Below are 144,179 nucleotides of genomic sequence, written 5' to 3'. Positions count from 1 at the left end.
TTTCAAATCCAGTTTGGATGGGCAGGATAGGCAGTTGTGCTTTGTGATGGTTGGGTAGTCTGGTTTTGTTCGTTTTTTGGTTGTGTTTTTTGGGTTTTTTTTTGTCCATGTCCTGCCCCCCCCCCCCCCCCCCGCCCCAACTTCAGTTTGTTTCTTGATAGATTTTCTTAAAGATTATGTAGAAGTAACTTTGTGCAATGAGGTATTCTGTCTACTCAAAGACTTTGGGCTGACCAATATTAAAGGTATTTTATTAAATTATCAGGCCTTACTTTTTTTTAAATCTTTATTAAAACAAACTGTATTATACTACTAAGTGCTAATACCTTCTTCAGATAGTTTGATCTGATTTCATCACCGACATGCTATGACGGGAATTTTTGGTGCCCTGTGTCTCAGCAAAATAATTTAGTTTGTTCTGTAGATCAAAGCTTAAAATAGCTTAGACCTACAATAGTGCAGAGTTCTTTGCATCTTGAAATTCTTGGGGTTTTGTTTGGGGTGGGTTTTTTTGTTGTTGGGTTTTTTTGTTTTTTTGTTTTTTTTTTTTTTTTTTATTCTTACTAAATGCTGAAAGGACTATATGTTTTCTTTTTCTAAAAGGTTTCAAAATATTTTAAGCATTTAATATACCCATTTTATCGAGAGCTTTTGCAAGTCCCGGGAATCTGTCTTGAGGCAAGACTGTTCTCTGCACAGCTATAAAAGCTCTGAAATTTGAAAAAATATTTATAAAAGTCTTTTTGAATCTCTGAATGATAAATCTATTTCTAATCATACTTTTGCTGCTAGAAAGACTTTGAATTCTTCTTTTCTTTATTATGCATATTTATAAGGCTTGTTTAAAAAAGAAATCATAAATCATGGATAAAGCTCCCTTTAGAATAACAGGATGAGTGGATTAAATCTCCCACAGATGTTCAGTATATTAATATCTCTTCAACATCAGTTTCTCTGTAAAAGTGTCCACTAGTGATATTCTTTTCAATTAGATCATGTATCTGGGTCCTATATGTTATCCAGCTTGTATGTTCACACGCTGTTAGCAGTGGCATAAGAGTCAAAGGACACAGCATAAGAGCAAAGTACACTACTACTCTGCCTGCCTTTAGGGGAGGAGGGGAAAGCTCAGCATGAGGTGGGGTTTGCATGCTTCTCTCTCTTGTTGGTTTTGGGGGGTTCTGTTCACTTTTTCTTTGTTCTGATGTTTGGTTTCTTTGTTTTGTTTTTCTTGTTTTAACATTCTGGAAGGACAGCCTAGTAAGCCCATGATTTACAAAGCAGCTGAAAACCACTAACAATAGATCTTCCTTTGCTCTTCTACCAAGAGACTGCACGTGCAGGATGCCGATGTAACGAGTGTTATGTTCTCTGTGCCTATTGGCCTATGCTAGCCTCATTTCATGGCGGGCAGCAAAACCTGTACCTGAAAAACTATTGTCCCTGTCTGTCAAGATCTTTGCAGAGGAGAGTATACTAAGATCTAGTAGTGAAGTGAAATACTGATGTGGGGGACTTGCACTCATTTATTTTTTGTTGACAAGAGCTCTATTGGATCATGTGCTAGTTTCATGGTTTTTAATGGATGCAGGCAGCCCACCAGCAAATTTACATTGTATAGTCTATTAAACTGATGATTAAATGAATATTGATCTAGGATGGAGCATCCCAATGACATTGAATTGTTTTTGTATCTTTATTTTAGAAAGCAGGCGTGAATACATGGTAAGTAGTTTCAAAAAGCTGTCTAATGTTCCATTCAAGCAAGAATGACAGAATTGCATCTTGAAAGCGAAGGTGGTTAAATATATATTAATAAATTGATTAAACTCAATTAACATGTGGACCATAGAAGTCTAACTGGGTAGTACTTGGACTTGCATATATGTGTAGCCTTAATTATTTGATAAGGAATGTAAGGAATTCATTGCCCTTTTTTGGATGACCAAAAAAAGATACGCACCCGCACATTAATACTTATAGACAGTGTATAAAAGTATGGTTGATTTAGCTTTGGGTTTTGCTTGTTTGCTTTGGTGTGAGCCACTAAACGAAGATACAAATCTCAGGCAGATGTCAATTAACATGAATATCTCTTTTCCTCTCTGTAGAGATAAAAGAAACACTGGCAAAGCTAAAGAGGAAAATTATCTCTGCTGTGCCAGTGATATTTCTACTGAATGCATTGGCTTAATGCAAAGTTAATATCTACTTAACTGCTTCCAAGACTTAGCAAATGGAAGTACAAATTAAACTGCTTATGCAGAATATTCAATTTAGTTAAATATTTGAAGTTGTGGCATAGCAGAATCATGAAAATATTTGCTGACGTTTACCCTGCTTTTACAGTTGCTTTTTAGTAGCTGTGGTTTAGATTGTGCTTGATATTTTCTGATATTTTTCCCAGTAGCTTTCCACAGGGGTGTAATACATTACACAAAGCCTAGTGTTTTGTATGAATTCTTCTGTAATAATAGTTTTCAGCATATTGGTCTAGATCCTCCTGTTTTGATGCTAGTGGCAAGAATCCCATTAATTTAACTGCGTAAAAGAATATGCCTGTTTAGAAAACAACTATGTGCTGGCTTTTGAAACACTTGATGCACAAGTTCATTTAAAAACAAAAACAAAAACAAAAACAAAAACAAAAAAAACAACGACACAACTACTTCCATACCCAATAATACATTGATAAAATTCACATGCATTTATGGGTATTAAGAATTGAATGACCAGAACAGCTGGGCCAATTCTTTTCATTTTAGCTAATCTCCCACTCCCCCTTTCATCTCAGGGGGTGAGTTGGCAGTGGTGGTGTGGGTGTTTGGATACTGTTTATGAAATCGTTCTCTGTTATATTTATGTTGGTCCTGGGTTATATATTTTCATCTGGGCACATTAATGAGTATGTTTATGTGTATTTTTAAATGATGATTGAAGTTGCTAGCAGCATTGGCTAGCCATGTTTACAAAATCTGAAGAGACTCTATAATAGACAGTTAAAATGTTTATCAGTAAGACTTTCCTCCTATGGAGCGTAACAGTTTTTCCAATTTTTATGATGTTAAGAATACAGCGCCTGTTTACCTAGTGTGGAAGGTACCCACGATAACAGCAATCCACCATTTCTTGCTCAGTAACCTTCCAGGTGGAAAGGTGCAACTTTAATGAGATGTCACCTGGGGAACACTAAGAAATTAACTATATGATGATTATTAATATATTCAGCTACCTATTATCTTCTTAATAGATTCCTTGCTACCAGGGCTGGGTTCGGTCATGCTGCAAACAAAGAGGCAGAGCAGAGCTTCATTTGCTTTTGGTGCAATGCTGTATTGAACAGACATCCTGCTCTGCACGTAGAAACTGAAGTCAATGCAATGAGCTCTGCAAGTCTACCGAAATGTGGCGAGGTTTGTAGCAGTCCTCCATTTCTGGTGGGGAGGTTTATAGTCTTAAGATGGCCGTGAACTTTTCTGCCCACTACAGAGGGAACACCTCTGCCTTTATTTTGGCAAACATGACTGTGTTGGGAGATATTAGGTGGTAGCCACAGTATCCGCTTTGGAGCTCTATCACATGCGTATGAGGTCATGTTCACTACTTGGAACAGTGGTGTAAAACCTGTAAGTAAAGCTAAGCTAGCAAAATAATTTTGATTTAAACTCTTTGAGCTAAAAATTTACTTGTATGTAAGCTATGAGAAAGTCTAAATTGTCAACAACTTCATTTTTTCCATACTTGTTTCCCACAAATGTGACAAACTTTGCTGTTTCATTTGATTCCCTTTAGTTTTGTCAAACTGTGCTGATCGAAGTTGGTAAAGTCTGTTTCCTATCTCTGTCCTTTCCTGTACAATGAATGTTGAAGTGAAGATCAGATTTTTTTTTTTTTTTCATTTTGACGCTTGCTATTAAATACATGGAAAACTGTCTTGCAGTCTGACATGCTTGAAATGACATTCTCATATTTGACATCAGCATTAACATCAGTGGTTTTCATGAAACAATTTCATCCAGGTTCTTCAAAATTAAGCTTTCAGAGTTTTTACTTTCCAAATAAAAGGTGATGTACCCAGATTCTAGATTTAAAAAATTTTAAACTCAAATTGAAGTGGATTTTCCACTTCCATTTTAAATTTTTGGCCAACTTGAGCTGGCTACCATTGAATTTAAGGAATATTTTAAAACATATAATAAATTTCATCCTTAATAACAATAGAAGAGCTGATTAATAGTCGTAATTTGCTAGAAATTATTTATTTAGCAAAAATTGTTACTTGAGGCAAAATGTTCCACTGGAAACATGCCCCAGAGGCTGAATATCGAGCATCAAACAGCAAATATCTCCAAATGGCTACTTGTCAGCTCAGGAGAAGTGGAATACAACATGTTTTTTTCCCTACATGCCAGAGCCAGATGAAAAAGTAGCTAAACCTTTGAAACCCCATAGTGTATACTAATGCTGAGCAAGGTAACCTCTTGGCTGCTGCTCCAAATAGTGTTCAAAACATGTTTGGGGTGTTTTTTTGTTTGTTTGCTTGGGGTTGTTTTTTTTTGTTTTTGGGTGGGTTTTTTTTTTTTTTGGTCAGGAGACTTGCCAAGAAATTCTGTTTTGCCTTAAGCCTGTTGATAACTCCTAGTGAAAAAAAAAATTTACTTTTCCTTTTTCAAATTTAATTGTTATTTGAGAAAATAAAATTTCATCTGCTGATGGTACTTTTTGATGTTGTCAGCTTTTAGGAACAGTCTTCTAGAATGAAAACAGATTTGATAAAACCTTTAAGGGGAATCTAAATTGAAATTGCTCAGAATATGAAACAAAATGGCAAAATCCATCCCGTCTGATTTGGCTGTATTTCTATGTAAAAACAGAGATAATCCTCTGTTGAAGATGTACACGCACATAAACATATATACACCATATATGTAAAATATACACATGCATACATAGTCTGTATGCCTGTGTTTCTATGTAGGTGTACATATAAATACACGCTCGCAATTTTTGCCAGTGTCGTTACCCCATCAATTTGCCAATATAATTTTATTTGTGTTGATGAACTCAGTCATGATGATGACCTTTTATGCAAATCAGTTTTGGCTTTTAAAATTTTATTGAATTTATTAAATTGATTCAAGTAGCACTAGGCAAAAAACATTTGCAGTCTATAATAAAAAAAATCGGTACTTTTATCTCCTGATAACACAGGCATCACTGGACTTTTGATTTGATTGATGAGAAAACTTTTACTGAAGTCCTTATCAGAAGTCATACTGAGCTCAGGGTATAATTGTGTGCAGGATCAATGTGTAGTTTTGTAATGTATAATCATTATGTAGATAAAAATAATTTTAAATTTCTCTGTGTAAACACCCACTTATTAGTTTATGAGTTAAAATCAATGTATATGTCACTGTTACATATGGCAAGTATTTTTTTCAGAGTACTAGTAGGGGAGTAGACATAAAGAGCAAATTACACCACTTCATCTTAACGTTACTCCATAAAATAAGATTTCCTGTTATGCAATGGTTGCTGTGAACATCTCCCAGTGGTCTCATTCTCTTCCCCTCATTTACTTATCCCACATGGCCTCGATTGCATGTTGTAAAACTGTCCATGTACAGGCTGCAGAATTTTCTGGAAGTTGTAGACTTGACATATGCAGTGAGCAGATGACAGCTCCCAGCAGCTCCCTGCCAGGTCTTGCAGAGAACAGCAGGTTCCTGCCTGCGATGCACTCCCACTGCTGCAGGCAGGGATGGGACATCAACCACCCTGACCCTCTAAGAGGGAAACTGCCTCAACTTCAACTGCATTCTGTCCACTACAAAATAACAACAGAAGTTACGGTTCTCTGTATGCTCTGCAATACAAGGGTTCAAAGGGTAGAAACACCCGCCTTTATAGTGGGGGTGATAACTCAGCATCTTCCAAAAAGGAAGCTTGAGCAGGAGGGTGAGTTGTCCCCTGGATGTGCTCTGCAGAAGGCTGAGCTCCACATTGAGGCAGAGCAATGGGGCTCCTTTCAGGCATTTTTCAACTAATCAGATCCTACTCTGCCCCTTGGGGTTTCACCTGCCACCCCCACAGACGTCAGGCACTGCCTGAAGCTGGGACTCCATTCAGGTAAAGCTTGCAGGCAGAAAATGCAAGAGGTGAATCCTAAGGTGAGGATGCTTACAGCAGTGTTTGTTGTGGAGCATCAGTCTTCTGAAATTTGGTCCTTCCTAGAGAAGTTCTCCGCCTCTGCAACTAGTGTCATATTCAAATAAATGTTCATGTTAACAGACAGAGTGGTGACTCCTGCTGTTTAGCAATGATGGGAACACTATCTGTGTCAAGTGTATTCTGCAACACTTTCTTCTTGCTCACTTCTTAAAATGCTTCTCTGTTTTGAAGACTACTCAATAACACTGCCAAGTGCTTTAGCAGAGGGGTTTCAGGGAGCTAGATTATTTATCATGGTGTGCCTGGATGGGTCGAAGCTGTTCTGTCACTGTTCCCAGAAGAATGTGCTGAGTTGCGTGAAGTACAAGTGAGACATCAATCTATTATATGCTATCACTGAACTTACCTCCCACATCATCCGATTTAGTCACACTGTTAGGTATTTGTTTTACAACACTTTAACAAAAGTGCAAAAAGAAGGTATGGATGTGAACTGCTTCTTAGAGAGTCTGAAAAATTCAAAGAACTGTGTATTTTGGTGTAAACATTTTTGTGGCATACTCCGGAGAGCCTTTCGGTTTCCATTTCAGTCGCTCCCTGGAGGAAGGAAACTTTAATATACTCAAAAATATCCATATTTTTTTTTTTTTCTTCTTTGCAATGTCACCTTATTGCTGGTCAACTTATAGCTAGTTGTCTTTGGTTGTACTCTGTTTTGACCCATTTCTATTAGCTTCATTACCTAATATCCATAATATTTTATTTCAATCATCCATTATTTAACTGGAGCAATCAAGAGTCTCCTCAAGAATGTTTTGCTTAACAATTTGACTGCTGGAGCAAAAAAAGCCTCAGTGTAATCAATTGATCCTATTGGGAATGGGTTTTACTAAGTGTGGACTGTAAAGAAATACAGCCAGTTCTTGTGATCTGCACTGTCCTCATCCCAGTGTTTTATCTGAGTAGCGCCCTTATAGTGGCTAGTCACTCCTGTAAGCTACTGGTTTGCAGGTGGGGAAAGGAGATGTTAACATTGACAAAGTTTAGAAACAGAAATTGTAATGTGATTTCTGGATCTAAATAACTGACTGAAGTACCTTTGACAGGTGTAAAACTTAGAGAAACTGCATTTTGGAAGCTTAACTAAGAACTAAGTCACTTGAATTATATAATTAGACTTTCAGAAAAGTGATGTTGGTTCAGGTTTTTGTTTATTCCTGAAGGTGGGGATGCCTTGTTATATTTGGTGCAGCAGTATTTGTTTCACTGACATGGCAAGACATGGAGCATTAGTCACAAAGACCAGAGGTTACTTCATTACATTGAAGTGATTACCTCATAAATTACAAAAAAGAAAAAAGAAAAAAAAAAAAAAAAACCCAAACCACAAACAAAACCAACAAAACAAAAAACAAACACCACCACCAAAAAAAAAAGCAAAAAAAAAAAAAAACAACAACAAAAAAACCAATTTAGATTAAGCCCTTGCATATACTATACCTGTTCAACATTAAGGTCTCCACTGACACTTTCTACTGCATGATTAAAAAAAAAAAATCTTTAGAGATTCTTAAGTTTCTTTAGAAATTTAATAACAATGTCTGAAAATTCTTGTGCAGTCTCAACTGTCATATAAGGTCAGCTTGCTGGATACTGAAGTTAAAAATGTGTGAATTCTTCATATATATTTCTGTGTTTCATTCTTTTTATTTTCTACACTCTCATAGAGTAACCATTTATCATATGCCAGAACTCGAATGTTTCTCTGCTTGGCTTTGTGATTGTATTCAGCATCACTAATAAGCCACTCTAATTCTATCTGTTTCTATTGCTTCTGCTTTCTGTTTAGATTTCCTTCATTGACTCTCAAGTGACGCACTGCAGCTATCACCTGATCCTAACACTCTCTTTAATCCACTTATCTTACATGGAGCAGGCTTAAAACTCTGTTCAGGACAAGGCTAGTCAGAAGCTGATTTTTGCCAAAGTACATGAAGCCATACTTAAGAAGCAAAATTTTCAAGGCATACCGTTGCACATGGATGACTGCAAAAGTTTTGTTCCATGTGTCATACATATTACTGATGTTATTCTGGCACTGTGATTCTCCTTGTGTCTGGATGCAAAATGCCAAGAGATGTGATGTGCTTCTGGAGATGTCTTTGCACTGGTGTCTGCGTCCTTCTTGCAAGTCACAAAGCCTGCCCTGAGTGCTCTTTCTTTTTTTTTTTTTTTTTTTTTTTTTCTTTTCCTTCCACTGACAAGGTTCTCACTAACAGTTATTTCCTGTAGCAGATGTGAGCTGTAGTAATGTGATCTATTGCTCAGTTTTTCCATGTGTGTTTTTCACAGGAGGAAAGAGCTGAGTGATGGTCTGACCTACAAAGTCCTATACCATGCGGATACCATCCCTGATTGTAGAGAGCCATGGGTAGCTAGAGGCTCTGTTGGTATCCCCCTCAAATATATCATGTAGCTCCTGGAAATGCTGGCATGTAAGCGGAGATGCCTTGGAAATCTGGCTTCTTTCCATGTCACAGCATTAAGCAAGCATCAGGCTTTGAAACTTGTACCACCAAGGTGTGTCAGCTCCTGTAGAAACTAGCCTGTGATAGCAACCGTCCTGTGTTGCTTCCTGGATAGTCTTTTCTCATCCATATCTTGCATGTAATTGTGGTTCTGGTCCATGGCAGTCATCAGCTGTCACCTCTTTGTCCCCCTGCCATGAATAGGTGCTGAGCAGTATTAATGGGGGAGCTGTTTTGTAGCTTTCCAAAGAGGAGTTAGAGCAGATGGGCATACCCACAGGGCTGTACTGGGGAGGTGGGAGTAAAAATTGCGTGTAAAGCTATAAAACCTGCTGTGATACACTTGGAAAGCTGGAATGGGCTGAGGAGAACTAGATGTCCAAGTTTTTCTGTGCTCCAGAGTGAAGCTTGCCTTTGAACCGATGCACGGAATGCAAGTAAGAGTTAGCAACCTGCCTCAAAACAGGTAACTTAAACTGACAGTATAGTTTTATCTTCTGAAGTTATTAAGGTGTATTTTTTTACTAAGCCTTTTACATCTCCTTCCAACCCCCAGTATAACTCTTTATAAGTGCTATTAAGTAATTCAGTAAACTTGGCACTGTGGCTATGATTTTCAGTAGGCTAGGAATTAACATCCTCTATTATTGCTTCCAGTTATTGAGAAATATAGATGTGAACCGACTTGTTAGTCAAAGACTTCAATCAAAGAAAGAGGTAAATTTGTAATTTTCTCATGTAGCTTTCAGTAAATCTTCAATTTGTCATGTTCATCATTTGTGTTAATGTTTGTCATCCAAATGACTAAGAATACATGGCAATGAATTAATCAAAAATAATTCCTATAAATGCTTCTAGGAATGTTGAGGGGGTAGATGACGGAATCATGTTGGGGGCAGTCCTACTTTAAAGTGAAATATTTGAGAACAAGATTAGTTTTGTTTTGTTTTAATCTTCTAAGGTAATAGATTGACAAAATAAGGTAACTACCATAATAAAAGAAGAAGAAGAAAAGGAGAAAAAAAGAAAAAAGTCCAGGAGATTAACTGTATGGTGAAACAGGTATTTGAACATCTGAGTGACTCTTATGGTGTGTGCATGTCTTGTGCTGCTCTCTGGGACTTCATTCTGTAGTCTTCACAAGTATGAAAGCATTAGTACGTAAGGTCAAAACTGGTTGTCAGACCAAAGGTCCGCACTGGCTCACATCTTGTTTCCAAGTGCAGCCAGCAGCAGCAGCATGTAGGGTAGAAATGAGGACCAGGACAAGCACGCAGTGATACTTCAGCAATATAGTCATCAAAGGGGTTGGTAGCACCAGGTCTTTTCAAGCCAGAGATAGCAACTTTGTGGCATTATCCATACTTTGGAGTTAGGGACATGTAAAGGTCGATATATTTATTCTTAAATGTTTTATGTGTCTTCAAGGTCACATATGAGATAAGGTGCAGATAAATAGCATCTAAATTAGACCAGTGTCTATTAGTAAAACAATTCTTTTTCTCACTTTTCTTGCCTAATAATTACTTTATCCCTTGCTATGTCTTAATTTGCATCTCAGTAATATACATTAGTATTTCTGTTTCATAAAGCAAGTAAGTCAAAAGACCTGTGTTAAAGAGACACTCTAAATTTGAACTTTTAGAAGCAGTTACAAATAGTTCTGCATCTACCACAAAGAGTGGGGTTTTTTTTCATACTTCAGCGTAAGATGGAATATTTTTCAGTAGAAAAATAAAGGGATGCTTCAACACTGGTAACTCATTTCACTAATGGCAGTAGTCAGTCAGTGGATTACTACCCTAGTTTAAAGATCTACCAGTCTTGCTGAAGAACTGAGGCTGTAGAATATAAGGTCCTTTCTTTTCTCTTCACAAAGCTGTTTCTGCCTTATTTCAAGCTAAATGAAAACAGCTGCATATCTTATAAATTATGCATTCAGAGAGGACTCTGATATTACACTCTTCAAAACACAGTTAATTTTAATCTTTCCCATGCAATTTTTGTGACAAAAAAGATTGATGGTGCTTTGCTTCCTCCTCTTTTTGCTGTAATTTTAACAGTGAAATATCAGAGTATGTTAAGTAGTCTATTAGACATCTGATTTTAAGGTAAGTAATTCTTATACTGACTATGACCAGAGAAGATGTAGCCCAGCTATTCCACATTCAATATTTCATGAAGCAAATCCAAAATATAATGTGACAGATATATGTATAAGAACAAAAAAAGGGAACACGGACATACTGCCATGCTACGTTTCTCTCTTTCAATGGGAGATCTTCAAGCATCTGTCCTTTCTTGCAATGTAGTTAGTAAGGCAGTGACAGCTTAATTTAGACATTTCTTTAGTGATATTTGTAAAGCCCTTCTTATTTGGAACTATGCTGATTAACTCTAGAGCAGAGGTAACGTGCTCAACACCAGAGTGCTTAGAGGCTGAAGTGTATGGTAGAAAGCATGTAACCAAGAGCCATCACAGCAGCAGATCCTCAGCATTCGAGCGACATTCTCAAAAATAATATTAATAAATGAAGTGGAAAAATGCTTGAACAGCAGCTGTTGTTAACAGGTTATTCCCACTTCCCATTTTTCTAAATGCAGTGCTCGTTAATGCAACAAGATCATTTGTTCAAGTTCCTCGGCAGAAGATACATATTCTTTCCACTTTTGCCTTCACCTGAATTTGAGAGTAGCAGCAGCAAAATCTCTCTGTTGTAACTAGTAACCTTAGAGATCTGCAAATCCTTTTTCTCCTAGTACCTGCTCTGCCATTACCACAAAACCAAGAAGTTTTTTGCTATGGAGATGACAGCAAAATCCTTGGCATGGCAAAACATATGTGATGTTTATGTTATTGAGAAGTCTTGACCTGTCTCTGAATCCTGGTATCTGCTAATACAAATTAATAATATGTTTCTGTCATGGTCTGTGAAACTTCTCTGGATTTCAAGAACATTCCTGCTCAAACCTGCAAAACAAATGAGTTGTGAAAGGTATTCTCAAAATTGAAATTTTATGCTAACAAGGGAAAGTGTTTCATCCTCTTTATGTTACCTTTCAAAAAAGAAAGTCTTGTTTGCACTGCTTTCCAGCTTAAGGAATAAGATTCCTTAATTCAGAAACAAACAGCAGTTGATTCACAATAGGGATTGAGAGAGCCCTAAAACCTTTTGCTTTGCTTCATATTGGCTGGCAGTGGAGCCCCAAGAAGTCTCACAACTGGGTGACTCATAGATGACTGCTGTCTGTAACTACCTGCTGGGAAAATCAACTAGAAAGCGTGCTTTAAGCAGCTGTACCACAATTCCAGAGAAATGCAAAAATGAGATAGGAGATGCTTTTCACTCTTTAGAAAGATGTACAAGGGACATTTCCAGCTCTTGAAATCCTGCAAATGTTCCTTAGGCACAAGAATTGCAAAGCATTAGAAAAAGGCACTTTTAATTCAGTACACATCTTTTAAGCCAGATGTATGGTTCTAAACTATAATTTTACTTCCACTGTTATTAAATGCAATAATACTCTAATGATAAAGCAAAAACTCAGCTCAAATCTTAAGGATGTTTTTGCAAAATAAAACCTTGCTGTTCTGTCTTCCTTCTACTGTGAGATTTGGACAATTGTTTCTCTCCATAAATCTTGTAAATTTTGTAAAATTACTTCTAATCATTGGAGTTTTCAGCTCTTTTCTCTAGATTGATAATCTCAAATTTTTCTGTATGATAAGGGAGATGCTTACATTAAAGCCAGATTTAAAATCTTTAATTGGACAAGGTTAAAAGGATCAATGAAATGGTTATAGCCCTACAGTATTTTAGCTGTTTTTCATAATGTTCAGGATTTCTGATCTAGATGTTATTTTTAATTTAAAATGAGGTAGATCTATAAAACATATCTTTCCTACACATTATTGTAATTATGGGAAATGTTCTCATGGAAAAATAAAATGTAAGTTTTCCCATCTTTATAAAAAGGTAGGAAGAAATATCTTTTCAGTGTTACATATTACTGAATTTTCCTCTTCAATATACAAAACCTTTTAAAGAGAAAAGACAAGACATGCTGATACTGGCTGTGAAAGCTGGTTGCCTAAAGTCTATGTAAGATCATCTCTTTATTGTGCAGCTGTACATTGTTAGTTATCTAAATATAAGTACCAAGCTTCTAAACAAGAGACCTGAAATGTCTTGTTGCAGCACGATAGTGCACATACATTTAGCTGGACTCAGTGTATAGCTGGAAAGCTCTTTTGATATTTTGTGTCCAATTTCTACTTCCACACAAGAAAACTATTGCAAATTGACCTTAATGTCCGCTGGTCTTTGGCTTTGTATTTCTAAATGGGGTTTAAAGTGATGAGAGGATTGTAGACTTATTTTACTTCAACTTTTAATTCCCTTATGTTAGAAAAGCTGGGATTTGCTGACAGGTGATGGTCTTCAGCATGTGACTAATATATTTTAGGTTACTTAATACATGTGATAGTGTTGAGTGACCTGAGGGAAATCGGCAAGCTGATTGTAAGAAGCAAATACTGAACTAGAACCACGTTACACTGATGCTAATGCCTGTGGTGTCTGGTTACGTACAGAGAAGTCTTGCAAAAAAGAAATGTAAATTACATGCATATTAAAAGGCTTCGACCTTGCACATCACTAGGAGCATTTTTCCAATTCAGTTCTGTGAATGAGTACATGGAGACAAAATGAACTGGTAGGGATGTTAAGCAGTATACTGTTAAAAGCTGGTGAGAAGATAGGAAACAAAATATAAGTTCTTTGTACAATTCAGAAGGAGGTCCAAAACAGCTCCATTTACCTCTCTGAGCTAAGCAGAGGCCATGGTGAGCTGAGGGAGAGCTCTTCACTCCTCACTTTCTGGGGTTTACATGTGTCCGTTCTGGCTTGCAGGTAGGCAGTGCCAATCATGTACCTACTGTATGCTTTTCACTGCAGGTGACTAAAAAGTTTTTATTTCTGAAAGGGCTGAACAAAGCTAGGTCACTTCCAGGGCTGCTGTTGGTAGCAGTGCTATCGTGGGTTTGGTCTGGAGTTGCTATGCTTTTAAAAACCCATTTTTGCAGTTGCAGTTCAAAGATGCGTCAGCAATTGGTATACCTCTGGAAATATGGTCACAAGTAAAATGCTTTAATTTTGAAGATGTTATCTGGGAGTATCTTGGAGGAAGGTTGACTTCAAAATGTCCTGTGCTGTTAAGGATACTTTTTTCCAAAACAAATTATTTTTGTGTAAAGAAAAATACTTCATTATTATATGACGTGAGCAGATAAAGATGTGGTAAATCATATTTTGATGGCTAAAGTAGAATTATTAGTGGTAGACTGCCTATTTTTAATTCAGAATGAAATTTTTATTCCTTTTTCATGACTGGGATTTATGTATAAAATCATTCTATACTATTGGATCAGGAGAAGCATCTTGGAATAGGTTTGGTTTTTTTTTCAGTTGAGAAACCTTTGTTGGAGATACAAGTTAATGAAATGTCTTTTCATCAGGCCTGAGAACATGTAAGATTTAGCCTAATCACATGTTACTTTCTGTGATGCATCTTAGTAAATAATTCCTTCATGTCTATAAGACTTCCATCTTATTTCTTTCAATATTTATTTGTTGCATCATTTCCTATGAAATGTACTTTAATATGTAATATTTTATTTCAAATGGCACTTCAAAGGTTTTCAATAATTATAAACATTAAAAAGTACTTTTAAATGACTGAACTAGTTTTATTATAGCGTTGTTGTGCTCCACTTTGCAGTTTTCAAGTCCACCTGTCCTGTGTACAATAAACGTTTGACGTCTCGTGTTTGTGTAATATCCACGTACCACTTTTATACCATCTGCGAGCATTACAGAATAATAAGCAGTGAGTTTTTAAAGCCACCCACTGTAGCTCAAGCTTGATGGCTTAATATTTTCCTAAAAGCTGTAGCTCTCACGAACGTTGGCAATATGTTACTGTATGCTGTGGCCTTTGGGCACTGTGTCCTATGCTGAAAATAGCTTCCTAAAATCTTGCAGTGCACTGGCACGTGACTAGGCAGCATGGTGGAAGCAGCTGCTTGGATATGGTAGTGTGTCATAGCAGCTGCTGTGCAGGCACAACCCAAAATGTGCTGTATATCAGCAGATAAAACTTCTGTATTTTTAAACTGTTTCTGACAAGGGTCGTTGTGAATAGAACTAGCTTGTTTGGGTCTAAACCCTATTCTTCTCCAGCAGACCTCTCTACAAGACCTCTCTACAAGACACGTTGTCTTTGCTGAATGCTTGAGTTAAAAGGAATCTCCCCTGATTTCATAATATTTGAAAAGTAGCTCTAGGAAGAGTTTGGAGACATATTTCTCAGTTATCTTCACTTCTACTATTTCTATTAATTTTTGAAAAAGTACTGATACATAACATCTCATCTTTCAGAGCAAAATTTTTATCTACATTATGAGGCTTATGCAAGAGATGGACGATGTCTGCTCGAGTAGAAGGACAGCAGAAATGATGGAATGAACAGTGTTTCTTTGCTGCAACACACTAAAATGAATTTTCAGGCTGAATAACACTCATTTTGAAATGCATGTTTTTTCCCCATGCAGTTTTTCATCAATGAGTTTACTGCGTTTTCGGTGCAAATTTGTCTCCTCACAGGGTATTAACTGTACAGATGAGTGACCCAATGATATCTACGTGAGGGAGAAGACAGACCTCTATTTTATGTAGTAAAACCATAGTCCTATTGTTAAAGGAAAGGCACCTTTTCTTAGATAATTCCTTTACCATACATGAGGCAAAGGTGAATAAACATCTCTTGTTTTGCTTTCTGACATGACACTGCATACGGTCATAAGCAGTATCATGTCTTTTTCTGAGTGATAAGCAAAACTAGAGCAAGAGGAGTTTAACAGCAAGCTGAACTTGCTTGTATGCCCCACCACTCATAGTAATCCCACTTTTCTCACTGTTAGAGGGCGATTGTTTTGTGATGCAAATCCATTCCTTTTGCAGCTAGCTCTTTCACCAAAACATTTTTCTTTGTTCTGTTGTTATGAATTCTAATAAAATTCTATTATTTGAATAATTTGAAGTCTGGTTTTCTAGCTATCTTTACTTTCCATTTCAGCTTCTTCAGTCTGGGAACTAAAATCAGAAAATCTCTGATGATGTGTGTTAGCAAAGCATCTATACTCCCCTGTATAAAACTAGTACTGGTAAATACTAGTAAAACTCCCTGATTCCTCTCTCTACTAATCACATCTCTAACGTTTCCTGTCCACAAGGAGATGATTTACATCCAGCATTGCTGACATTTATTTTAGATGAAAAAGAACCTAAAACATCTGTGGGTCTGAAGGCATAGTGTTTCCTTACCCCTTGTAAGAGCCTGAAGTTTTTAATCTGAGTAAGGAAATGAGGGAAGCTGCACGTAAAGTGGGAATCAGAAAACAGAGCAAATTGCACACCCTTCGCTTCCCTTTCTATTTTTCTCCATTTCTACTGATGTTGCTTTCTCTACTTCTAGTTTCTCCCCAGTGTGCCTCTTTTCCTCTTCATTCTTTCCTCTTAAATATAACTTCATGAAAACTTTTTAAATGCACACAGGATATCATCTAGAAAAAGCAGATATTTCCCTCAGGATATATCTAGAGGAAGTAGAGAAGTGTAGAGACTTGTTCATTCTGATTCCACTTGAAGCCAGGAGATGCCCGAATAAGCTATTTAGAAGTAAGGATCAGCTTGCTAGGAGAGGTGCAACCAACATTTTTCTTAATGTTGTATGTATACAATAGCACAGAAGAAATCCAACAGTGCATGAATTTTTTTTTTAAATGAAATTTAAAAATAGCAATGCTATTTATCAGTCAAGATATTGCTTGAGAGTCCTAATTATTCACAGTTTAAAAAAAATGCAATTTGTTTAATTTTTTTCTGTTTTACATACCTGAGAAGCAACTCTCATGGAGTAGGAAAAGAAGTCTCAAGATGAGCATTATCACTTTCTGGTTTTTAGGAGTTGTTGTCTTGACGCTCCTTATTTTGATATTTTAGTGACATTGACGTAAGGTCTTATTTGAAATAATGGGAGTGGTCATTTTGTAATACTTTCAAGGTTTTTTTTTTAATTGTAATTTTGTAAGCTAGTTCTGTGTCTTGAAAAAGTACCAAGTCATAATTCTTGGTGGGTTTTGTCTGAAATTGCGTATCCAGAGGCACAATTGGTATTTTAGATGTAAGGTGACTGACGTGGTACAGTGGAGCAATGTTGGACAATGTATATTTTGAATAGGATTTATAAAAGCCTGACAAAGAGATTTATAATATATATCTGAAACTCAACAAATGATTCCTCCCCTTGGGCCCAGTGTAATCTGCAGTGCCGCCATTGTGTTAGTCAGAATTACTCACAGTAATACCTCTAGCAAATGAATTTCCTGATGCTGCTGCAGTCTGGGTTCTGTGGATAACTGGCATTTTGTTTTGTTTGCAAAACCTTGGGTCGTTTAAGATGGTCCCTGAAATTTTAATAGGCAGTTGAACAGTGGTCATAGAATAATATTTACAAATTCAGCAAGTAAACATCCTCTCTCTAATTACAGTTGATCTGCTTCTGCATCACAGCTTAATATCCACTGGCACCATGAGTGGAAAGCAAAAAGCCTGTCACCATAACAGATAGGGTGCTGTATGCCCCCTGAGACTTGCTTCAAAGTCACATTTTGTTTTTGCACTTGTTAGCATCTGTTTAACAATAATGATGAATACATTTGTTGTTTAGTACTATCAGACATAGTTCTTTCTTATTCTGTTTAGAATTTTTTTTGCTTTGTCTAGAAAATAGTCTTTTACTTGAAAATTTTCAATAGCTTTCAAAAAATGTTTGCAATATTCACTGTATCCTTATACAAACTATGTTTGATGTGAAAGCGATGGATTTCAAGAGACCATAACTTGATGTTAACCACAAGGTCAGTTTTACTAGATAACATGATATTGGTGATTATGGTGCTCACAGGAAGATTTACCTGAGAACAAAGAGCAGTTATATGAAACGCCCTGTGCCCATTTCATTACTAGTTCGGCCTCATACTTTTATTACAGTTCTGCCTACGCTGTCAGGAACAGTGTATTTTTGTCTTTGCTGGATACGTAATTGGTTTTTTCTTTCAGTTCTTATCTTTGCCCAAATTTCCAGTGCATGCATTTAAAGTAATGCTCAAAAAACTGAGCAATTGGACGTTGTCTTTGTTCAAATTATGGAATATGAAAAAGATACAAGTTCTCACTTTTAAAACATGTAGAGGGGAATCCTTCTAACTTCTTCCTACTGCTTTCTCTTTCTACAGGGTTTTTTTAATCATATAGAATTTAGCGCATTTGCAATTTATCTTGTTTTGTTGGTTGCATCCTGATTTCTAAACTTTTTGGCCCAAACATGGCATGACGCTGAAAGCCTCTCTACAGTCTTTAGCACCAAAACAGAGGTTGTTCTGTGGCATGTGTGACAAGAGTACCCTGTTCTTTTGAGCAGAAAAGTTGGTTCTCTCTCCATGATTTTATTAAATTCCAGGTGATGCCATTGTGCATTGTAAAGATCTATAGTAACGGGTGATCATAGATTTCTTTGAGTAATCTTATTTTCCAGATGGGATTAGAAACCGAGGGTGGTGCATGGAAGACTATTTTTTTGAGAAAGAAAACGTATCTATCGGAAACTATTTCAGGTCTGTTGTGTTGCTGCTCTGTCAGGGTTGCTGTCAATAAAATGCAGAAGAAATTACTACAAACTACTTCCTGAAAGAATTTTTCCTTCCTCACTTTGCACTAAGGGCTTTTTTAAAGTAATAAATTCAGAATAAAATGGCTTTGTGCGTTCTGATGCAAGATTTATCACAAAATGCGTATTACATAGCTTGGTATTCTTAGTAGTAGTACCATGTAGTACAGGAATGCAGAAAGAAACTGTCTAAGGAGAGCTAGTCAAAAACCACTCTGCTATTATTGTTACTGACACATGATAATGTAATATAGTAGAATGGAAAATTATCTTTAATATTTATAGTATTTAAAAATTATTAGCAACCGCTAAATATTTGTGATCGAAACGTTTAGTCTTCCAGATCTAATTGTGCTGCAATGAAATGCTTTGACACTCAATTTCTGCACTACAAGCTGTAAGGTAATATGGAAATACCTAAAGCAAGTTTAATTTCTAGTAATCTAATTGCGGCAGTGTAGCGGTTCAGCACAGGCTGTTTCTCCACCAAAGGAGTTCTTATTTCAATATGAATCCAAGCTGTGATCTATGAGGATTGCCTGTAGAGTAGATTAAATTTCAGCCAGAAATTTTAGAAAATAGTAGAAGTGCTGCATTTTTACTCTAGAAATAAGAAGACTTGGCGTTGTTGGACTCTCAGTAAAGCTAAAGAGCTGGAGGAATTTTCTGAATAGTCCTCTCTTACCTAGGACGTATAATTTTGTTTATGATGTATCATCTCGCTGAAAAGCTCAATTGCTTTTATTTGGCGAGACTTACTGAGCTGGCCAATAAGTTGTATGCCAAGTTTCATGTGTAAGAGCAATAGAGGAGAGCTATCCATCCTGTACGCGTGGTGTGGTTTTCCATACTACTGCCATTAAACTTATTCAATAGTTTTCCAAAGGCAAGTGGAGACAGATTTTATTACAGGTTATTATAGCTCTTTTGGATATAAGGTTAGAAAAAGAAGCTGCTGAAGCTGCAGCAGCGGAATTATAGCTTACTTAAGAAAATCTAGGTTTCAGGGCAAAAAAAATTAACATAATTAGACTCTGCAAAGTGAAGCCTGGCATAAATGTCTAGATTGCCAGCATAGATATAACGTGAAGAACCAGTTTCTATCTGGAGCCAGTTGAAAAAGGAATCTTTGGGGGGATGTTTTGGCCCTAATATCAGGGTTTTCTCAGCTGAAATCATCAAGGACAACTCTAAAAATGATAGTGGTTCTTCCATGTAGCAGAGTGTGTGAATCATACCCTCAGGCTTCTTAGAGTACTCTGTTATCAAATGCTTAAACCAGAGGGAAGGGTCTCTAAGGCACTGCCGCATGCGAATAAGGGTGCTAAAAGCTGGGCATGTTTTAAAGGTATAAGATGCTACGTTTCTTACATCAGAGTTGAATTTCTACACCGAAAATAATAAGAACAAAAAATTCAAAGGGTGACAGTTGGATGTTCCTGGTGGTTTCACTGGTTATAAATACTGTTTTGGAAAATCTTGTTGGGGACAGGAGTTGAGGAATCCTAAAATGAATTATTCCACCTCTATAACCTACATAGTATTTGTTTTGGTCTTTCCTGGAGAAATCAATGTATAAAATGGGGGGAGGGGGGCAGAATTGTGGGGAGGAAATGGAGGATAGAAATTAATTTGAGACATAGATGAAGCTGGTTGACCCAATGGAATAAATAAGTAAGCAGTAAGTAAAATGCTTAGATCAGCTTTTTAGAGCTCATTACTTGCCTAAAGACACTCGAGCACTCTGAAAATCCCCTTAGTTACTTGTCTGCGTCTTTAGGCAGCTAATGAGCCCTGCAAAGTCAATGCTTTTCCTGTGCATCCTTCTAAGAGCAATACCATAATAGTCAGCACATGTAAAGTGCACGTGGAAAGTATGATGGGAGATGTTTCAAAGGAAATTTGTCCAGAATGAGTTGTGATCGGGTATAATTCTGAACGAGCAACCCTGGTATGATGTATTCTACTCAAGACCTTATTTAAGACAATGTTTTAGTGATAGAAATTTGTTTTAGTATGATAATGAGAAGCATTGTACCATTCATAACGTCAGAAGTAAATGCTTGTTAAAACCACGTTTAGTAAATAGTTAAATAATGTTTGACTCTTACGTGATCCTTTTAGAAAAATGGTGAGAATACAAACTGCTACTTGCTGCCCATAAATTCCTGCTGTCACAAATTTATGTAGCTGCTCTGTAGCATTCTCAGTCTTGCACCTCAGCATCCCTAATGCTCAAATTTATTCCTAATAAAGTAATTTTTTCCCACTGAATTTGCGTTCTGCAGTAAGATTATCTGATACTTTTAGCATGCTTTATACCTACATACTTGACAGAATTATCTGCTTTTAATTCATCCCTCTGACACTTTCAGTATTATAATTAATATTTTAAAAACCTACACAGGCCTTGAATACTGCCTAGAATAGCAAAACTTGTCGTGTTCAATAGAAAAAAAAACATAAAAATACCCACAGAAGAACTTCTTCTATTACAACATAAACCAGAAATATTCGTCTACAAATATGCTGTGACTGTTTCCAGAAAGAAAATAAACTATGCTAGTTATAGGTGTTATTGCTCCCAGCTTCTACTTTTCTGGCTTCTAGCCCGTTTAGGGAACAGCAGAAATGTGTGGAGTATTCTGGCACAATGGATATTTTTTTGCTACCTCCATGTTAGGAGATACAAAACATTACTGAATTGAATGTGCTGCTACAGTACAAGTGAGGAGGAGAAATAATGCAAATCAGGAATGCAGCAGCAAGCCTAGGTTACTATGTAGGGTTTGTGTTGCTGGTCAATGACTGCAAGTACCCCAACCAAAACTGGCAACGGTTAAGTGTCATTTAGTCAGTTAGTTTTCTGATGTTTGGTCTTTTCCAGAGCGTTTGGCAAATGGTTGATGTCTATGCATTACTCATTCAGTAAGGTTCATAAGATCCAGACACACCAAAGCTCCTTGAATTCTCATTCAAAGATTTAAGAAGAAAGCAGAACTGTCTAGTAAGGAGCTTTTTCATTTGCATTTTTTTGGCTATATTAGTTTTGAAACTACTTTCTATTCCACTTTCTATTTGTTATTATTTCCAAAGTCTCAGGTTGGGTCCAATCCTCAGCTCAGCAAATACCAGTCATGGCACTTGACATTTCTCAAAATAGCTTCTGTTAAGATGTAGACTCCTAATGTTCTCATTCAGCAAAGCTACCTTTCTGCTGCCCTGATGCCCATCTCCATAGCAGAGCAGCCAAGGTTCAAATGATTCAACCATTTAACCTCAGTTTAATGATGGAGACTTCAGTACAGTTTGCTGCACAACCATAGTTTAATAAAGTGTTTCTGCAGACTTTCACCTTAGCTACAGTACTAAGCTTTTGCCAGGCAGCACTCTCAACTTCTTGGAAAGACACAGACAGAAATGAAGCACAAAAATATCTGAAATGAGCCAAAGAAACAATTTTTAAGGGTTATTGGACAGGATGCTCAGCCAACATAATAGGCTTTCTGATTTGTGTTTACTGGTGTTTTAGAGTCTGCCGAGACTATTTCTGCCCCGATTTTAACTTGCAAAATGAAGTAAATTTGAGCTGGAACAGATTTTTAATTGTGCTGATACAGGCTTTCATTTATCCAGTTGACTAACAAAATATGATACATCTCATAGGTGGCATATTCTTGTGTCATTCAACTTAAGTTTTACTTTTTATCTTATTTCACCTTTTTCCTTGTAACTTTATTTCTTTGGTTTTTCTCTTGGCTTATCATTCTTCTCTCTCCCATGCATGTAGTTACTTTGTTCCACCACCTGTATTTGTTGTTCAACTACCAAAACATAGCTGAAGAATACAAGTAAATAGGATTTTCAGAAATAGTTTATTCCTTTAACTTGGGTCTTGGGTTTTTTGGTTTTGTTTTGTGCCCCCCCCCCCCTTTTTTTTTTTTTTGGAACTGGTTAAGAAATAATAAAAAGAAGTATTTAAAATGTGCTATCGTTAGAGCTATTTACAAAAGATTACGCTGCCTTCGTGCTTCCTGACACTTGTATGAACATCAGTTTCATTTTTGCTTCCGTGTTATGCTTTTAAATCTGGATTTAATAGGACTCATTTTATCATTTCCTCCCTCCTTTCGTGTGGCTGCTGTCCAGATAACGCTCTCTACTTGCCATGTTCCAACTCAGTTTATTTTCTGCTTCTATTTGCAGTCTTTCTAGGTCAAATTACTTTCTTCAGGGATAACCTTATCACCAGATTTTATTAACTTCTTGGATTTTCCTCATACTTACCCAACATTTCCCCATCTGTTAAAGTAAAACCTCACTAGAACTCTTCTCTGGATATTGCGAACATTAAGGTATATTGTTTATATTTTTAGCTCTTAGTTGCCTGTTAGTTTTTATTTTTGATCCAGTAGCATACATTTCTAAAGCAAAGAAACTTTATTTTAAGGGTGAGCTTTCATTATATGCTAGGAAAAATATGTATAGTAGCTGGAAACTGTTGGTAAAAGGTTAGAGAGATGCAAATTAGCACGTTAAACCACATCTGTGCTGCCCGTACGCTTAGCAATACTAGGGAATTGCCCTGTCTCTAACTTGGGGAAAAAAATAATCATAACAGCACTCTCATTCTTTAAGCCAGGGCAACAAACAACATTTTACTAGTTCTCCACCTTTATGCCTGATGGATGCTTTTAGGCCGTTTCTGCTTCCTTTGCAGCTTTTCATATCACCAGAGTAGTATCAAAGGGATGGGACACAGCAGGGAATTGTTCCTGCTATATCAAGGGCTTGACTGCAATTTAGATAGATTTACCTTATTTGTCTCCCCTTCCCTCTACCTCCCCTGGTTCTCTAAAAAATTAGAAATTGGGTTGTTTAATGGATTTTTTTTTAGAAAATTGAGTTGATGGTCCCATCATCTTCAAATTATTTCAGTTTCTCTGAATGTTTCATTTGGTATTTTACTGAAATAAAGCAAGACTTCTTAACTGGTTAGTTTTTAAATTTTTTTTAAGCTGGTATTTTATTCATTTCTTTACCTTCAAGTACCTAATACATTTCTATTTTTCTGTGATTTTTGAAAAAATAAGTGTGTTAATATTAGTCGTGTAAATCAGTTCCTTTGTATGTTAAATGACTTCTCCAGACTTGGCTGCTTGCATAAACTGATGTTTAGCATCATCTTGTTTTTATCATTATTCTCATATTTCCTGTCTTCACCATTTCATTTATGACACTTACAAGATATTATACCAAAAGTTTTAAAAACTCAGTAGTGTTAACACGTTCATTATCATTTTCTCCTCCTTTATTATCAGAGACACACTTTCCCCATCTATTTTTCCCTAACTTTTTTTGGATCTCATTTTAAACCACTTAATCTTCAGGAATTTTTGAATCCTCTTGAAGGATTGCCCACCACTACCACCAAAGGTATATTCTTAGTCACTTTTTCTTTTTCCTACTTCTGGAATTTGCTAGCTATTTAATTCTCAAACCTTTTTTGAAGATGTGTCTTTTTTGAAGACACACATGTTGCTATTTCTTTCTTTCTTTTTTTTTGGAAGAACATTGGTAAGATTTGAACTATTTTATAGTTTCTTAAGTTTTCTTTCATTCAGCTAACATGTATTCCTCCTGTGTCATATTCCATACCTAATTGTGTCCTTTCTAAAATGTTCTCCTTTGAAATGAAATACCTCTTTGATTTAATGCCATAAGCATTAAACAACACTTTTGTTCATATTCTAAAACACAGACGTGCTTTGCACTCATCGCTTCGTGGGAAGTAAAACTTTATTCATAGAACCAGCGAACAGGCATTAGTTTTGATTGAGTCTAACTGCCCAGCTCTGTCAAGGCTGAAGTATTTCTAGACGTACCCAGGAATAAAGTGTTAGTTAAGTGGAAATGAGAATGCTAAAAGTTTAAGCCTCTACTGATTTTGATGGAAATAAAATTGGCATTTTCAGGTTTGCAATGTTGGAGTGGCGTGACTTAAATCCATCTTCTTGACAGTAAAACTTTTTGTGGCTTTATATCCTAGCTTCTGCTTGAAAAGGTGGCAGTTAAGCATTTAATTAGCATACACATTCTTGTGCTTTTCTGTGGTTTTGGGTGACTTTCAATGTAAAATGTAGCTGATACTTCTGGGTAAATGATCTTATTTTCAGAATTCCTCTTCGTTTTGCAAAACCATGGCTGTTTCCCTTTGTATGCACAACAGGATGTTAATTCTTTGACTGCATTTTGCACTGTCCTATGCTGGCTTTTTAATCTCCAGTTGAACTAGTTGGTCCCTTGATTTATTTATTCACTTAAACACTTAAGTGTTATTGAAGGATTTCAAGACTTTTCTATGGGGAGCTGGGAGACAACTGCTTTTTTAAATTGCAATAGTTGCCTCTCTTTGAATTTAAGGGTACAACAACCTGACTTTCAACTTGTAGCCTCCAGGGGTCAAATTGCATGCTTGATGTTACCTTCTTTGACAATTGCCATCTTAGACTGTAGAAATATTTTCTGCTTTATAAATGTGAGTTCTGGCAGATCTGTGACTTCAGATATTTCCATTTTGTTAGATAGGCAAGCAAATTATGTTCTTTTCAGGAATGTTTAAAATAAAATTCATGTATATGATTTCCAGTAGTTATCTTAGTTGGGTGACTAAAAGCTCAGTTCCCAAGTATACTCTATAAGGATTGGTATGATAGGAGCTGTTGAAAAAAAGATTTTAGTTAAGCGAACTTGGTCATTTAGGTCAGATGTCTGCAAGTACTGGATTGTTTCCTGAAGTTTTACATGCCTCACTGATACTAAGCCTATTCTACTGCATAAGATATTTTCTTGTTGATATTCAACTAAAACTTTCCTGATGCAAATTTAATTCCTACCCAAGTGAAGTTTCAGATATTTTTGACTCATTCCCAGTTTATGCAATATACTTCATATATATGCATCAATAAATATAGTCTGTCTTCTATAAACATTTTTTTTAGTGGTGATATACACTATAGTGAGAAAAAGCAGTATTTTCATATTTGAAAGCTAGTTGTGTTCATCATCTCTTCTTTCTTTTCAGTTCACAGGTAAAAGACTACCTAGTAAAATTTAAAAGAAAAAAAAAAAAACAATCCCCCACATTTTTTCTTAGTGTGGTTGCTGATGACATCTCTGACATCATTATTATGTATGTCAATAGCAGGAGAACAGCTGGTTTGTTTCATATCTAAAAATACCACTACTACATTACACAGCACATATGTCAGACTGTTACACTGAGAGGAAGTTTCTTGCTATGATGTTCAATGTTCTCTTTCCTGATTTAATAAAGCCTTTCCAAAGAGCACTTATTCTGCTGCTCTTTTATGGGAATAAGAGTCATCAGAACATCTACGGCTAAACTGTTCCATGCTGAACTCAGTGGAAATAATCCCATTAAAGTTAAGGGTAACAACTATTTCTCAGTTATCCTCAAAACTAATGTATTAACAAAAATTAAAGTTTTCTTAGGCTGTTCCTTAGTTCTTAAATGAATTTTGACCTTACAAGAAGGCTGTGCTGGTCCCTCTGAGACTATTGCATTTTCCAAGAACGCTTCCTACAGAAACAGCAAGGCCCCACTTCAGGCATGTCACTGTTTTATTGGATTTAGCTCCAAGCTCTTTAGAGAAAAGAATCAATTTAACAGTGGATTTTGAACAGGAAAAACTGTGGCCTATGTTATATGGGATATTGAACAAGATCTGTATGATCATTTTTCTAGCTTTAAAGTCTTTAGACCTATAGAATGTATTTAAATGCTTGTTACGACTTAAATAATGCTTAAGACTGCAATTTATCTCTGCTATGGGTGCCATGCAGAAAGTCATCATGTGACCTTATTTGCTAATGTTGCAGTATATAATAACAGTGAGCATAATAATAGTTCATTCACTGACATGGTTCATGCTCTCCAGGCATGACCCAGGCTTGTCAATGTGAATACTTTGTTGTACAGATGCGCAGCAAAAAGGAGCCATTCTCTGCCAAGTAATACCAGGAGAAAACGACACCTCTCTGTTCAGGTTTAAACGGTATTTCAGGATAACGTAGCATGTGGTCAACATCCGTGTTTTGCTGAAACACTTCACAGTAATAAAATATGAGAAATAATTAGTACAATAAAATTTCAAGTGTCTTAGGGCCAGTGATAGTTGGACAGATCTAAATCCAGGTAGTATTCAATTTAGCTAGGTAATTAAGGGGTGGAGTAATATGAAAGCCACAAAGAAAATTAAGCAAAGGTACTACAATATGAGTATGAGTAGGCTCCATGTTGCTAAGATAGAAAGTAATAAATATTTTAGACATTTCCTATAATGCTGAGATAATTAGTTTCTGACTGTCCAGTTTCAGACGCATGACCAAATAGTTAAGTTCTGATTTTGGTTGTCTCGTTTCCAGTTCAGTTGATTTCTCCCAGCTTTGGTTAAGGTATTGGTGTACTTAATTTTTGCTGTGCTAGTCATGCTGCATTAGAAAGAATTATGTTTTCTGCACCCAGAAATGCTCATTCTTCACCTGAGAAGAATGAGCAGTCATACAGCAAGTAGCTAGTACATTCTTGATATTTTCAATATTGGATGCTCTCCTAAGGTGACTTGGAAACATGGATTCTAAAATACTTTAAGCCAGCTCATAAAATGTTGTTAAGACAACAATACGCTCATGTTACTGCTAGGTTTTCAGGGAATTCTGCTCCAGTTGTGAATACTTTAAAATATATTAAGTGCCTCTGAAAAAAAAAGTGTACGACAATTCAATTAAGTGGAATACTGATTTCTAATTAGTATTTCATTAGAAATTGAATGCAGATTGGGAAAAGAGTGGCTTCCTTTACTAATTACAAAACAATGTTTGCTGCTTCCCATTAGCATGGTGGTTTGTAAACCCCTTGCACAGGAAAGCAATGAAATGCAATTGTATGTATCCCATGCAACATGTTTGGTTTATGCTATGAGTTATCTATTGTGATGTATATTTTTGATCATGTAAATGGTGGCCTTGTGTAGTTGCATATGTGTAAGAGCTGAGAGGAAAACAATCAGCAGTTAATGTACATTTATCTGCACTTAACTTAGGTGAACTGGGCTATTTGCTCTCAGACCTGCAGGGTTTTTCCCTGTGCGGATCTAGTGCTTGTGTAATGGCTCTAGTCCCATGCCAGCCTGGCCCTTAGAGCGATAGCTTTGCTCCAGAAGACACTATAGTACCTGAGAGCAGAAACATTTGCTTTGGTACAGACATACGGATCCAGCCTCAGTGAATTTGATGTGCCCAGTATGTTAAACCTGTAGCTGTTTCTGCCCAGCAAGCACAGGAGAAGGAATTTTGGAGGCTGCTCCTCACCATGCAGAGTACTCTGAGGATGTAGAGAAACTGGGTATCTGAGAACTGTGAATGTGTAGAAATTAATCTCTTTATGTCTCAGACTTGATACAACTATTGCACAGAAATGTAGCATGTCTGTTCATTTGGCAATGGGGATTTAACCCGGTGACTTTGGTATGTAAGCAATGCAAACGCTGTTTGGATTTCAGCCTAGTGAGTACCTTGTATCCATGAAGAAACCACAAGAATGATTAGAACAGTTAGTTTTCTAACCTGAACAGGTAATAAAAAACCTCTCAAAATTAGTTGCTGAGAAAGTCTTATATAGATGTCATAATCCATGAAAATTAGAAATTTTAGAGTACTGCTTGATTTTGTTACACTTGTTAAAACTCCCTGTTTTTAGTACGCCTCAAAGATTTATGTGCAAGAAACCTTCTTGCACATAGTCTGCAGAAGGTTTCTCTAGGAAAAGCTATTAAAAAAAATCTTAGTGGTCTTTTCATAGGAAAATATATTAAAAGACATTGTACAAAGCTCTTTTAAAAATATATATACGTAAAAGGTGAGAATGACTTTTGGACATATTTATTTAATTTAATTGTAGATAACATACAGTGAATAATAACTGCAGCAATGCATTCAGTCTTCCCGATGGTCTTTGAGGTTCTGACCCTTCAGTGAGCTTTGGATGTAAGGACTCTTGTAGCCAAGGGCAGCTGTGAAGAAGGTCAGGATCAAGGAGAAGCACAAAGCCTTCATGGGCTTATGGCTAAGATCCCGTGCCTCTTCAAGCCCAAGCATCCTGCTTGTTGTCACTTCTCTCTCAGCTCTAGCTCCCTTTGAGCTTCTGGTGTGGAGACAGCATTGGCAACAGAGGGCAATGAATTTATGAATATCAGTTATTGACTTGTAAAGGAGATCTAGCAAACCTGCTGGCACTTTCTTCTTGCCCTAATCTACCTCAGAAACGTTTCTAAGAGACAGAAGGTGAAGAAGGAAAACTTCATTGGCATACAGTCTTCAGATTTACTGTGGCCAGAAATTACACCAGAGCAACCACAGACATCCCCTTTCTTCCTAAGGATGTGTTTTGCCTTGCAGCTGATGCACTCATAGCACTGCTTTTATCTGTTGGCATAATTAAAAAGAAATCTTTCATCTCGGTTTCCACAAAGTACATGAGTGATTTAGAAGAACACCTTCTTCATAGTGAATAATGCCTTGCAAGCTAAGGGAATGTATCATTTCCTAGGGATGGTGGATTACTTGCTGCTGTTTTAAGGGGATTTGTGAGGATTGGTTATTTTCTGAAGAATAGCTGAGAAAATTCTAAAAGCTTTTGTGAAGGAAATATATTAGTGATAGTATTTAACGCAATTTCTTAGAAGGTATTCACCAAAACCAGGAAATGTCACTGAATAATTCCTTCACCTGCTAAATACAGTAAAAAAGCTTCAAGTATAATTTCTAACTGTGGAGGGGAGAAAAAACTGAGTTTTAAATCCCCCCCCCCTTTTTTTTTTTTTCAGAGAAACCACAATTTTGACTAATGCAGAATCAAAGAAGCACTCCTATTTAATTTGTCCCATGGCTTGTAGTTTGCAGTACCTGTAATCTAAAGGTTATTTTATTGCTCACAGTACAGTTAAAATTCAATTTTCAAACTCCCTGTTCCTTCAGAGATATTAACTTGCCCTTGTCAGTTTTCCATTAAAGAAATGTCTGTGCCTCAAAATGATTTGTGGTCAACTCAACGTCAGGAAATTGTCATGGGGTATATGAAGAGACCGTTAATCCATAGTACATTTTTAAATTTTATACCTGAACACTAAGAACTGGATGTAAGTCACGACTAGCCATGTTTCTTTTCTATTTTACTCTGATGTAGAAAACTGATAAATATAATATTAAATCTGGTGTATTATTGGTATCCTTTTTGGCTATTATGGGACAGAATGTAAATCATGTTTTAATAACTAACAGCATTTTGAAAGGCATCAGAACCTTAAATAAATCATTTGAAACTGTAATCCAAACTAAATTGTTCTTTTAGAGTCTTGTGCTGTTAATGCTGAAGTTGACCTTAAGCTGAAACATCAATGGCTACTGCTAGTTGTGTCCACTGCTGCCACAAACAAAATTATTGCCTACTGACTTATTCAAATCACAAACATCTGTATGAATTAATTTTCTGCTATTGATTGGATAGATTAGGTGTCATTTCACTGTTTAGGAGGTCTATTATGGAACAGTGAAGGTTAGAACATGCAATTAAGCCGTACCAATAAATATGCTTTTTAATCTTGATTTACTTGATTTATGGTTTACTCTCCAACCCCCTAAAAATGCAAAACAAGTAAGAATTATTGTGGATAGACCTGCAGGCATTGCACAGGTTAAACCTGCCAAGTAGTAGTAAACAAACCCTTAAAGGAAACGGGGGAAGTTAATGGTCTTGTTAGGCTGAGTTAGCTGAGACAACCTTGCAGTATGGTTAAAAAAAACAATGCTGGGAATATGTTGATGCTGAATTTGGTCTTAGAGTGAATGGGGTCCTGACTCTTCCCTCAGTTGCTTTGGATCAGATCAGGAATGACTGTAGCTCATCTGAAGATTTGAGGGTGAATTTCCTAATGCAGGGACCGTTGCCCTTCGGTGCTCAGTACGTGCAGGCGTGTTGGCCTAAAAGCAATATGGACTATGACTGAAACACTAACACCACTTCCAGCGGTGCCAGGCGGTCCTAGACCAGCTCATATTTGAGTGTAGATGACTGTGGGAAAGCTGCTGTGCAGTTCAGGTTGTTGATCCTAACAAGGGTTTGTCACTGGCAGTGCAAAACTTGGACCGTGCAGAAGAAAAGACGTTGTTGCTCCTGCTTGTTTTTAAAGTAATAGGTGATGAGAACAGACCGTCCAAGATGAATTCATTCCTACCATGACAAAAACAAGGAAAACACTGGAAGCTTTCTCTAACCCTGATGATGGGGCTACAGTGACAACAGAGTTCATACCCATGAGACCCACATGGTCACTCCAAAGAGCTGGTGTGCGCTTAAGTATTGATACAAAGCAGTTACCAGGTCAGTTGTGCCAGGGGATCATCAAGCAGCCTTACTTGGAGGCTCCTGCTTCCAGTCTAGGAACTGGGAGTCTAAAAGTTAGGTAAACCTCTTGTGTGTTGTCTTCAGCTTACCTGGAATGAGACTTTTCCACAAATGCATTTTGAAAATAAGCTTCTAGGTTGCATAAGTACTACTGAAATTATCCTCTATATTTAGAGTGCTAATATGGATGAAATTTTAATTTTGTTTTTCATTAGTCTTATAATATTTTAAAAATATTGTAACACTAAAAATATCTGAATTATTAAATATAAATGAGAGACTTGGACAGTTAGACTTTTGTTAAATGGTGAGAGGCAGCAGTGGAAATCATGTTATGAATTCAGTTCATGAGCAAAGAAGCCACTTACTCTTTTCCTTGCTTATGAAGAGATAATTGCATTACTAATGTACTGAGCCGTATGATTTAGTAATAATATACTTACCTCTTTCCTACAACAGCTTCATCAGTAGATCGCAAATCACTTTACAAAGGAAGTAAATATAATTACCCTCATTTTATGCCACAAACTCTGTAAAGAAACACAGAAACTCCTTAAAGAAATATTGTGCTGCAATTGTACTTAATTATAATAAAATTAATGTTATTATCAACATTGTATTCATAAATGATCATAATGTCTGACAGAGCTAAGAATCTTATGATATTTTTTGAATAACCACAGAAACTAGAATTCAGGTTTAAATTTTTGAATACTTTGATTCTCTTTATTCAAACCTATTTCTGCATAATTATTTCAGCTGTATTCTTGAAGGTGGTAGTTAAGGTTCTCATAAGATTTTTTTTTTTTTTTGTCTGAACCTGAGGTTTCTGTGCAGGTGTTGTGGTTTAACACCAGTCAGCAACGGACTCCCCTCTGTCCCCCCCACCCCACCCTGGTGGGATGGGGGAAAGAATTGGAAGGGCAAAAGTAAGAAAACTTGTGGGTTGAGACAAGAACAGTTTAATAATTGAAGTAAAATAAAGTAAAACAATAATAATAAAAGAATATACAAAGTAAGTGATGCATGACGCAATTGCTCACCACCTGCTAACTAATGCCCAGCCTGTCCCTGAGCAGCAATCACTCCCCCCCCCCCCCCGCCAACTCCCCCCAGTTTATATACTGGGCATGATGTCATATGCTATGTAACAGCCTTTTGGTCAGTCTGGGTCAGCTGTCCTGGCTGTGCCCCCTTCCAGTTTCTTGTGCACCTGGAAGAGCATGGGAAGCTGAAAAGCCCTTGAGTAGTGTAAGCACTAAGCAACAACTAAAACATCAGCGTGTTATCAATGTTATTCTCCTACTAAATCAAAACCACAGCACTATACCAGCTGCTAGGAAGAAAATCAACTCTATCCCAGCTGAAACCAGGACAAGCAGGTAAGGTAGGTGATATTAAGAACAAGATGATAAAGCAAAGTAGAATGTACATTTCCATCTCACTTTAAATTCCAGTATATCAAAATGGTGACATTTCAATTCCAATTTTTTTTTTTAATTGAGAATTGCAAGTCCTACTATGTACCTAACTATGTTATTCTCTAGCCTCTATAAAGCAACTTGCAGTTTGTTTAGAGAGGAATATGCATTCAATTATGAGATATTAAAGCCCTAGAACCTGAGCCCCCCAAAAAGAATAAGGTCCCAAACTGCAACTGCCATTGAATACTGTGCTAATAAGACACTGGTTCATTTTTCTTTTTTAAAACATTCAAAAACCAACGTTTTGGGGAAGTTCAAAGAATGAAACATTCTGCTTCAATTGAAAGCAAACCCAAAGTAATTATAACTATTTTCTTGACTAAATTCTTTTCCTGTCCCTTACTTTTTCTCTCTTCTTTCTTTCTCATGATCTCAGTGCCCCCCTAAGATTGCTTCTATAGACAATGTGACAAGTTCAGGAATTTGATCTCACTCACCTGTAAAAACAGTACTGCTAGAGAGCATATCATAGCTACTGAAACTGAACTGGAGCAAGGGAAATATTTGCTTATTTGAAAATTTGCATAGTTTTCTAAGTACGTGAATACTGAAACTGTTCAATATCTGCTTCATCTAGGGCAACATTTCAGTAAAGTTTTCTAGTTGGTAGGGAGAGAAATCTTAAATTCATTTTAGACTCTAGACATCTTTTCTTAAAATTTTTTCAACATATGGTTTTTCAACTGACTAATATTTTGGTCGAGTGTTTCTAATAGGAATTGAGAACATGATATAGAGAGGTTGATTGGAAAAGTATGGTGAAAGAGCAGATATACTTGTGTCTGCAACAGTGTGCAAATATAATCTCCAATTCTGTTCCTTGAAAAGATTTGCAGTTTTAGTATCACTGCTAAAGGAATAACCTGAGTGAGCTGTTGGGATTTTTTTTTTTTTAAATCGGTGCATATTTCTGAGCTCGAGTGAATACTTTCACTTTGGAGTTCCATTTAATTGTGCATTTCCTTAATTTATGTTCCTGACTTCCGTAAATACCTGACTGATAACTACACTGCTATTTAGCAACTTATGCGTGTTTATAAAACTTAGCTCGTTTGCGGTTTGTTTGTTTTTCTAAATTACTGTGTGTAGTGTTAAAACTTACCAGTTTGGAGATAGGAGTTGTTTGGTTTCTTAGGAGAGAAGGAAACTGATTAACTGAATTTTTGAGATCAGATTCTTTGTACAATTCCATCACTCTGTTGTACAACCGATTAAAGGATCCAGTCAGAAATTACAATTGTAACGTAACCTGGGAACAATTAAGCATGGGGATAGCTTGCCTAAGAAATATAGCGAATCCTCATCATTGGGGGCTTTTGAGAACAAGATATACAAAAATCTGCTGGGAACAAGGCAAGTAGAATTCATGCAATGATTTCCTAATGCTGCCTGCAGTTCTGTAATTCTGTGATTCAATGGCTAATAGATCATTAGGAGTAGCTAAAAACCTACTCATTCAATAACAGTAAAGCAGTTTTTGCTTTGCATAAAGACAAGCATATCTTCATTCCTTCGATAAATTACAGTGAAATAAATTATACTTTCCTAGCGCTATTAGTAACTAGGGTTTTTTAAAAAAAATTCTTATAGCAGAGTCCTGTAGTTCCTTATTTCTTCAAATGCTAAGCCCTAAATTTTATGGTCTAATCAAAAGTAATACAGGCATTTACAATTTTCTGTGAAGAAAAATCTCTTCTATAATATTTTGCTGACATTTTGGTGGAAATTGTTCTGGATTCATCAGGTTTATAATGCATGAAAGACATTAACTGATACAGGTCATAACAGAGAACACAGCAAATTGCAGGAAAGATCAACATATGATACAATTAATGACAGACTTCATGGGAGTGTGTCCGCAGGTTTTGGTTTTTGGGTTTTTTTTGGTGTTTTTTTGCTTATTTTCAGCATCATGCTACATGCATAGCTGTGCTGGTGTGTAGGTTTTGTACTGTAAACAGACTGGCTTGCTCAGGAGGATCTGTGTATTAGCCATTGCTCCACTGTGTCTAGCTGCCTGGTGCTAGTGGTCAAAAGCAGCAGATTTTCATGAGTGGATGCAGATCTGAGTGTAACGTGCTTGTTAGCAATTAAACTCTGCCCTTCTGTGCCGTTGTGCTACACAGTGTCAAATGGCATGGTTCCTGGTATGCAAAAGCTAGAAAGTGAACTAGAAGCAGCTAGAAATGGTCTCCTTCAGTGTATTTCTTACGGGAGAAAGTCAGTAACTCCGCTTATTAGAACACTGAACCACACGTTCAAAATAGCTTTTACTGAAAATCTATTTGAGCTGTACTATAACATCGTTTAATTAATATATGTAACCAAAGTTACTGTTAGCAACCATAAGAAAACAGTGTAGAAATGGAGAAGAACTGAACCAATGTACAGGGCCTTATTGTAATCCAAAGGGGTGATAGGGAGATATATGTATCTATTAGATATAACATGAATGCTATGGAGGAAGGAAGGAAATGACTACTTCTGCCTTTTAAAATATAATAGGCAGTAAAATTGGATACTAGGAATGATTCAGTGCATGTGTTAGTGTGTGTGGGGAAGTCTAATTATGAGCAGATTGACAGTTGTGTGCACAGTAATTCCCTTCTGATAGATAGCCAGAGTGCTAATACTGGCGGGCATACATGAAGAAATACATGAAGAACAGGCCAATAAAACCTGCTTTTCCTGGATCTGATCCCTGTAACCAGGCAAGCTTTGTCATTTGCTTCCTATAATTAAAGCTTTCAGTGATTCAAATTTTTCTCCAATGGCTGTAGAATGTTTTCATTTCTTTTAAAATTAATGAATTAGTCTTTTCCAACATCAATTTTGTGATTAATTTTTAATATATATCCTATAAAATATAGCCAACGATGAACTTTCAAGGCTCATGAATTGCTGGGCCAGAACTGGCAACACTGAAATACAGTTCTCTCATTTTGCCACAAAATCTTCCTATCCTAGTTGTCACCAATTTAAAGAGATGATTTAAAAGCAGTCAATTGGCCTTTAAATGCCTTCAGAGATCCCACATAATTACACAGATGCCAAGCTCTACCCACAGGCAATCTGCAAAATTTCCTAGTGCTAATAAATTGCTTTCATCTAGACTAAAAAAGAAACTATTACCCTTGTTAATGTATCTGATTTTAAAATGACCTGGATCTCATGATAAATCAATTTTAACTTCCCTTCTTTGTTAATCTTTAAAATAATAAAATTTATGAAATATTTAAGGTCTTAAATTTAAAACATTTATCCATTAAGGTAATTTATTAACTCGAGTAAGAATGGAAGTCAACATTACATTACTGGTGTCTTTTTATCAGTTGAGAAGGACTTCTTGGGCAATGAGGAGGGCAGTACAGACACATTATGCCAAGTGACTTCATTAGCTTTGTACAGAACAGATGGGTTTTTCTATTACAGGAATATCTGAGGAGAATGTTTTGAAATCTTTTGTAAGAATGCTTAGTCTAAATTTCTTATTTCTTGTTTTGTGTTGATCCCATCCTATGTGCTTGCTTTGTAAGATGCATGGGTCAGATGTTGTCACGTTTACTGTTATTTTAGAAGTCTCTTCTCTTTTATCCCCAGCAAGTGAGCAACGGCTGTTCCTAATAGTAAGGAGAGTTTAAAGGATGCAAGTTTATGGCTGATTAGTAAAGACTGGAGCTCAATTTTCATCCCCAAAGCATGCAGGACTGAAAAAAGGAAAAAGAAGGTATTTGACACAGTGCATGGGAAGTGCAGAAAAGAATTCTGCATTGGTATAAATACAGAAGCACATAAACATATGCACAGTTGCAAACACTAAATGTTTAACATAATGGCTGTGGAAGGGAAGGCTCCATCTAAGACCCCTATAGTCATGTTTTCCATACATGAATGTATGTTTTTTTCAAAGCCTGATATCTGCCTTGCTAAGCAACTCTGTGTTGTATACATTTAAAGTAACACTAGCACAAATCATACCACACCTACTTAATTTGTCATTGTTAAATAAAAGCATTAGAGGACTGTAGATTGCTTGCTGTGCTTTGGGTCTTGAGTTTCTTTTCCCAAATGATGTGTTGCTTTTTTCTTCTGTTTTGTTTTTTGTTTTGGTTTGGTTTTTGTTTTGTTTTGTTTTTTGGTTTTTTTTTTAATTATTTAAAAAAAATGGATCTGAAGGAAATCTCAAAGCCAAAAAGCAGGGGTAAATATGCAGATAATCATTAATGAGAAAATGCAGAATATTTGGCAACAGGAGAAAGAACCTGACTCTCTAAGTCATCGGGTAGCATGCACAGTAGGTCTCTAAGTAGTTCAATTGCTAATTTGGAGAACTAAACTAAAGCTGTGGGTATTTACATCACATCCTTTGTTAAGATAATCATGTACAACAGGTGTTCATCTTAATTTAGGAGCCAGAAGAATCTCAGTTTTCTGGGTTTATGATGTTAGTCTTACCCTGAAAAAGGCCAGTGTTGATTTGCCTGTAAAACCAAAGCTGACTCTCAGCCCCCTCCGAGGTTTCACATAGTCATCAGTTTGTGAATAAGTGGAAACTTGCTGCTGCTACTATGTGCCATTACTGGAGAATGCAAATTTCTGGCTATCAGCCTTGACTCTTTCACCAGGACTAGCCATATAATTAAACAGTAAAATGAAGAATACAACCTGCTCCATAATGCTCTAAAAGAATAAAGCTAATTATCAGTTGAGCCGTTTAGAAGAAATTAATCATAAGCATGTTTTTAAAAGCTATAACCATGCTATTATTTTAAGCTGATAAGAACAGGAAGGAAAAATATTAAAGAATAGTAGCAACTTTATTTGGGCATAAAAGAGGTCTCACAAACAGGACTTGAAAAGGCATGACTTGCTTATAATGACATAGTGTATAGATATATTACACTCTATAAATAACAGAGCAGGAAGGAAAAATAGTCACTATACGTTTGTTTAATTGAGAGCTTCAAGTTCTCGAGAGGAATGATTATACTCTTTCATAAATCTAAATCAGGATAAGATTTTTTTCAGCACTTCAGTATTTTTAAAAATCATCTCATAATAACTTTTAAATGTTCTCTTGTATCTTACTCCTCACTGTGGGATTTATATAGTCGATGTATATTTATATGTAAGATTAAAAGACCTGAGAATTATATACCCAAGACAACACTCAGTAACCCCTAGTTTATGCTTTTTTTTGTAATCTTTTTTGTGAGAGCTGGGCTCCCTGTGGATGTAAGGCTCTCAACCAGGCAGGCATTCAGATTGCTCAACCTGTTCTGGCTGATTCTCAAGAGCTGTGTTAAGGCTGTGCCGATTCACAGGGCTGTGAAAGGTTTGCATCCTGCAAAAAGCCAGAGCTGCTCTTTGGGGTTGGGGGGGGGTAGTGGGCTGGACTTGTTTGGGGGTCTTTTTATGTCTATGAATGTGTGCCCGTTCCTTCCCAGCAAGTGGATATAATCTCCAGCTCAACTGTGTGGCATGTCTCAGGACCACAGCAAGACTTTATTCTGCTCATTCATCTGAAGTTGCTCTATACTGATCTTTGTATTAGGCTAAAGGAGTTTTCTCTGGTCCAGTCTTTCACGTGAAAGCAAGATTTTAGCCTGATGATTCACTGTGATTTCAGCCATGAGCCAGGAAGTCTCTACATCCAGTCTGCTACCTGCCTGAAAAAGAAACGTACATATTTTCTTTTTTCTCTTTTCCTTACATGTTGTCTATGTGAGTTTCTCTCAGGATTTGGGATTGACAAAACTTGTAGTTTTGAAAGCAATACAAATACTTGCAGTGCAACATTTCTATAATCCGCAGGAAGCAAAGCTTGGGTTTGTAACTTACTTCCCTTCCCCCCTCCCCCAACAGAGAATAAATGAAGACAATAAAACATTTTGCATTTTCTGATACTGAAGGCCACTAATCTTGCCCCATGCCTCCAAAAGTATAGGCAGTCAAGAGATGCAAACAAACTCCACATAGTTTTCTGAGTTGACATGATCTCATGAGTTACTGCTATAAAACAGTGAACCTGAAATTCAAAACAGGCTATGTTGTCTGCTTGTGGAATAGCTCTCTTCATTTCCTTGACTGACTTCGGCATAAAGGTATTCCTATTTTCTGATCTTATGGATGCCAAACTCTGTAAGCTGCCAACTCAAGGTGCATTAGCGAAGATCACCTATTAACCTGCTTTAGCTGGAGGCTCTCTGGCAGCCAAAGGGAGTGTAGGAAAACTGATAGAACTTCTAAGAGTTCAGGCAAATTTGCAATGCAGACAAAAATCATAGAAAACAGAGGGAATTATGTGATTTAGGGATGTTTTGAAAGACTTGGATGTTGATGATGCGTAATACTGTTACAGATTAACATTTCTGCATTTGTCTCCCACGTGGAATGATTGCTTGAGCCTGTTCCTGTAAATAGTTCTTTAAACTCAGCTTAAAATAATTTTTTTGCCATTTCTTACATAAATTTATGGTTTCCTCTTTTGCTCCTGCCCACAAGAACATCTGATTATCAGTGTTCTCTGCAATCTCTGTGGGAATAAAATCGCAACTAGCATTGTGCTCTGACTGAGCTCATTCGCTTGATTACTGTCTTTGACTCCTGATTGCAAATGAGCTTGTAACAATAAAGCCATACAAAAGAAATGAGAAAAATGTCAAGGCCAGATCCACCAGTCCCTCCTGAGGACTTCAGGATTGACAGAAATACTCAGTACAGCTTATGAAATGAGAAAAATAATACCTCATCTTTGAGCTCTGAGCTATAAAGTTTTCCACTTAGCAGAGCTCACATTAGCAAGGATTGCTTGTTAAAGCATCCTGTATCTCTGTGCTGTCTCTCAAATGCAACTTAATCACATTTATTTACTTAATAATTTAGAAAGAGAAGTTCTGAATGTTAGGGAAAACTGATACGTTGGCCTTTATTTGACAGTTTAGTACACTGAAAAGGACATTGCATTTCATGGAAAGCTGAGTGGGAGATGTCAATTGGTATCTGAGTGCCAATTTAATGCTTCTGAGCTTCTCTGTAAGTGAAACTTTTCTAGCACAGTGTTTTGATTCATCAACAGCAATTCCAGCCATGTCTCATCTAACTCTTCCTCCCTCCCTCCCTCCCTCCCCTTCCCAAATCAAATTGCCTTACAAGTCATTAACATTTTTACTTGATTTTTGAAATGTTTTAAGTGGACACTGTGGTTTTCAGCTACTGCAAATCTCTCTATGCACCATTCTCAGAAAATGCCTTAATGTTCACTGACAGAATTGGGCTTCTCTCAAAATAATATGGCAATAGCTTCTCTCTTTTTGTCTCCTTATTGCAAAATCAATTAATGTGGCGTTTAGAGAACTTCGACGTAGGAAAGAGAAGTTCAATTCTTAAATAAACCCGAGAGAATTAAACTCCCTTCTTCCAGCCTATGAGAAGCTTGCTAATATACCAGGTCACATACCATAGTAAGGGTGGGAGCACCTCCCTTCTCCACTTTCATCTGTTCTCTTGTGCAGAAAATGATTCAATGGACTGAAAGTGCAGTCAAGTCTGATCAGAACATTATAGACCAGCACTTAGAGCATTTAGCTTGGAGAGAAGACTCCCTGCTTCCAGTTCCTACTTTGAGTACTTCTTTAGAAATTATATGAAACATTCCTAGAAGAGAAACAATAAACTAGCACTGTTCTTCTAGAAGAGTGCCCCAACTAGTGAGCTTCAGAGCCATGCTCACGCTTGCCATCATTTTCTGGTTCCACACAGACATGCAACAAAACATATCTACATTTTCATAACTGGAAAACAGTTAAATGGAGTAAGATGAACAGGTTAAAACTCTATTTATATACTGCATGTGGGTTTGTATTAAGGCAATTTAAATTCTTCTCAAGAATAGTTATGATGTTTGTCTTCTATGGAGACAAGCTTAAGCTGGAAATACCCTTATGATAAATTACAATAACAGTAAAGAAAGGTGCTTCTGCTAACTGAACAGTTTGGGGGTTTTTTTTAACTTATGACTTTATTTTGCAGACAAGGAAGTTATTTTATTGCAGATTGCTTATTGATTATTTCTGAAAGCATTTATTTTGACAGTAAGTTATTTTCAATGCCAGCTTCTTAGATTCTACAGATCAAGATTTAGATAAAAAGTGTCTTTAATTGTCTTCCATGGGAATTAGTGTGTTTTGTGGGCTGATACTCATTCATAGACATTGCTCCTATTTTGTTGTACAGGCAAGATGCCTTTAAAGGCATTTTGAGATGCTGCAATTTTAGATTAGAGTTGTAGAATTGCTAGACCTTCTCTGCTAAAGAAATGTAGCTTTTTAATGTTGATCTAAGAAGTGGTCACATGTTTTGAACAGAATATCTGATTTCTTTTCCTTTTTTTATTATTCGCTTAAATGAAGACATTTTTACTCAAAGAAAGTTGTTTTATAAACTTTTTTTCAACCATTCAAAAATAGGATGATTTGGTAGGATGCATTCCATAGTCTGTGTTTGGAGGCAAAAAGATGATGAGCACATCTGCAAAAGTAGGAAGGCAGTTTCTTAAATAGGCTTTTACTTTTTGTCCAGATGCTTCTGAAGCTTCTAACTCTCATTTTGTTCCATTAATATTTTATTTTGGTAATGTGTGTCATTTTGGTTTGTCCTGAGGCTAAAGTTGAAGTACTGTCACCTGGGCCAACCACTCTAGGGAAGATTTAGAAATTTTTACAAAATCATTCTAATTGCAGAATGATAAATTAATGAATCCTCTCAACATTTATTCACTTGGAATAATTCCCAGATAATAAAATACAATAAAACAGGTAATTTTACTAGAATAATTTTCTTTTGCTGAGCATAAAAAAATGCATGTAGCTTCTTACTGCTGGAGTGTCTCTAACATAATACCGTAGGTCACTGTGAATCCCGTAAATGAGCCTTGTTTTGAAAGTTCAGTGATTTACAGACAATGTTTGAAGTCAGTCTTTCTGCAAAGACCGGATGTCTCTAAGATAAGCAGTCTGCTGTGTGTAAAAAGCATGTTCAAACTATATACGGCTCACTGTAGCTGTGTACAATACTCATAGGCCATGTAGTGGATCATATTTTAAACATGAGTGCTAGTCATAATAAAGAAGCACAAAAGGATACAAATTATTCAATTGTAAGCTTTTCATATTAACTTTGATTGCTATTGTTAACAACTTATTAATTCAGTCTAGTGATATGTATGCAAATAGAGGTGGGATTTAGAATTGCACATACTTAGAAGGACTATGCTTGCTTAAGTGATTAGACTACATCTGAATTTCCCAAGTATGAAGGAGATGAAGTCAAGTCCAAATGACTTGGCTCCTCTCAGGTTCAGCATTTCCTGGTTAAACACACCACAATACAAGAACTGATGGTAGCCTCCCTTAAACGGCCTGGTTTCGTACTCCTCTGTGCTATGAAAGGAAAACAGAAACCAGTTGCAGCTCTCTTGCTGTGGATTCCTATGGAGCATGCAGGCGACCTCCAGCAAGTGGAGAGCTGTTTCTGTGTAGTGCTGGTCAAACATACCTTTGACTGTATTTTTCTGGCTATTTTTCTTTCACAACAAGTGCTTCTTATTGTACATGCAAAAGGCTCCTCTGATTCTGTAAGTGAAGTGTGCTGAGGTAACACCTCATAGGAACGGTATTTTACTTTCCTCGTGTCCCAGGGTTTTTTATGGCCCATATAGCTGACAAATGTTTAGATAGGCATTCCTAGGTGTGTCTTGCTTCCCTCACCACGCACATGGAAGCATAACCTGTATAAAGACTTGGCACTCCCAGGATAAGAGCAGAAGGCACCCAGCTGTGTTACTCAGGAGGTACAACAGCAGCATTTCTGAATTGAAACGTTTGAAGAAGCAGAAGTGATCTTAAGGAATCATAGAGAAGAGCAGAAGACAGCTCTTATTCCTTCCTGTCAGGCTTATATATCATGTGCTCTCCTTGCATTTAGATTATGGAAAGGAGTTGGGGGGGGATACATGGAGCAGAGCTTGTTTGTGCTCCTGTGGTTGATAGGTGATGGAGAGGCTGCTGGTTTGCACTAACCTAATCTGGAGCTGTGTTAGACAAAGTGTATGGTTGGCTCTCTGTCCTCTGCTGTGCTGAGCGGAGCTTGGAGCATTGGAATATTTGACCCTGGTTTCAGAATGAGCTGCTGGGAAAGGGGTGTAAAGGGGAAATCTTTGCATTTGTGGACTGTTGTAAAGTGTGTGTTTGGGTTTTTTTGTGTGTTTGTTTTATGTATATTCTCTACTTTTTCCTTCTATGGAATAAGCAGTAAGTGCAAAGTTAATTACTCTTTCTTTTGTAACTTTCTCCCACAAGTCATTCTCTCTATTTTTGCCTTTCTTTTCCAGGAGTATAATTATTTTGCAACTGGGTTTTTTTCCAGTTGTATTTCTTTGCATGTTCCATCCTAGCTTTGCAGTGTAGCTCTAATATATTAAGCAAATGTATGCCCTAAGCATTGTGTCAAAGCTTGATGTGAGTACCTGACAAATAATCAACATTTTGTTACATCTTATATGGATGCAAGACAAAGGGACAGCTGCATAATTCCCTGTCGCTGGCTTTCCCAGCTACTCGCAATTTTTACCTCCCAAAGCAGGGGTTAGTAAGGTTGGCCGAACAGAGCAGGACAGAACTAATGTTTGGTATGTCTCAAATTTCCCAACTGTTTTATCTCTACCATAAAAATTGATCAGTTGGTAACAGAAGTTCTTCTTACTTTCAAAATCAAAGCTGTAGCTTGTTACATACTTGCGGTCTTGATAGTGTACCTTCATCAGATGGAAGTCAGCAACGTGTTCTGCACTGAAATACCATGGTTTACCCACTTCAGTCACATTGCAGCAGGGGCACGTTGTGCCTGAAAGTGTTTTCCAGGCAAAAGAGCCAGGATAATTTTAAATAAAACCTGATATTCTTCTGAAAGCTGTGTCAGCATCAGAATAGCAACAGTTGGACTCTTCCCATCTGTACTTTTTATTGCTGCATTAATTTTAGATATGCTGCATATGGATTATGCATAAAATGTTGTTTTCCTGTTTTTGTTGTTGCTGCAGTTAGCTCCACAGTAAGTAACTCTTCTGGGAATTTCATGGTCCAGCACGCAGGCCTGCTCTGACAGGGCTGTTAGCCCTGGGAACAGGAAAGGAAGACACGTACTGAAACCTAAAAAGTAACTATATGTGCATTGAAAAAAGACATTCATGGTTCTAAAGCAACCTGTGGCTGGGAACAAGGGAGGCAACCACCAGCACAGACTCCATCAGTTGCGGCCGAGTCGGCTGCTGTGCTTTGTCTGGAGCTGGGTGTTGATAGTGATGTGCTCAACATCCCTTCCTTCAGTTGGGGAGCTCATGAAATTATCGTACTCTGGAACTCAATTTAATTAAGATGCAAATAGCAAATCTAGTTTAATTTGTTATGCTCTACCCCTCAAATATTTTCTAGTGACTTTTGCAATGATAATAGAAATTGATGGTTACATGACAAAAATGTATCCTCTGGCAACTGTGGCCTAGTTTTTCTATGCAGACTTCCCCTATAGCTGCTGGTTGTTTAAATATAATGCTGGGTCTACTGCCATTTACATTAGCCAGTAATTACCTTATCACTGAAAATACAGCTAACAAAGAGGAATAAGACTTATGTTTTCTTTTAATTGAAGAACTTGAAATCTTACTTTAGAAAGAAGAGCACCATTTGGTGATAATGTTCACAGAAAGTCACGTAAATGAAGCCAAATAAAGCAATGTAGCCCCTTTAAACTTGGAAGCTTTTCTAGCGCTGCACCATTCTTATAAAACATGTACCTGTGAAGAATAAATACTACTGATTTTTTAAGTCATTTAATTAAACCTATTTATTTTTATTTTTAAAATGAGCCTTTACTGAATGTAACAAGAATAAACTATTTAAAGTGGTTGTTTAATCAGTGGACTAACATTAGTGTTAAAAATCTCTTTGAGTTGAAGCTGCAGGGTGAGATTCTTCTCCTAATGCTGACAGTGTGCTGTGTCCTCTTAGGCACCAGTATGGGTTTTGTACTATTGCCGTGTTTCTGAACACAAAAATAGAGATAAAGCACACAGAATGGAGCTTGTCCTTGAAAAATTACAGTATCCTTTGCTACAACTGGTGGAACTCAAAGGCTTAGGGTCGAGTTTCTTTTCCCCCTTTTTTACTCCAAGGTGGAAAATGTGATTGCTTGTTCCAGTACTACTTTCTAAAAGATTAAACAATGTTTATTGTGTATGCCACAGCAGAACTGCAGCAAAACAACTGGAATGGAGAGCGGACCCACGAATAAGGTTATCGCTGACTTTTCCTGGTGGAAGAGGGACATAGGTTTTTGACTGTCAATGCCAGGACAGGCTATGTGTGATGGAGGTGTGCATCTACAGCACTTTGGGAGGACAATATTTGAGGCGTTTCATCAGCAATAGTTAACACTTTGTAAAGTTGTGAGAGAGCAACTCAGAGTAAAAAATATGAGAATGAATGCCACGTAGAAATGTTTGCTGTAGAGTTGCATGAGGTGTCATGAGCTGATCTAACCACTCGATGTCTTGGCAGAAGGGAGGCTCTAGACCGTGCTGGGTCCTGCATTGAAACAGTTCAATGACTGACCCAGTTGCGAGCCGTCGCCTTTCCCCGGGCAGCCACACATGGAGGCAGGGTCTTCCTTCGGATGAGGCTGGCTCTCGGCCAGCTGTCGCTGTTGCTTGCAGCAAGGGCCAGCGGATGGCCGTAGTGCAGGATGGGCTCCAGCCAAGACAGACAGTAGGGAAACTCCCACTCGGGCAGTAATGAGCTCTTGGATCAGCTCGGCTATATCTTGTAGCTTCTTTCTAAGGTTCATTGAGCCTCTTAAAGTAGAGAAATGATAAAATTGCTTTTAGACAAGTAATTCCTGTGCAGAGTTTGAGGGGTGGTTGATTCAATGGATACTGCTGCTACCCACATATAGAAGGACCAAATGAAGGGGGAGAATTTGTAACTGGCTTCATTTTTCTACTGAGCAATGCAGATTTCCCTAATAAGGGAATCTTGTGAGAAAATGAGGGAAAAAACTACAAAGGCTTGTAAGATAATGTATATGTCTTTCCCTTAATTGATAGCCTGTGACAACAGATCTCTCTTATTTTCTCCGTCTTTGAATTAGCTGTGTATATTTTTGGGTCCTGTTTGTGTCCATTCAGCATCACATCCATTGCAGGCACACTTTATTTTTCTACTTATGCTTGTCAGTATTCTGGTGCTGTCAATTAATATTGGCATTTCAGCATAAATCTTCAGTATAACACAGAAGAATCACAAGCAAGAGTTAAGTTTTATTGCACCTGATAAAAATTTTATTCTGTGCAACTTTTTCTCTGTATCTAAATTCCTTATTTCAAATCTAAATTCAAATCAAACATTGTAAAAAGGAACTTAAAGACTGTTTTGCAAGGTAACTATGCACTGAGCTGAATAACAATGAGAGGAGATAAACATTAAAATAGTCTTTCTTCAGTGTTTCCTACTAATGAATGCTAATGTGTCTCTTCAGACACTGTAGCATCTACAGTTGCATTTATATGCCTTTTTGGGGCAAAGTACACGTCAAAGTGATAGTTATATGTCAAATGGCAGGTGGAATAGTGATATACATGTATCATTTGCTTTCTATATATATTTTTAAAAGAAAATTTGGTTTTCTTCTTTGAAAATTGTAAAGGCCTGTGTCCTTATAATGAATCCTCCATTACTGCTTGTATACAACACAGAATGCAGCTTTTCCTCTTGTGCTCCCTGGCCACTTTATTAAGCACGAGGGCTGTTTGTGTAAGGCTCTTGCAAATCCAGACTCCACGAATTTTGGGATATACAGGATGAGAAAATTTTTTCATGTATGAACAATGTGATACCACTCCTACAAACACAGGGAGTAGCCAAATGTCTGGCTAGAAATCCTCATTAATCATGTTTAAAAGATTAAATGTGTGTTTATAGTATAATACTGAATATACTTGCTATATTACATTGTAAATGCTATAGTTTTATAGGTTGCATTCTCTGTAACAAGAATCCCTTATATTGTATCTTATTTCCCTACAGATGCTGATTACCAATTGGTCATGTAAGGAATGTTAGTGTATTTTAGGGAACACACACAGTTTCCTGGATATGTCAGATTTTATCAATAGGATGCATCTAGAGTGGGTAAAACATTATGCCCAGAAGAACAGTTTGAGAAAGAGTGTTGATGATGTAGGAAAGCATGCCCTCAGTGTCTACTTAGTATGCTGGAGACTCTGACTTATGGAAAATAGAAACTGGTATCTTATATAATTAGACTCATTCAGGTAGAAAATCAGAAGTACAAATTGATGAAAAGTCAGCTAATGAAGATTAACAGCTTTGTTCTTCCTCCACTTATTTTCTTCTGTCACACTAAAATTGCTTTCCCACCTCCTTGCTTGTGCTCTGCTCCTTCCCAGGATGTAACCTGGGATGTTCTGTGATTCTGTGATATTGTTGTTTAGGCCATAAGATAAACTAGCTCCAGTTTAAAGGCTACCACTTCACCCTCTGCATTGGGGCAGCATGACGAGTGTTTTAGCACTAGATTTCTAACTTTTAAAGGAGCATCACAGCTATTTCTCCATAAGTAGACACAGAGTCCCTGGGGGAAGAAAATGAGTTACGGTTTTCACCTAGCATTTTTCATGGTTGTGCTCTAAGCTGCTCCTTGCATTCCCACAGGAGATCAATATAACAACCCCATCTTCTTGTTAAGTAGTAAATGACTGGGTTTCACCTCTACGATGTGTGTAGGTGAACTAAGTATAAGACACTGTCAAGGATGTTTTTGAGGGAGCTCTTCTCAGGCAGAAAAAATGTCAGGAGAAAAATCATAAAGTTTCTCCTATGAGAGAAGCCAAGGGATGAAGCCGATGGGTGGTCAATAAAGATGAAGGACGCTGGAGTGGTGATGTTAGAGATTAATATCACAATGGGATACTCAATTGCTACTTGGATGGATTAAATGATAAAAAGACTTAAGGGGCAACGAGAAGACTTGCAGGGACAACCAGCAAGGGATTAAATGAAGGAGTGTAGGGGATCTACAAAAATTGTTTCAGTGGCATTGTTTTGAATAGAGAGAAAGAGTCAAGGTTTAAAAAAGGTAAGTTTAAGCATAGTATGCTGAGATCTTGCAGATGTGGGTGGAATGACAGAAAAGATGGTGCAGTTTTCTGAGATACGTTAAGTAAAGAAACCCAGCAAAATCTGGAAAAAAAACCTAAAAGTGCAGATCCAGAGGGATGGTTGAAGTTACGAATTAAGTGGAGAGCAATTTAGAACTTCCGGGGCTATTATTATAAAACATTCATGACAATAACAAGATTTTTTTTCCTCATCTGAAATGGTGCAGTTGGGTCATAGAATGCCCAGAGTTGATGATTCATGAAATGTAGTCTCATTATTAGAAGAATTTTGTCTAAATCTGCACTTGTGACATATATAAATTAATTTACTTCAAAGATCTAAAGACTGCTTGACTGAACTAATCAGCTAGCAGTGAAATATCATTAAGAGTGCTTTGAGAAGAGCAGACTGTAGCTGTAGTTTACAAAAACAAACAAAAAGTAGTTTATCTGAAGTTTTTATCTGAGGCTATTTAATATCAGCACATGCAAGCTGACTTCAAATGTATCTAATTGTGAAATGTTTTCAGGAATGTGATGACAGTAGTGCATCACCTTGTCACCTTGGTTAGAAATTATTTCTCTACAGAAAAGCTTTCCTAGGAGAAATGCAAAAATCAGTTTCCCAGTCATGGTTATCTCATCCTGACAGCTAGCACTATCAAAGTAAGTTATGTCACTTGATAGTCACTCCTGCCAAAATGGCTAAATGACATGCAGGGTGCTTTGCTTTTATGATTTTCTTTTCATCTTCCTATTTGTATATCTGTTATTCTCAAATATTCACAAAATATTTCAGATCACTACTTTTATTGTAATCGTGCTGTTAGGATTCATGTATATGATTAAGTTCACATTTTTTTATGTATGGTATTTTATTTAAGTTAATTCTAAAAATAATTTAACCAGTAGTTAAACTACGTACAGGAATGTGACACCGTAGGTTGAATGAAAAACCTGAATAACTTAACAGTTTAAACCACAAAAGGAGGCTTGTCTAGATTTAACTGACATAGGCAAAAAAGATAACAGAGAAAGAATTATTAAAAATTATAAAAATAAACCCCCTAAAATTAGAAAAATAGATAAAAATCTTTTTTCAAAGTTGCTTCCTAAAAATCCATTGGTCTAGGATCAAAGCTTAAAGTGTATCTCTAAACTGAAGGTCATCCTCTCTCTCCATCTGCCATCAATACCTCCATTGCAGACACTCTAGCTACCAGAAGTGTTTCTTGGGATCAGAAATAGCTGCCGAGTCGGTTTTTTCTGTGTTAATGCAGAAAGAACCTCATAGTTATGGTCTCACACAAATGCTTTTATATTTATTTATGCTTTTGAAGTAAGATTCTCAATGAAAATATCAAACAGAAGTTGTCTCAGATACAGCCATGTTCATTCTCCTCTCTTCCCTCGTTTTTGCCTAACTGGGGCTTTCTTTCATCAAACCACTTGAGCTCCACTTAGTCTTATTGATTTCAATGAGACTGACACATGATTAAATATGTGTTTATGTGCTTTGCTCTCTAAGGAGGGAATTAAATGTATGCTTAAATAGTTTACTGAAGAAGAACAATGTTCTTTGCCTGCCTTTTAAATATGAGTGTGTATATATATATTTATATCTATACATAAATAGATATACACACATATATAAATACACACATGCACAATACTGCTCAGACGAGTAGCCAGTAAGTGGAGCAATAAATGCATTCAAGACTTTTGCAGAGCCCAGTTGTCTCAGTATTGGAGTTCTACCTCACCAGACCTTTGCAGCATGGACCTTTGCACTGTGTAAAAGTGCTGCATGCCAGACTCTCTGGAGAGGACAATTTCATAAGACTTCCTCTCTCAGTCAAGCCTAACAGCGATATTGGATAAAAATTCAATATATGGTGAGTTCTGTTGTTGCCTAGATTTCGTGGCAGGTGGAAGGGACTATAATAATGGTGTCAAACTTCAGTATGTTTGATGTGGTAATCAGATCTCATCTCATCTTGAGGTAGGTTTATTTGATGTCCAATACCTAAAGGTATTCAGTAGTCCTGAGAAAATGTAGGAGAGTTCCCTGGCAAGCCTGCTGTCTCCATTTTGGGAAGGGATGCAATTTTATTTTAGTTCTTCTCTCACCTCTAAATCCCCAGGTTCCTGATAATCTGCAGCAATCTTCATACCTTTTACATCATTAGTTTGCCATTCTGTTTCCACCGTATGCTCCTATTTTTCAGCCATGTTCATCTTTTAGTGTGTGTTCACTTTTTAGCTCAGCCTGCATTTGTTTCCTTGCTTCTATCATGAGTTATGTGCACATTCTTTAATTTCAAGCCTCACTTACTTTATCCCATTGATCAATCACATGTGGTACTTAAGGTACAAGCTGTAACGTACATATAGCTATCTGTAGGGCCCTATAGCATTCATATTCAAGGATTTATTACACCTTGTAGTCTATGCTATTAACTGAATGAAGGAGGTGAATTTGATATTCAGCTTATGCCACATTCTCTTGTTCCATTTTACTCCAGGTGTTGCTTGTATGTCAACAGTCATTCAGAGTTAAGAGATCCAATGGATCTTTTTGCTCAGCTAATGTCTATGTGGACACAGCTCCATGTATATGTAATCCCCGAGCAGCTACATGCAATAACTGCACATCTGGTCAGTCAGGAGGCATTGCACTTGGGCTGACGTTGAAGTTTGAAGCTGGGATTGTCAGCACAAAAAGCCCAAGCTGAGTCAAAGTACCAAGAGCCAAAGACACAAGCAGCTCAATACAAAAGAAGGTGAACTAGGATTTTGTTTTGTGATACTGTGCCAGAAAAGCATTTGATATAATCACAGTTTTGATGCAAGAGAGCTCTTTATGGCTGTAAGAAAAAAAACTTAATAATTATGCTTGGAGACCCAAGGGAGTTGATAATTAACCTGTAGATGTTAAATTCTCTATGCTGACTGGAAATTTAAGTACCAGTTATTAATACTACTTCCTGCATCTTCGGTAACAAATCACAAATAATTACCTTTTATTAAAAAATAGTTTCATAATGTGATATAAACCACAGTGGAGTTAAGAAAACAAAAAATGCATGTGTTAACAAACTAACCCTTTCAAAACTTTTTTTTCCATAAGGCCATTCATTCCTAAAGGGAATAATTAAGTAGCTTGTAGAAAATTTAATTTGGTGTCATCCTTCAAAGTAGCTTATGCTATTATTACATACCTACATTGAAGATCCTGCTTTATTGCTGACATAAGTTAGAAAGACTCAGCATAAAGCCACAGGACCCTTCTTTTGTTCCAGTAGCGCAGAAACCTCTGGAACATAGTCTTATCAGTCTGTTATGGCACTTACTTTACTTTCAATAATGTTGGAGAGTACTGAGGCAGGTTTTGATTTATCTCTGAATTTTCTGAGTTCTACTGATTGATGTACAAATTCAATGTTTTCTCTGCTATTATAAATGTGGAGTTTTTTGCCCCTAGGGGATGTTTCGTGCAGACAACTGACTTTAGATTTAGCATAGCACTCATTCACAAACTACTGCTTCCTTTGCAATATATAACATCATTTTGTTAAATAGATAACATCAATGAGGGGTTCATTTATGGTAGTTGTGTGGCAAAAAACTGTAAGGTAATGTATCTGTCAGCCTAAACAGGCTATGAAGAACTTGTTCTAATACTGTTACTGTATCCTAAACAATGCTTGAAACAAAAGAATGATGGTGGAGCAAATCCTTTGCCTAAAACCTATAGTGTTAGGTAAGAACATCCTTTAAAATTCAAGAAATTACAATTTTACCAGTGACAGCCCATGGTATGTGTTTACTGCCACTTTGCATTACAGAGGGTCAAGTTATCAAGTAAATTGAAGTCTCAAACTACAAATCTGACACCACAGTGTTTTTAACTGCCAGGCCAGCTTTTGCTAAATATGGTCTCAGACAAAACGTCCTGTTTTTGGTTTTCTCAGTTTAATTCACTGTAAAACCAAGAAAGTTTATTTTCCTCTTTGAATCCATGGATAAAGTGTGCAATTAATTGTTACCAGTGAGTTCTGAGACACTGAAGGACGGAGGGACCAGGAAACCATTAGTTCAGCTCAGCAAATACAGATCGTATTACCATAAGTTAATAAATCAATTAGTTCTTGAAGCGCAAAACACTTATAATCTTTTCTCCTTTGTGTTGCATAATGAATCAATTCTAAAATGGTGTTTTGCATCAAATTCATTAAATTTCAGTTTCCATTCTAAAAGTTTGACATACAACATCAGTTAAAATAGCTTTAATCTGTAGGTCAGATCTCTTAATCTACATGTCAATAATTTCTAATTCGTGAGACTTAATTACTCCTTTAGAAAGACAGCAGAAAGTACAAATGCCAAGACCAAAACTCATCTTTTAAACACAGATTTTTTGCTTGCTACTTTAAATCTTAAATTATTTAAGAATTTTGTTTTAACATTATTGTATAATCACTAAAAGTTGGTTCAACTGCCAGTTTTTAGAACAATTTTAAAAGAAGGTGAACTTCTGAAAGTATAACTTTTTTGTGCTGAATCATCATTGTGGCAGATCAAAGGAAGTGTAGCAGGAGAAACTTTTTTGTAGTTTGGTCCTGTGTGACCTTTCATAGCCAGCATAACGTAGAATGTACCTAATGGCTGCTAACATGGTATACAGAATATAGGGATGCAGAGAGTTTGCACCCAGACTCAAGTATGCAACCCATTGCATATTTTATGAATCATTGGCCGATCATCTTGAGCTATTTATGTGCTGAAAAAAAAATCCATAATGAAAAAAATGTGTGCTCTGGTTATCTCTTCCTATGAGAGGGAGAAAATGAATCCTGCATCTTCTAGTAAACAATGACTGGAACAAGATTGCTTCGTGGGTCCTCTTGCATTCAAATTAGCTAGCCAGCAGGTGTATTGGTACGGCACCAGCAAAAGACACAGCTGTTTGTTTCCAATACAGTCCACCAAGGCTTGATGTGCTCCAGTTTCTTTCAAAGCCTTGGCTAACCAAGAAGTAAAATTCTGTACTATAAATTAAGAAGATTGAAATATTTGTCAAATGTCAGTTGGAGGAGAGAGCTATCCATATGAGTTTATATCCCAAGTAATCTCAGGACCATTTTGTCAAATAAAGGTTTGGTCTTTCTCTGTGTTTTATCAGAACTAGTTAGTCTTTTCTAATACTTTGTACAGTAAACCAGAGTTTAGGCTTTACAGACTGTAACTTGCAGATAAGAGTTTGAAGTCTAAACGGAAAAAGGTATATCTGTGTGAGCTGCAGTTTATGGAACTATAACAGATAAAGAGAAATATGTTTTGGAGCTTATTCAGGTTCTTTTTCTTCTAGGTATGCATTTTGCAACCTGCTGTGTTGTTTAACCAGCTAATTAGGTAGGGCAATTCATGAAAATGGAGAAAATTCAATCTATTTACAGCCCTCTTCTATGTGATAATTTAACAAACTAAACAATGTTCTTTCATCCTGTCAATTATCTGGGACAGTTCTAAAGGGAGCATTTTAAAGTCTATAGTTGTTCATTTATGGCAACAGAATAATTTTCAATAACATTTAAAAACTTGTTTTGATATAAAAACTTTTATGCTTAACAGTCTGAAGATCTTTAGCCTAGAAAAGTTATATGGGAGCAGAAGAATAAGAGGCCGCACATTGTAAAATTTGCTGTCAATTCTCAAGTTTTCAGTATTGTATTTTGATATTTTTTGAGCTGTTACCTAGGCTTACCCTGCCAAATCCAAGCTTCTACTATGCAAAATATTAATATATGATATGCACCAGTACTTTACTAGCTTCATTTATGTTTTGTGAAGGTATTTATGCTTTTGTGGATAGCTAGGAATCAGGGATAAATTCACTAGGATAAAGCCAAATAAGAGAGCTTGCCCAATTTCTGAGTTCCAAATGCTGAGTGTTAGGATGCAGAACATTCTTCATAAGGCCTCACCGAAGCAAGTAATATCACATCAGTATTAATGTAACAGCTGAATAAGTGCTTCTGATCCGAAGCCCTCCCTTTAAGTTGTATTTTATTCAGGATGTGCTTAATGCATATTCATACCACCTGCTCAGTTTTTCATTAATGGGCAAAATGTCAGTGCTTTCTTATTAAAGTCTTCCAAAGTTTTAGCCGCCACTTAGATGTGAGGGAACTTCACTTTTGCATTTTGAGAGTATATTTGTATATCGGAGCACAGACTTATGCTGTACTAAACAATCGGAGCACACTCATCATGTCTAAACCCTGTCTAACCTGGGCTTCTTCTCTGGGGTCCCTCCGGGTTTTTCTGGCTTGCCTTCCTTCTTGCTGACCTTGCTACAGCAAATTCACTTTGCCCATCCTGCCTTTTTTTATTGGGAAATTAGCTGCCCTGTATTTTCATAAAGCAGCATATAGGATAAAGAGATCCTAGTCTTGCTGAGGTGAAATTGAATTAATAAATAATCTTAAGAAAGATAATCTTTAAAATAAATGTGTGGTTACTTTTGCATGGCAGATGTCAACTGTTGATCAAGGTCAAAGACACAGTGATTGAATTGCAGTGTAAGGGAAGATGTCCCAGCTTATAGGCTTTGGCTTTATAGTGGCAGGGCTGAAATGGGTATTTGGGTTGGTCTGGAAAAGAGGACCTTGGGGGGGTGCAAGGAGAACTTAGAAGTAAAGCGTAGCAATAAATTTAGATAAAGGGTTTCCAGGAAGGTCCTAAAAGATAGGACACTTTGATAAGAAACATCAGTATTTTATAGGGTTAGAAAATAGCCTTGCAAAAACACATTGAGAAACATTGTGAAGAAATGACCTGTTAAGACAATCAATTTTCTTAGTGGAATATATGCATCCACGTAGGATGAAATTATATGAGGAAAGGCATTTGTTATCATCTGTTGGCATGCTCTGAGATGCAGAGTAATGTGTGTAGCAACAAATAGCTGCTGATTATCTCAGCACAATTTTGAATAAATTAATTTTCTCAGTTTTTAAGTGAATAATCAATAATGGATCAAAATATCCATAGTGAATCAAAACTTTTGTTTTCAGTGGTACTTGACATTAAAAGCTAGTGGACGTATAGCATTAAAGCCTTTGAGAAGTAAATACGAGCCAGTAATTCAAGCAGCAAGATTAAAGGCTTTAGATAATGACTTAAATATACTTATTGGTTGACTTTGGTTTTCATCTTACAGAAGTTCACTATCTATATGCAAATTACCAGTAACAATGGGGATTTTTCTTATTTACCATAACTCCAAAATGCATCATAGCAAAGGAATTGCTACTGCTGCTAATAGAAACATGTCTTCAAATATACAAAAATGAAAAGTTGCAAATGAAGGTTTAAGTCGCTCTCTGGTAAGCTATATTAATGAATATAATCATTCACTGTAAAATAACATTTTTATCCCTGTGCTAGCTGCACAGTGGCTCTACAGATTTAATAATTTTTGTTACATCTTAGTCAATCCTCAGAGAGAACAGTATATGTTTTCTTTTAGTTAATTAAAGCTGGTAATATAATATCCATGACTTCATCCACATTTGTGCCAGCAGGCTTTGAAAATAATTGTATCAAATCCAATGTAGGGCTTAACTTCTTAGGTGCCTGACGCCCCAAATGAAATGCTAATCCTTATGCTAGGTATATGGACTTATTCTGCAGTGTCTGAGGAGGGGCTGGGAGCATCAGGGTGGGGATCTGAGAGTAATAAAGCTTCTTTCAACTAGCCAGTATAATATTCTGTGTTATACTTGAAACTACTTTCTGGAACTGGGATATGCCTGCTATTTTTTGGGTTCATTCCTGGAGATGGGCATCTATGTTCTTTTCTTTCAAAGATCACAGTGGAGCTCTCTATTTTCATTGGAAGAGCAATTATATTGTGGGCATTTTATAGAAAAAAGTTAGTGTTTGTAACACTTGCTATGGACAGCGATCCTTACCCTAAGAGAGCTGATCCTCAGCTGTCTTGTAATAAAGCACTGAATTACCAAGGTCTTCTGACTTGGTGGTGGAATACTTTCTATTTCTGCTATTGAAGTAATGCTCTTTTATGGGGAAAAACATTTGAGATCTGTGGGCCAAACAGAATCTTTAGAGACTTGATTCTGTAGGATGGGGTGGTGAAGCTCATCTGGGAAACAATAAACTTGAGTCCCAGTTTCTGCTCCCAGAATTTTATCCACAACTTTGACTGTACCTTTACAATACATCCACTGGATAAAAACTCCTTAAAAGTAAATTAACATCTTAAGTACTAGGCTATGGAGTCATGTACTCCTTCACTTCTGTTTTGGTCTAATTAACATTGAATTGCTTTCTGCAAAGGGCCTTCACCAGAAGGGACGGACAATGCTTCTGTCACTCTGAATAGCCTGCTGACTGGAGCACTCTGGGAGTAAGGAGGTTGTGGATTTAATGTGAGCCTTGATGCCAGATTTTCCATGTGCTGAGTAAGGGCTCTGACCATTTTATAAAAAACATAGATACTACCACTGTCACAACAATCTCTAAAAGGAGGTGACCAGATCCGTGACACGTAGGGCTCTGGTTCTGGTGGGTGCACAGTCCACGTTCTCAGTCTGTGCTTGTTGGACTGGCAACTTGGGCAGAGGATCTCCTGTTCATACGGGCTGGCTCTGGCTCTGCAGTCCTCTGGCTCAGGAGCAGACCTCTGTGCCTTGCAGGAGCTTACAGTCAAACAGCAAAGTGGCTATTTAGAGACATCCGTGCTGCAGTGGCAGCTAGGTGGGGATTTTTTGGATCATAATTCTAGAAATATTTCATTCAATCCCACAAAACTTTTCCTTTAGGGTAAATTTTCATTAGATATACCATATTCCTGTTCAAAAATTACTATTTGTTGGTCATATGTGTGGCAAAACTAGAGCTCGGTTTCACTTTGTTATCACACTCAAATTTGAAAGCAAGATTTTCCAGTGTGGGAGGTCTTAGTGATTTGAAACAGGCAGCAGCTTTTCTACTGTTTTTCCTCTTTGATTTCTTCTTGCCCTTGCTGTCCTTTTCAAGAAAATTATCACTTTCTATATCTTAAGCTTCATAACATTTTAGATGAGAGTTAAGCTTGTAGTTGGGCATTTTTCTCCAATGATTAATCTATAAATCATGATAATTAATAAAATAATTGTATTTAGCTAATTACTATCCGGTTGTAAGTTGTCATAAAAATTTAGTTTCCTAACGGTAACTACTCCTCAGAAATCATATTTTATTCAGTCTGTAAATCTACTGCACCATTCATAGTGCTATTATACCTGTGATATTGTAATAGCAAGAGTGAAAATCAAATCAACATTCTACTGACAGAATAAAAGCAGTAAATGTCAAACTAATGAACATAGAGTGGGTATATGTAAATGGCCTAGGAGAGCAGAGAGGTTCTTGGCATTTCTCATTTTAAGCATAGATCAACCTAAGTTTCACCACGTGAAAGAAGTTCATCTGTCCTGGCTGTAACTGCATCAGAAATCATTTAAGAAGGGTTTCATATTCTTGCTAAAAATTAAGTAATGGTTAGTAGATGTCTAGGTTGGTAAGAATAAATTAAGAACTGGGATAGCACAAAGATTCCTTTCCGTTCAGTGTTTTATTTTAATTCAGCTTTAAATCATCTCTGCTGATTTGAGTAAATACCCAACTTATATACATGGTATTTTTAACAAAAGAATTCAGATAGGTAGTCAACTATAAAAGAAGATGTTGGGCAAAGAAATAAGCATTGATACAACAGAGGAAAAAGGAAGAACACACTTGCATAAACAAAACATATTGTAAAATATCTGAATGTTGTTTTCTGTGCATGTCCCAAGATGGATGCCCTCTGTGCATTGAATAGGTAATTAAAGACATATTATACATGTCAAGTATGTACTCTAAAGGTCTGGTTTGTCTAAAGCATGTTTAGGTTGAGAGGCTGTATGTAGATTAGTGCTTCCTAGCCTGGGGCCTTTGAACTATCACTATCAGTAAAAACTCTGAAAGTAGTCCGCAAATTATGGGAAAAAATGTTTGAAGGAGAAGAACAAAACTGTATAGTATTCATATATGCACCCTTGCAAGTAAACAAATAAAATGAGTGTGAATGAAAGTAAGATACAAACATTTAAATTTATTTGTTTATAAATGAAAATAATTTTGACTACACTAGCAAAGGTCTTTGAATTTTTTTAAAAGAAATATTAGGTTATCCATTTTTAATAAACAATACTAATGTCAGAGGATTTCCTAGACAATATGCTATATGAGTTCTTTAAATAGAACTAGAAGCAAATCCAAATCCGTATTTAGATTATGTTATTCAAGAAATTGGACAAAATATCCTTTCTGGTCTGAGCAATCTCCTCTGGACTGAAATGCAACTAAAATTTTTGAGTGTTTGCCCTTCCCTTAAAATGCTTGATTAGATTAAATCAGCTTTTGCTCAGGAGCGATCAGTCTCGACCTGCTCAGTAGGGCCTGAGCCAGTGTTCTTTGTAGCAGTGTTTGTGCTGAACAAACCAAACCACCCTTTCTTCAGGACAGTCGTTAAAATTTCCCATCTCTCATTCTTTCAGTTCAGTGCTATCCAACAAGTGGAAGTACCTTTCTTTAACATTAATTTTTATACAGTAAGGATTTTAAATGAGCCAAGCTGAAAAAAATCAGACTTTTTTGTAGATGAGAATGTTTTCCATGAATCTAAATTAAAATCACTTAAACAAATGGATTCTCTATTTTCTGTAGCATTAGTTCAAAGAAAGCACATGACACAGGGATTAGCATTCAGTAGACTTCTTATTTTATTGTATAAAAGTAATTGCCTCTTAAATACTATCCAAATTAACATCTTAATATCCCTCTGGGCTTATACATTTTTAAAGCATACTATAACTCAGTACGTAATACAGAAGAACCCTATTTCCTTTTCTACTAAGTTAGTCTGCTGTATAAATTTGAATCATTTGCAATGCAAGTGGCAGCAGTTCTTTTTTTTTTTTTACAAATAAAACTCATACTATACCCAAAGACACTTAACATTTTCAGTGCAGGCCACTTGCAACTCGAAGAGCTTAATTTCCTTGTATTTGTATTTCTTGGTAAGCTATTTGTGGGGGAATAGTCTCTTACGTTAACCATCTTTATGTTTTACTACATCTCATCAATGAAAAGTATGCGACTTGAAATATATAGAGTTCCAGCTCAATCCTCTGGTGATTCTTGCATATTAAAAGTCCCATCTGACTGAAATAATATATAAAATTCACTTTTACTTATTAAAATTATCAAGAACATCTAACTGTTTTCATATTATACAGATATATTTTTTTATGCTTTCATATAACTTTTTTAACAGTGCATCTTGTGATAATAATAAAACTTTCTTCTTTTATATTGTATTTATTTTTTGTTCAGGTCTGAAGCAAATTAATCACTTTGTCATATGAATAAAACTAGCTAATTTAGCAAGAACTTTATGCTAGAATCAAGGGGGCAGCTAGGAGAAGGCTTTAAGTTTGTAAAGAATAGATCAATCTGGACAAAAAACAGATGATGAGGGAAGGACAAGAGAGATACAATAAGGGTGTAGTAGGCTGGTTCACCAAATAGCTGTCTATTGACCCCAAGAATACATATGGAGAACAAGACAGGCTGGGGCTTATAGTGAAAGATAAAGGGTTTTGCATAACTTTTGGGAAATTAATTTTATTTATGAAAATTTAGAAATGCAGTGATAACTACCATAAGGCAGGCCTGTGAAAATGCAAACTGCTCACTGTCACATCCCAGAACAGGTTTGGTGACAGAGCTAGAAAGGCATCTTCTGTAGATCTAGAACTGTGAGTCTGAGCCTTGTTTCTGGCATTATTCACTGTGCTAGACAGCCTGAGGACTTGGATTATCTCAGCGTAAGGCAGGTCCGTGTGCTGCTTTTGTACTACTGACTACAGAAACTATTGAAAGCTCAACTCGTTATCCCAGTAGGCCATCTAATCTCTTGACTGCTTTTGATCAGCCCTACTTTTTCTCTAATCCTCTAAAATATTGTATGCATTACTTACTAGTCTTGAATACGTACTTAGCCTTGAGTGACTCTTCAAGTTACTGCGTGGGTTTGTGTGTTGATTTGAAAGAGGTGGTAGAGCTGACAGTTACAGCAGGAAAAAAATGAGATTCATCTTGTAAGACAAAGTATCAGTATTGTGTAGTTCCCAATGTTCTTTGTGTTGTTTACGTGTCTGAAAAGTCCTGGATGAAAAAATCAGGCAGAACTGCCACTTTATAGGTCCACGATGTTACAACTTATTTTAAAATATTCTCATCATTTCTGCAAGATTCTGGGAATTTAATAAATATTAAAAGAAACAAATGTTTATTAGGTAATACTATATCTGTTGCCGTCTTTTCATGAGGCAGTACCACTCTAAAATATAAGGGATGGATGGATGTGTTATATATATGTATACATATATCAATCTAGAATTGTAGATCCGTAACAGCTAAAAGCTCTTTCTGTCTCATTTGCCCTCCATTATATTTCTCCTAAAACATAAATTCTTCACTTAAGTGTAAAATAACAGCTTTAAAAAAAACAATGAATTTTCACAGAAAGGTGTCACTGGTAGGGTTTGTTTATTTGGATTTCTTTTTAATCATTTAAAATATTCATATGACATAATTTTTCCATTTCACTTGAAGTTAAGGTTTTGACGCGACATCATGAACAATGAAAGTGACAGTCTAAGTCATCTAAGAAAAATTCTTTCATTGCCTTTGTGAAATGAATATGCAAGTGAAACCATAAAGCTTAAAAAGACTTTCAGAGTATTACCACTGCCCTTTATTTTAAGGTTTGAGTTTTTTAAAAAAAGAAACAGACTTTTTTCTTTTTTACTGTAATATTTATGGATCTATCATCTCCCTTTCTCATTAGGTCTAGTTATAATACTATTTGCCAGTGTAATTTTGACTTCAGCTGAGTTTCTCTGAATGTATTCTCATGTAATTTAATCAGAACTGGTCCATTGGCCATTGACAATAACTGTCCCATTTCCTGTTAAATACTTAAGGGTAAGCAAGTAAAAAGCATTGCTGTGTCATTCCCTTTGGGAAATAAAGCAAATTATAAGACTCGTTTTGTTTCAAATGCAGAGTTCACAGTGATGAGTTTTATCAGTGAAGTACTGAAGAGAGTCTTGCTGACCTAGTACAATGAAAATATGCTGCTCCGGTGCTCTCTTGTGTAACTACAGGAGTTAGCTTAGGGTGTCAGGATAGTGAGCAGAAGACGGGTTAGACTCTCTGTTCTAGGTTTTATATAGAATCACAGAATCATTAAGGTTGGAAAAGACCCTTAAGATCATCGAGTCCAACCGTTAACCTATCACTGCCAAGTCCACCACTAAACCATCTCCTCAAGCACCACGTCTACCCTTCTTTTAGATACCTCCAGGGATGGAGGCTCAACCACTTCCCTGGGCAGCCTGTTCCAATGCCTGACTACCTTTTCGGTGAAGTTGTTTTTCCTAATATCCAACCTAAACTTCCCCTGGCGCAGCTTGAGGCCATTTCCTTTCGTCCTATGCCTTGTTACTAGGGAGAAGAGACCAACACTTAGTTAGAGGCTTAACATGGATCAATTTGCATTCCATATTTTTCTCTTGCTGATAAGTAATGAATTGGCCTGTGCTGGTATGTCTGGCTCCTTATTTAGATAACTATTGTGAACCTGTATATTAATTTAAACAAAGGAAATCAAATCTGTAATGGCATGTGTAGTCAGTGGATGATTTACCAGCAGTGTTTTGGTTAAACTGCAAGTAAGAGACTAAGTTATCACAAATTATACAGCTATGGAAATAAGGTAAGTGCTCATCAAGATGTACCTTTAAAGAAGATAGCCTTTAGGAATGGTATATCCCGCTGCATAGTGGGTTGTATAACCACGCATAGTTTAGAAACTCTGAGGGGAAATGAATGTGAGAAACTCAAAAAAAAAAAAAAAAAAAAAAAAAAAAAGTTCAAAAGCATATTTAAGGAATGATCCCTTGAATCAATTTTCTCTGGAACAAATGGTCATTAATACTTGCCTGTTTAACTTTTGTCAAGTCAAAGGGGTTTATTTTAATTATAACCAAACATTGGCAGAAATAACACTTAAACATATTTAAGAAAATAACAAATGTTGTAATTCTCAGGCTAGTCTCACTAGCCAGTAAAACAAAAAGCAAAGTGCTATGAAAATTTTCAAGCCTTTTATAGTTATTTGAGTTAAAATGAGAGAAACTTGTTTTTTATAAATTGGCAGGTCACAAAAATTACATTAAAGCAAAGCAATCGTATTTGTAAATTAACTGTGGTGTAATACCTGTGCATTCTAATTCTGTCCCTTAACTTTTGTCAGAGTGTAACTGAAGGCAGCTTTTTTAACAGGTTAGGGAGAACAAGCCATGTCTATGTTAACAAGTAAACAGACATTTACTTCGTACAACAGAATGCTTTTACAAAAATCAGTCTTTTATTGTTGCCTTTCTCAATCCCATTTCAGGTGCATAGCATCTCTTTAACACAAGCCCTGAAAGCATCCACAGAGCCACCATTTGCTTGAAAACCTCTTTTTGTAGTACAACAAAATACATTCGGTATCATTGACGGTCCCTGAATATTAATACCGATATTATGATCCACAAGCATGGTAAACATAAATGAATGCTCTTCTACATTGTTTAATGTGGTGGAAATCTGTACAGTGTTTTATCTTGGAGTTTTAGTTGCGTTTTTTTCCCCACCCCATGTGCTAAACTCTTATTGCTGAAATGATTTGGCTTTCTCAGGCAGAAAACTATTTTCATTTGTATATAGCAGCACTTTTCTCCCTAACAAACAAGATGTGACTACTTCCAATAGAAATGTATTTAATGTAGCGTATTGAGCTCATTGAGTATTTTTAGCACATTCCATCAAAAGAGGATGAAGTACATTTCGTAAATCTATCCAGTTCTTCAGAAGCCAACTCTTCATTTTTCTTCTTCCAGTTCTGGCTTGGCCTTTTCTGGCTGCTTTGATGCACATTTGGTCATGACTCTTTTTCCCTGGAGAAATCAGAATTTCTCCTGTTTTTAAAAAAGTGAATGAATTAGATGAGAAATGTCCTGGAGCAACTAAAAGTCCTGATCCAGATACCACTGAAATAAATAGAAACCTTTCTTAAGAGCCAATTAGATCATGGCTAACGAGATAATCCTCAGAGGTCCTGTACAAAGGCGGAAGCTAGGGGAAAGAGGAGGATTCTGGTGGTTTTCCAGTCCTTTGTACTCATCTCATTTTGGGTTGCTGTGAGAACTGAGGAAGTTCCCAGTCCATTTTACACAATTCAGCGGCAGAAGCCAAAAATGACTTCAGAAAATGTAGCTGGCTTTACTGAGAGCCCCACATCTGGCCCAGCCTTCCAGCCTCTGGTGGCAGCACACACCTACACGTGTGTCAGTGCTCATGGAGACCTCGCATGTGCAAGAGAGGGAGAAAGGAGCCAGAGCAACAACGGAGACTTCTCCCTCAATTTCATAAAATCATCTATAGACAAATAATTACTGCAAAAGCTTTGCACAGAATATATGTCTTAGCTGCAATGACATTGTATTTTATCCTACCTATAACACCATCACTCTATAAGTAGGGCAAATTGCTGTCTCTCTTCTCAAGTTTGAAGGGAAGAACCAATCCTCTACAGTAACCAAGCTGAAACGTTGCATTCATTGGAGGAACAACTTTAAAGAAAATATATGGACAAAAGAGGATGAGTTATTTCAATATTGTGGCGAAAAATTTACTTTTATAAATCTTTGTAAATCCAAACCATTTTGGTGCTGATGATCTCTGTTGTTTTCTGGGATGACAGGGGATTATTTTGGAAAGAGAAGACTAATTTTAAAAAAACCCAAACATTATTTTAGAGCACTAGCTTTATCTGTGTAATTGAACATTTGATTTTTTTTTTTTTGTAATTGCAAGTTAGAGGTCCTTAGCATGATTTTCACAGTACTTGCTTTATTTACTGCCTTGTTTGAAGAGAAAAATATGATTTATGGATTTCTCAAAAATACTTACTGTATACAAGCTAAAAAAACCCATAAGTATTCTGTAAGGAACAGATAGGATCTCTTCATGTTCGCAATCAAATATCCAAAAGGCTTCAAGTTCTCTATGCTTGTTTCGTTTTTATTACTTTTAAATTATTTCTGTTATTTCTTCTCTATCAGGATAAATATTGGGGCTTCTTTAATGCCTTAGCTTGGAGAGGTGATAGATACCTTGAATAGGTCCTCAATGGTATATCAGTATAAAAGATCTGTACATCCTCCTTACAGCAAACACATGCTAAGGTAAAATTATTTTACTAGACTGCAAAATGACAGCAACGTGCTCCAGCATTCCTTAGTGAAACTCTCTGTTAATTAAATATGCAAGGAAAACAGTCTCTAAAATTTTGGGTAAGTAGCTCTTACTCAGTCTGGAAACACGTACCATTAAGGTATTAATTTCTGTATTTCTATGAAGCAGCTGTAATATTTTGTCATTGTGCTGTTTAAGTGTTGAGATTACAAAAATATCACCATTGGTTTTACTTATTGGGTGGGGTTGTTTTGCTTTTGCAACTATTGTTGGGAAGTAAATGTTCATTTAATTTGCCTAATTTTATCTTTTCCTTGCAATCATCTTCACAACAGTAGATTTGCCTGATGAATCTCTGTTGTTTTATCACAGACCTGCAGAAATCCTGATTATCCAAAGATGCAGTTTTCTGAGACATTAGTGAATTTGTCCAGCTGCGTTCTGCTATATTTTTCCATGCTTTAAAACATAGATTCTCTAGAAGGCCTGAACAAGTATACTACAGTGGCTTTCTTTCTCTTCTCTTCTCTCACAGCAAGTAAAAATAAGTATACTGTAAACACAATTTTCTGGAACTAGCAAGACCACACAACTACTGAAATAATGAAATATTGTTGGTTTTGACTGAGTAGAAAAGCAAAATATTTATTCAGTCTGGTATGTTCGTTTATAAAAGTGCATTGCTCTCTTCTGGAAACTTTGATAGATCTGTATGTATTTTTTTTCTGAAGTAACTTGACTAGTTCTATGTGAAAGATCACAAATGACAGAAATAATAATTTCAATCGGCAAAGTCACAAAGTTACAAATCATCAAGATATCATCCCCTTAGAGTAACCATATATGAATATCTGTAAGAAAACACAGTATCTCAGTGGGGTTTTTTTGCTTGCAGCAGAGAAAACTTAATCTGGGAATTATAAGCATCTTTCAGTTTTCAGTGAGTAGAAGCCATTCTGCACTACTGGATATATTGTTACGTGAGAAGGGGTTTGGCAATGTAGCAGGGCAGCTGAGAGGGGTGCCAGAATAGAGTGTGGGGAAACGACAGGCCTATTTGGCAAGGTGTTTGGAAAGTGGGTATAGAAAACAGTATTAATTAACTTCAAACTCATGCTGAACCCACTCTTCAGTGGCAGTAACTACTTAAGAGATAAAAATCAGTAAAGATGAACATAAGTTTTTATTCCTTGCACATTGCAAAGATTGCTTTTCTAATGCAGTGCTTCTTAGGCTATTTCTTATTATTATTATTATTTTTATTTGCTCGAGCCCTCCTCTTAATATAAAAATCCAGTCCTCACCGTTCCCACCGCCTCCCTTTGAAATACGGGGTGAGTGTCTTCCGTTCCAGGATATTAATAATTTTGCACTTTAAGACTATTGCCCATGTCCCTGAATTTTCTCTCTTCTCTCTCCCTGTGTTTTCCTGAGAAACATCATTTTAAAAGACGAGAACTGATTCTTAAGCAAACTGTGAACAGGATTTGATGATACATTAATCTTGCACATTTTCTGAGAATATTATACTTTGAATAGTTTTTCCTGAAAGATAAGAAAAATTATATGGAAAGCTAAGTCGATAGCTAGGGGAAAGGAACAGAACAAATGGCATTGCTTCAAAACACCTTCCAGTTCTGCACCTACAGCCTCTTGGTCACTGATCCCAAAACTTACCTCAATAATGTTCTTGTAATGATGCTGTGCTGACCCCAGTGTTTGGAGCAGGGGCTGCCTGGAAATCCATTTTCCTGCCATAAAGCAGGGTGGAGGGAGTGAATGGACTCTGTCTGCATTATTTACAGTATTAATTTGATAAATAATTCCCTTCTCTGTGTCTCATTGTAGTAGATTTATTTCCCGCTCTTTGACATATCTTTCTGCAGGTGGTGTTAGCTAGTAAATCATCTGAACAGAGCATGAAAAACATTGCTTTTTTTTTACTTGAATCTGAAGTGTGAAGCAATAGATATAAAATAATGAGATATTATCATAAATTCACAGTTTTTATTGCTCTGCTATTTCTATTATTACTCAGTAAGACTCTTGCTAAACAGAGGATTTTGGTAAGTGCCAATATTTTTTGGTAAGTGCTACAGTATTAAACCTAGACACTACTAGACTGTGGGAGCTGGGAGAAAATGTTAGGAATAAGGCTTCTACCACAGACACTCTCCCTCAAAAAAGCAGTACCAAGTGAGCAAGGGGAGTACAGTTTTCACGATGTATTGATACTGCAACAAACCCTTGAGTTTTATTTGAACGATGAGGAAAAATACCATGGGGAACGCTATATGTTGTTACTGCCTGGTTTTGTTGCAGATTAACTGCTACTGGAAAATGGGAGAGTGGTTTACAGTAGGCTAGCAGTACATTTACAAAGGCAGTTGTCGGCAGGAATGGCAATGAAGAAATGTGGTCATATGTGACACTTGAGAACCTCTGAGCAATGGTTACTGATTTGACACTGGGTAATTAACTCAATAGAAAGAAACAAAGATGGGAGGGTGCCGTTTGGGCAGGGAAGGCTGCAAAACTAGCCAAACCAGACTCTTCACAAAACCATTATCTCAAATTCTGCTCCAAAGGCATTGCTTACACTGAGGAGAATTGTTCACTTTAAGTCTATTCAACTAAAGCCCTTACCGTAAGCTGCTTTTGCCGTGTTCATTGAGGAAAAATGACCTAAGTATGGTGCATCTGAGCAGGATGAGACTAGAAGGATGCAAAGGGCTTCCAGGTAAAGTACAATGCGTACATTGACTTCTACATTACTGGCACGAGGCCTGCTATCAAAAGACTGTTTCAAGTAAAGGAGGCTCATTCAAGACCCTCTCACCTGGGGTCCATTGAGAAGTAGTGTTACCTTTATGGATAAATTATAGATAGGGTATTGCTAATACCATATAATGAACTGTGTAAGGGTAATTTTTTTTATGCTTTACTCTTTGGCTTTTATTTTGGCCACAGCTGATGTTCATCTTGGGTAAAATGTGTTTGTGATAATGAAAGGTGGGCTGGGGGAAGGATCTCTGGCACAGCTTGACTAAAACTCCTTTTAGGGAACTGACTCATTCAATGGCTCCTGTTGAGGATCTTTGCATACACTTCAGAGGTAAACAAAGAGACATATAAAGTAAAGAAGGTCTGACTGGCATCTCCCTGTGTTGATGTCTAGATAATTCTGGCAGCAATTGAAGATTTTGGGCTGTAGCTGAAGACTGAGGGGCTGCTTGTGCTGGATGAAGAGGCAGTATAGATGCTGACAGCAGCTGCACAGCGTCTTCCTGGTTTCCTCAGCTCCTAGCACAGATTATGGTAATCATTCTGAAATCACTGCCTGAGCATCTCCTAGTATCACCTTGTTTGTCCCAGTGTTTAGGCATGGCATAGCTGAGTGATCATCCCCTGAGCCAGTATAGCTGGCTACATTTCCCCAGAAATGCCAACAAGAAAAGCAAAAAAAGCCCTAACCTAAAAATGCATTGTGGTGACTCCTTCCCTCCCTGAATAAGGAGAGGTAAATTCCCACTCGAGAGATATAATGGCAGCAAAAGGGCTAAACAGCCTCCTGAGATCTTGGAAAGCAAAGACAAGTACAACATGTGCACAAATTAAGCACAATTGTTTAAAAAACTTGGCAGTCTAGTAAACAGAAGCAAAATTTGGTCCCATTTTCCTGCCACCATCACCATCCAGAAATCACATAGTGGCTAGAAACCAATTTCAGAACTACTGGCTGGTAGAAAGATGGTCTAGGATGTAGAGCAGTAAGACTAAGCTTTCTAATCAGAAACAGGTACTGTAGCTAATAACAAATGCTGCATTGAGTTTCCACAGACAACAAATCCAGCTGGGGTAAGGTCAGTTCTGCACTATAGTTAATGGGCAAACCTGCTTTCTAGGATAGCTTTTTCCAGGCTTTCTTGCTTTCCAGAGTGTGCTGTCCTCTGCACCTAAGGACCCACTCCAACCTTCCTTGTCAAACACTCGAACGGGACACAAAGTGACAGCTATCTTCATAGAAAACCTGAAGTTGTCTAATATTTCAGGTCTTTCACACTCTATAGTTAACATGGGACTTCTCACATCTCAGGCTGTGACTTAAGGATGAGATAGCTGAAACCTTCCAAACTTCCCAGGAGTGGGGTTAGAGTTAGCTGTCACCGTCATCCGCATTCTTCTGTGACTACAGTTTGTGGATTTAGACAATGTGCACTCTCAAAAAGAAAGATTGGCTTAGATTTCATTGCTTTTACATCTCAAGAGATCTTGCCTAAAGTTAAGATTCACTTCATGCTGCTATTAAGAAAAAATTTTTTTAAAAGAGAGTTTTGCTAAATCCAGAGCAGTGCTGACCTGCAGAGCCCAGCTCCCCTTTAAGCACCGAGGTAGCAACAGTCTTTTCACTGGGATTGTACAAGCATATTTTAGAAAGGTTTGTGTCTTTATTCTCGAAATCTTGGAAATGTACCCTTGTTGTCTCTACATTTTTGCATGTTTTCCCAAAAGTAACTATCCAGTCACAAGTCTGAAACTTAGAACTGCTTCCATGTCTTGCTTCCCATACCTCACCTTTCTATTTCTCTGTTTTCAGTTAGTGTTATGCTGGCCTTCCTATGCTCTGGCTTGTTCTGGGAGTTTTATGTTACCATTTCTATCACAAGCCCATCTATCTGATTCGTCTCTCTCACTTTCTACTAGAAACATTGGAAAGGACGCACAGACCAAGGGTGCAATCTCTTTTAGGGTTTGGTACTAGCACATACAAGGCTGCACACGTGATGATGTAGACTTCTCATTCACCCACTGATGTGTTATCTCTTTGTCAGATGAGTAGTGAATTATTTAATTTTTAAAAAATACTACTGCTGCAGTTAGGTATTTTGATGCAGTTCTATTCATTTATCTTTTAAAAAAGTAAAAAGTCCTGTTCTTGAACCTAAGCAATTATTTCCTTATGCTTCTTATCTAAGCCTCTTTCAGTTAGAATTCTGTCTGAAAGCTTTCTCCTCTCCTCAACACCATTGTTACCTGTGTGCTTGGGTAACGGGACATTCTTCTAATCTTCTCAGCTTCTTTACCTTTTCCCTCAAATATAGCTCCATCCAACAGCAGCTTCCATTTGCCATATAACTGTGTTTTGTTTTGGCTGTTATGACGAAACTTGTTTTTTTCTTTTTTCTTTTCTTTTTTCTTTTCCTTTTCCTTTTCTTTTCAGAGATGAAAGGTGGCTGCTTATCTCTAAAGACTTCAAGGATTGACACACAGCCCATAACAACTCTTGCTCTTTCCTGGGCTTTCATTACCTGAAACAGATGGTAGAGGAGAGGTGGAGTCCTGCAGGATGCTTTCCCTGAGGAAAGCAATTGCCTTTAGTGGCAGTTGGGCAAATGGCAATTTCTGACTCATAAGACACTTCTATATTTAATTTAAAAAAAAAAAAAAAAAAATTCTTATTTGGAGGAAACAACTTCTCAGACTTTCCTGCAGAATAAAAATGGCTGAAACTTCTGCCCAGAATTCTGAAATCAGCTTCAGAGTTTTATAATCCCACTTGGAATCGTTACAGATACATTTATTTGTATAGTCTCCTATATATCCTCACATAGGGAAAAAAAATTTACAGAAGACCTGTGAAAACTCCTCACGCTAAGAAGTCAAAAAATGTTACTCTGATAGGTAACAAACTCAGAAACATCATTAATTTCATTGAATATGAAAAGTATGCTTGAATTAACATGAGCTTCACTCCGTACTACAGAGCTTGTGTTTATTCTGGCCAAAATCTCCTCTTGTCCTTCTGCACATAATACTTTTGGAATATTTAAAAGAAATTGGACTGTTCCAAATCAATTTGAAACTTCTTTAGAAAACATTTTTGAAGCTGGGATATAGCCTATCTCTTACTGTTACAAGACTATGATCCTTTTCTAGAAATGAGGCCAAAATGTACTTCCTACTGTATGTATCCTAGTGTATAAATCCATCTAAAATGGCTTAAGCTTGTTGCAGTACACATAGCTGAGCACATTGATCCAGATCTTGTCTATCTGTTGCTTAGAAGCTCAAGTATTTGCAGTGATCTCTGTATGCTTTGAACAAGGTATCTGGCACAAGCTTCTCACTACTTAGTCCAAATTAACATCACTGAATTCATTTAAGTCATTTTGGCTTCATACTTGAGAAAGTGGAGACACAAATTAGCCTAAAGTGTGATCTGCTACTGAGGCAATTTGATAATAAACACATCTCCTCAGTGATGCCCTGGTGTCTGAAAAGTGGATCAAGCTCTGAAACAGTCTTAGTTCACTAATGTTCCCTGTGCTTCATCTGGAACATGGTGTGCAGTGCAAACTCGGTCCAGAGAAAGCACCTTGTTTGTATGAGTTGTTACAACTTTATTATTATTTTATGTTATTATAGTAATATTTTACATAATTAGTGCATTTTATTTTAATACATTGCTACTAATATATTAATATCATTAATGCATTTATTAAGTGATAAAGAAAAATAGTTCTAATACTTGTCCCTGCTCTACTGAGGGAACAGCTTTGTTACCAAAGCCAGGAAAAGTAGAATCACATACTTGGATGAGCTGCAGTGGTGGAGGGAAACAACTAGAACCAGAAACAGTAAATGATCTTGATTCTTACACGAGGCAAGGCTTTAAATCATTTTAAGCAGAAGTGATGACCAAAATCAGTTTGTAAGGATAAAGTCCAGATGTCTCTGAATTGTCATCAAGTCCTCATTTTTTCCTTACTGACTTTAGAAAGGAAAGAAATCCCAAGAAGCTAGAAAAGCTTTCAAAAAGACAATAAATTAACTACTGAAGTGGAACAAGGACTAGCCATACATCAACAGAACCTAAGACTTGAGCATGGACAGTCTTCATCTAGATTAGAGAAGGGATCAACTGATAAAGCAAAGAGAATTAAAGAAAGAAAAGATGGATAAAGACCAGACAGGTTCTGAAATAAACTGTAATCAGACATATTTGTTATGTTAGCAATATAGGATAATAGCTTTACCTGGGGTAATTGGCATAGCAGCACTGCAGCTAATTGTGCTGTTGGTCCATGTGACTTTACTCAAACACTTGTATTCACATTTGAATTGTAACATTCTTTCAATGCCATAGTTGCTGTGCAAAGGCAACATTAAATTTCACGAAGTAGTTTATTTCCAGGCAATCCAGGAAATTAACATTTAATGTTTTGTTGTTTTTTTTTTTTTTAATAAAGAGTATTTCTAAGCAATATAAGTTCTTTGATCCAGCTTCATCTTAAATGGTTTATTTTTGTAATAAAAAAGTGGAAAGAAATTAATTATACTGAACTTTTCACCATTCTCAGGTCTTTATTACAGCAAAAATCTCTAGGATACAAGATGCATCCAACATTCAGACCTACTAAAAGTTGTTTGGGGCCAAGGCCCAAACAAATGGGTTAGACCAACTTTGCTCTTTCCTCACTAGCAACTCAAACATCCTGTGCCACCTTTTACTCTCCCTCTTTCTGGTATTCCTCTTACACCAAATTCTGTAGATGGTCGTCTTGTTTCTCCAGGCTCACTAGGACTGGTGGGCTGTACAGGAATTAAGCTTGCTACCTTCCAGTTTCTTGATGGCTGCATTAACAGTGCTCAAGAAGCCTGGTTCTTCCCATAACTCTTGTTTCAAATCTGTGGGGAAAAAGCTAATGTGATAAAACAATAAATTATCATAGTAAAGGATGAGTAACCTTACAGAACAAATTCTGGCTTTTCTGCAAGCTTCAGAGCCTCATGCATCCCTGCAGCTGATAGTTTCCGATTGATATTCCTATATCTGCATTGTAGTAGGTTGCGGTAAGTTGTCCTCAGGTCCCGATTGAAGAAGGCATATATAAAAGGGTTAATGAGAGAGTTTGCGTAACCCAACCATAGAAATGTTCTTTCAACCCACAGTGGGATACAGCTGCATGCTGTACCGCAGATGAAGGGCCTGGCGGTTGAGAGGAGGAAGAAGGGTAGCCAGCAGACAGTGAAAGCCCCAACAATAATCCCAAGCGTAGTGGCAGCTTTCTGTTCTCTTTTAAAGATGGAAATGTTTTTCTTGTCATGCTTTAGGAGTCGTGAAAAATTAGTACATTCTTCAGATTCCTTGTGCAGTTTTACGATTCCATTCATAGAAATCCCTTCCATTTCTTCTGGCCGGGGAAAACCAACAAACTTGTGTTTAGCAGCACTCCTCTTGGCAGCTTTGTAAATCTGATAGTACATGAAAAGCATCACTGACATTGGAATATAAAATGCAACTGCCGTGGAGTAAATGGTGTAGCCAAAGTCTTGACTGATCAAACAAACCTTTTCATCATTTACATTTTGGGCCCAACCAAAGAGTGGGGGTATAGTGATAGAGGCAGATAAGAGCCATACACACAGGATCATTTTGGCCATACACTTCCCGTTCTGCCTTACAGGATACGTAAGCGGCCTCGTTATTCCCAGGTACCTAGAACGATAATGTACAGTTACTATACAGTGCAGTGGTTCGCTGATAAAAGTTATTTCACATAGTCTGCCCTAAACCAAAACACCTTTGGCTAAGGTTTCTATTTTACGTTTTTCAATCCTCTCTTTGCATGTATTTCAAACTTGTAAATTTGTGTGTGTCTCACTTTTAAATTTATAGTCCTGATATTCTGTATAAAAGGTGTTTTATTCTAGAAGAAATTCTCCCTTTGGCCATAATGGACTGCAATTTTAATAAATTTGCACAATTTTCATGCAGATAACTATTTTTTTTAGCTTTTAAGGGTATTCCAAAACCTAAATTTTATTTGGCTAACTTATGAAATCTTGGAGTATAGATGAATGCTCACTCTGCAAACCTACCACTTTTTTTATTGAGTGCATGGTTAAGTTAAACCAAGCATGCATTCATGGTTGCCACTAAACTGAGATGATGAGTTGTCTTTCTTACCTTCACATTTCAGATGGGAAAAACAAACTGCAAACTTATGCCAAGCGTAGATTGTTTCAACACTACAATAATTCTGTTTATCACCATTTAATTAGAAAAAAAATATATCTATTCAATGTTCAAACTTTTACTGAACAAAATAACCATTTATCACAGTGTCAGTTCAAGAAGACCTGGGGGAAAAATGTAATTTTACCAGAAGCTAAGTTTAGGGTGGTAAATTGTAAACAGGCAAGAAAAATGTTTATAATGTGTTAATTTTTCATAGGGGAAAAAAAATGAAGTCTGTTGACACCTTCTATATTTCTTAAGCTGTGATAGCTTAAACTATGTATTTTTTCCTAATTAAAAAAAAAAAAATCACTATGGCCCTATATAGCTGGACAGCAATATCCTACGTTTGTGTTTACGCTCAACTACAGAAAATTTCTTTATTTCCTCTCTAGCAATGGGAAATTTCTCTTAGATGGAATTGGATGCTTTTTTTTACACCTAACATTTTTACTTTGAAATTTGGTTTCTGGTCAACTGGAACTTACCTATGAGTTACCGTTAACTTCTCAAATTGTTCTTTTTTTTTCTTCCCCCAAATGAAAGCATTTTGAGAAAAATCAGTGTGACTCACTTTGCTACTCGTAAAAGAAATGGTTTCAAATCAGGTTTCAGAACAACATTTTGGTTTCAAGGTGTACCAGTGTTTAGTTACACAGTGAAGGTTTCGGAGGGTTACAAACAAGAGTAACATGATTAAAAATATTTTTTTCCGAGCATTTTTTTCTCTCTCCGTTCACCTAGCAAATCAAATATGAGTATTTGCCTGGCTCTGTGGAATGCTGCACTGTTGATTTTACTGCAATGCAGTAAATTATGGCTAGTGCTGCTGCTTTATACAAGTGCTCAGGTACGCTACAGTTTTGGAAGGATAAAGAAGCATCATTTCATGATCTGTTCTGATGAGTAACAACAATCCCTCTCAACATCATCATTGATTTTATATTACTGGATATGGCAAGTGTTATACAAAGGACAGGACTGGTTTATCGTGCCCTATGCTTGACAGCATGCACAAGTAAATGACAGCAGGCCAGTATTGTGCCAGTGACGCTGTGCCTGGTGGGGCTGTGAGCTAAGGACAGTTATTAAAATTGGTTGGGATTAGAGTAGTGTGATATATGGACCATGCTATTACAAAAGGCTGTTTCTTGTGGACCTGAACATCAGCATTAGAATACATTCACCACACCAGCTCCCGAGGCCGTGGGCATACTGTAGAGTCCACGGAGATTTCTGTTTTACAGTATGATGGCCAAAACTGCACTCCCAAGGAGCTGAGAGTTTTCCAAGGCGCTCCAAGATGTAGATGAGCAGGGTTAATGTGGCGAAGTTCCAGCGTTTAACTACCTAAGGGATACATCATTCTGCTTTAACTAATGTAACTGCAGCAAGGCGAAGTTATTAGCTGCAGCCCTTCTGGGACAAGAGTGGCACACCCTTAAAATTTGTCTGAGAATAGCAGGATTTAGCTACAAAAGAGTTAAACACATCTTTTGTGCAGAAAGCTTACTTGTCACTTACAATGTGTTGTTTTAAAAAAATCTTTAAAAAGTTGGTCCACCTTCCCAAAGTATCTATTTTTCTAGCTATTACCCAACTGGTCATTAAAAATAACACGTTTATGAAGTGAGCTTTATTATGTAGCTAAAAAAGTTAAACTGGATTTCTGTAAAAATCAGATCTGTGGGCTTCATGCTCTGAATGCCTACTGATGCATTCTCATGCATCAGAATATAACAAAAAGAATTCATGAAAGCAGAATTATACTGAAAAGAATTAAAATTCATTAGTTTTGCCCTGGCACTGCTTTTTTGGAAGCTATCTGAGCTTCAAAAATGCTATTTGAAATTAAAATACATTAATTAACATAAAAATACACCAGCATCCTGTCTGCCTTATCAATTTTGCTAAATGTAGTATGATAGGGGGGGAAAAAGTCAGCAGGCATAAATGAAGAAACTTTATCTTTTTATCTCTATACATGAAATCCATTACCCTTGAAAATTTACTTGCAACTTCAAAATAATGTAAATCACTACTGTTGTCTAATACGCTAGAGAGTGTCCAAGACTTAATAGATTCATGAACTTCAAAAGTATTGTGTCAAATTCATTGCAAAAATATGCTTTGTAATGCTTAATCTTTAATTACTGCCTTCCAAAAAAAAAAAAAAAATTACTGAAGGTAAATCAGCTGAACTTAACAGATCATTCTAAAAATACGTAACGCCTTGAGGCCTTACTGGTGGGAAAGAATGAAGTCGAATTCCCTAAAAAGCCCATTTCATGTCTCTCAGCTATCCCCCACAAGAAAGAAGTGTCTCAGACTTGTTATTCTGAGATTTGTTTCTTTCACACGCCACAGATGTTCATTTTGATCTTGGTGGGGAAGAAACTGTGCCACTGTTCTCACTTGTTAAATAAGGGCAATGCTATTTCCTATTTTTCCTTCTCTGAGTTTCTTGAATACAAGGTTCTGCCAGACAGGGTATTATTCATATTACACCCAGCATAATGAGGACTATAGGTTACTCCACAAAAGCACAGTATTGCAGATGCACGGCCTCTGGTCATGGCATTTCTCATCCAGCGTTGCCTGATGCTGTATGCTGAACACCAAAGTGCAGGATGCTACAGCAAACAACTATCGGGCAACTCTATGAGAAGCACGAGACATACTGCAGTCACAGTCCTGCTGCCATTCCAAGAAGAAAGGCCGCTGGGTGAGTGCAGAAAAATGAGAAGGGAGAACCTGGCACTAGTATCTAGAGGATACAATAAAAAAAAACAGATGGTGGGAACTTTTTTTGTACCACATCACTGAAATCTGGAAAACGGCCCCTTGCTTGAAGAACTCAAAATAAGAGCAGACAATATAAACCAAGCAGAAGACACATGGTGAGGGACAGAGTGAATTTTGTCTTAAACGAGTGCATGTAAACACAAGAGCACATCCCCATTCTGAGTTAGTTTCTTATGATTTCTTCAGTGTCTCCTCTTCCCTGTTGGAGGATCAGAAACCGACTCCTGTGCCGCAGTCCCATTCAGGTATGAGGTGCGTGCAGGGTGCCCAGCTCTAGGGAGGAAAAATTATCCCTTGCCATCCTCTTTCTGGAGCTCTGTTCAAACGTAGGTGGGGGCAAAGAGCTTCCTCCTTCGTTGGGTGCTCTGGTCAGCTATTGTGAATGATCGCCTTTTACCACATTCACCCACAAAACACCAACAATGGAAATGGTAAATGAGCAAGTCCATCCTTTCTTTTCACCTAATAAAAATCTGTCTTCCTGTGATCCAGTATTCTTTCCCAGTACCTCTAAATTGTTGCAATTTAATGACAGGCAATTTTATAGACAATTTAATGTAAAACCATTATAACTGTATAGGACTGCTCCTGAGAGCAGCTGGTTTGTGGTTTTTTTCATTCTGGCTTTTTTGATACTGATGCACTACAATAACCACACAGAAGAGTTTTTATCTTACAGGGCTAAAAGTCTTCGTTGTCATTTGAACTGTAGATCACACAGGCATTTCTTATTACAGTGTGCTCAATATATTAAATTTTACAGCAAGTGTTAGGATGTAAAGGATATGGAAAGTACAATGGTATATGGCAGAGAGAACAGCCATCTACACAGCCTGGTGTCTGTTTCTGACACATCGTCTTATCTTCTGTGACTCTTTGTATTCCCGCTTCCCATTTACGTTTGTCTTAGCTATTTGCTTGTTGTGACAGCCGTCAAACGATACTGCTTGCACGGTGATTATCAAACTGGACCACCACTGTGTCCCACTAGATGTTATTATACTAAAAAATATGAAAAGTTTGATACGGTTTCTTTTTTTGTAAATATATTTATTTAATTCTCTAATCTAGGAAATTGTGAAACGTAGTTTGCTTTATCTGCACTACTGTGACGTGAGTTCACACAGGCATCTACTTATCATCCTCTAGAAGAACTTTTCAGGAAGATCTTTCTTATCACCTTCATGTGAATAACTCTCTATTCGTGGCTGAATTGATTAGTAATTCTATAGATACAGAAAAAGATGCCAATTCTTCCTCCAAGAAGAAAAAAAGCAGCAGTGCCAGGCATGGTAGCATTTCAGATTAACCAGCCATGACTTCTTTTTTTTTTTTTTGGTGGCATGAACCTGATTTTTCTTTTCAGTACAAAGTTCATTTCCTTTTCTTTGTGTTTGTTCCTGAGAAAGCTAAATATAACTGTAATATTTAAGCTGTAAAAATGATGAATTGTTCATAGCTACGTTGGAAACTTTGAGATGGGTCTAGTCCTCACACCTTTTGAAATATCCAGAAAGCAAACTGAGACTTAACAGATACATCAACTTCAACAATAGAAAGAAAATAGTAATAGAAGGGTCCAGTTTGGGATCCTGTGTCTAAAATCTTTCTTTATTGCTTCTGTTATATAGCTAAAAGATGAAGCAAAAAAGTAAAAGGGCTTGCTTCTCACTGTGAGCAAAGTCACAGAGTAATAGAAAAACCTAACAACTAAAAGCATTAAAACTGTTTTGAAGCCTCCTGCCCAATCCAGTAATAAATTGAATGCACCATGACATCAGGACCACTTATGCCACTTTTGAAGCACACACATGTAATTCCTTTGCCTCTGGTCTCCATGTACTTTATAGGCAGACAGAATTCCATTTCAATTAGTCCACATTCGTTTCTCAGAATCCATTGATCTGATCTAACAGAAAATTATTCCAGAATCAGCTTAGCATCTTTCACTGTCTGACTTTGCTTTTATGAAGCAGATTGGATTAGAGTGGAATAGAACTAGAAACATTGTACTAGAAATTATATAGATGTGTATTATCGCTATTTCTACCAGGAATCTCGACATGTTGTTCTGTTATCACTTACTATTTCACTAGGAGTTGCCCTTAACCTGAGGTTCTTTCAGTTCTTCCTATTTCTGTATTTGAACGAGTCATAAAACTGTTTTATTTGAAAGACATAAACGTGCTTACTTCTTTGCTTTTGTGCTCTTTTTTCTAGTACAGCAGCTTTCCAGCTTCAATACATATCTCCTCGTATTAGTTTCTTTGCCAACCCACAGCTATAGAATCCTGTCTAATGATTCACCTGTAATAATAACATATTCTGAAGAACGATGCTGATCTACTGATTTACCTTTGGTGGCTGTGATTCTCTTATGATCTTTCGTAATTTTTCTGTTTAATTCAGTGCAACATTAAGAGATACTTCACGAGAATAGGAGCACGATGCCATTCCTAAAAGCTATCCAGCATTCAGAAATATTCTGCCTAGTAGAGTGATCAATCTAGATTTTTTTCTTATACTTTGATATGTTAAACTCTAAATTAAATGTAAATGTAACAAGTTGAAAAAATGATCAAATCTATTATTTCTGTTATGGCTATGTCAAACTACCTAACAGAAATTGTTCTTTTCTTTTCAAAGGTATTGTGTTTACACTAAGTAAGAGATGCTCTGTCCCACAGGCCTGCTCTTAAATAGAATAAGGTATATAAACTGGTCTGGCAAATACTATTCCTACTGCATATTTAAGTAATTGAGATGGAAGTAAAGGGATAGAAACATAAAGAGAGTTAAGTGCTGAGATATGAGCATTATAGTGCATGACTATGGTGTTATAATGTGAAAAGTAACCTTGTTAATTATTATATGACAGTATTGATACCTGTCTTTCTGTAATACAGTCTGGCTTCATAATCACATAATGATAACTGCCAGTTTATTGTCTGGGAAGAGGAGGATATTTCAGAGGCAGTAAAATACTTATCTCCTTCTCAGAAGTGAACAAAGTTACTGATTTCATTGTGTATATGACAGCTTTCAGGATATGAATTAGATCACTTTAAAACCTAAACATTAAATATTATGTAATGTTACAGTGAGACAGCAGAACTAACAAAATCAAACCATTACTCAGTGGAGAAAAAAATACTTCGTTGAACTAGTTTTGTGCTCTGTCTAGTTAAATGTTGCATCTTTTCTGTGTACTGAATTAGTACATAGTTTATAAAAAGTCTTGGCACAGTAGCCAGCTTCCACATCTTAATTGTATTTGCTAGAAATGGTTAAAGCTCTACTTCGTCCTTCTCAGTTGATGTTGAACGCAGTAATGTGAAAGATCTTAAATGTATGTTTTGGTATCTATTGTTTCAGATGCTTATGCTTCACGTTTCACACAATTTCAACATTATTATTATTATTGAAACAGTGATGCTTTAATTTTGAAACTTGGAAGAATGAGAATGAAATATTTGGTTTGCTCCATCAAGGTTAATGCTTTCCATTATTCTTCTTCTTGCTCTCAATTAAATGTATTTCCTTGAATTTTTACAAAAGGAAGACGTTTATTCCTACTGTTAGAGTGGGTACACATTGAATACAGTACTATACTTTTATTGTACATAGTAAATGTTCTGACTTGATTTTTATTTTTCTCAAAAATCATTGTAGGGGTTTATTTTTGATGGAACTCGAGAAGTGTAGGCTTTCCTGGCAGTGGGGGAGGATTAAGTCAATCAAAATTAAATATCTGTTCGTTCTAAAGGAATATAATTTGCATAGTAGAAGATTATGTTCTCCTCTCTCATATTTCTTTCAGTGTCTTTGTACTTTCACGGACTTTCTTCCTCTCATATTGCGTAACTTTACAGCTTCATATTTTTCTTAGGTATTTTAGCTCATTTTTCATTCTTTCATTTCACTAATTCTGTTTTTACTTTACTTTCTTACCCTGCCTTATTTCTATTTTTCTCTTAGCTCTGTATTTTTTCCTCTTCATTTTTGTCTACTGATCTGAGACATCCATCCCATAGATGGAGGGATGTATTCTGCTCTCATTCTAAGAAATACATAACAACCATATTGCTGATGTTTATCTTGCAACACTGCCTGAATGTTAGATAATATGTATTTCCTAGCCGATATTTTGTAATTACCCAAATAAATACTTTATATTATAGACTAAACGCTCCTATTAACTGTCTTTCAAGAAAACAGTACATATGTATTTTCCTTTCTTCTACCTTCACTAATGATGTAAAGGTAGGAGACATGAGAAGGGAAATGGATTTCAGCCCATTCCATCCTTCACCAGCCTCCTAGAATCTAGATGCATTTGAAAACTGAAAAGGTTTTGGCAATAAAATATTTATAATTAAGTTACACGCTGTAATGGAAGACTTCCTATTTCAAACTTTTTCAAGATGTCTAAACTCTAGCTTTGTGGGTTTCATCGTCTCTGGTTTCCTGTATATAAGCGTGGTTTGCTAACTGAGTGTAATAGGATTAATTATATACAGAGCTCAAAAGTGCTTCTCACCCCACTTCTTGACAGATAATCTGTAACACTTCAAAAGCTCTCTAAATCTGGGCAAGTCACACATAGGAAGAATCCATTTTTCTGTACACTGTTCAACAATGTGCAAGGTTGAGGAAAATAAAAAGTAATTTCATACATTTGTTTCTAAAAGAAAATGTATAACTGTGTCAGTATGCGCATTACCCACTTCTGCCCTTTCACCCCCCCATAAATTTGCAAGTTCCCTTTATTTAATATTGATCTTTTTTTTTTTTGTGGAAGAAGAAGTGAGGAGAGAATCAAAAGGCTCTTCCTAAATTTTTCTTTCTTTGCAAAAGTAAAAAATTGTATTAATCAAAGTATAGGATAAAGTACAATTTACAATAGATATTACTAACATTTTGGGAATATTCCCTAGAGAAGTGCTTCTTGGGCTTTTGAAGCAATGGCTCACTTCACTAAAAATTCTTCATGGACTTTATCATAGTATATTCACAAACTGCTTCACAAGTCTAGAAGGCCAGGTCCTTGTACAGTCTTACAGCTTCATACCCTACAGTATAATTTACATGAGTTGTTAAGTCAGTTTATCAATCAAGGAGAAAAAAGAAAAGCAAAACATCTTCAAAAATGGCTGTTTGTTGCTATATTCAATAAGGTGATTTACATCAGAAAACACTATTTTGTTTAAAATTCACATTTCAGTTTGTTCCACATCGAGTGCCTTTTTTTATTATTCCAAAATACTTTAGACTCATAGAAACAAATGCAGTGCATTTACATCATGTCAACTGTTGTACCTATCTGAGTATCTAATTACATGTAGACTGATGTCTGTCTTATGTGACTATTTTTTCATCTTTATGTGTATGATGTAGTATCTCATTTTATTAAGTTATTACAAGATGCCTGGCCCCTTTTTGAGGGGGCAAAGAAGATATTTTAGCCTTCTGATGCTGAGAAGACTAAGATAGGAAAAGCTTTGTTCTAGAAAAGCATTAAAGAGAAATCACATTCTCATTTACTTCTCTCTGGTTGCGTTGCGATGTTTGTTTCCGATTGGGTGTGCAGTAAAAAAGAAGTTCAGGTTGGAAGAAAGCTAGGGAAGAGGTTTTATCTCATATGGCCTTTTGTATGGTAGAGGAGAACTGGTTATCTGAAAAGCGAAAATGAATCTGAGGAGGACAAGTAAATGATTTCCCATGACTGGAGGTAGCACTGTCAGTGAGCTTGAGGAGCAGCAAAGGAGACCCTGAGCATGAATGCATACAGTTCAAAAGCCACTGAGGAGGGATGAGGCTTGACTTTAAATATTGCTTAATAGTGTTACACGGGACTTAAGAGAGAAAAAGAGACAGAGATGTACTGGGAGTTACTTATGTTTGCCCTCCTTTTATCAGTCTAGAGAATCTGAAACAGCAAGCGAATTAATTGGATGAAGGACTGGACCACTGGATGCTGCTAAGGCACTGCAGAAGAAATGACATAGCTCTATTCTTTCTTTTTTATAATAAAGAAATTGGGGAGGAATGCTTTAGCACTGGAAGTCATCTTTATGATGGCCTTAGTTCCTGAGGAGTTAATCTCATGTTCTGATCCTTACTCCCAAGCCTTTCTATCTCCTGCACAATAAACCTCACTGTCCTTCTGGTAATTACAGCCGGTCAGAAGACAGGCATTAATCATGATCTTTTGCTGAATGCCTACATGTTTAGAGGATCTAAAGCCTTAGGTGATTCATTTGCTCATTGGCCTGAGCCACCCATAGAACTGAAGATAAGGTTCAAGTCCCTGAACTTAATTTGATCCTATGGGCTAAGCAGTATAAAAAAAAAAATGAGAGTTAGATGTCATCAGGATAACCCAAGTTGCCCAGCTGATAGGCAGAAGCACTCCATACAGTTGATATTTGCTGATAGAAGAAGATTTATTTGCTGCTTTGCCTTTCCTGTGGGGGAAAATAACTTTAAGCAAAGATGTGTTTTCTTGAAGCCCCAGCTGAGATGAAATCCTTACTCTGTTAAACAGAGGCAGTTCCTGAGCAAAAGAAAACAGAGGGATTGAAAAGAATATGTTTTGCAGATTAGGAACTGGAAAATCCTCATTTTCCTCTTTCAGGTTCCCCGCATCTTACCTCTCTTGTCCCTCATGCCCAGGGGTATTGTCAAAGCCAATAAAGATTTCAGGTTTTTGCCAGAGTCTGCAGTACTTCTAACATACTATTTTTTTCATCCTTACTGCCTTCAGAAAGGGTTTTAGTTCCCAAACTTACAACTTATTAACAGAACTCAGATGTCTTGCCCTCCCATATTCTGACTGGTGGTGTCCTGTGGCAAAGACGAGCACTCATGATTCCAGGCCAGCCTGCTGGCTTCAGCCAAGCCAGAGGAGATGTGCCAGGAGACAACCACCAGACATGCCTCAGTCTTGGGACCATCCTGTTCTGTGCAAGCATTCAAGTAGGCTGTAATAAAAATTGCAATGTGTTTTCTCTCAGTTCTGTACTCCACCAGACAGCAGCACAAACATCCTTTGGGTGAGCAATGAGGCATGCTGATAGCCCACAGGATTTGTGCCTATATTTTGGCCAATGTATCAGTCCACCATCATCTCCTCCTGTGTCTGTGTGGGCACATACACACCAGATGACCCCTTTCTATCTGGCAGCCAAGTGGGTCCCAGGATGTATGCGCTACAAACAAGTTGAAACCAGAGCAAACTCTAGGAGGACCTTCAGAGAGGGTACTGAAGTTCCTGCAGACACACATGGGAGGGTACCTGTGTGGATGCAGCTAAGGCAGCCTGAAGAGTTTCTTAGGACGAATGGTAGAGACTCAGATTGGGGATGGGACACCAGGCCTTTAGATGGTTCTCAGGAGGAGGAGGTTGCCAAAACAGGGATGTCCAGTTCAACAAGACAAAAATGCAGAACTCCCAAGCCCCTGCGCCCAGCTGAGCGCTCTGGCTGTTCCCTGGCACCATGCTAGCATAAGACCCCAGGCCTCCTATGCCCCTTGCTTTTTGCAGCAGAAAGCCTAAACACCCAGGAAGCTGCAGAGAGCTCTGCTCTGGATGATCAGGGAACCCGAATCAGGGTTTGCCCTGAGCATACCAGGCTGTCACTTTAGATGCAGCTTACGTGGCCTGCCTGGAACCACAAGATAAGCCTATAGACCCTGATCACTAGGTCATCTCAAGCCAAGGTTGGTGCTTTAGTTGCATAACCATTTTTTTTTTGTGTTGCTTGAGGTAAGCCAACAGATACTTTCAACTAAAATGTGTGGGGGCTTGATTTCAGATCTATGAAAAACTGTCTTTTTTAAAAAGAAAACCCTCGTCAGACTCCCATGAAGTAGAAATGGCTACGGTGATTTTCTCCAACTTCACTACATGAGTCACTCTTGGATTGACACTAAACATCAGCTTAAAAGGAATTATTTTGAAAGTTATAATGGTGTTTCAAAATGAAAGCCTCCTACTACCTTAACTAGAAAATCATGACTGATGTCTTTAGTACAATTAAATGAAGCACTTCAGAAACTTCCACGGTATAAGTGATGAATGAAATGAAAAATCACAGCCCATTGGACTGATAATACCACTATATTAAAACAACGTATCTTCAGGGAATAGCTATTTAAATGTGCTGATATTTATGTCCCCTCTCTTCCTTCCTTGAATACAAACAATTTAAACATAATATCTCCAGACAAAGCGCTTAAGGAACAACCCTCTCTAGAATACATCTTCCCTCCTCCCCCTTCTTTCTCTTCCTCTCTCTGAAGAGACAGGAAAAATACTGGGAGGACCTGGTCCAAATTCTCCGCTCTGCTTCTCCATGCCAGTAATTTTGCAAGAGCCCTAGCGAACGCCTATAGAGTGATTATGGGTGAATCTCAATATAGAACTAATCTACTTGGACATTTTTGGCTTTATCTATAGCTGTATTGGCCTGAAGGCAGATCCGAATTTGTCAAAAATCACACAAAGATTTTGCTATGTTCTGTGGGGTCGGGTATGTAAAAATTGTTAATGTTCACCTCAACTTTAACTTTTTTGCCCAATCTCAGCAGGGAAAAAAACACAATATATCAATAAACTGTGTTAGATACAGGAAAAGCTAAGTCTAAAGCAGGTTTAATCAGAAGTCTTATTTCTAAAACTTTGGGGTGTTCGAAGCATCTTATATAGAGTCTGTATAAAGTCTGGGTCTATAATATTATCTGTGGAAATGCCAGCTAGAGGTACCAACTGTTTCTAGAAAGTGGGCACCGTGGCTTTTAATTTCACTCCTTTCCTGAAAAATATTTTTAAAATATTGTCATTGTAGTTCAGTGTAAAGTATGCTTCTCACTAATGTAAACTTCTCACAAAGGAACTCTCAATGCAAATAGGTCTGAAAGCAAGAAGAAAATCCATTAACAGAATAAAAGTGAGAAATGGCAACTTTGGGATTGTAACTGAGGTACTGAAGCAGACAAAGCAACTAAGTAATTCTGTTTCATAAAAAAAGTCCGAGATGAAAAAGGACACTATCTCCTCAAACACCAATATATTCTGGCTGACTGAGATCAGTGATGCTTTACCTGAGAATAGCAGCAAACAAAGCAAAGAATTTTTGTAAAGCTGAGTCAATTAAAAAAACAAAACAAAACAAAAACCTACCAAGCTACACAAAACAAAATGTAGGGAGTTTGTGATAAAGTTCCAGAGTAAGAGCAACTAAGTACCACTCTAGTCAAAGCACTAGAAGAATGAACTACCTCTGCTCAAAGTTACATACTGGTAGGTATCTAGCAGTGCTGTGTGAAGAACAAAAAGAGCCATGCTGTGTTGCAGGAAAGCTTTAAAATTGGCCTTCATGCTGAATTTCATGAAGGAAAAATCCAAAGTTTTTTTGTCGTGAATTGACTGGTTAGAAACAGAATGGTGCAGTGAACCCTGCTTTTCACATCCAAGCAAATCAACTGAACCAGCTTGTTCTGAAATATCAAAAGAGGACCTTACCAGAATATAACTCTAATTGTGTTACTTTAAAAAAATAAATTCTAGCAAAATCATCTTAATTTCATAAAATATTTTGATAACAGAACATCCTATTCTGATCTCCTGCAATACCAGTAGGTTTCTAAAGATGCAGACTCTGGAGTTGCTTGTCCTCTACAGTACTAAAAGCATGTCTCACTTTCTAATACAAACAGGTCCCATCATAGGAAGAAATCATAACCTGTTTTGGAAGGGGAAGCAGTGGGTTGGAGAAAGCACAGCATGAGCGGAAGGTATCAAGGACAGAAGGCAGGAGATTAGATCAAACTGTGTATTTGCAATTCAAGAACCTTTTAGAAAACTGCTATTCAGAGTCCTTTCCAGCAGAAACTTCTGGAACGAGGACTGACCAGAAGATAAGAAGGTGATTCCTTCCCTGTAATTTATACAAACAGCTATTTATTTGCCATTTTTTGATATTTAGCAGTATATTGTCTGCTTAGTATGCGGTACAGAATGAGCTTATCATGTCTCATCATCTTTCATGTCAATTGAATGTGAAGTCTACTGTAGCTACCACATCTCTCAACCGTATGTCATTTATTCCCTTAGCACTCATTTTAACTAACATATTTATTTACAGTATGCTTACACACCAGATCCCAAGTTCTCCCTTCACATGTAATCCTCCTGCCTGCTGTCATTTTCCTCAGAAAATGTCTCATTCAGTGATATTTTGGAATTTAATTTCAATAAATAAATCAGATCAAGCTCTCCTCTATAAACTGGAAACAGAAAAATTTTAGGAATTTAATATTACTTTACAAATATTTCTTCTTGCAATCACTCAGAATCCTTAAATACACAGCTGTAGGTGCCCTTTAACTGAAGGAGAAGGTTGAAGGGGAGAAAAATCTAGTGATGAAAAATAACTGCAGCAAAACCAAAATTGTGGTGGGTAAAACTGTATGTTCATCCCTTCACAACCACAGTATTTAATAGTTCATTTATCATAATATTTATTCATTTTTACCAGCAGGCTTGGGAATTAAGAAAGTAATGGCCACATGGACACTACTTCTTTCTAGCTAACCAATCCTCCACTCTAATGAACTCTGAACCTCCTGGGCCTTGCTCAGACCTGCCAGGCTGCGGTTCCGTGTAGCTGGCTTTTTCCAGCTTGCTGCTTCAGTAAAAATTAATCCAAATCCAGAAGTTCATACTCCCCATTTCAGGCATCACCAGGTCTACTTTTGCAAAGACGGCTCCAAGTAAGCTTAGAGATCTCTGGACAGGAAACCTGAAAAAAGGAGATTAGCCAGGAAAATGTGTCCTCTTTGTCTTGTTGAACAAGGGCCTGCCCACAACAGGCTTCCACTGCAGTATATCCTTTTCCTTCAGCAACATCTTTCATAATTTTTCTCCTTTGTAAAATCATGTAAAATCTGCAACACTAAATATATTTGAAATATAAAACAAATTTCAACACAACACAAACATCAACTCCACGGGCATGAAATCATAGTACATTCAATCTACAGAATAAATCTTGTGCTTTTCTCCCATCAAGAAAGAAGTTTCTGGCCCTCTGCCCCTGGGCTTTCTGTACAGAATGACAAAATTTGATGCCAGATTCAACTACTCCACAAATGACCATTTGTCCAGCTCGGGGGGTGGGGTGGGGGGGTGGTGTGTCACAATTCTTTTACAGTGCCTTTTCATGTTCCCCAGAATTTAGAGTTATACCTTTACGCTAAAACAGAAATAGGTACAGCTGATGATAGACCATTTCCTCCTCCAAAATTTTTACAGATAGTAAGATCTGGAGGTTATCAAGGATCCCAGACTTCAATCCTCTGTTCATTTTACAGATGCTACACCACAGACAAAAGCAGTGAAATAAGTGGGATCAGCAGAAGAAAGCCCTTTTTCTCATCTCAGTGAGTATGTCTTTCCTTTGCTTTTCTCAGCAGCAAGTTGGCAACTCTAAGGTTCTTCTGAGATGTGGTGGCATCAACTTTGTGTGGATAAAGACTAAAATACGTAAGGTTTATTGCTGTGCCTACAGCTTCCAATAATATCAGTTCTTATTGCCAGGCTAACAACTTCAAACATGCATTTGAATTTAGGAGCAGAACTTTGGCATCAGTGCGGGATGAATCACTACAGCTAGCCTATGGACATTTCAGGGAACTCACTGCAAACTGCAGGTGTTTGGGATATTTGATAAGATGCTCCCTTCATTTCAACACATAGGTAGCAGTACAGAAGCTTTGTGTTAAGTAACAGGCTTTGCAAATGTTAAGCTCCTCCTTGTGTTGTTTAATTCACAGGCAAACAGTCCACTATGCTATTTTAATTTCAGTTATTTTTGAAAAAAGGAAGCTTGTGTTCTGCTAATGACCAAACTCATTTAGCAAAACCAGCTTTTTAATATGGGATAATAGACTCTTGAGAGACTACAATTGGTATTGTTCCTAAAACTGCTTGTGCTAAAAGTGGGTCTCTGAATGCAGACTCTTAAGGTAAAAGGGAAACTGCAGTACATAACAATGCAAAAATTAAGTCTTTAGAGCCAAAGCTGTATTATTTTTAGCATCAAAACACTTCATTATACTATTAAAGAAAAGCTTTGCATCTTGTCAGCAGCTGTTTTGGGTCATGGGTATAAATAATTTGTGGCCAGACAACACAGTCTGACTTTGTTCAGGGATTTAGTACTTCAGCTATTTGTTAAATGACAACTTCTACAGCAAATAAACAAAATTTGACAACCCATATGGAGAACTGTTTACAGAAAATTATTCTGGCACATGGTACTGTGTATCTGAAATATTTCATGACAATCACAACGTTTTCATGGTTTGTATTCATGATGACTGTTATGTTGCAAATTCTACAATAAGTTTAGATAATAGCATATACTTCTGATATCTGTGCTCACGCCTTCCATTTCCACCTTCTATTTTTTATGCCTATTGCCAATTTCTAAATACCTTTACCAGAGTAAATCTTCTAGGCTACTATTCTTTACTTTGACTCAAAAATCCCTACATTTTCTAGAATGGGACAGTCCTCTAACTAGTAAACACATGCTACTGATAATAGACTTGGGTTTTTTGCAGTTACCTTTTGTGCCCCTCTCTGGAGATCTGCAAACCATATGTTGAAATACATTGTCCCTGGTCTCTAACACATCTCTCAGGAAAATGAAACAGTTCACAAATAATGTACTTAAAGAAAGCTCTGTATCAATTTAACTTGCAGCAGCAATAGGCCGTATCTCCGATTGCAGGTATTTGTATAGCTGATGAGAAACGATGATTCCAATGCCAGCAAAGTTACCGATCGATATTCTTCAGCGGGAGTGAAGGTGGCACAGCTGCATGCCACGTTACTGGGAGGAGACCTCATGATGTATCTGCCTAGGTCTCCAATAATAAGCTCTCCCCAAAAGACTGGAGAGTTTTCAACTCAAAAAAGTCAAAGTTTATTTAAATGAAAACTAGAAATTTGATCTGCTTAAATACAGAAACCTCATCACATGGTGAGTTAGAAGTAAAAAGGTTTGTACACAATTCTCTGACAAAAACAGTGCCCTTGCAGGCAGGCCTTTGCTTCCAGCTCTGGTTTTACCCAACTTAGTGAGTGTCTGAGATAAAACAAACTCTGCCCAGTCTCCCTTGGTCCCTGAGCAGTTTTTCCACCACTGTTAATACAAGGCAAACTGCTGCTTGCTCCTCAGCCTGCTACACCCTGCAGGATAAATAGTTCCCAATGTGAGAAAAGTGTTACTTTCATATGGCTCTACCTCCACTTCCCATGGTCTCCTTAAAGAAACATAAAAAACTGTAAACAAAAAAGGATAACCAACTTTCCTTGTGGTTATATTTTTAACTTACACTTCCACAAGCTAAAAAACTTGGTTTCAAGTTTTTGACAGTACCAAAAAACCACCCATTTCCTTGATATATCTCAGGAAAGAACTTTGCTGCCAGCTTTTTCATCAAGACACAATGTACCTCTAAGAATAGACTTCATCCTGGTTTCTCCTTACTTTAAAAAAGGTATTTTTGTAATGTCCCTCCTTGGTTTTGTGTTTTGTGTTGTTTTTTTTAAACAATCATGACTATTTTGCAGTGAAATAGCTGTCCATGATGATATTAACCCCCCTCAGAGGTCTCTTGTGTTAGCTCACAATTTGATAGCAGAGGCTGGGATAAAGACAGAAGTAATATACTCAGTACGGACTTGATTTTCCTGCACATCTCAGTTCTGTGTGTTACTAGAACAGCTGATACTATTAGAAATTTCATTCTTGTCTTTACATCACCTAAAAAATTGTTTACTGTTAGAGGTGAATCACTACCTGATTTGCATATATGCTAATATGTACAGAACTACCCATATGTATCAGATAATCTAGATGTTCTGTATAAAGCCTCCTGAGTAAACAGCAAGGTACAAGAAGAAAATCAAAGCTGATGCACTTTTTGATTTTGTTATGTTAGTTCAAACAGAATAGAAACAAAGTCTCCGTATGATATATTTAATTACTGGAGTGTTTTGGAAAGGAAAACTTACCCTTTGTAGTAAGAGCTTGCTCAAAAAAAATTAATCTGTTTTTTCTATCTTCAGTATACATAAGAATAGATATACTATGAATTAATCCTTTAGAAATAGTTGGCTATCCAGTACAATATAAAAAACTAAATATTGTAAGCTTTCCAGTTGAAAGAAATTATCCTCACTTTACAAATAGTAGTGACCATTAGGACACAACTGCAGTGAGCATTGCTTAACGATGCTCATGCTTTGTACACTCAGGTATCAGAACTTGCAATTTTGCTCCCCAGTCTTTCTGGTATGACAACTGCACCATGGCAGACTCAACTGTGTCTCAAGCTCTTTTATGTTCATGCAAGACCTACAATGGCCAGCTCTTTCTTCGGATTTCCTAGTCCACAGAGGAAGGTCTAGATCTCTGTGTGATATACTGAGAGGGAAAAAAAAGAGGTGTTTGTAGCTGAAAGACAGCACCATGTGTACAGTATCAACTGCAGATGAAATGGGAGGTTCTGTTCCAAAAGTTGTCACGAATGTTTCCGATAAAATGTTTCAGACTCAACAACAATATTAAGAATAATACCAGATCTCTTTTCAAGAAATAAGATATTCTCCTTATATAATTTACAGGGATTTTTTTGTAAAAAAGTTTCAAAGAAAATTATTCCAGAAAAGTCAAAGAACATTCCTTGATTAATTTCTGTTCCTCTAGAAGGTTGTGAGAGCGTGCTACCAGTGATATAGTAATCTTGCTTCAAACGCGGTATAATGACTACAAATGCTTTGATGTTTCATTCGATGATACTCATTCAGTTCAAGAAAAACACTGTAGGAAAATATAGTTTGATAGCAGTGTACACAAGTTACACTACACCATTATGCCTGTATGATATGTATTTGCATTTTTGTAATTTATATTAGGAGATATTTCCGAAAGCTCCCTTCAAAAACTAAGAGGAGTGTTTCTAGAATTGTATTTTTCCTGTGAATCTTGGAGCAAATCCAACCTCACTTATGGAAACTTTGTGACCTTGACAGGAAAAAAAAACACGTTTTAAACGTCTCTAGAATGCCCTGCTTGGCAAAAATGTGAATTAATGTTCCCTTACCTCTGACTATCAGGTGCCTTTGAAATGTCTGGATGAACCCCCAAGAATTAGAGACCCCAAAATCACTTCTGAAAACTCATCCAGTGTTAAACCCTGGTAGGAGCAAACAGAAGATAGTTTCAAATGTGGGGGAAAAATGCAACATCCAATTTCAAGAAAAGGCATTCTCGTAAATGTGGTGTAATTGCAAATCTCCTGGTACTGACTGAACTATAATTCCCCATTCATGCACAACTTGGAACATTACCAAGTGCAGTCACCTTTTCACTGCCACCTCTAGATTATCTTGCATCTCCACACTTCATGACTCCCTTTCAGTAACACTACTTAAACACATCCAGTATATAACAGCAATAGAATAATCAATCTACAGATTTTTTTCTGTAATGTCTTCTAGCTTCCCAAACTTTGTCAGCCTCTACTGTGCAGCTACAAGACACACCTACCAAACTTCAAACCTTATGACTGTTCCCACTGCAGAAGGACAAAACTTCCACTCATTTTGGTGGTAAAAGAATCCCTTTTACTCCTGAGTTAAGTCTTCACAAAATAGTCCATCTGTTTGATAAAATAGCTTTTATTTGCTACCTTCCATCTTATTTATTATGCATCTGGCAGTCTAGTTATGAAGCATAATGTCTCTGCAAAGACATAACAAAACAATTGCTATGGCCAAGAACAGGTTACAGTGTAAGTAACTGCATCTCTCGCAGGCTGCCTACATGACGTGGGAAAAGATACCCGCGGATGCCACAGAAAGGTACCTAAAGAAGTGTGATCACATCAGTACAGCAAAACACCCCAGCTTCGTTTACTCTTTTGGAGCTGGCTCTCAGTGAGAGATACACATCGCACTGCCTTATACTACTTAATGCATCCAACTGCCAACTCAACTTCTTCACCTCAAGATTTGGGAGCAAAAATTTATGTTGTACCTCTTTTCGATGTAAATAATAAAATGGAGATTGCAGAAGCATTCAGAAAAAAAATGTCTGCAAAAAGAAACTACAACAACTTGAGGAACATTCTTTAAGTGGACTAAATTAGAAAAAATATATGGAAAGGAATATGAACAAATCTGGGTTTTTCCACTTCAGTGTATCAATGCTGTCTGTATCTTTCATAAGCTAGACAAGTTATTTACAGACTCAGAGTACAGTTGTTTATCAGGCTGAACAGTGGAAAGAATGGCTCTTGTGATAGTGATAGTGGTTAGGAATTAGCTGCCACATTGATCTCAAAACTTTCTTCTGCAATATAGACCTTAATTGCAGTAACTCCATCACACATTTTTCCTATAGTTCCTTTTAGGTTTTTCCTGATTCCTCAGTTATTTCTGTGTAAATATATATACTGAACAAAATCTCATGGGGGGCACTGCTTATGGGTGCCTATATTTATTCTAGATCCAAAATATATTACATACAGGATTTTTTCATATCTCTCTCTACAGATATATTCTACATGTATTTTCTGAAGGAACTGAGCTGGCTGGCAGAACAGACTGCAGCCTTTTCCACCCATGGCCTGAAGGCAAAAGAAGAGTTTCATACTGAATGGGAAGCCACACAGGGCTCTTAGGTGCCATTAGGGTTAGGAAATTGCTGACAGGGTTTTCAGGTCATATTATCAGTTTTGGATGTAGGCAGAATTTAGATATCTGGATTCCATTTAAAGCACTTAAGTCTTTATTTACATTTAGTCCCAAGTTCTTTTGATGCACTGGGCTCCTCAGCTTCTAGGCATGCACCAAGGACACTGCAAATGGGTGAGCTTTTAGGGATTGATTTATTCCAAGGTGAAGCATAAGTACTTATACTTACTTGGAGTACGGCTGAAGATATCAAACAGGGAGGGAGAGAAAACTGATCTTTGTGTATAAAAATCTCAAGATCAACAAAAAGGCCCACTTTGGTATCACTTGCATACAAATTCTAAATCCTCATCAATTTAATGGAAGTCTGGAATACTCATGAATTGTTGGCTAACATACAGACTGGAAAAGTTCCCCAAAAAGTGTTTCATTACTTGTGTGGGTGTGGGGAAAGTGTTATAATTCGTCAACCATATCTGAGTAGTTATGTTACTTTATCACTTTCTAAGCCAAAGAGCTATTTTTAAATTGAATTAAAAAATGCTACTTATGCAGTTATCTGGTGGATACTCTCCAAAACAGGATTTCTGTAGCTATCTTGGGTCAGAAGAACATGATGAATCAGCAGGCAAACACCACCAGTTTAAATTTGATTAGTTCCTTTTATATGTTCATTCATCCACTAAGATGTGGTTTGCATCCTTCCCTTGTAATTCACTCCTGATACTCTTAAATGTAAAGGAATCTAAATGTGGTATAATTTATTTAATTCAGAGCCAGAAAAGTGGAGCCTTAGGAGGAAAAAACAAACAAAAAAACCCAAACAAAAAAAAAACAAAAAAAACCCCCACAAACAAACAAACCAAAAACAAACAAACAAAAACAACAAATAAAAACACTAATAAGAGACTACTATTCACTGAGGCATGGTTGTCCTGGCAAAGTCTCTGTAACTCCTACCTTTCTCCAGAGCAACCCCTCATATCATGGATGGAGAGCATAGCAAAGGTAATATTGATTGTCTGGGGATCACGCTGTCTTGCCTGTTTAATCCTTATGAAATTTGAAAAGGGAGAAATACTCGTCTCTCTGTCAACATCTGTTTTAGTTCTGACAGACCTGCCTGTAAGCAGATAGCCTTCTTCCAAAGCAGGGGCTTAAGTAAGATAGAGGTGCCTCAAAAATAACATGATCATCTCAGGTCACCCCAATAAAGATCTGTGGAGGTTGTCATGTCGTGAAATAAAAGGAAAGATATGATCTGAAGAAAAGCATCCGAAGTCCAAATCTTGGTATCGTTAGGAACGTTATCTCACAGTCTCCATAAATTTAGTTCTTTGTGGATAATAAAATGACCTTTTCAGACTAGCTTCTTTCTTGTGCACCCTGTACAAAGTTAGACAGCCCCATAATAGTATACTAATATATACTGTGCAGTCTTAACGTTTATACAACTTAGAGTAGAAGCAACATAAAAAGTATGAGCAGTACTTCATGTGTCTGACTAGGAAAAAAAAGATGGGGTTTCTTTCAAAAGACTGAAACCAGCCCATTTGTAGACTCCATGCTAATCTGCATCTTTCAGAGCTTTCCAACTGACAAATTCAGCTGAAAAATGTATCCGCCACTGAGAGCTGTGCAGCAAAATACCTGTGTGCAATAGGCCTGCCAGCTGCTGGCATTTCAGGCCTCTCAGTGGCATGAGCTGAGTAGCACATATTTGTGCAAGGGAAACAAATCAAAAAGCCTCTTCAATTTACTCATTCTATCCTGTTTGGAAGGGCCTCAAAGCTTCTTTTTTACCAGCTATATTTGTCTGTCTAATAAAAGATATTACCTCTCCCTACAAACCTTGCCTAACAGTTTGTAACAAACTCTTTTTTATTTTTAAAGCTTATTTCAATAGTAACATTCTTTCAGCTATTTATCTTCAACTGATTCTCATATCTGCTTCAGGAAGAACCTAGAGGTTTAACAATGAAAATTTTAAAATATGCATCTTATGTGCTGTCTCTGCACTGCCTGCAACAGCCTCATCTTTCCCTTCAGGAGAGACTTTGCTGGATCACAACAAAGGCTTCCTAAACTGTCCTAAAGAGCCAGGTGGCAGTGCAATTCATAATTATTCTTCAAAAATGTTCCTTTTTGCCCTATCTTAACACTTCTCCCTAAACAAAAGTCTCCCGTGTGACCCCAGGACCACTTAATTGTGCTACAAGGTTTAAGTGTATCTAAATGGCACTGAGGACAGTGGGGAAGTTGAAGCACGGTGAATTTCGTTCACTCCTCCCCTGCTTCTGCGTTTCCTGGTTCGTCTTGTGTTTGTACTCTTTGCACTGAGATAATAAGGGCTGTATCACCAGAGATCTTCTATGTAGAAAACATGCAAGTGTTTCTATCAAACCCATGGAGAAATGGTCCTTGTGAAAATGGTCTGACCCTTTAATGCACTATATACATTGTGATTTGCAAGCTCCTGTACCACATACAATACTTTATCTGGAGGTACTCATTTTTTCAGAGATACATCTCCCTCACTGATTGTTCAAGGCTTTCCTAACTACCTAAGTGTAAGAAAAACTGCAGGTAAGATAGCACCATTAAAATCAATGCTAGACTGGCGACATTTCATCATTCACATTTAATTTTTTTCATTTCTCCCTGGTTTGCATATTTTGTACATATTCACTGTTCAAAGATTAGTTAACATCCCGAGGTAATCTTTGGCCTGACTGAGCAGTGTTACAACAGTATATGATTATTTATTTTTAAATAGGATTACAAATCATGGAGATTTTTTAATTCTTTATTGCCAAGGGGTAGAGACATTTTGCTAATGAATTGCTGACTTGTCTCCTTTTATTTACAATATCACCTATCTTAATCATATAATGGATTTCAGAGGCAGAGGTTAAAGCACCGTGATTCACAAAATTTTGATTTCAAGTAGGGAATCAACAGCAATATAATGAATTATGAAGAGATTGTGTTCAATAAACATTCAGTGATAGAAGGAGAAATGCACAGACCAGAGAGGAGATTAACTCCAGTTTAAACCACCACTTGTTAATGAAAATCAGTCATTCGTAATAGGTAATATTCTGGTCTAAATACATAGCTATATCTCTTGTTGGTATTTTGGGGAAAGGGGGAAGTGGAGGGAGGATGGAAGGAAGACAGCAAGAGACCCGATCATCACTGTGACCATTTCAATCAAAGCCCCTGTTCAACATACAGAAGTGTCCTCAAACGTTAAGCTAAGAAATGAAAAAGAGTAAAACTAAATTACTCCCATGCTACAGTGTGAATCAGTCACGCATCCTTACTTGGGTAAGAAAGCTTAATTATGTTAACCTGTCTTTAAAAGGTTATTAGAAATGGAGGTGGAGAGCTCAGAGATGGACATCAAGAATGATCAAAGAATGGAAGTACTTTATGTGGAGAGAGTGGAAAAATGAAATTACCTATCTTAAAAATAGGCAGGATAGAAAAACAGAGAATAAAGTTAGGAAGGCAGATAAGCCTATTCCCATTTTCTTACAATACTGGAATTAAGTTAAAAGACAGGAAATTTCAAGGCAACAACAGCAAAAAAAACCCCACCCTTTGATACTCAGTCAAAGTCTGTATGCGGATTTCATTGCTACAAGATGCTTTACAGCATCAGCTAACTGCTAGCCAGTACAGAAGTCACAAAATAGAGAGCATTGGAGCAGGGGATGCTTGTACAGAAATTAAAGTTTTGAAATCAATATAAACCGTGATGCTCCTTGGCATGAAACAGCCTCCAGTTATTGTGGGAAACTCTTCTGAAAGACTGTTTCTTTGCAGAAACCTAATGCAGAGTTCTTTCCCAAAACTTTCTGAAGCAGGCAGTCGAGGCTGCTGCTGGATATCAGATTTGATAAACTAATTCTACAGTCTAGTTAGGAAGGTCTTCAATTTCTGCTAGTTGTGTTGAGTTGTAATGAAGAGTCTCCCTCTAGATGCTAAAATTCTCAGCATAGGATTTAGGCTGTGGAAGAGGGAAGTTACAGGCTGCAACTTATTTTCGAATGGGACTTGCATGGAATAAAGGAATCTGTTAGCCTCCCTCTGCAGAGGAGAGCTTAGACACGGCCAAATGTGAGATCTTAACGTCAGAAATGAACGCCTAAGATCCTCTTCTGCAGTCTGTATACACCTCCTTAGTGCCCCAGTGCCTGTATCTTTTGGAAGAAGCTATATATCAATGAGCATAGCTTGGTTTTTAAGAGGGAGAAGAAACTAAAAAAAAAAAGAAAAAAAAAAGCAAATATTTGAAAGCAATTTTTCCTTCAAACAAAAGGTTATTTGTCAAAACAGTTCAGACAGTTGAAATGGAGCTATTCTGGGATTGTACTAGAATAATCACCCACCCCTAATCAGCTATAATTCCCGAGCCTTCTCTGATCTGGTAAAACTCGACTGAACTCAGTGAGGTTACGCTGCCACCAGCTTCGGAAGAATCAGCTCAAATCTAGCCGTGGCATAAAGCAGTTTAAAGACATACGTTGCAAATTTTAAAGCAGCTGTAAATGCCCCGTTATATGTAAAGAGGCACAGCAAACGCATACAGTGTAGCTCCAGTTTTGTTCTGACACCCTGTAAGGGTAGCGGGGAGGTTAACCAGAGGGGTAACTGGGCGGCTGGGCTGGGAGAGCGGGGGGCAGCAGGCACTGCTCCGGCGGGCTCCTTCGAACAGCAGCGGCTGCGAGGCTTGCTCTCGCCTCCCGCCCTGCTTCCAGCTCGTCTGCAGCTCATTTCCAAGGGACCCGGAGGAGGCAAACGAGAGCCCTGGTGGAGCCGCTCCCGGCGGGTGCCCGGCGCCGGCGGGGTCCCGGGGCGGCGGGCAGCGGCGCGGTGCCGGTCCCCCCGGGGTGCGGGGAGCGGCGGGAGGGCAGGGCGGGCGGCGGGTGGCCGGGTGTCTCACCTGTCGATACTTATCACGCAGAGGGTCATGATGGAGGCCGTGCAGCACATGACATCCATGGCGATGAAGACGTTGCAGAAGAGGCGCCCGAAGATCCACTCGCCGCCGATGAGGTCGGTCACGCTGACGAAGGGCATGACGGCCAGGGCCACCGAGAGGTCGGCCAGGGCCAGCGAGACGATGAGATAGTTGGAGGGCTGCCGCAGCTTCTTCACGAAGCAGACGGAGATGACCACCAGGCAGTTGCCGGCGATGGTCAGCAGGGTGATGAGGGAGAGGACGGCCCCGATGACAACTTTCTCCACGTTGCCGTAGCTGAGGATCTGCTCCCCGCACTGGGAGTCGTTGGCGGGGAGGGGGCTCGCCGTGGGCAGCGCCGACGGGGGGGGCGACGGGCCGAGCTTGGCCAGGCTGCGCGGGGGCCAGGAGCCGGCGATCATCCTCCCGCCGCTCAGCGCCCGCGGGTCCTCCAGGGCCGAGGGCCGGAGGTTACCGTAGAGGTGACTGCCGTTGAGGGCGAGGACCATGTTGGCCTGAGCTGCCCATGAAGCCCCTCCGCCCGCCCGCCGGCTCTCCCCGCCGCCCGGGATGCTCGGGCTCCTCCTCGGGCGGCCGGCGCCTCCCGCCCCCTCGCAGCCGGCGGAGCGGCCCGCCGGGGGGCCCAGCCTTCCACTTCCCCCGGAGCGGCCGGGCTCGCCCACGGCGCTCCCCGGGCGGCCGCGGGGTGGGCACGGCGCCGTCGCCCCCGGCCCGCGGGGAGAGGGGCGGGCGGGGGTGGCGGCCGCTCCCCGCCCACCCGCGCCCACCCGCGGCCGCTTTCCTCCGACGGCGGCGGGGACGGGGAGGGAGCCGCTCCGCCCCCCCGCGCCCCCCTCCCGCTCCGAGCGGCGGGTGGGGGAGCGCCCCTTCACCGCAGCCCGTCTGCGCCGCGGCCTCGGCCGCCGCCTTCTCCGCCGGCTTCTCCTCCGCGGCCGGCCCCAGCGGGGGCGCTCCGGGAACCCCCCTCTATGTACATACTGCTACGTGCACACACGGGCCGCACCCGGGAAGCTGCGGGCGGGCGGACGCGGCCGGAGCCGAAGCGCCCGCAGGCGGAGCTGCTCCGGTGGGAGGCGGGCGGGAGCCCCGCGGCGCGCCCGCTCCGGTGCAGCCCGGCACCTCGGCGGCCGGAGCGTGCGTGCTGGAAGAGCTGGCTCCGGCGGGACCCCGGCTGCTGCTTGGAGAGTTCATAGTGGCCGCTCCTGTAAGGTCTACCCGCAGCAACATGGTCGTCTCTGAAGTATGTCTTTGTGTCTTCAAGCTCACAGATTCTCAGCATTAAGATTTCTTCCTTCCTACTAAATTCATGTGAACCCCACTACTATGTTTTCCCTTTTATTAATATTTATATAGCATTATTTTCAGTTTATTCACCAGGCCGTGTGTAACCCTTTCAGTAAAGTTAAAAACACCACTACCACCACCAACAAAACTCTGTTGCTTTGAAGTACCTGCTTTTCCTGCAGAGATTCCTTAAACTCCTGGATACCAGCCCATTTCTGGGACTCATGAGCTTTCTCCATTCTTTAAGTCATATTCTTGCCTTCAAGTGGGGTGAGAACTAACTGTTTGGATTGTCAGTTACCCATGGGATGCCAGCAGAAGTACACCTCTTGGTATGGCGAGGTGCTAGACAGCAAGGATTAAAACCAGGAAACACCTGCTCCTGCGTGTCCCCTTACACTTCCAACAAGAGACAGAAGCCAGATGAACTAGAGAAAGAGAGGAAACAAAAGCAGGACTGTTGACCTCAGGCAGATCAGTAACCATCGACCAATGTCAGTGATATCTGAACGAGGGGAGGTCTTGCAGGTAGCAACACTATAGCAAGTGGTACTTCAGTGTGCACCAGAGAGAGGGAAGAATTGTGTGTGTGGCCCAGCGGTAAGAGAGACTGCAGTATGAGGTCACCTCACACAGACATAAAAACCTGCTTTGAGGAAAGACCTAACAAGTACCCAGCTATCAGAAAAAAACCTCATCTGACACTCGTAGGCACTACTGAAACATAAATCCATAGCCATGTACTTGGCTCACAGAATTTCTTGTTTTTAATGACATCTTCCATTCTGTTAGCATCACCTGCTTTTGAAAGTAGGCTTTCCATCGTACCTGCCTCTGCATTGGCCCAGCTCCCCCATGAGCGTGCATGGGACTGAGGGGTTGGGATCAGATCTGCCCGACGCAATCTGAGCCCAGGCAGAGTCTCCTGTGGTCAGAAATGCAGCAGACGGTGAGCAGGGTTTGGGAGTCCAGTTGCTTGCTTTCCCTTCCACCCCCACATCTTGATTCGACTAAGATAATAAAATAAGCACGTTTCACATGGTAAGGATGAGATCTAGTTGGGCAGCTCTTTGACCATTATCAAGCTGAAAGTGTTTTCCTATTCAGTCACGTATTTTCCTGCACTTTGTTGGTTGCCTCACCGTGTCCACTCCCAATAAAAGCTTTCCCTGTTTAACCACCCAGAATGTGTTCAGGAGCCTTGAGCTCGAGATGACTTACCCCTCCAGGGTGATAAAGCAAGTCTTTTGTCCTTCCTCCTCAGCTAAGCAAATATTAGGCTGAAAAACATCTTTAGAAATGGCAAGGGTACATCAAAATAAGTTAAAGCATTAAGGCAAAACATGGAGAAAGAAGAATACTTCCTCATTGTGTGAATGCATTTTTTTAAAAATAGTGTCTGAAGCACAGCTAAGCAGATAGGAACTAGGTAAATTTTGTTCAAAATAGATTCATATCATAAAAGCTGATAACATTGTACGGTTTAATACTCACTGTAAAAGCAATTTTTCAGTTGCTTAAAATGTCACTAAGGCAGAGCAAATTATAATCTGGTGCTTCCTGCAAATGTGTTGACACAGTTCATTAAATCAGTCATTCTTCGTGACAGCTTTTCAATACATTTCTGGAACGGGACTCTCTAAGTGTACTCAGTGGATTACACGCAGGATCATTTGCGTGTTACTCTTACCCATTCCAACCTGAAAGGAAGATTTTTGCCTCATCTTTTGTTCTGCACCTTAAATTCCCATATAGTTCATTAGAAGTTAATCACCTGATTTCTTTCCTTCTCAAAGGTCATATGTTACCAGTCTTCATATTTACTCTCATAATCTTATCTTTGAAGAGATGAACCAATTTAAGTCAATTTACATACCATTATGAAAAGGGGTTTGCGTACTATTGCAGAGAAAACGTGGAACCTTGGCAAGATGAAGCAGCTGATACTTCTCTCAAATCTTGTCCTCGAAAGCTTTTCACTGGGACACACCTAGAATAACATTCCAGTTTCCAGGGCTGGGCTGAATCTGGTAAGGTGCTTTCCTCAAGGGCTTTAGAGGCTTTCATATCCCCAGCACCTGGGAAAGCAGAGAGCATCCATCACTCCATGGGACTACATCTATTCTATGTGTTTAAAATAATGATACATGAAGGTAGGAGTTGATCCTTCCAAGTGTACATCCCGCTTTTGTCTTCAGTGACCCTGTTTACAAATGCTAACATGCTTTTCCAGACAGCAAACAAAAATTAAACAAATGGCTGATTGGGTGTCAAGAATAACAAGTTGACATTTGTTCTCCCCCCGCCCCCCCAAGATATTACTTTTTCACCTGCCATTAGGCTTCAATGATTATCATCAAATCAGTTTTTCCGGCTGAGCTTAGTAACAACCTGTTATTTGAGTAATTTAGGCTCTTTATGTATAAAAGCCTCTTCACATTTCTGTATACCTCCAGCTCTGTGCTAAGGCCCTCGTCCCTCATTCTTCATGCACTTATTGAAGTTAAATTATTTTGTTCACACCTGATAATGTACTTTATTTGTAAATCTCATCTTTGATATGTCATTTTTGTTATATAGAAATGTTTCAGATTTTTTTTAAAAAAAAAAAAAGGCAAGGGAACCTTTTTCTTTGATTTTTTTCCTCTCCAAAAATAATTATTTGTTTGATTTTTTCCCCCTCCTCCAGAAATAGTGTTAATCACATAACATCTTCTGCATTTGTGATTCATACTAAGTGTATAATATAACAGGGGGTATTGGTGTCAATTCTTTGGCCCTGTGTTAGTGAGGTAAGGTAAGATAGACATCGTCAGAGCTAGCTAAGGAAATCCAATTTCCCCAGCACAGGTTGATTTAGTGAGGCCAGACTGTATCTATCAAAGTGTTTGTGTTGGAGGAACTGGCACTAAATCCTGGATCCTTCGTCCCTCTCTGGAGGACTTAGTGCTTACAGAGTCTGTTGACACAGCAGGGCTTTGCTAACTCGGAGCACTCTGACTGAAACGCGTCAAGGAGTACAGCCCAAGAACTTCACCAGCAGAGCAGAAAGCGTTGACAGCCGGCATGGTAACTTTCCCCCACACAGCCACCTCTAGAAAACAATAGCCATGCTCATCTTAGCCTAAAAGCTTAAAGGCACTGCTACATTCCCCTTCTTAAACAATGCAGTTTTGGATGCACGGCAGGAAGGTAACACAACATGAGTATCCGATGTAATAAATAAACAGAGAAGAAATTTTTCTTGCTCTTTTTCCTTTCTTATTATCCCCTTTTTTGTCCTTCTGTGACGGAGCCAGTCTATCTTCATAAACTTGTTTTCATTTGTCTGTTGTATTTTTTTTTCTTTCCTTTTGTTTTCATCTTCTTTTCTTGGAAACCCATATAATTCTGGTGAGGACCTGCTCTTGGGAACAATAAATAAAGTATACCTATATGTTTCTTCCGCCTTGGGGAAATAAGTTGTCAAAATGCTTAGAATATTTTATCACAGACTGCTTAGAATTCCATGGACAAATATTACTGAAACCTTGATTTTTATTCCCAGCATGTACTGTTTAGCAAATAACACTCTTGTCCAACTTCTAGCAAAGATGTTGCAGCTGCAGTTTTCTTTTCTGCCTTTTCTTGTCTTTGTGAAAATAAATCATCACCACTCTGTGACAGTAAAACAGCGAGGTAACCGTTCTCATCTTTGGCATTTCTTATCATTGTCAAAATAAATACTTGCATCTGTGCAACTTAAATGTGAAATGATGTCTTCCCTTTTTGGAACCAGCAAATACTAGCAATAGCAAGCTGTCACCTGAAAAGAAAACAAACAATTAAAGTGAAATTTATGCTAAAAATTCTGTATCGCTCAGGAAAACAGAGCTCCCATCCCTGAAAATTCAGTCTGTGCCTTTACAAAGGAGGTTATTGAGGTTATGATAAAAGTGACCATGATATGTTACTGAGCTGCTGAGATATAGATAGTACCAAATAATATCTTAGCTCCCTAAAAGTGCTAAACATGAAACCAAAGCAAAAAAATCTAACAGTTGCTACAATGGGCTGCCCATTGAAAACATATTAGAAGAATTGTTAGGGTTTCTGCATAAAAAATTACTGAAAGGACTGCCCTGAGATCTAAGTGTATTGAGAAAGAAAACACTTGGAGGGAGGAGATCTGGCTCTACTAGGAGGACTTCAGGACACCGATGAAACAAAGCACGTTGGAAGCTTGTGGCTTAGCAGTGAGGACCACAAAGATGTTTTAAGTAGATCACTGGGGCTGGCCTAAACAAAAGTAGTAAGATCTGTGTAATTAATGTATAAATAAAGTTGTACACTGGTCTGAGTACGGTTCATGATATCTGATGCTGAAAGTGCTTCATACGCAGATTCTTACACCATTACAGCAAATAGAGTTCTGCAGATCTTCTGCACGAAGATCTGTTTAAGTGTTCTCCATTGTAAACGCCTCGAGGAAAGGTTTGTTTTGCTTGTATATTGCCAGACACAAAAGCTGCTTAATCCTATTTGATGTCTCTGAACACTGCTGCAGTAGGGCCATTCAAAAATAATTGATACATGTTTATGGATTGCTTCTTACATTCATTAAGACAAATTAAATCAAGTTCCATCATACACTCAGGCAAAGAAAACCTGAAATAATACCTCGAGCTCTTCCGTTTTCACACACTTCAAAGAAAAGCCTGAGAACACCATTCAGGCTATGCTGCTTGTTCGAACAACTGGCAGAGAAGCAGGACTGGCTCATCTAATAGGCAAACACTTTATGGATGCAGATAGGCCAAAACAGAGCTCCTTTACTGAAACATCTTGGCCCAATATTGCCAAGAATGAAATGCTGCCATAGATGTGGCAAGAACAAAGACGGTTTACCAGCTGTTTTTTTTTCCCTTTCAGAGAGATGCGTCTTTTCCCTATCACAGAGATCTGACAGGCTGTTGTCTACTGAGCCCCAAAGCTGCCCTGAGCTCCTAGTCCAGTCTCTGCAGCCCACAAGTAGCTTCTCTGCTACCAGCATCCCAGGTCTTTGTAACTCATCAGACAGCAAGGCCAGAAACGTGCCAAGCAGGCACTATTGGCTTTTGGTCGCCCATTGTAAACCGTGTGATCTCTTTGGCAGAAATGAGCCACAAGTCCCAGGCACAGCTGGCACAGGCTGCACCAAGGACAGACCCATAAGTAGGGACATACCAGGAGCTGGCAGCATCGACGCCTTGGCCTTGGTTAGGAGCATTTTTGCCTCGTTGAGAATTCAGAGCTCCAGATGCCCCACAGACTTCCCTTCATGAACATTTAGCCCAGTCTGAGGAAAGAGAAAGCCGGGGACGCTCAGCCCGCATAGGCCCATCCATCTGAAGCTGGACGGGAAGCGCTGACCTGCTGTCTTCAGCAGCTGCTCTAAGGCCCCAAACAAGCAAACAAACAAAACCCCCCAGTGGTAATTACCGCCTGTATTTTACATATCCCGTGCTATTTATCAACGGTAGAACAATGTTTGTGCTTAGGGAATATCTCTTGACATGGCAGCTTGGGCTTTATTTCACATTTCTTTTAGCTAACATGGGAAACAGAAGACCTTTCAATAACTAGAAAAGATTCCCTTTTTTTTTACGGACAGTATTCAGGCGGAGCTCAACTGGTTTCACTGGTGAGACTTCAGCCGAGCAAGGCTACTGCTCCACCTGCTGGGTGCAAGTCAGGGCTCCGAGGAGAGCGCTGTGCCTCGGCCTGCTCGGCTCCGGCTGCGGAGTGGCAAAGAGCCGGGTTTAATCTCCGTCAAAGCCAAGTCTGAACTTCTTCAGAGCCAGGTTTGATCGCCTCCAGAGCCCCGCCTGAGGTCCCAGACATTCACCACACAGGCTTTCCCCTGGGTCATCGCAGCCCTTTGGGGAGCACCGCCGACGGAAAAGCGCCCGCCATGACGGGAAACACTCCTCGCGTTTGCTGCTGCGGTTTTGTGAACGCGGCCGGCGGCCACCGCCAGGCCGACGCCCCTCCCGCCGGGCGCGGGGCCCCGCCCGCCCGGGACCGGCGGTGACTACAAGCCCCAGGCTGCCGCGGGCCAGCGGGGGCGGTGCCGCGTGCCGTGCCCGCCCCGCCGCCGCGCACAGCATGGCCGGCTTCGCCGACCTGAACCTCCCGCAGGGGCCGGACAAGAAGTCCCTGCAGGGCCTGCTGGAGGCTGCAGCGCACTGTGAGTGAGTGCCCCGGGCTCGGCGGGAGTGGGGCGGGCGGCGGGGCCGGCCCGGGGCTCGGGCTGCGGAGCGGAGCGGAGCGGAGCCGGTGGGCCCGAGCTGGGGAGGGCCGGGCCCGGCCAGGAGGGCGGCGGGACGCGGGCGGCAGCTCCGCCGGGCTGGTGCGAGCACGGCGTCCGTCTGCAGGCTGGGCTTTCCCTCCTCGTAGGCTGAGCCTCGCCGTCTGCTTCCCTGCGGGTCGCGTCCCCCCTCGCTCCCCTCCGCTCCCCCTGTTCGACTGGGGGTTTTCTGCACGGGCAGCGACCAGGACCGAGGTCCTCGCAGTGGCGGTAGCAAGGGCAGCTTGCGTTGCGCCCTGCAGGCTCTGTCCCTGCCTGGTTATCCCAGCCTAACAGTTGTTTTTTCCCAAGGCGGACACGTTTTTCCACCTGCAGTATCTTATGGCCTGACTCTCTTCTCTGCAGAGCTGTTGCGCAGCCAGGCGCTGCCTGTCCAGTGCTCGGGGTGGTGTGTCTCTGGCAGGTGTACCACCTTCCTCTCGTCCCTGCTGAACGACACCTTTTCGTCAGTTTTGTCAGCATCATTTTGAATGCTCGCCTTGCCTTCCCCTGTAGCTGTATCTCTCCCAGCTCTGTGTTGTCTGCAGTTTTAACAACTGTCCTGAATGTCCCTAACCATTTTCCCTAAAGAAAGTCATCAACAGGACCAAACTAAGGCAAAATCTTTGGGGACCCTAACCCCAAGGATTCATGTTCATAACGCTCTCCCATTGAGTAAGTGTTGTCAGGGCTGGGGCATATTAAAAGAAAAACAGATTTTTATTTTAAGGCACTTTTTGGGTGAATTAATCTTCAGAAAAAAATAATGTGAAAGGTAAATATGCATGCCATTATTAATTATGAGACATTTAAGTGATGAGTGTTTAACAGGTTTCTGTTTGGATTTGTTTCCATTAGTTTACTGGACAAAATAGTCTTCTTATGTGTTTACTTTTTCAGTGGGATATTCTGCAGTTGCTCTTAATCATGTCATCGATTTTAAAGAAAAGAAACAGGTAATTTTTGTTGGGGTTATTTGTTCTTAGTGTGTTTTCTCTTGTAAAGCTACATGCCTTATTACGTGTTTCCAAATAGCTTTATCTGCAGAATGCACGTCTAGACGCAAGTACCAATGTCTGCATTTTTGACCAAACTCCCATTTTATAATTCAATATAGTTGCCCTGGTGTTAACTTTTAATATGGTCCGTGTATTGTCCCTGGGAAATAGTTTTGTTGGCATGGCAAATTTCTTTTTAGGGTTGGAACACAACTTTTGTTTACATTGTAAACTTAAGGCGTGACATTTTGAATAACTTTGTTTTGTTCTCATTTAAGGAAATCGTCAAGCCAGTATCTCCTTCAGAGTTGTTTCCATCTTTGCCTATTGTACAAGTATGTCTAGTTACATTCTATCTATGTATTATTATTCTGAGTTATGTTTTTTACCCTGGTGTGTTTGTATATGTGATTTTGTGTTTTACATGTTAACCAAAAAAGAGAAGTTTGTCCATTGCTTGATTGTTAAAACTCCCAGCATTGGAAGAACGATACACTCATGTTAGTGTAGGCTCTATTCGTTGTTTTAGAAATTATTAAATAAATTGCTTTTGAATCTTCTTGCAGTTGAATAATTACAGTATAATTCTTGAAATTTGAGTTTTGGAAATAACTTCCTGGTTTTGATGGAGCAAGATTTGGTTATAATGAACCAAGTCTGTATTTCAAATCACTGACATGTTAATTCAGGAACTGCTTTTGCTCACAGTTGTGGCCTGCCTGGGGAACCGTAGCAGTATTCAAACATACTCAGTGTTTCTGCATTATTTTACTTATTTTTCCTTTATTTCTTTCTTTTTCCTTTCTATTGACCCTTCCTCAGGGAAACAGTCGTTCTTTGTAACGGGCAGGTATAATATCAAACAGATCAATATAAAATAGGGAAGTGTAACTACAGACTTTAGAAAATCAGTATAGGCAAGAATATGAGCAAGGCACCATTTTCTTTTTATAGTGGACAGGGTGAAAGTCGCCACAAATTTTTGCTTTGTAGCTTTTTAAGGCTTTTGTATTATTTCTTTTTTTTTTTGTAGGGGACATCTAAAAGAATTAAAGTCTTAACCCGGTTAACACTTATTGTTTCTGATCCTTCCCACTGTAATCTCTTGGTAAGTATATTTAGTGTATTAATTTTCCAGTTTTTATTTCCTTTTCTCAATCAATGAATGAAACTTTAGAAATTGTATGGGGAGAACTTTGTGGATTTTATAGAACACTCAGCAGTGATTTCTCGCATCGCATCTTTAGCAAATAACGTGATCATGAAGAGACGCAGACTTACAAGACTGGATATGGCTTCTGTTGATCATTTGTCAGTATGGGACAACAGTTCTATTCCTCATTTGTTTTCTTTGATTTCTTGACTTCTGTGCGTAAACTAGAAGACCATGAGCAAGCCCTGTGTCTGTTTATGTTTTAGTGCTGCGTGATTGAAGCAAAAGGTGCAAGTGCCTTACTAGGTGGGTTGGACAAGCCTCAAAATGAGAATGAATGACTTTACAGTGTGGCTCACAGCAGAGACCTACTATGTAATTGGATGATTATTGGCTTTGTTTTAGTACTTGAAAGTGAAAAAGGAATTTTATTCTCATTATTTTGGTCGTAATCATTGTGCTTAGCTTTGGCATCTGCCAGAATTCAAGGTAGCAATTGTTTTCTCCTTTTGTAGAGATCAACATCTGCAAATATAAGGTTATATGACATCATAGCAGTATTTCCGAAGACCGAGAAATTGTTCCATGTAAGTAGAATCATCTGATTGGTAATGCTCATTCCATAACTTTTAGTGCCTTGGGCTAGTTTGAGTACATGCTTTGTTTTGATTTATTTCCCATTTTATACAGGCCTGCGTGTCATGGGGCTAATTAAGCAACATAGGCTGCTTGGTCAGTTGATAGACTGAGAAGGTTGGGAGGGCTTGCAGGAAGCTGCAAGGCCTTGAGGTGACTGGTTAAAGTCTGGAACATCTACCTGATGAACCGACTTGTATGCTGCTGTTCTGTGTTTTCTTTTGTGTATCTTGTACTCTACTGAGTACTCCTCTCTAGTGAGGAGTGAAAACATCCTTCTTTTTTTCTAATATATATATAGAAAAAATATATATATATTAAATATATATTTATGTATACACATACTATCAGCATGTAGAAAACTTCTGTCTTGAACTTTAACTTCTCAACCTCTGACAGCTTCCCCAAAACACATTTGCTATCTTCTGTTACCACTAATTGTTCCTAGTCTCTGAAATGCCAGGAAAAGGAGGAGGATTTTAAAGCGGAATTAACATGGTTCTGAGAGTTACCTTCTTCCTTTTAGTCTCAGATTTTCTCTTGGAAGTTTGTCCAAATGAATAGCTGATCTCTTTTTCTTTAATTTTTCCTTTTAATTCTTTATTGTAAATCAAAAGAGGAGCAAGAGCTTATGAGACAGAGCTAGTTCTGGTTGTCATAGCATCTTATGGACAGCTAAAATAAAATTTCCAAAAGTAAACATGCCTGATTAAACATTGCCAGACTGAGATTTCTGGTTTGGTTTTGAGTGTTTTGGATGCTGAAGTTGAGTGAGAGAAGCTTCACTTCTATGACTGCATGATATGTTTGCTACTTTGCCCACCGAGGCCACCACTGAGGCTGTACAAAAGTAGAGCAACCTTGGGGGTAAATACTTGAAGGGCAGACGGTCATTTTCTCACTCAGATTTTATCCTGGCTGTTCAGAGCAAACTTGCAACTGAAAACTGCCTCCACAAAATTTGTGAGTCTTTGAAGGTGTTGCTCTATCAATGTTACTGAACAGATGCTGGCATTTGTAGCAGTGCTCCAAGTGTGCTAGTGAGAGAAAATAGTGGGTGTGAATCCTTTTCAAAACCTTAGTTAGGACTAATTTGTGACCTTAGCCCAGTGCTGTTTCTTGTGTTGGTTTATGTTAATAAAAATGCAAGTATTTTGAACAAAACCCCCAATACTCTGTCACTTCTATGATTTTAGAAACACAAGGTGTTGCAAGTGTGTTTGACCCATGAGCTGGCTCGGTCCATTTCTGGTGTTTGACTGAAAAAGACATTTACTATTTAGAAGTGATATCTAAACACAGTGATGTGCAGTAATTCTTCAGCCGTTGCTAACACCAAGCACGATATTGTCTTCCAGCTTTTATCCATAGCTGCTACATCTTGAATAGACCTTTACTGCCAGAAAAATTCCTAGTTTTAAAACACTGTCCGAGGCAGAATGATCTCAGCTTGGCTTGTTGGGTGATAGGTGTTCGTTATCTCCGCCTCTCTCATTGTTTTTAATTAAATTGTTCTCAAATACTTGGTAACAGCTGATGTGAGTGGTCTGATCAAGTGGAGCATCTGGAAGCAAGTCGTCTTTTTGTCAGAATGTTTTTTTCTTACAAAACCCAAAATTGTGACATCTGACCTGTTGCAAGCTCATAAATAATAACATTAACTCTGAACTGGAAGAGTAGGTGGAAGCACCCCGTCTCTGTTAGCCTTGGCAGGCAGCAAGCAGGCGTGCAGTTTAAAGCAGCATGAAGAAGGCACAGGGACTCCAAAAACAAATGTGAATCTCTTTGGAAGAGTGCCATAATTTACTTTCAAAGAGAGCTTGTCAGTATAAAACTGAGTCTGTTTTGTTGGTTTTTTTTTTTAAATAAGTTAAAGCTACTTTCTAGTACTCCTGAGTACCTGTTTTGACACATTAAAATTATATTCTTCTGTTTTGTTTTTCTAAAGTATTTCCCCTCCTTTTTGAAAACTTGTCCAAGTAAAGTACAAAGCAAGAGGCTGTAGAAGGAAGGTGAACTTTAAAGAATCTTTCAGCAGAAGAATTCAAGCATTAATTATAACAGTTACAGCCTAATGAAACTCATTTCTGACTGCTTTTATTTCCCTTGCAAGATTTTAGGACTCTTGGGGGTGTGAGAGGTAAATAGTTGTAAAATGCTTTTGAGGGCCACTCTCCGCCTCTTTCTTTTGATCTCTGGCAACAACTTAAAATCTTGCTTCTCAAGTGAGCTCAATCAATTTATCATGTGTATAAACAAGCACCTGAAGCCAGGTAATCATAAGGGGCATGCTGTGTTGTTCTGGGAGGAAAGGGCTTCCTCTCATTTAAGGGTGGTTATTTTTTATTTTCAGCCGTATCATGAGTTCTGCTGTGGCTGGACATCCAGCCGCAGCAGTATTTAAGCTGCTGTAAACAGCCACTCACTCCTGCAAGTCCCTGTCTGCTCTGCTGGTGAAGCTGCTTGCTTAGCTGCATGGCAGTTTGGTTTGAGGAACACGCTTTTGGCTGAAAAGTAACCAGAGTTTTCACCAAGTTATTTTGCAGGCAGATCCGCTTTCTCACTCTGATTCAGCATTCACCCACGTGGATAGTTACGCCGGCACAGAGAGGATGGCTGTGCTCTGGGCAGGCCAGTGCGGTTAGCGACTGTTTAAGCTGACACTCTTGCAAGTGATGGACAGTGTGTTAGGAAGGAAGCAGGATTGTCGATGAGACCATCTTCACTGCTTCCATGCTGGTGGCACTTTGAGCTGGGGAGGCAACCCAAGCATGTTTCTTGCAAACTGCATAAGGTGAAAGACTTCATCCTTACAAATCTACCCTGAATGTGAACAAGTCTGTTTGCCTTTTGTTTAAAGATGTTAGGTTTTCTAATTCCCTGTGGAGAGCTGTGTCAATTTTGTAGAGGTATCAACAGGAGTCTGGCGCAAGTGACATTGCGCATGGAGTTTCAGCATATACCTCTGGCTCTTATGACTCATGGATATTTCACTGTTAAGGATAAAGCCTTCTAGGGTGGGTCTTGCACCACAAATTGTATTTTAAAATTGGCTGTTGGTAACTCAACATTACTTTGAGAGCGTCATCTTTCTCACCAACAATTTGGCACTTGGACTATTTTCCATAGGAAATCCACAGGATTTTTCGTGGTTTTGTAAAAGAAATACATGACCATTGGCGATGTGCTGTAATTTTAGCATGGCCCAAAACCAGTCTGTGCCCTCTTGTCATCAGCTAGGGAAGCTTTTCTGTGACTGAGTGTGGCAGTGGTATGTATTGAAAGATCTGCTCAAATTCTCCAAATAATTTATATCCTCAGGGGTATGAGGAAGCTGTGTTTGCCAAGATAATTGTAGAACATGCTCCTTTAAGTCTCCCAAGAGGATTGTTTTGGGCTGCAACAGGAACGCCCACTCCATGCCAGTAATAAGGTCTGTGCCTGTTGCTTTTAAAAAATTTTGCTTTTTAAGCATTCTGGTTTAATCATATTAGTTAGTTCTGCCTGCTGTTTGTAAGCAATTAGCAGATCACCAGTATCTGAAAAAACTGGCTTTTATAAGTCTGAGGATGTAGTGCAAAGCCAAATTTCAATGTCTATTCCTAAAATGTTTGCCAAAGCTTTCTTCAGGCCATCCAAGCAGTGGCAAATTTATTTATTTCTGGCTGTCTGGAGTTTCCCAGCAGATGGGGCTCTTGCCCGCAGTGCGGCCAGGCAAGCATCTGGCTCTGCAACTGCTGCATATCACTTTCTGTATGAAGTTTTTGCACTTTAGATCCTTTCAGCAGGCAGGGTAACCTTAACTTGCCTGCGTGTGTGACTTGTCCAGGAGCCAAAACTGGGCTGAACATTGGAGTGTTTGGAGTAATCTCCTCTCCAACTTTTCGTGCAGTCCAGGAATTCTCCCTTATGGGGAAGGATGGCTCTTAAATTTGTTTTTCCTTGGTGGTGTTTTCTGAAATGTTCTTGTCACTGGAATGCTGTAGATATCCTGGTATTTGGGTCATTCCCTTTCCCACTGTGCTTAATCTGCAAAACAGAGAAGAGTTTTCCAGTGTTTCTGGAGCTGATTAGGAAGGCTTGTTTTCTCATCACACGGGGCAACTTGTGTGTTTCTGATGTGTATTCTTACTTTCCTTCATTTTCAGCTTGCTCTCTTCCAGAATTTCCTATGGCCTCACTAGCATCTTTTCTAGGACATGATTCAGAGCTATTTGCTGTGTGCATGTTCCTATAAATCGCCTCTAAGTGGTAGTTTGTACTCCACATAAGAAAAAGATTAAAACTGGCTGTAGTAGAGCTAAACATACATGTGCAAGTCTAATTTGATGCAGTAGTTTCCAACCGTGTCCTGCTAACAGAGTTGGTACAGGTAGGGCATGAAGATAAAGTTTAATCTGGATGGCCTGGTAGAGACATTTTAACATCAAAAACCTTGTGGTATTCTGGATCTTTGAATTGCCTGCATGTGCGCTGTGGCTCTCTTGTCTAGGAAGGAGTGCTACCAACAGCTAAGAACATTCCTAAAGCTGGGCCTCTGCTCTCATCTCTATCCAAATTTCCTGTCAACAAACTGGTAGAAGACTAGTTTGCAGAGCGACAGGCTGCCCTGCGTTAGAGCAGAATGCGGCTACCCCACGGAGTGCGGCTACCCTGCGGCCCAGCCCTGGGAGTCCCCGCAACCCCCGCCGGAGGGATGAATGGCTGGCGCCTGGCCCAGGTGTATTTGGAGCAGTTGCTGGCAGGTTTCTGAAAGCAGAGTTCCCCTATGCATAGAAAATTCCTTGTCAATATCTTCAGCCCATTTTATCTTCTTTGTTACAATGCTGCTTCCAGACATTAATCTGGCCCTGTGTAATCATCTTTACGGGCTAGGCATATATAATTCCTACATGTCTTGTGTGCATGAGATTATATGTAAATCAAAGGCTCCCTTTTATGTGCACTTGATTTTCTCTGTATGTCGGTGTGGAGATTCTCCACCCTTTGTTCGTTCCTTCCGTCTTTTAATACAGGCTGTAAATCGTGGTGTGAGTTCAAAGCTAAGCTTTTAAACTATAACCTTCGGTGCCATCTTCAGACTGCTCCAGAGAGGTGGCTTTCAGGAAGGGCTGCACATTCCCCACCCAGCCAGGAAAGCGAGGCCCTGCGGATCGGCCTCCAGTACTGGGCATGAGGCACCACCAGTCACAGTCTAAAATTCTGCTTTTCTTTCAGTCTTTTCTCAGTTGCTTCTGTTAAAAATAATTAATCCTGAAAACAAAGAATTGCTACACTGGAGTTAGAGTGATGGGTTAAGGGGCAGTTCCTGGGCTGTTCCCTTTGTAAACAGGGGTTGTCCTTCATTAGCTGTGGGTTCTTTTGCTAAAAGCCAGCATTGCTTCTGCATGTCCTATGTCAGATAAAAACAAAGCAGTAAGTCTTGCCTTTGGGTTGGTCATTATTTTATTGGAAAAGTAGTTCTGTAAGTGAGAGAAGGCTTGGGTTTTAAGCCCAAAATGCTCAAGCTGTGCACCTATAGCCCTGCTGTTTTATTGGCATACCTGCAAGGCATAGTACCTCTTCATTTTAAAACTGAGCTCACCCTGGAGAGACATTTGTTGCATTAAGAAATGAAGGAGAATATCAGTGCATCTAAAGTTGGCTATGCATTTTTTGGCATATCTAATAATCTGTTCCTATTTCTTTGCTGTAGATCGCTTGTACAACTCTAGATGTGGATCTGGTATGCATAAATGTAACAGAAAAGCTGCCATTCTACTTCCGAAGGCCCCCTGTGAATATGGTAAATTTACATCTAAATTGTTTTCTTGCTGTTAAATTCTGTATTTAATGTCAGACTGAGTTGAATTCCCTACCATTTCCCTCCCACCATTCCCGTCCAAGTGGTTCTTTTATTTTCTTGCATAATGTCTAGTGTTGTTTCAGATGTCCTTCACTTCAAGGCCTCCACTGCAGCATTTAATACACAGTAATGTATGTTCTTTCTTTTTCTCCTTCCTGTCCCCCACTTAAGAAGGCTGAAGTGGTGTTCCCAAGGAATGGAAACACAGCCTTAAGCCCACTACTATGCTAAGCAGTGAGATGTGGTGTGATTGCTGACTAAGCTGCTTCCCAAACCAGGAGTGGTACAGCTGTGTCAGAATAGATAAACAGCCCTGTGATTTAAAAGACAAAAGAATATGAATGACAGTGTTAATTTGGGAGAAGGATGTCGTGCCAGTTATTTGGAGGACAACTGTCTTGAATCCATACTTAGACAAAGGAATGTCTTGGCAAATGAACCAAATGTGGAATTGCTAAATATCTGCTGTGGGACACAAGATGACTATCAGCATGGATCAAATATTTTGTTAATACAATTCTGCCTACTGTTGGTGGTTTGCCAGAAAGCTTAATCTGAACATGTTCTTAAGTGAACTAGTTTTTTCCTCCGAGTATATGTCAAGGTTCATTCCACATGGGCATTCTTGGCTGATGTAGTCCTCAGTGCTTAAAAATTTACATTTGGAATTGGCTAGAAATCCCAATTCCTCTTCTACAGAAAGTTTGATGTAGAATAAAAATTAAAAAATAACTAGAATTAATCCTGAAACAGAATGAAAGTAATACTTTGGAATTTACTATAGAGTGGGAACTTCAACATTCCACTTGGAATAACAATTTTGTATGAAATGTTGTTTGAACGTACCCTAGCTGCCTAAAACTCCAGCAGCTGACCCAAGTGAGGAGCTGGGTGGCTCTTGAAGTCCTGTGTTTGGAGATATTTGCCTTACAAGCTACTTCTCAGCTTCCACACTCCCACCTTCAAGGCAGTCTGTCAGACTGGTTTTGTGCATCCTTGGGCAGTCAGTTTTGGTTGTTGTGATGCCAGACAGACAGATTGGCAGGCAGCTGAAGCGGTGGGGATGAAGTTAAAAATCTGCTTGGCTGGAAATTGATGTATTGCTGTCACCTGTTTTGGTTTTGATAAATTCAGGCTTCTCTTCTTGTTTGCAGATGTCGGACCAGCTCTGTAAAACATTTGATGTGTACATAGCTTCTGTTATGCTTGCATTCAGAGGTCATGCATGGATGGGAGCTGGATTAATTCCATCTGTATTCAGTTACTGGACCCTCTTCCAGTATTAACATTGCAGCATTTTTTAAATAATATGAGTATAAAACATAGAGTAATGTTTCAGGCAAATGCAGTATAGTCCAGGGAAGTAGGAACTCTTAGCTTTGAATTGTGTCTTTATCGTACACTCACTGTGTCCTATAGCAAGTTGCTTAACTTTTTTCTGTGTGTTTGCAAAAACAAGAATACCAGGCTTTTGGGGAGGTACTTGGAGAGATAGCAAGGGATTTTAAAGCAGCTGAAAATATATTATTACTATTTCGAACCTCTCCTGTGACTCACTGTTATTTAACGTTGTCACAAATACCAGAGTGTGCTGTGAGACAGGAGAGAAGGGACCTCATTGCTGCTTTTATGCAAGGACAAATTCCTCACCTGCAAGATATGGGTACTGTGGGAAGCGGTGGTCTTCCTTACAGCAAGCTGTGGGGCTAGAGGAGGAGAGTCCTCAACATTTTAAGACTTATTTCTGGCCAGCAGCGGTTACCTGTCTCCTCAACTCTGTGACAGAGGAAAGCCAGTTGCAACTGATAAGTGGCTGGTATTTCTTTGTTTGTTAAACCTCATTTATCTGTCATCCCAAGATTCAAGTACACGTACCTGGTGTACAATGAAATGTTCCCCCCCCCAGTGCTATGCTGTGCTCTTGCTGGAACAATTGCACCTTAATTTTTTCATATATAACACAGTTAAACTGAGAATAAGCTGCATCAATAATAGACGGCAGTTGTTAGATTGTTATGCTTCTCTCCTTTTGATTTTTGATCACTCTCTTTCATGTGAAGGCAATAGATCGAGGCATTTACTTTGAACTTCTTTACACGCCCGCCATCAAAGACTCCACAATGAGAAGATACACAATTTCAAATGCGATCAGCCTGATGCAGATCTGCAAAGGAAAGGTGAGCTCTCAAAGTGAAAGTAAGCTAATTAGTTCAGTTCAAATTCTTCTGGAGTTGTACAGACTGAGCCATTTTAAATGAGTTTGATGCTGGGGTTTCTGAAGCTGTGACTTCTTTGCCTACTAATACAAGGACACAGTTATTCTAGCTCCAGATACTTCCAGCCACACACCACTGCATGCTTTTTTCTTAAGCTGTCAAACTGTTAGATTCTTTTTTCAGAATAACCTATCTGTTATTATTGTATGCAATACCCAAAACAAAAGAAGAAGGAAAAAAAAAAAAAAGTGCCAGAGATCTGAGGTTTACACTAGAACTGAATTCCATGTTTCTCTTTAAAATCCCTCATTTCATATTTCTGATTGACCAAAAGCTCTTTTTTGATAGTATACCTTGAATATGGAGCATAGAAAATAATAAGAAAAAAGTAGAAATCTTGATTTTTTTAAATGGTTAGTAAACTCCCAGTGTACAAAACAGACCCAACAGCTAGCTGGCTATCAGCCAGGCCTTTGCTGCAGTCATATCAACTGCATTCTTCCCTGCTATTGAAACCCAAGGAAGAAGTAACGCTTGCAGCTGAGACGCCTGTAATCCATTGCTTTCATACCTTACCTCCTCCCAGGCTAAGCTGCCTGTCATGCTGGGTCCTCTCAGGCCATGTTTTTTTTTTTAACAGGGAAGCATATCATAATACATATCCAAGTTAAAAGAAATTGTAGCTCCCACCACCTTTATTGGAAATGGCCTTTGCCACACTTAGCTAGTCCCGAGAAGCCAAAATTGGCATTACCCTGCAGATCTAGTCTGAAGTGGGATATACAGCTTGGAAGGCCAATTAAAAGCATCTCCATTGTTACCTCAGTTCCCCTCAGGCATGGCAGCCTATTTTATAGGACAGCAGAGTGGGTCAAACAGATGAATTCCCTTAGTGCTACAGAAGAAAGTGAGTATTTGCACAGCCTTTCCCGAGAAGCCCAGCTCTGGAAGTTAATCGCACAAAATACTGACTTGGAGATGAGGTACTTGCACATAAAACCCCTTTCCTTTGGGATTCCTTTTTGCCAGTGCTCCTCTTTCCTCTCGGCAGTTAAAGATGTGCTTCTCATGTGGTTGTTGATTTAGAGAGCATCAGTTGAGTTGGTGTCACAAACAGAGCAAGTGAGACGTTCGGGCACTCGGTCTGTGCACAGTGCCCTTTCTTTCTGCATCTGTCAGTCTAGCGCATCGTCTGTGCCTGGAAGGTAAATAAGCTGGAGCTGGGCATGACAAGTCGTTGTTAGGCACTGGAATAGCTAGGAGAGGACTGCTAGCTTGTCTTTATTTTTTGCCTCCAGGCTGAGTACCTGGTGAGCCGGCAGAGATGGTTATTAGCCCTCACTGGCAGTTTGTCTCCATCAGTTATGTAAAGCCTTTTTTTAATGAGACATGGGATGGCTGGTCCATAGGCTGCTTGCATTGGCACCTGGCATGTAGCTCTTGCCTTCTGTTACCTATAGTTGCTGAACTTTGTGGCAGCTTTTGGATCTTTTTGTTCCTCCTCTGTTGTAGTAGGGCAGAGAAACTTCCAGAAATTTACTGGTGTCCTCAGAGCTGGCGTTGAGCAGAGTCTATAAAACATGTCAAAATGTGCAGGGAATGAGGGAGGGACTTGCCTGCCTTGCCAGACAGAAGGTGTGCATAGCCACAGTCCCTCACCTCCCATGTTTTGGTAACTGAGTGTGGGTACTGTGCCTGGAGCAGTGTACTGAACAGCTGCTGTCTCCTTTACCTGGCGAGATAATGTTTTGCCTTTGAGTTCCTCCCTTTAGCCCTTCCCGTGGATTTGCCTTTGCCTGCCTCTCCTTCACTCGCTAGCAGTGCTTTTCTTGTCTGCTCTTGTCTCCTCCCATCTTACCCGTCCCCTGACTGGAAGCCAGTTGCCTTTGAACCAGGCGGAGCGCATCTCTGATGCACAGCAGTGAACCACGATCCCACGCTGGTTCAAGATGGCTCACGCAGCTGCTCTGGGAGCTTCTCTGAGCCTGGGAGACAGGCGTCGGTTGCTACAGCTGAGAGCAGGAGACTTGAATTTTCCCAGCAAACTCTTGCAGTCAGCACCACTGAAGCTCAAAAGCACCCTTGGGATCCATAGTGCAGTCATTTGAAAGGTGAACTATGCAGAAAGAAATGTCCTAGGCTCCATCATGTGTGCTGTTAAGTCACTTTGATGTATGTATTGCTTCCACTTCTTGCTTTCCTTATGCTAAGGCAGAGTTGTCTGTCCCATCCTTTCCTCCTCAGCACACGAGGAAACCTTGGGCACAGTGTGAACATGCAGTCATTTCCATGCAAATAGCTCTTTTATGGGTTGAGTTCCAGCTGCGCACAGAGCATTTTCTTCCAGTGTCTGCCCTGCTCTTTGTGCTGAGGAGGTGGCAGGACAAGCAAAGCAGTGCAGGGAAGGGTTCAAAAGCCCCACCTTGTAACTGGAGGTGGTGTGATGTGTTGGTGGTACTGACATCAGAGAGGGAAAGTCTTTCGCTGCCTCAGTACAATTCTCATTCCCACCCACTCAAGCAGGAATTCCCAAAGCCTTTTATTCAGTATGAAGGGTGCAAGGAATTTTTTGCTGCTGCTGCAGTTTCCACCTGTGCAAAACAGTCTCCCCCTGGGTGAGCATCCTTGGAGGTTTAACATCAGAAGAGCGCTGGCAGCTGAGCTGTGGTATCTGCCAGCCCCCGAGCAGTCACGTACCTGTTCTGTAGGAACCCTTTGGGAGAGAAGGGAGAAGGATGTCTCTGCCTGGTGATTTTCATGGGGCTGCCAGTGCTGAGGGAAGTGAGTGTATGGCATGAATTGGCAGCCACTGCCTAGCTGCAAACAGGTTTCCTCAACCAGTGTGAATTTGATTAAGGCCAATGTGAATGCTGAGGTTAGGATCGAGTTGTACTGCAACACAGAGTAGGCTGAGAATTTGGGAGCACCAGACTGTGTAAAGGCACTACCTGTAAGCTGCTTCTGGGGGGTCCTGGACTCCTCCTCTAAGTCCATTTCTGCTACAGCTCAGGCCAAGTTGTCATTTTTGTGGGGCCTCTTTCAGCTAGTGGAATTAAAGGGTGCACTTAACACAGTGTGTGCAACTCTGCATTTCTTCTTTACCCTGAAAGTCCCTTTAAAGTCCACTGTGAGAGATACAGGCTGATACATGCTTGCTTAATGCCATTGCTGACACTTATACTGCTTGTCCTATCCCTCTCAAAGGTGCGGTGCTTATTCAACTCACATCTGTCTGTGAGAGGTTTGTAAGTGCAAGGGAGGGCTTTTCCCTGTGCTCATCTCTCTGTAGGGGACAAGGAGATAACCTGGGTTTATTCATGTCCCCAAATTAACATCCACACCCTGTTAGAGTTCACCTCATCTGAGGGCATCAGATACTCTGATGGTTAGTTGGGCTCTGAGCCTGATCTTAGCTAATGCTCATAAAGTCTTTGCTGTTTGCTGATTTTTTTTTTTTTCCATTTCTTGATGCATCTGACAGACGAGCGTTTGTTCTCTTTTGTTTTCCAGAACATTGTTATATCTAGTGCAGCTGAAAGGGTAAGTCCCAGATTTTTGTTGAAGTCAGAACACTTTGAGGATTTATCTGTGGCTGAAAATACAGCTTTAATTATATATTAAGCATATAAAAATTGTAATTTTAAATATGATTGCCATCTTGTGGGGTTTTTTTAATTAATCTGTTTTACCAAAGAATTGTATTGTGGTGTTTGGGTTTTTTTTTTTTTTTGGTTGGTTGGGTGTGGGGTTTTTTTGCTGCTGTGGTATTTTCCATGACAGTTTTCTCCCAGTTGGGGACTCTGTTTTCCAAAGTAATAGTATTTGCTTGATTTCCTAGTGCATCTTCAGCAGCTTGCTATTATGTAGCATTTAATCTTGCCTTCCTGATAGCCCTGTCCTGCCTGCTCACACTCTGTCAGCGTCCGAGGGAGTGTGTGCACATATCCAACCTTCTTTGTTTTGTTTTAGCCTCTAGAACTACGAGGTCCTTACGATGTGGCTAATCTGTATCCTTTTTCTAAGTCAAAGGCGGCAGTTACTAGTAACATGTGAAAGTTCAAAGTAGTTTTTGCACAGTGATGCTTGTTGGTGACCAATTCGATGAATCAGAGCTCTGAGTGGGTGTGGAAGGAGCAACAGCTCTTGGTCATGGGGTGGCATGACCAGTCACTGTAAACAGTAATGGCTGTGTTCAGCTACAGGTATGTTTTGTTGTGATATGCAATGATACTGTGTGGTTGTAAGTGTAGAAATGAATAAAAACCATAAAAATCTATGGACACTGTGAACTAAACCAGAAATTATTACTTATGATCTCCAAGGTGCCACATCTTTGGTAGAAGAAGCTATACAATCATATTTATATTAAGAAAGATAAAGTTCCTGTCTGAGTGCTGGTTACTTCTGCTCTGAATTTTCCAGTCCTTAGTTACATATATGCTGTTAAATAAGTGGTTGTGTTCTAGAAACCAAGAAGAGTATCTTTTTCTCCCCTTCTTTTAGGAATTCAGGTACATTTTTACTACTCCCTCCTCCCTGCCCCCAAGCATGTATCTGGACTGTCCCTGGAAGGGAGGAGCGTGCTCTGAGTCGTGAGAACTGTGTGGGAGGGTGTGTGGCCTGGAAGGATTTTATGTGCAACATTTCCTTCCCTCTTGAAAGGAGCAGTCAGGCTCAACCCAAATTAACATACCTAATCTGGTGTCATCCCTGCTCAAGGTGGCTGGGAACTTTTCAGTGTAATGCTTTTGTATCAGACAATGCCCTTTCCCCAAAACTGAAATTTTCAATGGGGTCATTTTTTTACTTGATTATGCATATAAAAATATTCCTGTGTTGACAGACTTTTATTTACAAAAGTACAGCTTGTCTGGAAAAAAGCGACGTTGCCAGGAGCTTTCCAGGAGGGCTGCTGGGGAACTGCAGCCAGGAGAATTTGGTCCCTCATTTCCCTGCCTCTGGGTAACCTTATGCAAAATGTCACTTTGAGTTACAGCTTTGCTAATTCCCAGTTATTTGTAGAGTAAGCAAACCTATCACGCAGACAGACTTCCCTATTCTGGTTGTTCCTTTCTGTGCGTTTTGATCCTGAACAAAGGTGACAGAGGTTTGCTCTTTGGCCTCTCAGAAAGCGAAGCCAAGGCAGCTGTGTCTACCAACTGCAGAGCCACCATGCTTCATGGAGGTAAGTGAAAAGCGCATGCAAACTCATCTAAGTAACACTTGCATTTGTTAAACTAAGTTCCTGTTAATGCATATTTTCCAAAAAATCCGAGACCTTATAGAGTGAGTCAGCTTGGGGTTTTAGCTCCCTTGTCCAATGCATGAAGAGGAGCTTGTGCGGCAAGGGTGTTTTATTTTCCCTTGTTGCCATGTTAGCAAATCAGTGGCTGAATTGATGGTGCTGTCTGTACTGGAGTACTCGCTTAACCACATTAACGAGTCATAAACTGTTTAGCCAAAACACAGATCTGCCTGTTGTGCTTCGTAGTGAAACTATACCTTGTTTCAGAAAGGGTTGGATGCTGATTTCAGTGACACCAGCAGAAACTACATCACTGACTTCAAGAAAATCGGGATGCATGTGTTTTGCGTTTCCCCTCTTGCAGCCTGAGTGCAGGAGCAACCTTCGCCGTGTCCCTTTCTGATTCTTCATTAGGTGGTCTATTTCTGACTCACTCTTCAGTGTGGACCATTTCAGACTTGATGCAAGATCAAATACCCTGAGTGCTTGCTGCTTAGAAAAAAATGTTTCATATAGTGTATGATGGCTTGAGGTGTTTTGGTGAAACAAAACTTGCTTCCTTATGCTCTCAGCAGAGACAGCTCACAGTAGCTCTCTTCTGTTTGCCCATTTTTAATATTAAGAAAGCGGAAATTTAGCTTGTGGTCCCCTGCACTGGAAAACAAAAGGTTTCCAGTTGTATTTTGTGTCCTGGTATCAGTGCAGCAAAGAGATGCCACAGTTGGTGTTCCAGCAATCAATTTAGACCCTTGCTTTCCACTGTAGTACCAGTTTCTCCATCTCTACCCTCCCTTTCACATGCTTATTTATTGGTTCTTAGTGTTTCTTGAATTTGTTGTTTATTCTGATGGCAGTTTAACTTTGTGACTGAGTAGTCACATCTAGCTCTTAATTTCTGCCTCTGTCAAAGTTTGTTGGGTAGGTATGATTTCTAGTCACCTTCCCAACAACTTGAGTTGTTCTAAGTTTCAAACGCACAGTAGGATTTGGTTTGCATCTCTTGTTTCAGTAGAGGTGGGGCTTGAGCCTGCTGTAATTCACAGCAGGTAGCTTTCATCTCTTAGAGAGGGCATTTCTGTGAACAGGGTCCTCCTCCAGCCTACTACTCAACTACATGAAATCAGTGTGTTAGAAGAATTTTTGTCAAGTTTATGTGGAATTTCTCAAGACCATCATCTATCTTATCTGTGAAATTAAATAGCAGGTGCCATTTCCCAGAATTCTGGCCCAGAATAAGTTGATATATTTTGGCAAGGTTCTTGCAGAACCTCTTTGCTAACAGAGTATTTGTAGGGAATCTCTTCTACCTCAAATTTTGCAGAGAAGCCTCCCACCAGTAGTTTTGAAATTGGATTGGGCTCACTGGGTTGTTTGGCAAACATATGAGGAGTTTGATAACATCACACAGTAGTGTTTTATGGTAATGCTGAGGGTTCTGTAAATAAAATATTCTTGAATACCATAAAGCCACTTACTTGGTATGTATAGGGGAGCCTCTGCCAATATAGCTGAGCCAGCATAGTCTGTTTAAGAATCCTGGGGTATGTGAATACATTTCTTATTTTTTTTTTTTTTTAAGAGCACTATGTTTTGCTCAGAAATGCTTTTGACAGTGCTTCAAGAATGTGTCCTTCTGTGGCTATTGAACTGATTAAGCCTGGTTTCCTATGGTTTTGTGTGTCTGCAGCCCCTCAACCCCTGCAGAACTCAGATTTCCCTTATGTTTGCTGTAATTTTACACCCACCATTGGACTTCCCCCTTTAGTTTCCCCACTCCATAAGGCAGTGTATCCCCAGATCCTGCGCATGCAGGTTGCTTACCTGCTGTGTGTGCTGACTGGCTGGCTGTTAAACATGTTGAACTGTGCTTTGAGGCATGGGCACCTTCAATGAGTATGCATTAAATGTATTAGTGTTATTTTGTTTGAGGTACTACAGCTTCTGCTTGTATGTTCCAGAAACTCGGAAGAGTGCCTGTGGGGTAGTGTACACGGTGAAGAAGCCTCGCAAGGTTGAGGAGGAAGAAACAACACTGCCAGCCTGCAAAAAAGCTAAGACTCAAGCTTGAGGACTGAACCAATTGTCAACAGGAGCCTCCCATCCCATCTTTACCAAATGTTGAGTCTTCTCCCACCCTCCAGCCAGCCCAGTTCCTCCCTTACTACTTTATTTAGCCTGGAGAAGAATTATTCTTCTGGTGTTCAAGTGAGGAAAGCTGTGGGAATGAGTCTGCTGAATGGTAGTTCACCGCATCTTGAAAGGTCATGGTGGGCTTCTGGCCAAGGTCAGGAGACCGTCTCTCCACCCTGTCTTAGGTCTTCTGGAGTTAGTGCAAACTCAGCACAACGTTTCTAACATACAGAAATTTTCAGTTGTACAAGTGCATCCCTTGTCATTAAAAATGTTTCTAAGAACGCCAAGTCTAGCTCTTATGGTTTCTCACGTTTTAAACACATCTCTGTACTAAACCTTACAACTGCAAGCCAGTAGATGAAGTTTACCTTCAGTGGCCTGTGAAGAATAGTATGTAGTAAAAAAAAAAAAAAATCTGCTTCCCGTTCTGTTTCGTGATCAATAGCTATAAAGAAGATCCCAGCATCTGTCACTTGCTAGGAGCTATCTTGGATTTGTGTTACAGTAGGGCTGACTGACCTGACCTGCTAGACACACATCCCAAAGGCCGTCCCTGTCCTGCAGCTCTTAAAACCAAACAGTAACATGAGATGGTTGCCACAGATGGGAAGGAAGAGCCCAAGGTTATGCTGAATGTGTGCTCAGCGTGGTATGTTGCAGTCGCAGCGTAACAGCTGTCTCACCTTGGCCTGAGCAGTCTCCACGTCACATCATTTTTACTGCATCATTTCCTTCTTTATGTCCTGGTCTGGCAGTGTTGCCTATGAGAGTGTTCATTTTTCTGCCTCCTGCCTTTCCGTTTGCCTTCCTGTTAATGCCTCAGTAAACCTAATCTGGCTGCCAAAAAAGCAATCATAACAGATTTATAATCAGCAGAGCATTTTCAGAGCTCTTCCAAATGTTGACTGAAGTTTTTCTTTTGATTAAACCAATACAAAAATTATGTAAGCTACTGTACTCAAGATACTCTTGAGCCAGCTTTACTGTGAATATTCCAGTTCTCTATTTGCATCTGACAACAAGTTAAGAAGCGGAAGTTATAGCACGTAAAATATTGCAGAAATCTTGCAGTGGGTCATCTCTGAGCTCTTAGGAACTGGACTGAGCAGAATGGATGAAGTTCTCAGTAGGCTGATAGTTCTATATAATGCTGGTGTCAGTCACAGCAGCTTTTGCTTTATTCAACAAATAATGAAATATTTTTCCTTTATGTTGTTACTTTACTTGTTGACTTTGTGATTTGAGTCTGTTTTATTATAGGCATTGGGATGTAATACATCTATATACTCAGTAGTTTACCATTTATGGACTTACCTCCAAAATGATGCTCTAACCAGAGAAGAAGCAGAAATGTGTTTGTCTGGTGCAATTTTTAGAATGACACATTATCTTGCCTTGGCCGGAGAATAAACTGAGCATGAGAGGGATTGTTTTGTAACTAGTGTATGGAAAAAGGATTTTGAATGCTAGAGATCCTTGCTACTTGTTTGACTCGATTTAAAAAAATGTACAGTCTGCATCTTTGCCCTTTAAGTAGATAGAGTGCTTCAGGAACTGATTGAAAAGTTTCTTCTCCCTCAGTTTCCTGAAGCGTGTCGTTCTGGCCACTTTGGTGTCTGAACAACTGAACTGCTGCTCGGTTAGGATGACAAACAAACGGAGTTAGCCAGCACTGATGTCATTTCTATTTCCTGCAAGGCATGCTCCCAGTCTCCGGGTAATTGTGCAGAAACAAGTAGTGAAGTAGCAGCTTGCAGAGAAGGGCAGCGAGCGGAGGTGTGTCGTAATTTTTATGGAGAAGAATGTGTTCACAAGTAAACCCTACTGCTGGCAAGGTGACACTCGCAAGTTATGGTGTTTGTGTGAGAAAAGTCTCATCTGTCTAAAGCTGTTGGCCTCGGTCTAGGGCAGCTGGCTGCAGACAGAATAGACATTTCTTCTGCTTGCTCCTCTGGGGTTTCTGTAAATTCACTTAGTCTCCAAAATTGGCACTCCGCTCCTGACCCCACCTCGTTGCCCAGGATGTTGTTTTGGCCAGACTGTAAATCCTGCTGGCTAGAAGCCAACTGACATGGGTTGGTGAAGGTGTGTGGGAGCCTGTGGCATGTTTTTCTGGGAGGCCACACCCTGGGGCATTAGGATTTTAACTGAATGCAGCATGTGATGTCCCAATGAAATTGGACATTGATGTCGCTGCTGGTGGTACTGGTAAGATTGTTCTGCTTCTGTGAATGCAGAGGGCGAGATGCCTGCCTTTCCTGGCAAGACTCAGTGTCTTCCTTGGCTTGGACAACTGAAGCTGGCTCATGTGCTTCACATAGTAAGTACTAACTTGCTGGGAAACTGAGATTCTAAAGCAAATTCAGTAATAAAACTGTAACTTTGTTTTACTAGCTACTCAAGTATTGTCTTTCTGCTTTTGTATACATGTTTCCATTTAACAAAATAAGTAAGAGATGGCGTTTATCTAACAGTGGCAGGGAGGTAGCTCAAGGGCTAGCTGCTCTAGGCAGCTGAGACTTTTTTTGAGTTTTAAGAATTTTACAGAGCCCAAGATGTGAACTTGTTTTAAAGAGAGACAGAATTACCCTGTGCATGCTCACCACTCCATAGTCCACTCCAGCAAATAAAAAGAACCACTCTGTTTATTTAATCTGAAATAGATCAGTACAAAATGTACAGAAAAAGCAGTACAAATTTACAAATATACAGAATCTCTTTTCGCATTCTTCAATCATCAGACTTCATAGTAGTCTAGCTTAAAAAAATTCACATTCCTGATACTGTCTCCTCTCACCTTCATAACATTGCATCTGAATCCCACAGTCCAAACAGTTACGTGATGGTTGGAGCTCTGTCCTTGAGTTCTTTATTGACCCCAATTGCCAAACCCTGTGTAAACCCCACTACTCAACTGCTTCTTTAAATCCACTTGGCACCTCAGCACACCTTCTTCCATTGCTCTTCCACATATCACCGCTCATTTAACATATTGTTTTAATAGTGAGAATTTGGCAGAGACAAAGCAACAGTTGCAAGTATTTGCTATTTAGAGCTATTGGAAGGCTTGAGGGAAGTTGCTGATATGGTTGGAAATACTACCATCTAAGACAAATGGATTTATGTTGCTAGCAAAGATTGCATTAGGATGTAAAGCTCTATTAAAAAAAAAAGCTACAATAATATTGAGAATTATTAAAAATTACTTTTTAAATAAATAAATAATAAATAGTAATAAATAAAGCCATTTTAGAACCAGTGGAATTTTAACACTCAACCTGCCTTTTAAAATAATTTCTTTGCATGTTTGTTTTGCAGTTTTCAGTGAAGGTACCTCAAACAATCCAGTACCATAAATATTTTCAATAAAAATACTATGTTCATGGCTATTTTCCTCCAGGTTTATATGAAGCATTTAAAAGCAGCAAAAAGAGAGCGGTCTGTTTTCTCTCGTCACAACTTGCCTAGATGGACGCTCTTATAGGAATTGTCTTTCAGGCTGTTGAATATCTCTTTGGTGCCGTTCTGCCACTGAAGAACAAGATCCATAGGGGTTTTTCCTTGCTGGTTAAAAAAAGCAGGGGAAGCAGGATTTAATTTCAGCCAGTGATGGCTGAGTCCTTCTTTCTTCCCTAAATATCTGTGCGGTGCGTCTGCCTGATGTGAGACCCCTCTGCACACACGAAGCCAGACGAACTCTCGCCTCCCTGAGGTCTGAGTCCTTTTGCTCTACAGATCTAGTCCCAGCCCTGTTCAGCCTTGTGATGAAATCTCCCTGTGTTTCAGTGGGTCTAAGCCATATTAGCAAATACCATGACTAGCAGAGCATGCAGGTGTTTCTTTTGATCTAGTTTAAACTGATTAGAAATACATTTAGATGAAACCTCAATAAGCCACTCTTCTATTTAATGGAGAATTCAGATAAGAGTTTGTACTGGTTTAATTAGGTTATGAACCACATCTAAATTAAACAGGAGCAACTTTTGTGTGCAGACAAAGCCTGAGAGAGCAAGTCTTTGGCCTTTGGGCCTGTGCCTTTCATCGTTTTTGTACCCTGATGAGGGATAATGCTGGGAGCGGGCCTGCTTTGGAGAGCGTGGGCAGAGAGGAGGGAGTGCAAAGTGCTGCAGTGGCTGGATTCTTCCTTGCCCCCTTAAGTTTTGGTTGATTGCCAATCAAAAACATTGACTGGCATTGGTAAAACTCACTGTCCATCCCACTGCTGCTTGGTTTGGGTTTCGGGGAAAGGGGGCTGTGATGTGCTGTGTTTTAACAAGTGGTTGCAGAGCTCTGGCAATGCATCTGCTGCTGCTGCAGTGGCTATGAGCGAAGTCAGGTGTGGGGCTTCTTAAATAGAAGCTCTGCTGAGCCACAAGGGTTTGTTGCCCAATGGTCAGGTTAACAGCCAGTCATCCAGGTGTAGTTCTTGGGCTCACCATCGGCTGTGGGCTTAACAGAAAGGAGATTTCTCTGACAAGCTAAGATCTTTGTTGCCTCAACAGTAGTTGAAGCCCAGGAGTTGTGCAGAGAGCAAGCGTCTGTACATTATATCTTTTCAATATATGATATGTGTAATTAAAATAAATCACAGAAAGATGTGATGTTGTTTTAAGGTGCAGCTGATGGGTTCTGGTTTTAGAAGAGGTACTGGTTTTTCCTCTTCTCCCTGACCTCCCCCAAGTTATACTTTCCCTGTGTCAGCTCTGCTTTAATTAACTCTGAAGTGATCTAATTAAGTCTGTTCACAATAGTCTCTTCTGGCCTTGAAACCTATGAAACTGCTCTGAAGGCAAACTTATTTTAAAGCATTTTGAATTACTGTATTTTTTGCTATTACTTACACAGTTCTTTATAGTTAGATCTGCTCCATACAGAATCAGAAGCCTGACCATTTTGTAGCGGTTCAGCCTCACGGCATCGTGCATCGGTGTGTCTCCTTCCTAGAGAGGCAGGAGACATGGACCACAGTGTCAGTCCTGCCGGTCCAGCGCTGTGGTCCAGCCCCAACCGCATAGCCAGGGATTTTTACAGGCAAGCGGAACTATCGAGGCAGACAGCAGCTTGATGCTACCTGATAGCTGACAGGTAAGAAGCTGTTGGTACTTACTCTGTCTCTGGCATTGAGATCTGCTTCACAGGCGATGAGGTGCTCCCCGCAGTCGTACTGACCAGTTCTCACAGCCACATGCAAAGGGGTGCTGAGCAGCTGAGAGGTGGGAGGAGAAAGCAGTCAGTGGCGTGCAACAGGTAAAGACCGCTTCAAGAACAGCCACCAAAAATGATGTACTTGGAGTAAGGGTCAGCTTTTCATCTCCAGTTTCAAAAGCTGCGGAGTCCCAGCAGCACATACCTTGTCTCTTGCATTTCTGTTTATCCCTTTGTCCAATAAGAATTTCAAAACATCCAGGTTTCCACCCCGGCACGCCCAGTGCAGGGCTGTAGATTCAAGCTACAGCAGGAAAAAAGAATGGAAAGTAATTCATCATCATATTTAAAAAAAAATATTTTTTTGATCAAATTTCTAAATTAATCCAAAATATTTTTCATGCAATTTAACCTAAAGCACTTCACTGTGATCACTGAGTTGTTTCTAGTAACAGCTTTTCTTATTTTGCCCTAATTTCTTTAGTAATGCAAGTTTCTCACTCTTCACACTTTCTGCATATTGCTCTTAAAGACAGAGATCTTGGCAACGCTGCTGTGAGAGAGGACGTGTTTTGTCCATTCGGTGAACTTAGAAGTCATCTTTAGACAGCCAGGTATGATTTTTCTGGCTGGTATGTGCTAGTTAGTATTTTTTTATTTGATGCCTTTTGGGTTCTAAAATGCATAGAAAATGAAGCTCAAAGGAAAGAATAGTTCTCTTTTTAAAAAAAAGCCCAAACTTATCCAGATCCACAAAGTGAATTAGAACCCTTCTCCCCTACAAGATTCAGTGTCCCTGCGCTCCACGCTGCCAGGAGGGGTGGAACGTCCCTTGAAGGTCTGGCCCTGCCTGTTGCTGCTCCTGTCTCTTACACTCTCCACGAGCACTGCTGGGTTAAGCAAGGGGGAGCAAGGCTGCCTGGTTCCAACTGTTTAGCAAAGGGGCAAAGAGCTGGGAGCGGAGAAGCAAAAAAAACAGCTGCAGAAGCCATTGATACTCAGCTGCCCTCCTGGCCAGCGTTCCGGAGGAGCAGGGGTCTCTCCCAAGCGCAGCCTTGAAATCCCGGTGGAGAATGTACGCGTTGCCCTGAGCCCTGGATACATGCGTGGGACGGTGGTATCTCCACCACCTGCTAGCAGGCTGAAGTGGTAGCCTGACCTCAGCTCTCTTACCCGACGTTAGGCTTTGCTGTTTGTGGCAGTCTACCGGCCAACCTGTTCCTCCGCTTCCTGTGTTTTCCAGCAACCACTTTGGCAAAGGGAGGGAGACACCCCCTCCTGATCCTCTTCTCAACAGTGTTATTTTAAGGATAAACTTACAAGACACTATAAGGCCTTTTAATGCTCCTCTTCTGTAAGAAGCACTTCTGCGAGTGCTTCTCTTGGCACTTATAAAACAATGAGCAGTTGGAAGAAGTGTAAGTTGATGTGCATACCATGTCTTTCTGTTCAAGCCGGGCTCCAGCTTCCACCAACTTTTTCACCACCTCTAGATGTCCTTCAGAGCATGCCCTGTGCAATGCGGTGCGTTTGTACTGGCAATTAAAACAGTGCAAAGTCAGATATTAAATATGGCACAAAGAGATATCATTAAATCTTTTCTCACCGCCTCCCTAGGATAATGGCAAATACATACTTTATGCTGATTCATTTTGAAGAGCTAATACTTTTGAGACCTGAAATCTGCAAAATTTTAATAGCATCCTGATAGCTAAGAGCTGCCTACCCAGCATTTTAAAGGGTGTGAGAAATATCTGCAGTATGGCATTCAAATTTAAACTGATGCCTGTTGAGTTCCCCCATCCAGCATGCTACGCTGAGTTTTGCAAATGCAGCTTATAGTGTTGGAAGACTACCTGCTACAGACAATCAGGGCCTCCTGGGCACCAACAGCTTTCTTTTAAATATAAAGATTCTTTTGAGGTAATATTACTTCAAAGCATCCCAATAGCCCCATTATCACTAGAAAACTCGATATACCAAACTTCCAGCATTTACTTACTTCCCCCCACCCTTTTTTCTCCTCGAAAGTGTGGAAGCTACAAAATCTATTGGTAAAAGTTGCTTTTGCTCTGTAATAACCTCTCTTCTACAGCGGGCCTTGCAGTAAGAAGGAAGATTGTACCTCATCGCAGACATTTGGATCCCCTTTGTCTGACAGGTATTTTTCAATTACTGGCAACTTATTCTCCAATGCAGCTCTAAAGAATGTGGGTATATCCACTGGTCCTGTCTGATGGAAAGAAATATACAGGGTGTAAATGCATGTGGTGCAAAACCTCATCGCTGCTTTCCCAGAAGAAGGTGCTTTGAAATAACTTACAATAACTTCTGGTTCGGGTTCCTTTAAAACAGGAGCTTTTACTTTCTTGCATTTTTTCTTCTTCTTCAGCTGAATAATTTTTTCAAGATCCTCCAAGTTTTCAAGTTTTGACCTCTCCTCTAATTTCTTCTTCTTCAGCTGAAACAAATCAGGGAAGCCCATAAGTTGAGCTGAGTGTGACCACCTCTCCCTTTCAGAGTGGCAGGACAGTGTGTACTACTATGCAACTGAATTCAGTTAAGACTGGATGAACTTTGAAACAAGTTGTCTTTTTTTTTTACAGCTACAGCTAATTGACCATTAGAATAAGTTACTAAGTGTGTGAGAAATTCTACATCATTTATAGTTTTTCATACACCATTGGACCTCTTCCTAAATGCTGCTTCAGCCATATGTTGTGGGATAGGTAGCATAAATTTTTGGTCTGTGTTAGGCCAGGAGTCAGAGCAGCACTGTCTTTCCTTCTGGCCCAACAACTTAAGAAACCTTGTGTGCAGCTTATGAGGGCTGGGAAGCCCCCGCAGTTTTAACTGACTTCCACCAAGCGTTTTGCCTTCAACCACTTTCATAATGCAGCCCCTGATTTATTGTAACGTAATCCTCTTTGATGAAAAATATACCCTTAAGTGAAAAGCAAGGTTTATACCAATTTTAGCATTTCAGTCAGTAAATGTTACATTTTGGTAAACTACAAAGAATGTCCCCATTATCCTTGGAAGGGCAGTTCAATAAATGTTTAAGGCTTCTTCCAGCCTGCTCGTAAAAGGAATCCCTGCATGAAGTCAGTATGGGGCACTGCTAGCATCAAGGGCAAATGTGTTGCCTGATCTGAGGGCCGAGATCTCGGGTACCATGAGGTGTCCTTGACTTCAGAAGAGGGATTCACAAACAAGGGGTAACTCAGGGTGAATACAGGTGACAGGTTCTGTCCCATGGTATCATTAAGGGTAAATACATTGGTGAGACCCTTTCATATGGTATATATTTTTTTCATCTGAATTCTTACTCTAGTTATTTCCACCTCTTCTTTTTATTCTTCTCTGCATTTAAGGTTTGATCTGTAGATCATTGACTTAACGGAAAACAATTATGTTGGCTGAGTGGGCTGTGGATCAACTAGAAATCCAAAAAGTTCTTAAGACCTTGTCGTGGTTTTGGGCAGAGGAACTCAAAAACCTCTGTAGCAAGTAATGATCTCCCTGTCGAAGGTGAAGGTCAATAGTGTTTATTTTAATATTTCTGGGGTTCACTCCCCCACCCTTCTTTTTTCAGAACAGTCTTATGCCCCCTGCTACTTAAGCTTTTTCATTCCCAAATTATTTTACATTTTTAGGCCAGTTGGTTGCTTATTCACCAAAGAATTTAATATGTTACAGCTACTGTATTCGGGGAGGGGGGGGGGAGGGGGATGCATCAGTTCTTAGGGATATAGGGAGAATTGTCATGCTCCAGGAATACAAAACGGTACTTTTCTGTAGACCAGTATCACTTTCATTTGTAACTGTTTTGTCCCAAATGTGCTAGTAAGCATAACACAGTGTTTTCATAAAAGAATATTTTCATGGTAGATAAGGCTTCTGGCTTCAGAAATGCACTCTTGCATCTTTCTTGGGTTAGTTAGTTTTGGTGGCAGCCATTAGGTGTGCAAGCTGAAGGTGCCTTGCTGGCTATGTTTGTTCCCCCCTTACGGACAGCCAGCAGCCCGTAGGGAGGGAGCCCCCAGGGTTTCAGTCAGCCATTGTAGGGGGAGTTTGGGGTTCTGCTTCATGGTGTTACTGCCTGCATTCATAGGCTACAGGAGTCAGCAGATCTCCATGGCCTTCAATGGACTTTAGACCAACCTCCATCGGTAGCAATCTCCGAAGGGTTTATCTAGCTCACAATGCATGTATTTCTAACTTAGAGAGGCAAAACTTTAAGGGCTGCAGCAGAAGTGCAGACAGGATGATAAAAAGCCAAGCACAAAACCCAAGAGCTTACCTCTGCTTCTCGTTTTTTCTCCTTCTCATAAGCCAGATCACCTCGGGTCAGTGAGTGTTCAGTGATTGTCTTTAGGTCCTCCTGCTTCTCTAATCTTACAGCAGCTTCATACTCTCCGTTTTTGAAGTCCTCAGGGAGGAAGCTGCCAGTCTCTTTATCATCAGCTTTCTTCCCAGTCACCTGTAAAAGCAAATGTGGTATAATATAAGCAGCAGTTTCATGACTGCAGTAGCCACCCCCTGGGAACATGGATTACCTAGAGGCTAATTGCATGTCACCCTGTCCTGCTCTAGGAGTGTGTGACAGACAGAGTGCAGACCTCATTCAGCCTGTGCCTGGATTAACTGTGTATGTGAATGGCTAGAGCAATCCCACTTGCAGGCAGATCTCCCGCATCCACATAGCAACCCCTTCTTGGCATCTTCAGAGCTTGGGTCAAGACCAATGAGGCCAACTCGCAATCTAACTCCCCGCTTGGCTGGGGCCAGGGTGCTGCTGTACTGACAAAAGCCAGTGAGTTGGGAAGAGCATCTTTTTTGTTCGGGGGTTTGTTGTTTGTTCACTCGCCAGCATGTCTCAGAGTCTTCAGAAGGCTGTAAAAGGCTGTGGTGAAAAGAGCCACCCCAACCAGCCACCAGCACCCTGTGAGTGTTGAGCAGGGGAACTGAGCAGGTAGAGTGGGAGGAGAGGCTTTCTCCCTTGGGACCTTACAGTTTTATTGAAACACATCCAATGCAGTTAAATCGGGTTGCTGAGTAATTTCAAGGCTGGTTTTACCCATTGCTGTCAGTACCAAAGTCCCCATTTATAGCACTTAGCAAAACAGCAGAAGGTAGTTCCTGCGCAGAAGCTATGTCATGCCGTGCAGCAGCGCAGCTTTCAATAGCTTTTGGAAATACTTCTGATGACCAATTAAGTGTGTACAAAGAGACAACTTGTTAAACTTAGTAGAGGCTGTTGTGTATTTCAAGAGTGGTTCAGTAAATTCATGTGTCCTAGACTGCCTTTCCATTCAATCACCTTCTAAAATTGTGTATGTTATAGAGTTTAACGCTAGAGAAACTGTCAGGGCCTTGCCAAAGAATTTAAGACAGCATTAACTAGTTAGGCTGTATGGCAGTTGCATCTTAAGATAGCCATCTGGGATAAAAAAATAATTTTTGTATAATGTTCCAGTGTTTTACTGGATCATTGTTGTTTTTCCAGTTTATTGATCAAATCAGATATTATTAGTCTGAACCTTGCAGTGGAATGTCCCATTACTTGTGGTCTGGTTTAGGCATTATTTTTCAAAGGCTTGTTACACCATGAACAGTAAGAACTGTTAGTTTAGTATTAGAAAATAATACCATTACTAAACTGTTAGTTTCGTATTTTCTAATACAACGTTTTCCCTGCACTGATACCTCCTCCCAGTCCCTTACCGGATTGGAATTACTCAGTGTGATCACAAAATAGCTTCTAAAAAAACTAAAAATGAAAATCAAGGTCAAAGGAAAATATACAGCTAAATTCTGGTCAGTCTCTTCTTCCTGGTGAACTGTGTTCTGATGCAAAATCCAAACAGCTATGTAGTTATATCGGTGGTGAGTCCCCTTCCCAAAGAAAAGTTAAAGTGAGAATATAATAGGATAATATACAGTACATACAGGTTTTGCACCGAGAGCACAGCAGTGCTGGTAACCTGCCAAATCACCTCAGTGATCCACAAAGGTTGTGTCTCTGCCTGGTATAACGACAGTCTAGAAAGAAAAGTAATTATGAATAAAGGAAAGAAGGTTGCACCTACCAGCTCTTCTACTTTCATCATCATCATCTTTGCCAGCGTTTGAAGCTTGTACTCCTGTATGGCTGAAACTCCCAAGTGCTCAAGCCAGCTCTGCAGGGACCACCACGCTAGCTTTGCTTATATATCTTTGGGAGAACTGTGCTTGAATGAGATAATCTTCCAACCTGGGAATCCAAGTATGCCCCTTGGGCTTGCCAGCTGAGAGGTAGGCTTGCGCTCATTCCAGACATGTTAACGAGCCAGATCTGGTGTCAAGGCAGGGAGGGGGGCGTCAGTTGGGCGAGGGAGGGTGAGCCTCACAGTCTAACCACACCGAGTATGTGAATCGGAATGAAATGTGAGCTCATCATTCCTTTGGCAATGACTGCATGGCTCAGCAATGCGAGTCAGTCTGTGTTCCCAGTGCCCACTAGGACAGCTGTCTGTTGATATAGCATTATAACTTCATCTTCTTTTTTTAATTTTTTTTAAACTGACATTCAGATGACTGTGAGACACTGGAACGGGTAAGTGGCTTATGTACAATACTTGTAGTAATATCTTCCTGATAAACGGATTATGTCCCCTTAAGTCTCGGAAAGCCATTCTTTTCATTGCTATTTATTCTTGGATGATAAACAGTTTTAGGGGAAAGGATTTTTCTCATCATGATGGTAGTCTTCTATATTCGTTGGAAGGAATTCTCTGAAGGGATTACTAAACCAGAATGATGTCTCTGGTGCTAAAAGGGCCTATGACATGATAAGTTACAATCAGTGTAAGATCTCAAAACAGCAAGCTTTGCATTTTTCTGGGACTTTGTCAGTGGTCATAAGCAGAATAATAAATTATGTCCTATTATGCAAAAAAAAAAAAAAAAAAGAATACTGTTTTCTCAGGCAATATTTTCCTTTTGGATATGACAGAGTAGGGGCACAGAAATGATTTGTTCATTTTTGGAGATAAGATGGGATACAGGAGGATATATACAGAGGACATGTGTGTTTTGGGGAAAAGGAGTTATTGAGTCCTTTGGAAAAAATAAAGAGGCAAGCTTTTCTTGTGCCGAGAATCAGAGTAGCCTGGAAGCAAGAGAATATGAATACCAGCAGAAGGCAATTTTATAACAGGAAGATGCACTAATCTTTGCATTTAAAGAGTGTGGATGAATGCCAAGAAAAATCAGTTCTGTCATTCTGTGATGCTTGGAGCTCCTGTCTGGTGAGGAATAAGCCTGGCTGTAGGCATCCAGGTCACCTGGCTGAAATGAGTACAACTGCTCAGGTGCTTCAAGTACAACATGTACATAAGTGCTTCACCAAATCAAGACCTAACTATCTTCGGTGTTGTTTATATCATTAGCATCATTAGCATGCTGCGTTCCTGACACTGACCTTTCAAGGTGTCTCTCCTCTGAACTATCTCCCAGTAATCTGAGCACATCCCAACTTGTCTTCTAGTGCCCATCATACCTATGCCCTCCCTTTCCCTGAAATGAAGCTGGACATCAGGTGGTTCCTTTACTACTCAGAATATATATGACATTAGAGGATGAGCCCCAGAACTAAAATAGAGTATGTGGCAGCAAGAGAACCTTTCAGAACATTTTTTTCCAAACCTAAGTACAGCCGGGCTATCATTCCCCCCGAGTGATATGTCCTGAATCACACTGCTAGGCTTTTTTTCACAGCAGTTTTGTACTCCTATATGTCTCTATGATAAGAGGCAGCTTGGTTTGGCTTTTTCTTGTTTATAAATGTGCTCTAACAGCTTATCTCGGTCTGTTTTGTTCTGCGACGCTTATTTGGGAGATTGTCTTGAAATCCCCAGCCCTAACAGGATGGCTGCAAAGACCGCTTCTGGTTTAGTGGAAACAGATCACAGCAGAGACCTGGTGCGGGAAAAGAAATGCAGGGGTTTGTTTTAAGAACAAAAACTGTTTAAGAAGCTGTGAACTACCTCCAGCTCCAGTGTATTTGAAGCTTACTTTTCTTTTTTCTTGCTTTCCTTTCTTTTTTAAACAGCCTGATATAAAACTGACTCAGCAAAACCTAAACTGGAAGGTTTAAGTGGATAGATCTTTCTCTGCAAATGGTGAATAAATCCAGAGCCCAGAGTAGCTTTACAGTAAACCTCAGTGCTCCGAGGGGAAACACAAACCCACTTCTTACATCATAAGTGCTATCAAAAAACCCCAGCTGCATTCAATAATTATCTTTAAAACATCCCATCCCTGATGACTAAAAGAATACTAAAGAATAGAAAAGAATCTTCCTTGATTATCCTGAGTTTCTGTGTGAAAAGGGTGGCACACAGAAACCCACTTTAACCAAAGGCTGGAATCTAAATTAACCTAATGGTAAATGCTTTTAAGCTAAATGTCATGTAAACCAAGGTAACCCTATTGAAATAGTAGAAATGCACTGATTCATATCAGCTAAGACTCTGGCCAAATGCTTATCGCTATTGCTTAATATTGGAGGGGGAAGTAGTATAATGAGCTTGCAACCTTGTGCTGGACTGTAACCACTTAATCACCTTTCAACAAGTGATTCCTCGTTAAGGTGGTAATAGCAGATGGTCAGTGGGAGACGTGTAACAGGAATCTGAAAAACTCTTGCCACTCTGCTAAAGGATAAGGGCAGAGCAACGATCTGCAAGGTGTAAGGCAATTGGATATCGTCACAAAAAAACTTCACAGAGAAAAACGCAAAAGCGCAGTAGGCTCCACATGACAGAGAGAAAACTAACAGCACACCCTGTTCCCTGCTAGCAGACAAGAAGTTGTCTGAATAGCATAAAGAATTTTTGTAATTAATTTTTAAATAAGTTAATGGTAGAGTGAAAGCATTATGTGTGATACAGATGATATTGCCACCTCCTGTCAAGTGTATTATCATCATGTTTTCAATGCCGTCACTGCTGTACTTGGCTATCTTACATTTTCCAGCACTCTGCCCTTGGCTCTGTCCTTGCATCCGAAGATGTTGCCCTTTGGAATGCCATTGTGCCTGGCTGTCTCTGTCCGTCTCCCGCTGCTAAATAAGTAAAGGTATGAAAAAATCAGTTGCTGGGGAGTGGGTATGCACCTAAGAGGGTATTATGTGTGTGCAATCAAGGATAAATTCATACCCAAGGTACACGTAAGAAGCAGTAACCCACAGCTTACTCCTGGGTTAGTGATCTGTCGGTGTGTAACGGCTTGTTTATTTCTCAGTACGCATGAGCATCCAGCATGCCTTACATAGATCCACACACAACAGAGCAGTAAATCTTAGTATATTGCCAGAACTGTATTTGTTTCCTCCTCTTTTTCAGCTGTTTGTTTTCCATAAAATGCAGGAAACACTTCTATTTGTCTAATGTATGCTCTTTGATACTTATTGACAAAAAGCAGTTGGGGTATGAGTTAACTATAGTATGCAAATTATACCACATGCGCTAACTCTTTCAACATAGTGAGATATATGTCTGTCTGCTTTTTCTAAAGTGATCAGGGAATTACTACATCATCTGTTTAAAACAACTTGGAGACTTCTTATCAATGTATAAAACTGCTAAAGAGAAACACATTGTCTCCTTAGGGGAAAAAAAACCAAAAACTATTTCACCTAGGAATATAAAGTTAGTTTTGAGTACAAAATGAGAATATGATAAATTATTAAATTGACAGAAGGATGCAGCTATAAATTCAATTTGTTCAGATCGTTTGTTATCAAAGAAACAAAGAAGTCATAGTCTGGCAGGTTGCTGGTCTGGCCAGCACAGTCCTCTTGTGTCAAAACCCAAACCAGCAATGAGTCAATAGTTGCATCAATTACTGTAGGGCTTAAAAAAAACCCTCCTCAAATGACGTTAGGGTTGGGGATTTCACATAATAAAAAAAAAATACAGTGATTTCTATTTAAAATCAAGGGATTTGAATTTATCTGAGGCCTTGAGCTTTATCATGATGGCATTTGTATGACACGTGAATCTGGCTAACTCACCTTAATGGGTCTCAGTTAACAAGCAAGTGCAGCTAAACTCACCAGAAGGGCTGTTATCTGTGGTCAAATGGGTTTATCTGCTGGCTACTTGGCCTTCACAGTCAGCAATATAGGTCAAGGTCCTGCTGCTCCAGCACACCTGTGCTGATGGTCTGTTCACGTAGCCTCTGCCTACATTTTTGTGTGGTCAAGGAAGTACAATATTCCCTCAGCTGTTGCAAAAAGGCTTTTGTGTATCAACATGGAGTTGTCTAAAAGGTTTCTGCCATTCATAAATACTCCAGAACAACTCCGAGTCAGTCAGGAAAGGAAAAGTGTTTAAACTAGGGAATTGCAGAACAAGTTCTTATCCTTACAGTGAGAGCATACCTGCAAATCCCGGTCACCTGAGTCATGATCCAACAGGTACCTACGCTGGCCAACTGCTCTTCAGTAAAGCATAGCCAGTGTTTTTGGCTGGCAGCAAGGGAGAATTCAGCTTCACTCCAGAGAAGCTGTGACATTTTAAACTTTCCCGCAGTGTTTTATTTTGAATTTCACATTGTCTAACTTAAAACTGAATCTTGCTGTACCTTTGCCTGAAAGCTCGTAAGTACTCCCTCTTATCCCAATGCCTTTTTGGCATGTAAATGTAAGGGGATGCTATAGTTTTCAGTGATACAAACATCCCTCTGAAATGCTGCATAGCATGCACAGGACTGTTCCTTGTTGATGTAGAAAAAACCCAGGTCCTGGCTGTCCTCCCCACCTACATAGCAAAAGTAGCAGCTCAGGAGACAGCTCAGTAGCAGCTCAGGAGGGCTCCGTCAGGCAGCGGTGCCAGACTTCATGGGCTGTTCATGAGGGAGCAATGCTCACTTGCAGCTGGCTGCTTGAATTCTGGGAATTCCACTCTGCCAAGGTGGCAAATTTTGTGCAGGGGTGCTTACCAGCAGTGACGAAATAACATCCAACCATTGCTTTTCCCTGCAGTGTAACATTACAGCACACACTGAAGTAGTTATCAAACAGGAGTCCCAAATTGCTCTCCAGGCAGAATCGACCAAATTACAGTCATAACATGCCATAACAGGGAGGACCTTGGGAGGTTGTCTAGTCCAAACTTCTGCTTAAACAGAGTCAAAACTGAAGTCATATAAGGTTGCTCAGGGCTTCATCAGTCAGATCTTGAAAACCTCCAAGGACAAAGCTTTCATGACCTCCCTGGTTGTCCTGATTCAATGCCTGAATATCCTCACAGTGATTTTTTTTCCTTATATACAGTTGAAATTTCCCCTGTTTCAATATATGATCACGGTCGCTCATTCTCCTCCCATGAATCTCCGTAAAGAGCCTGGCCTTGTAGGCTGCTCCGTAAAGAGCCTCCTTGTAGGCTGCTCTTATTTTCTCGGAAACCTTGTCTTCTCCAGGCTGAACAAGTCCAGCTCACCCAGTCATTTCTTACAGGGTAAGTGCTCCAGCCCCCAACCATCTTGGGACTGATTTTACATCATTGTTTGGACACGTGATGAAATATTAAACAATGTTGTGCCAGGAACTGATCCTTGTGGGAATCTGCTGGAAATAGTTCCACTTGTTACTCTCACCACTTTGCGATCTGTCAGGGAGCCAGGTTTTAGTTCTTCCGAAGTACATCCTTTTAATTCCATATAATGCATGCTTTTTAATCATACCAACATATGCCATGAAATGAAATGCTTTGGCAAGACCCAAGTAAACTGCATTAATGTGAATGCTACTCTCAACCAGACCTTTCATCCTGTGGAAAGAGACTTGTTTAAAAAGATCTGCTTTGCACCCAGCCACATGGATTGGCATTCATTGCATTTAAAGTGTCCAATTCTTTCTTGATAAAGCTTTGGTTAACCCTTCCCCCTGTTTTCCCAGAGCCGAGTCAGGTCAGCCTGCCTGTTGTTCTCTTTCATAATTTTCAGCCAGTCAAAACATCTTGGGAGCTAAGGAAAAGCAAAAAGGAGCTTCTCTGCTTTACTGGCACTGAGGCTGGCCTGTGAGATCTTTGGATGCGACCCAAGCGGATGCTCTACCTCAGGGAGGTTCCTGCATCTTGTGAATAAAAGGGAGCTCAGGGAACTGAAGTGAGAAAGAATCAGATGGATTTTGCTTAAAAATACGAGAATGTTTTCATAGAACATTGATTTTGTAATCTCTTAGCAAAATAATAGCATGTCACAACACTGGCAGCATACGTGCACCCAGGCATAGCAGCCTCTCTCTTTCTCATTTATTGAAACCATATCCTCTATAATGTTAGAAACAGGTTGAGGAGATTCTGAAAATCACTATTACCTGGAAAAAACAACCTTTTTATGTTTTGTTTTGTTTGTTTGTTTGTTTTCTTTTAACATATTGCAATTAAAATGTAAATGCATAAATGCGCTTCACATTAAATTTGCTAAAAAGCACCCTCCTCTCACCCCCTTCATGAGATGAGGTTTCATTGGCAGTGAGATACTATTGGATTTGTATCCAAGCTATTTTTAAAAAATATCTCCTTTGATTTCCATAATACCAGTGAGGGTGGAAAAGCATTGATGAAACTTTGGAATTACATTACATCATGTTATGTTGGGCATCCTCTTGGGGCTAGAGGGTAAGTATTTCTGTGACTGCAAACACAGATGGAAAAATCAATTTTATCTCTCTTATCAATTTGTTACAGGTACAGTGCATATACTAAAAATGCAATTTGAGGTTAATTTTAGATGAGAGTAATTAAAAACCAAACAAAACCAAGCAAACAAACAAAAAAAGCCAAACACCTTTTCCTCTGAAGTATCATAATCAGAGGCAAATTTATGTCAGGTGATGAACTTGAAAAAAACCTTGTGCCTTTCTGTAACACACAGAAGTTTTACAGGATTCTGTTACGACACTTTGGCATAGGATTTCTGTACTCTCTTTTATTTCAGGAGAAAAAGTAGGGAATGCATGAAAAAGGAGAAAAGAGGAGTGAGTGATCTAAATTGGTTTCTCTGGGCCTGCAAACTGCAATGTATTCATCTGCACGCACTATTTTTAGTACGTTGTTATTTCACAAGAGAAAATACCAAAAATTTTCCCCATAGCTATTTTCTGTCAGCAAAGGCATCTTCACGCCAGAGCCAGTTGGATAAGGAGGCCATGGGGTAGGCCTTTTCCCCCCCCGATCTGTTGTTATCCAAATTAAGGAGCTAGAAAGGTCACTAAGCTGTGACTAGCCAGTTCTTGCTAAGGCTGTACTAAGCCCATACTCAGCCCATATGTAACTCACATACCCTGTAAGAAATTTTCTATGATGAGCTTTGTTTTTTTTTTTCCCCGTGTCTTTCTAGACCATCTGTGTGGCAAAGCCAGTGTAGGGGTAGGCTGTTCTCACTAGAACATGATAGAAACACCAGGGAGAGCCTTCTTTTTCCTCCCCTCAGGGCATTGAGGGGGAGGATACAGGACAGCATTAATCGAAATGAAACACTGAATTTCATGGTGAAGAAATGTAAAAACAGACACATACTTTCCTTTTTTTCTGATGCATACAAGAAAAAAATCAAGAAAGTAAGAGCACTGAAGGGCATTCTCATTTATATATGCCCAGCTTTTCAGATGGCCAAGGGTTCTTGTTAGGCGACCGCAGATGTGAATAGATTCAGTGGTGTTCTCTGATTGGAAAGAAGAGGTCACTGCCTTCTCTGACACTCTGATTCACATCACTGTGTTGTCTTCAAGTGAGTGGCCATTCAGTTCTGTTGAGTAGCCTTATGCTTTTATATCACGTTGCATGATGAGGAGGGGAAAGGACATTGCTTTCCCACTTAGCAGCATGAGTGGGAAAACTGGTCTGGAGGAAATAAGAAATCACCCGGATCTTTGTCAAGAAACTGCAGCTTGTGAAACATAGCACAGTTTTGGCTAGTTATTTTGTTTTCTTCATAAAGTCTCTCGGCAATTCTTAGTTTTCCCAGAAAGTGGAAGAGAAATAGTGAAACATTGCCTCTCCTTCTAAATTCTACTGGGCTCCCAGCTTTCCTGAAGCAAGGAAGTGCAGGACATCTCAGACTGATAACCAACTTTGTCTGATTTCCAGCCCAAATAGGTCTAGAAAAACTTTTTCCTTTCCTTTTCAATGTTCTTGAGCCTTATTTGTCAAAGGTCAAACTCATGGTCACAGTCAAACTCAGGTTTGCACATGCTTGCTCAGCATGCCAGACTGCTGAGTTTGTAGCCGGCTACAGATGAATTTGTGGTTATCCTTGCAACTTCCTGTTGGGCTTCCCTCTTTTAGTGTTTGATCATAGAAATCAGGAGAAATATTTTCCCTCTCTTTTGAAGGAAAAAAAAAAATCACTTTCACTTGAGAGGTATATGGCGTTTGTCACCTCCTATCAGAAATCCCTACTAGGTGACCTAGAGACCTGCAGAGACAGAAGATGTAAGAATCATTGCTTTGATCAAAAGTCAGTCAATGAATAAATCAGCAACAAGAGAAAAAATATATTCTGAAAAGAGCCAAAATAAAGCACTGCCACGTGCTTTGAACATCTACCCAGCAATAAGAACACTGTTGGTGTATTCTACATCCTACAAGGGTCATTTAATTTTTGAGGGCTACTGCCATGTTGCAGCCTCTGTCCCAGAAGCACAAACACAGAGACTTCAAACACTGAATTTGTGATGCCACCTCTAGTAAAACTTGAAGAAATGAATCCCAAGAGTATGCATCCATGCTTGTCTCAGCTTAATGCCTCAGATTTCATGGAAAATTGTATAGCTTAGTGCTGATGAGGTTGGAAACGCTGCTGCTTTCACTAGGGATTTTTAAGGGAGGAAGAGCACCACGTTCTATATCAACCATAAATTGTTGATGGAGGACAAAAGCATCTTCTGATCAGAAATGAATGTTTGGTAGAACGAGCTCTCAAGGCATTACCGTATCATTCACAGGAACACATACAGCTGTGAAGCAGACTTCCAGCCCGTTGAAACATGTGAGTTAATTCCAAGAAAAATATTAGAACTGTCAGTGCCAGTTGACTGAGAAAGTCAAGTCAACTACTAAATGCACCTTGCAAGTGCAGAGGACTTTCTACTTATGATTTGCACAACCAGGAACTACTGTGAGAAAATGGTAGATTTTTACCTTCAGATGAAAAATGTGTAGATGAGGCTGCTCCTGGATATGAAATTATAAGGCTGTAGTGCCAGATTTGACTTCTACTGTCTGAACAATTTTTTCAGAAATGAGGAATGGTCATGTGAAGGTGATTTTTCCAAAGAAAGAACTTCTAGACAACTGCAGCATTAAAATGCTCAGATTTGGAGAAGTCCTATCCTTTCTGCTCTGAAGCAGCATCAAGCACCTGCAAATACTTCTGCAGTCCCAGAGCCACTGAAGAATGTGTGTTGGGTTGCCTGCTTTTCTGATGCTGAAAGGGAACAGTCAGAATGCCTCTTCC

At 39.1% G+C, this 144,179-nt stretch overlaps 3 protein-coding genes across 5 annotated transcripts; 1 reads left to right on the top strand and 2 right to left on the bottom strand.

Moving 5' to 3' along the window:
• Window positions 1–71,865: 71,865 nt before the first annotated feature.
• HTR7 (5-hydroxytryptamine receptor 7) lies at window positions 71,866–98,195 on the bottom strand (the record flags this gene model as incomplete). The annotated part of the gene is made up of 2 exons (XM_082309748.1): window positions 71,866–72,616; window positions 97,669–98,195. 2 exons carry the CDS (start codon window positions 98,193–98,195, stop codon window positions 71,866–71,868), a joined length of 1,278 nt encoding a protein of 425 aa, XP_082165874.1.
• A 6,894-nt stretch (window positions 98,196–105,089) lies between these two features.
• RPP30 (ribonuclease P/MRP subunit p30) lies at window positions 105,090–123,811 on the top strand. 3 transcript variants are annotated; one of them, XM_082309249.1, is made up of 11 exons: window positions 105,090–105,199; window positions 106,199–106,254; window positions 106,575–106,631; window positions 107,330–107,404; window positions 107,965–108,036; window positions 113,781–113,870; window positions 115,991–116,107; window positions 119,657–119,686; window positions 120,116–120,153; window positions 121,252–121,331; window positions 123,350–123,811. In XM_082309249.1, the coding sequence occupies exons 1-11, from the start codon at window positions 105,118–105,120 to the stop codon at window positions 123,457–123,459; spliced, it is 807 nt and encodes a 268-aa protein (XP_082165375.1). In that variant the 5' UTR covers window positions 105,090–105,117; the 3' UTR covers window positions 123,460–123,811. The 3 variants fall into 3 exon arrangements, with proteins under 3 accessions (XP_082165375.1, XP_082165376.1, XP_082165377.1); XM_082309251.1 differs by having other exon boundaries at window positions 105,100–105,203; XM_082309250.1 differs by lacking the exon at window positions 107,965–108,036.
• A 3,166-nt stretch (window positions 123,812–126,977) lies between these two features.
• ANKRD1 (ankyrin repeat domain 1) lies at window positions 126,978–134,836 on the bottom strand (the record flags this gene model as incomplete). The annotated part of the gene is made up of 9 exons (XM_082308752.1): window positions 134,762–134,836; window positions 132,973–133,152; window positions 130,993–131,130; window positions 130,795–130,902; window positions 130,106–130,204; window positions 128,875–128,973; window positions 128,632–128,730; window positions 128,366–128,464; window positions 126,978–127,088 (listed from the first exon to the last, which is right to left on the bottom strand). The coding sequence occupies exons 1-9, from the start codon at window positions 134,786–134,788 to the stop codon at window positions 126,978–126,980; spliced, it is 960 nt and encodes a 319-aa protein (XP_082164878.1). The 5' UTR covers window positions 134,789–134,836.
• Window positions 134,837–144,179: the final 9,343 nt, after the last annotated feature.

This window comes from Platalea leucorodia (genome assembly GCF_965183815.1).
Source record: "Platalea leucorodia genome assembly, chromosome: 4".
Taxonomy (NCBI): Eukaryota; Metazoa; Chordata; class Aves; order Pelecaniformes; family Threskiornithidae; genus Platalea; species Platalea leucorodia.
The sequence above is the reverse complement of the archived record's forward strand: the minus strand, read 5'-3'. Positions and strand labels throughout refer to the sequence as shown.

Coding starts and splice junctions, on each gene's coding strand:
- RPP30 (XM_082309249.1), top strand. CDS start 105,118: ATGGCCGGCTTCGCCGACCTGAACCTCCCGCAGGGGCCGGACAAGAAG. Junction 105,200..106,198: donor GCTGGAGGCTGCAGCGCACT/GTGAGTGAGTGC, acceptor TTACTTTTTCAG/TGGGATATTCTGCAGTTGCT. Junction 106,255..106,574: donor ATTTTAAAGAAAAGAAACAG/GTAATTTTTGTT, acceptor TTCTCATTTAAG/GAAATCGTCAAGCCAGTATC.